This window comes from Capricornis sumatraensis, chromosome 18, assembly GCF_032405125.1.
Source record: "Capricornis sumatraensis isolate serow.1 chromosome 18, serow.2, whole genome shotgun sequence".
NCBI classification, from domain to species: Eukaryota; Metazoa; Chordata; class Mammalia; order Artiodactyla; family Bovidae; genus Capricornis; species Capricornis sumatraensis.
This window is the reverse complement of record NC_091086.1, coordinates 10,875,978-11,019,131: the sequence shown is the minus strand read 5'-3', so window position 1 is coordinate 11,019,131 and position 143,154 is coordinate 10,875,978. Positions and strand designations below refer to the sequence as shown.

At 49.4% G+C, this 143,154-nt stretch overlaps 1 protein-coding gene across 1 annotated transcript; it reads left to right on the top strand.

The window, feature by feature from the left end:
* Positions 1–25,677: 25,677 nt before the first annotated feature.
* SH3PXD2B (SH3 and PX domains 2B) lies at positions 25,678–142,071 on the top strand. Its single transcript, XM_068990633.1, has 13 exons — positions 25,678–25,752; positions 60,414–60,494; positions 77,102–77,177; positions 84,024–84,100; positions 96,084–96,175; positions 103,834–103,859; positions 111,691–111,825; positions 117,548–117,652; positions 122,413–122,530; positions 125,576–125,802; positions 127,391–127,440; positions 128,318–128,443; positions 140,483–142,071. The coding sequence occupies exons 1-13, from the start codon at positions 25,678–25,680 to the stop codon at positions 142,037–142,039; spliced, it is 2,745 nt and encodes a 914-aa protein (XP_068846734.1). The 3' UTR covers positions 142,040–142,071.
* The last annotated feature ends 1,083 nt before the right edge of the window (positions 142,072–143,154 follow it).

Here is a 143,154-nt window from a genome sequence, read left to right as displayed (position 1 = left end):
TCCTCCTGCCCTCAGTCTTTCCCAGCATCAGGGTCTTTTCCAATGAGTCGGTTCTCCGCATCAGGTGGCCAAAGTATTGGAGTTTCAGCTTCAGCATCAGTCCTTTCAGTGAACATTCAGGACTGATTTCCTTTAGGATGGACTGGTTGGATCTCCTTGCAGTCCAAGGGAATCTCAAGTCTTCTCCAATACCACAGTTCAAAAGCATCGATTCTTCAGTGCTCAGCTTTTTTTGTGATCCCACTGTCACATCCATACATGACTACTGGAAGAACCATAGCTTTGACTAGATGGACCTTTGCTGGTAATGTCTCTGCTTTTTAATATGCTGTCTAGGTTGGTCATAGCTTTTCTTCCAAAGAGTAAGCATCTTAATTTCATGGCTGCAGTCACTATCTGCAGTGATTCTGGAGCCCCCCAAAATAAAGTCTCTCACCGTTTCCACTGTTTCCCCATCTATTTGCCATGAAGTGATGGGACCGGATGCCATGATCTTCGTTTTCTGAATGTTGAGCTTTAAGCCAGCTTTTTCACTCTCCTCTTGCGCTTTCTTCAAGAGGCTGTTTAGTTCTTCTTCACTTTCTGCGGTAAGGGTGGTGTCATCTGCATATCTGAGGTTATTGATGTTTCTCCCAGCAATCTTGATTCCAGCACTTTTTTAAGAAATAGAAGTCTGCCACAGCATGCCAAGGCTAAAGGCATCCTTGCTACTCCTGGGTTCCCAGCGCTCATGGCTCAGCTTGACTCTGTCCTGATAGGGATACGTCATGTACAGTCTGTGACACACAGCAAGTCCTCGGCACGGTCACAGGACAGGCCCACAGCAGGTGATATGAAAACTCCCTAGAGCAAGGCCCACGCCTTCATTCAGTGTTCTTTCAACAAACATTGACTGTGGACCTACTGCATGCAAGGGCCTGGAATGGGATTGGGCAGAGATAGGCAGAAAAGGCAGATGTGGCCCGTTAGGGTAGTGGGTAACGCGTGGATCTGCAGACAGCTGCCTGGGTTCAGATCCTGCCCCTGCCACTTACAAACCGTGTGAGCTTGCTGATTCTGTTTTTATTTAAAATTCTAGTATTTTGTTCATCGTAGATTTCTTTGCATTAATTTTGGTCCCTTTAAATATTGTATTTACATAGTACTTATCTTGATTACTGAGGGTTTTCCTCCCCACTTTTAAACTTTGCAACTTCGGCGAATGCCTCACTCAGCTCACCCTAGTTCTGGCTGCACCTTGTACAAAGGTTTAATTCATTTGTACCTTAGTTTCCTCATCTGGACAATGGGAATAACAATAGCACTTCCCTCTCAGTGTTGCTGTGAGTATTAAATAAGCTGATATAGGCACAGAGGACTTCCCTGGGGCTCAGATGCCAAAGAATCCACCTGCAATGCAGGAGACCTGGGTTCCATCCGTGAGTCAGGAAGATCTCCCGGAGAAGGGAATGGCTACCCACTCCAGTATTCTTGCTTGGAGAATCCCATGGACAGAGAGAGGAGCCTGGTGGGCTACAGTCCATGGGGTCGCAAAGAGCAGGACATCATCGTGATGGTGCACAGAACTAACGCCAGAGATCCACAAGGGTCAGGTAAGCGTTACCTGTCATGTGAGCACAGTGCCAGGCACACGAAGAGCATGCGGGGAATGTCGGCTGGTAAACAAGTACTACAAATGCTCCGTATTTAATTCAACACCTCTTATAATCTTCACAGCAAACAGGGGTTTGCCCAGGTCTCTGGCATATGTCATATGTTCAGCGCTTCTCTCGCCCTGCAGTGATTTATTTCTAATGTAATCTCCCAGTTCCTTTCTGAAGGATAAAAAGGTCTTCCCTCTAACTATCTCAGCATTCTTGCAGAGCCCCATTCATCTTTGTCTGTGATCGTATCTTACCTTTTCCTGCGGCAAGCTCTCTGAGGCTCCAGGACCCCTGCCTGGATACTGCATCTCAAATGAGATGATTTACAAATACTTCTCAAGTGTCGGTCATCACTCCTTCAGGACCTCGCTTCCACTTCAAGTTCAGAGTAACTCGTGAAGGACATTAACAGATGCGTTCTCCCGTTGTATGTCTTCTGTCAGAGCAAAACCCGAGGCGTGCCCGGCAGCCCAGCCTTCCTCATTACTTATGATCTTGCAGCTCTCAGCCATCCATCTTTCAGCTCTTCCTTTACGCCAGCTCCTTCCTGTTCTAGTTGGTTTTTAAATACAGCTCAATTATTAATCTTCTCTAATTGACTTTTTCCTTTTGCCCTTTGACTCCATACATATTAATTCTTTTCCCCTGCTTTCCATATACTCTCTACTGGCTTTCAATTCAGAATCTTGATGTTCTAGCCCCAATTCTACTCTGGCTTCCCAGCCTGCTCAAATTCAAAGGAATCAATATTGATCTCCATTTCCATTTTGCACTTCCTGACTGTCCCCAGTGTCACTTAATGCCTCCATTTGGAAAGCCTCTGTCTTCCGGAACTCATTTCCCTTTTGCTGATTAAGTTCACAATAAGGGCCCCGGTGCCACAGGCAAAGCCATCATGCTCCTGGCTCCACTCCCAGGCTGCCCTTCTACCCTGGCCTTCGTCCCAGCGTCCTCCCGCACTGCTCTGTGTCTACAGAAATCTCCCCCTAACTCTGCTGAGAAAAGAAAATGGCCCGGGGGCGGTCAGGCCCAGAGCGCCTGAGACCCCCCTGATCCCTGGGACAGGAGGCAAAATCGCCGCGAGTTCTTCATCACAATGAGAGCACATTTATTGATTTCCCTTGGGTCCAAGATCTATGCAGGAGAATGGTTTTTGTTTTTATTTTTTTCCATGTCTAAGTATGTGGGTTTTTGTTCTTAAACTTGTGTTATTCACATCTCAGTCGCTATGGTTTGTGAGTAAAAGGTACGGACCATCCACTTTCTGCCTTTTGTGTTTAAAGTAACTGTTCTTAGTGGCTTCAGATAGGATCTACTTTTGTGCTTGGTACATGGGGACCAGAAAGAAGGTATTTTATTTCTCTGCAAAGGACAAGACCCGTGAGCCGCACTATCATTCTCGCGGCAACAGTAGTGAGGGCCGCCACGCGTGCAGAGCCCGCTGTGTGCCAGGCTCTCGTGTGACCCTCTCAGGGTCCTGCAGAGACGTCTCTTGCCGTTGTTGTTGTTTTGTTTGTTTTGGCGGATGGGGGGTTGGTGGGGGTGGGGGTTTTTTTTTTCAATATAATTTATTTTTGCTTTCTAATTTTTTTATTGAAGTACAGTTGATTCATAACATTCTGTCAATTTTTAGGCATACAGCAAAGTGATCGGTTATATATACAGATATATGTATTTACCTTTACTCTTTTTAAAAATTCTTTTCCATTATAGTTTATTGCAAGATATTGAATATAGTTCCTTGCTGCTTATCTGTTTTATATGTAGTCATGTGTATCTGCTAATCCTAGACTCCCCTTCCCCTTTGGTAACCGTAGTTTTTCTTTCCATGTCTGTTTCTGTTTCATAAATAAGTTCATTTGTGCTAATTTTTAGATTCTATATGTGACATCATATAATATTTGCCTAAGAAATGTCTCCTGTGATCCTCATTTTACTGATAAGGTAACTAAGGCTTGGAGATGTATGATACCTTGTATAAGGTTCAGTTCAATCACTCAATTGTGTCTGACTTTTTGCGACCCCATGGACTGCAGCACGCCAGGCCTTCCTGTCCATCACCAACCCCCAGAGCTTACTCAAGCTCATGTCCATCGAGTTGCTGATGCCATCCAACCATCTCATCCTCTGTCATCCCCTTCATCTGCTGCCTTCAATCCTTCCCAGCATCAGGGTCTTTTCCAATGAGTCAGTTCTTTGCATCAGGTGGCCAAAGTATTGGAGCTTCAGCTTCAGTCCTTCCAATGAATATTCAGGACTGATTTCCTTTAGAATGTATAAGGTTGCCATCAGAGATGTGGAGCTGGAATTCAAATTTAAGTCTGATTCTTAAGTTTGGGCTGAATTATAATTAGACTCTTCAGTATCAGGAATTCACGGAGCTCCTCTGGGGGCAGTGAGCGCCTCAGATGTGTGTAAAATACTAATCCACCATCAGATTTGCACTCTTCTGGAGCGAGGGTTCATTGGGCTCATTCAAGTCTCCAGAAAGTCAAGAACCGTTGCTCTGTATGCATATGTGGGTTTTGCCTATTTGACCTACCAAACAACGAGGTGGGCGTTTAAAACTGCCCATCCCCTCTTGGGTTTGTTTCTGTTTCTTTCTATTTTGTTTTCATCCTCTTCTTCTTTTTTTTTTTTTTTTTTGGCTGCAGTGTCTTCCGGCACATCTAGGCTGATGACTCATATCATTAATGCAAATTGTACCTTTCTCAACATAAAATGACTCTCTACAACTAAATAACGATTTTTGAAACCTTAGAGCACACATTCTCTCCTCTGAGCTTCTGTAAAGCAGGGGCCCCATGCCTGCCACGGGGACCCTGGTTAGACTCTGCAGAGACCCCCTCAAGCCCGTGAGGCTGGAAACACAGGTCCACAAATGAAGTCCTGTTTCCTCACTATGGACATCCCTCCCCTGACCCAAGCAGGTAGCAGGCTCCACGCTTCCTTACCTCCTAGGAGATTTGAGGCAGGACTTTCCCCTCCCAAACTCAAGCCTGCTGAGGAGAACAGGATTTGAAGAAGAGAGGGAAACAGGAAGAAGCATTGCTGCTGGACGACAGCTGGCAGCTGGCCTCTTGCTCCTGGCCAGGCTGTGCCCCTGCACCTAAACATACACAACTTCCCAGAACATCAGTGTCAGATGAGGACCTCTTGGGATGGTGAGGGAACGAACAAAATGCAAACACTCCTTCGTCACACCCAGGCAAGGGTGGAGACAGCCACCCCCGCGTCAGCAACACCCCCTCCTGCCTGACTCGTGACTGTGACTCTGTTTCTCCCGGCTCCTGGGTGAAAAGTACTGCCCGATCTTCTGAGTACCCCCGCTTCCTGACAGCACCCAATCTAGAACAGACCCCGCTTCCTTGGGCCCTCCACACACCCTCCAACACAGGCTCCAATCCCCTAACAAGCCCTCCCTCATCCTCTCTCCCCCAACACGAAGCTCCCCATGGTGCATATCCTCCCCTCTCAAAGCAGCGGGTGGCACACTCACAGGTGTGTCTGCCTACAGGTGTGTGCTGGGGTGCTCGGCTTGTAGGCATCAACCAGGGATTTCCCCCAGGACAGAAAGAGCCCTCCCTGGGCATGGGAAGAGCAGGAGGGCCTGTAGATCTGAGAGCAGAAGGGAGCTATGCCTGCTCCCCAGCTGCACCTTGAGGAGGACTCTGGAATTACCAGCGAGGCTGGACCCCAAGTCTCCCCCGAGATCCTGCGCCCCTAGCAGGGTGTGGACCAGCCAACCAAGGGACATGAAGGGACAATAAGAGCCAGAGCCAAGGGTGACTTGGCGTGAATGGCTGGACATGATGAATGGAAGGAAAGCTACTGGGGCTTTACTTAATGTGAAATCCTGTAGAACCTAGGGAAGGGGTACCCCAGCAGCGGTTGAGCACGTAGGAGGTAGGGTCAAAAATGAAGTTGTTCTAAGGAAATTTAGAAATAATGTCATTCTCGGACACCTACATCTGTGACGTGAGTTTTATACCTACTGCATAGATTAAGAAAAAATGGGGAGGGGGCGGTGGTTAAAGGGACACTGGGGTGCCTTCAGTAACTTAAGAACAGAGATGCTGTGGAGCTTCTGAGAGAGTCTGGCCCCTGCCTAAAAGGAAGCCCAGACTGTGTGTTCCTGCTTCTCCCCACAGGTCTGACTGATCCTTTTCTCTCCGCTGTTTCACGGGATCCACCGTTCAGTCCCTGTGGCGGGAGATGCCTCCTCACAGCGTCCAGCCAGACTCCTCTCTCCCAGTCTGGGATCCTGGGAAAACAGAACCAGAGGCCAGGGCGAACACTGTGCTGGAGACAGGGTTTTGGGAACCCCGGGGACAAGCAGGAACTGACCTGACTGCATCCCTGACGGTCTTCAGAACCGCTGCAGCCTCCCTCCCCCCGCTCCTGGTCACAGTTGGGCAACCTCTGTAGCTCTTCCTCTCAGAGTGAGCTTTGTAGGGACTTGCAAGTTTCCCTCCACTATGGAGACCTTTTCCTGCCCAGTCCCTGGTTAGGTCTCTGTGACTCTCCTTCAGATCCCCTACATTGAGGGTTCACCCCTCGGACTCTTTCTGGCAGGCGTTCCCAGGCCCAGACCCCTCAGAGGCCCCTTGCTCTGGGAAGGGAGCCTTTATATAGCTCTAGCCCAGTGCAAAAAGGCTGGTTTAAAACTCAACATTCAGAAAACAAAAATCATGGCATCCGGTCCCATCACTTCATGGCAAATAGATGGGAAAACAATGGAAACAGTGACAGACTTTATTTCCTTGGGCTCCAAAATCATTGCAGATGGTGACTGCAGCCATGGAATTAAAAGACATTTGCTCCTTGGAAGAAAAGCTCTGACCAAGCTAGACAGCATATTAAAAAGCAGAGACATTACTTCGTTTCCAGTGGTCATGTGTGGATGTGAGAGTTGGACCATAAAGAAAGCTGAGTGCCAAAGAATCTATGCGTTTGAACTGTGGTGCTGGAGAAGACTCTTGAGAGTCCCTTGAACTGCAAGGAGATCAAACCAGTCAATCCTAAAGGAAGTCAATCCTGAATATTCCTTGGAAGGACTGATGCTAAAGCTCGAATCAATACTTTGGCCACCTGATGCGAAAAGTTGACTCATTGGAAAAGACCCTGATGCTGGGAAAGATAGAAGGCAGGAGGAGAAGGGGACGACAGAGGATGAGAAGATTGGATGGCATCACCGACGAGATGGACACGAGTTTGAGCAAGCTCTGGGGGTTGGTGATGGACAGGGAAGCCCAGCATGCTGCAGCCATGGGGCCGCAAAGAGTCAGACGCGACTGAGGGAGTGAACCGAACTGAGCTGAACTGAGCCCAGTGCTGGTTCCGCCTGGTTCTGGAAGTGGAGGCCCAGCCTCCTGAGTCCTCTCATTTGGCTCAGTTTTTCACAACACACTTCACCTTCTAATGCGCTTCACAATTGCCTTAGTTCTTATGTTTATCGCTTTCTGTCTGCCTTCCTTACTAGAACATGAGCACCACAGGAAAAAGAATGTTTACCTATTAAGCTCACTGATATATTCCAAACACCTCTTACTGTGCCTAGCACATATCAGGGGTTCAATGAAACCTGTTTAGATAAATGACAAATACTTGTATGCAAGTGATATGTAAATAGGAATGAATACATAATGGGGCTCCCTGAGTTACCTGCCCTTTGGGAATCATGCTCTCCATTGCAGCCATTACAGGCTTCCACCTAGTGGCTAAATGAGGAAATGCACCCAGTCTGACTGGGAAGCGGCTCTATGGCAGAGCTCTTTTAACACACTGGGTGTTTCTCCAGGCGCTGTTAACAACATGAGAGTCACCAGGGCTGGCCCCCTCAGAGGTCTCTGGAGTATGCGCCGACTGATCTGAAATGCAAGCCCAAACCCTTTTTGTGATCAGCATGATCTTTTACACACTCATGCATCCATCCATCCATTCATCATTCATTCATTCATTCAACAAACATTTGCTGAACAGTTACGAAGAGGTCTCACACACTAGCAAAGTAATGCTCAAAATTCTCCAAGCCAGGCTTCAACAGTACATGAACTGAGAACTTCCGGATGTTCAAGCTGGATTTAGAAAAGCCAGAGGAACCCAGAGATCGGATTGCCAGCCTTCAATGGATCATAGAAAAAGCAAGAGAGTTCCAGAAAAACATCTACTTTTGCTTTATTGACTATGCCAAAGCTTTTGACTGTGTGGATCACAACAAACTATGGAAAATTCTTCAAGAGATGTGAATACCAGATCACCTTACTTGCCTCCTGAGAAATCTGTATGCAGGTCAAGAAGCAACAGTTAAAACCAGACATGGAACAATGGACTGGTTCCAAATTGGGAAAGGAGTACATCAAGGCTGTATATTGTCACCCTACTTATTTAACTTATATTCAGAGTACATCATACAAAATGCCAGGCTGGATGAAACACAAACTGGAATCAAGATTGCAGGGAGAAATATCGATAACCTCAGATATGCAGATGACGCCACCCTTATGACAGAAAATGAAGAGGAACCGAAGAGCCTCCTGATGAAAGGGAAACAGGAGAGTGAAAAAGCTGGCTTAAAACTCAACTTTCTAAAAACAAAGATCGTGGCATCCGGTCTCATCACTTCATGGCGAATAGATGGGAAACAATGAAAACAGTGACAGACTTTATTTTCTTGGACTCCAAAATCACTGAAGATGGGGACTGCAGCCACGAAATTAAAAGATGCTTGCTCCTTGGAAGAAAAGCTATGACAAACCTAGACAGTATATTTAAAAGCAGAGACATTACTTTGATGACAAAGGTCTGTCTAGTCAAAGCTATGATTTTTTGCATTATGGATGTGAGAGATGGACCATAAAGAAGGCTGAGCACCAAAGATTTGATGCTTTTGAACTGTGGTGTTGGAGAAGACTTTTGAGAATCCCTTGGACTGCAAGGAGATCCAACCAATCCATCCTAAAGGAAATAAGTCTTGAATATTTATTGGAAGGACTGATGATGAAGCTGAAGCTCGAATAGTTTAGCCACCTGATGCGAAGAGCTGACTCACTGGAAAAGACCCTGATGCTGGGAAAGAGAGAAGGCAGGAGGAGAAGGGGATGACCGAGGTTGGATGGCATCACCGACTTGATGGACATGAGTTTGAGCAAGCTCCGAGAGTTGGTGATGAACAGGAAAGTCTGGTGTGGTACAGTCCATGGGGTCTCAAGGAGTTGGACATGACAGTGACTGAACTAAGCTGAACTGTGAACAATCAGATACTGGGGGGAAAAGAGGTCTTGCCTTTCCTATGAAAAGAAAGTCATTCGTTGCTGCTGCTGCTGCTAAGTCGCTTCAGTCGTGTCCGACTCTGTGTGACCCCATAGATGGCAGCCCACCAGGCTCCCCTGTCCCTGGGATTCTCCAGGCAAGAACACTGGAGTGGGTTGCCATTTCCTTCTCTAGTGTGTGAAAAGTGAAAAGTGAAAGTGAAGTCGCTCAGTCGTGTCGGACTCCTAGCGACCCCATGGACTGCAGCCCACCAGGCTCCTCCATCCATGGGATTTTCCAGGCAAGAGCACTGGAGTGGGGTGCCATCGTCTTCTCCGAGCCATTCATTAGTCAGCAACAATTTACCAAGAGCCTGTTGGCTCCATACTGGTGTTTATGAATCATAACTAATGAGACAGAATAGACAGCCCTCATGGAGCCAATCTTCCAGTTGAAGATAAATAAATAACATTGTGAGATCATAGAAAATACATATATTGGTCTCTGCCCACAGTTCTTGGCACAGAGCTCCTAAACCTTTATAATTTCTTTTTTTTAATTTTCAATATTTTTTTAATTTATTTTTTTTTTAATTGGAGGTTAACTAGGAGCATCTTTTGTTCTAATGAGGCACGTCTGAATGGGCTGCTGGGGGGGCCTCCTGGTTGGGGGCTGGTCACCAGAAAGACCAAGTCTGATTAGAAGCTTAGAATTTTCAGCCCACCCCAATCTTCCAGAGAGGGGAGAGGGGCTGGAAATGAAGGGGCTAGAAATGGAATTAATAACTTATCACGCCTAAGTGAGGAAGCCTCCGTAAAGTTCCAGTTGTAAGGGATCCTCTGAGCTTCCAAGTTAGTGGGTAATGCAGTCCAACTCCACGGGTACAGAAGCTCTTGTGTACAAGACCCTCCCAGACTTTGCCCTATGTGTCTCTTCAACCGGCTGTTCATCTATATTCTTTTTTTTTCCTCTGGTTTTATTGAGACAGAATTGACATACACCACTAAGTCCATGGGGCCTCAAAGAGTCAGACCTGACTTAGCAATTGAATAACAACAACTGTCTAAGTTTAAGGTGTACAGTATGATGGTTTGACTTACATATATCATGAAACGACTACAACAATAAGTTTAGTGAACCTCCATCATTTCATACAGATACGGAGTTAAAGAAATAGAAAGGATGTTTTTCCTTGTGATGAGAATTCAAGATTTACTCTCTTAATTGTCACACACAACACACAGAATTGGTCATTACATTTCTCATGCTGTACATTATTTCCCTGGTACTTCAGTTCAGTTCAGTTCAGTCGCTCAGTCGTATCCGACTCTTTGCGACCCCATGAATCGCAACACGCCAGGCCTCCCTGTCCATCACCATCTCCTGGAGTTCACTCAGACTCATGTCCGTTGAGTTGGTGATGCCATCCAGCCATCTCATCCTCTGTCGTCCCCTTCTCCTCCTGCCCCCAGTCCCTCCCAGCATCAGAGTCTTTTCCAATGAGTCAGCTCTTCGTGTGACCAAAGAAGGAAATGGCCAAAGTACTGGAGGTTCAGCTTTAGCATCATTCCTTCCAATGAACACCCAGGACTGATCTCCTTTCGGATGGACTGGTTGGATCTCCTTGCAGTCCAAGGGACCCTCAAGAGTCTTCTCCAACACCACAGTTCAAAAGCATCAAGTCTTCATTCTTACAAATGGAAGTTTTTACCTTTGACCACCTTCACCCAGTGCCTTCTTTCCCCGCCTGTGGTTTTCCACTCTGAAAACCACAAATCTGATCTATTTTCCTATGAGTTTATGAAGCACAAAATCTACAATACTGTGTTAGCTCCTGTTACAGAACATAGTGACCCAGTATTTGGATACATTTGAAAATGGTCATCATGATAAGTCTAGTCATAACCTGTCACCATACGAAGCTGTCATATAATTATTGCCTATATTATGCCCGCAGTTCACCCCCATGACTTATGGATTTTTCAGCTAGAAGTGTATGCCTCTTAGTCTCGGTCGCTTATTTCTCTCTTCTTCCCTTCTCTGGATTCTTCATCAGATCCTTCAGTAAACGGGTAGACATAAATAAGCATGTCTCTGAGTCCTGTGAGCTACTCTAGCAAATTAATTGAACCTGAGAGGCTCGGGGGTGGCCTGGGGAGCTACTGCTTAGGTGTCTGAAGCAGATAGGAGCAACCTCGTGGGACTAAGTGCCCAGTCTGTGGGACCCGGCACTGTCCCCAGGTAGACTTTGTCAGAATTGAGTTAAATTGTAGGACACCCAGCTGGTGTCACAGAGAAGTGCCTGACATGGGGGAAACATCCACATGTGTGGTGCCCAGAGTGAAGTGTTCTTTGTTAGCAGTGAAGGAGACGCACAGGAGAGGAGCAGCTGCCGCAGGGAAGAGCCGCCGTTTTTCTTCATTCCGATGACAGTGGTGATGAGCGCCGTGAAGGAAACACACACGGGAGAGAGACGAGGGGCTACTTAAAGGAGGACCCCCAAAGAGACGGCGTCCAGAAGCCTGCGAGACAGGGATGGGCCAGAGGAACGGAAAGCACTCCCGGAGGACGGAACAGCAGGTGCGAAGCGGCGAGTGCTCTTGGAACGGAGAGAAGGCCCGAGTGGGCGGAGCGCGTGTGTCAGGGGAGGGGTGTCAGATGATGGGAGGAGGCCAGCAGAGGCCAGATCCAGCGGGCCACTGAGGGCTGACTTTATACAGATTATCCAGCTTCCCTTTTCTTTCCTAAAGACCCATCTAGCTGGGTATGGAGAATGGCTTTACAGGATGTCTTAGTCCTTTTGGGCTGCTAATAGCAGAATGTTATAGACTGGCTGCCTCATAGGAAAAACAAAACAAAACAGAAATGTACTTCTCCGAGTTCTGGAGGCTGAGAATTGCAAGATCAAGGTGCTAGTTTAAAGTCTGGTGAGGGCCTGCCTCCTGTTCATAAATGGTTGTCTTTTCACTGGGTCCTCACACAGCAGAAGGGACAAAGGAGCTCTATACAGTCTATGGAATTCTCTAGGCCACAATACTGGAGTGGGTAGCCTTTCCCTTCTCCAGGGGATCTTCCCAACCCAGGGATTGAACCCAGGTCTTCCACGTTGCAGGCAGATTCTTTACCATCTGAGCCACAAGGGAACCCCATTTATTTATTAAATGTTACATTTAATAGCAAAGGGATTTGTTTTTGTTGCTCGTATGCATCTGGATGCCTTGTCTTCTCTTGCCTTATAAAGCAACGTGATGACATAATGTTTCACTGTGCATTTTTGCAGGCTTGAAATACTTTGCTTCTTTGGGCTTCCTTATTTTCACTCTCTGAAGTTGTTGCTACTGTATAGTTACTGTAAATAATGTGTTCATGAATAAATTCAAACTGATAAATTTTGTTTACATTTACATTTGTTAAAATGTTAATTCATAAGCTTATTTCTACATATATCTTATGACATTTTTGGAGAAGGCAATGGCACCCCACTCCAGTACTCTTGCCTGGAAAATCCCATGGACGGAGGAGCCTGGTAGGCTGCAGTCCATGGGGTCACTAGGAGTTGAACACGACTGAGTCACTTCACTTTCATTTTTCACTTTCACGCATTGGAGAAGGAAATGGCAACCCACTCCAGTGTTCTTGCCTGGAGAATCCCAGGGACGGGGGAGCCTGGTGGGCTGCCATCTATGGGGTCGCGAAGAGTTGGACACGACTGAAGTGACTTAGCAGCAGCAGCAGTAGCATGACATTTTTATTTTACACTGTTAGGGACCAAACGACGGGCTCTAGGACCTGAGTCATGTTTTCCAGAAAGAGACAGGATATGCGCTCATCCTGCCTGGCCAATCATGTAACGCCAGCTACTCCTGTAACTGAGACAAAGAACTGCCTGTATATAAGCCGCCATACCGCTTTGTTCGGGGCTCTTGTCAGATTCCCTTGTGTGGGATGAGACTTGGGCCCTAGCGCACTAGGAATAAACAAACTCCCTTCTTGCGTTTGCAATACTGTGGTGGACTTGCTCTCTCAGTCGGTTCGGAGATACGGGCTCGGAGCATAACATCTGGGGGCTCGTCCGGGATCTCTGTCCCGCCGGGGAGGACAACTCTCCTGGTAGAAGGGAGTAACCTCGTTAGGAGATAAGAGCTCTGAGCACCGGTGCTAACGTTGCAGAAGCCCAGATTAAGTCCGGGGCCCGGTATCGTACTGGGGAGGCATCTGGCTGTAAAGTGCAGAGACAAGTCAGCGTAAGGCCGGGGCCTGGTTTCGTGCTGGGGAGGCAGCTGGCTCTGGTTACTGGATTAAGTCCAGCCTAAGGCCAGGGCCTGGTTTTGTGCTGGGGAGGCAGCTGGCTCTCTGGTTACTGGATTAAGTCCAGCGTAAGGCCGGGGCCTGGTTTTGTGCTGGGGAGGCAGCTGGCTCTGGTTACTGGATTAAGTCAGCGTAAGGCCGGGGCCCAGTTTCGTGCTGGGGAGGCAGCTGGCTCTGGTTACTGGATTAAGTCAGCGTAAGGCCGGGGCCCAGTTTCGTGCTGGGGAGGCAGCTGGCTCTGTGAACATCCTGCAGGTAAGACTGAGTGCATTGTCGGTGGCCACCTTGTGTTTGTTATCTGTTTGTCTATTTGTGGTGTCTGCACTGCTCTTTGTGTGCTCTGTTGGCTCCCAGTGTACTTTTCTGTGATCATGGGACAAACAACTTCTACTCCTTTATCTCATGATTAACCACTTCTCTGATTTCAAGTCTAGAGCACAGAATCTATCATTGCTGGTGAAGAAAAGCAAGTTAGTAACTTTTTGTTCTGCCGAGTGGTCTGCTTTTGATGTCAGCTGGCCACAAAAAGGCACCTTCAGCCTGCCTACTATTCGAGTGGTCAGAGAGAAGGTGCTTGCCCCCTACCCTTCGGGACACCCAGCCAGACCAAACTCCATACATTTTGGTCTGACAGGACCTGGTGGAAAACCTCCTGGCCTGGCTAAAACCTTTTGTTTTTCAGCCCCTCACTTCCCTTCCCTCTTCCCCGCCCTTGCTTCCACAGGTTCCACAGGTTTCATCGGGAGAAGCCAGAAAAAAAAAAAAAACAAGCCTTCAGCTCCTCCCAGAAAAAGGGGCCCCGCCTAGGAAACTCAGGGAAAGGCAGAAAAAAAGAAAAAAAAAAATGGCCGGAGTAGCGGAAGAAGACCCGGAGGTTCCCTCCTCCACCATTCATGCGTTTCCGGTCCAGGCGGGGCCAGCCAGAGAGGGTGGAGAACGGACATATCAGTATTGGCCCTTCTCCACTAGTGCTTTGTACAATTAAAAAACCCAGACTCCCTCCTTCTCTGAAAAACCACAGGGTCTTATTGATCTTTTAGAGTCTATCCTGTTTACTCACAATCCCACTTGGGATGATCGTCAGCAACTGTTACAGGTGCTTTTTACTACAGAGGAGCACGAACGGATCCTGTCAGAAGCCCGGAAAAATGTGCCAGGGGTGGATGGGAGGCCCACAATACAGCCTAACCTCATTGAGGAGGGGTTCCCCTTGGTGCGACCCAACTGGGACTTCAAACGCGCTAAAGGTAAGGAGCGTCTCCGAGTGTACCGTCAGACTCTCATGGCTGGCCTTAGAGCGGCCACCAGAAAGCCAACTAATTTGGCCAAAATAAATTCAGTGAGACAAGAGCCAAATGAGAGCCCAGCAGCCTTCCTGGAAAGGACAATGAAAGCTTTTAGACAGTATACCCCTATGGACCCATAGGCAGATGAGTCACGAGTGACAGTTACGTTAGCATTTGTAAATCAAGCAGCCCCCGATATTAAGAAAAAGTTACAAAAGATAGGTTAAATGAACAATCCTTGCAAGATCTAGTGAGGGCAGCCGAGAGAGTTTTTAATCATAGAGAGACCCCAGAAGAGAGAGAGGACCGCATTAAAAGAGAAAAAAAAAAATTTAGAGCTGAAGAAAACCGTAAAAATCAAAAGGAGCTGGCCCAGATATTTTTTGCTGGAGTTGAACCAGAAAGGGAAAAAATTGGAATCAAAAACTGAAGAAAAAAACGTAACGCGTAAGCTTGAGAAAAACCAATGTGCGTTTTGTAAAGAGTTTGGACATTGGAAAGGTAAATGCCCCAAGAAAAATCTAAAAGAGGGGCCCAAGAACCCCAAGAACGAGACTCCCTCTCCAGACAGTCATATCCTCTACGCGGGTGAGGATAGCGACTAGGGGGGGTCAGGGCTTGAAGCCCCTCCCTGAGTCCTGGGTAACTATAAATGTGGAGGGGAAACTGGTTGGCTTCATGGTGGACACGGGAGCCCAATACTCAGTCTTAAACCAAAAAGATGGACCCATGTCTAAGAAAAGTAGCTGGGTGCAGGGAGCAACCGGGACTAAACGATATGGATGGGCTACAAAACGGCATGTGAACTTGGGGACCCACCAAGTGACCCATTCCTTTCTGGTGATACCTGAGTGTCCAGCGCCCTTGATGGGAAGGGATTTACTGTCTAAAGTGAATGCCCAAATTCATTTCAACCACGGACAAGTGTCTGTTTTAGATGGGACCGGGCATCCTCTTCAGGTCCTGTGTCTGGCATTAATAGATGAATACAGACTCTACTTGCCAGAGGCCCCAGCGACAATAAGCCCCGAAGTACAACCATGGGTTCAAAGATACCCTCAGGCCTGGGCTGAAACAGCAGGAATGGGACTGGCCAAACAGAGGCCCCCTATCATTGTGGAACTGAAAGCCAGTGCTTCCCCGGTGAGGGTACGGCAGTATCCCATGAGTCAAGAGGCTCGACAAGGAATTACTCCTCATATACAACGCCTCATAGACGCTGGGGTCCTGAAAAGGTGCCGGTCCCCATGGAACACTCCCCTGTTGCCTGTGAAGAAGCCTGGGGGAACTGATTTTAGACCGGTTCAAGATCTACGAGAAGTCAACAAACGGGTGAATGATATTCATCCTATGGTTCCTAACCCTTATACATTGCTAAGCAACTTGCCTCCAAACTACATTTGGTACACTGTTTTAGATTTAAAAGATGCCTTTTTCAGTTTGCCTCTTGCCCCCGCAAGCCAAGAGATCTTTGCCTTCGAATGGCAGGAACACAGTGGTTAGACCCCTGTGCAGCTGACATGGACTCGCTTACCACAGGGTTTCAAAAACTCGCCCACGTTATTTAATGAGGCCCTGGACGAAGACCTCCGTGAGTATCGGGTTGAACACCCTACCATTGTTTTATTACAATATGTTGATGACCTTATGCTGGCGGCGGCTACAGAGAAAGAGTGCCAAGAGGCAACAGGTGACCTTCTCCAAACCTTGGGGACTTTAGGTTACCGGGCTAGTGCCAAAAAGGCCCAGATTGCCAAGCAAGAGGTTACATACCTCGGTTATAAGATAAAACAGGGCCAGAGGTGGCTAACACAGGCTATGAAAGAAACCATCCTCCAGATCCCTGAGCCGGCTAACCCTAGACAAGTGAGAGAATTTCTGGGAACGGTGGGATATTGCTGGTTATGGATCTTGGGGTTTGCAGAAAAGGCCAGGCCCCTATATGAGGAGACCAAAAAAAACAAGGACTGGAAATGGACTGAGCCAATGAAAGAGGCCTTCTAAGAGCTCAGGCGAGCCTTGCTAGAAGCTCCTGCCCTTGCCCTCCCTGATCCATCTAAGCCTTTCCAATTATTTGTAGATGAAAAGCGGGGGGTAAAAAAAGGGGTACTAACACAGAGATGGGGACCATGGAAGCGACCTGTAGCTTACCTTTCCAAGAGACTGGACCCAGTGGCAGCCGGATGGCCACCTTGCCTCCGTATCATCGCGGCCACCGCGCTCTTAGTCCACGATGCTGATAAACTGACTTATGGACAGAGACTCTTGGTCTACACTCCTCATGCCATAGAGAGAGTTTTAAAGCAACCCCCAGGTAAATGGATTTCTAATGCCCGCTTGACGCACTACCAGGCCTTGCTACTTGACACCCCACGGATTCATTTCCAAACGCCCTGCACTCTAAATCCGGCCACTCTTTTGCCCAATCCGGAAGAAAATAGCCCCCTCCATGATTGTGATGAGATACTGGCCGGGGTAACAGCAATGCGAAAGGACTTAACCGATACTCCACTGGATAACAGTGAGCTAAAATGGTTCACAGATGGCAGCAGTTATGTGAAAGATGGACAGAGACGGGCCGGAGCCACAGTAGTAGATGACTCTGGACAGACGATATGGGCAGAGGCCCTTCCCCCGGATACCTCAGCACAAAAGGCAGAGTTAATTGCCCTGATTCAAGCATTAGAGAGAGCCAAAGGAAAAAGAATAACTATTTTCACTGATAGTCGCTATGCTTTTGGCTCGGTACACATCCAGGGCCCGATATATCGGGAACGGGGGTTTTTGACAGCTGAAGGAAAAAAAATTAAAAACTTGCCTGAAATCTGTAGACTTTTAGAGGCTGTACAGATGCCTCGGGCTGTGTCAATAGTACACGTACCTGGACATCAGAAGGGTGACAGCCCCACGGCACAAGGGAATCGTGCCGCAGACCTGGCAGCTCGAAAAGTAGCTGATGAAGATTTCATCACCCCTGTGTTGGCGATCGGACTTCCACCTCCAGGTATGGGAACTCTGCCCCCAACCCCTGAGTATTCATCCACAGACTTTTCTAAGATCCAAAAACACACCAACCTTCAAAAAGATAAAGATGGATGGTACCGAGACTCAGACGGCTACTTGATACTCCCTGCTCAGTTGGGACGGCAACTATGTGAGCATTTGCGCTTGTCTACTCATCTGGGAGAAAAGAAGACTCTGATGCTCTTTCAAACTGCGTGCCTGCGATTTCCCCAGCACCAGACAACTGTAAAGAACATAGTGCATGCTTGTAAGGCGTGTCAACAGATGAGGCCAGGAAAAGGACAACATGCAGGACTGAGGTATCGGGGAGAAGGACCAGAGCAACACTGGGAAATAGATTTCACCAAGGTAAGGCCAGGCAAGTATGGTTACCGGTACTTGTTAGTGTTGGTGGATACCTTCTCAGGGTGGGTGGAAGCTTTTCCTACAAAGGGAAAAACTGCGATGATAGTGGCAAAAAAGATTTTAGAAGAAATAGGTTTGGCCTGCCAGTGACCATCAGCTCTGGTAATGGACCTGCTTTTGTGAGTCAAATAGTTCAGAGCCTTGCCCTAGCCCTGGGGACTAAATGGAAGTTACATTGTGAATACAGTCCACAGAGCTCAGGGCAAGTGGAAAAAATGAATCGGACTCAGACTCTAAAAGAAACTTTAACTAAATTGGCTACAGAGACTGGCGGGGACTGGGTGACCCTCCTTCCCTTCGCCCTCTTCCGTGCGCGTAATACTCCTTATCAACTTAATCTGACCCCATTTGAAATTCTGTATGGGAGACCTCCCCCTGTATGTCCAATATTTAAAGGGAAGAAACTACCGCCTCCCACGTTGGGGCAATTCCAAGAGGCCTTGATGGCCTTAAGCAAGGTGCACTCTTGTGTCTGGAAACTGCTCCGGGAAATACATGTGGGTCAAAATAAGGGAACTATTCCCTCACATGACATTGGCCCCGGAGACTGGGTATGGGTCAAAAGGCACCAAACCAAGGCACTAGAACCCAAATGGAAGGGTCCTTATGTTGTTCTTCTTACCACCCCAACTGCCTTAAAGGTCGACGGTATCGGGCCTTGGGTGCATTGCAACCACGTACGCCCAGCTGCTTCAGCAGAGCAGGAAGACACTAAGAAAGAATGGGAAGCATCTCTGCACCCGTCCAACCCCTTGAGGCTAAAGCTTCGAAGGCGCCAACAGGACCAGGACAACTCGGCTGGGCCGTCTTGTGGATGACCCAGTTACTCTGCTCCGGAGTTGCCAGCGTGAACCCGCATCAACCCGTCAAAATCACCTGGAAGCTGCAAAATGGACTAACACAAGAGGTGCTAAACTCCACTACCGCAATACATCCACCAAACACATGGTGGCCAGACTTGTACTTTGACCTTAAGCCGATGGTAAATGTGCCTTGGGCTAGGGGTTATCTCCGAGAACAAGGGTTCTGGGCATGCCCAGGCGCACCCAGACATGACTGAAAGACCTGTCCGGGGTGGGGGGGTGGGCAAAAGACTCTTATTGTAAAACTTGGGATTGTGTTACTTCTAATGATGGACCTCGGTGCTGAGAAGTAGGAAATCGAGATTTACTTAATTTTTCATTCGCCAAGCCTCTCCCTAGGGTCCTCGGAGATCCAACTTTTAGCTGTGAAAGTTGCAATTATGCACAAGTCAGAATAAGGTTCAATCCAGAAAAAAGCAAAAAAGAGGGAACCTCTTACCGCCATAACCATAGCAACTATGTTCGGTCTTAGAATAGCCGGGGCTAGAACCGGAATAACAGCTCTGTCCCTGCAAAGCCAAGGATTTAACTCCCTGAGAGCGGCCATAGATGAAGACATTACCCGTATAGAGCAATCTATTAGTCATTTAGAATTGTCTCTAACTTCTCTATCTAAAGTAGTTCTGCAAAACAGGAGGGGATTAGATCTGCTCTTTCTGCAACAAGGGGGACTCTGTGCTGCCCTAGGAGAAGAGGCTGTATCTATGCGGATCACACAGGAATAGTTAGAGAATCTACGGCCAAAGTGAGAGAAGGACTAGCCCAACATAAACGAGACCGTGAGGCTCAACAGGGATGGTTTGAATCTTGGTTTCAACAATCCCCTTGGCTGACTACCTTAATCTCCACCTTGCTGGGACCCCTGCTAGTACTTTTACTAATGCTTACCTTCGGCCCATGCATTATCAATAGACTTGTAGCCTTTGTAAAGGAACGCATAAATACCGTACAGCTGTTTTGCTTCGACAACAATATCCAACTGTGTCTCAGGACCGAGAGGAAGATTCCTCTATATGATCTAAGGACGGGGGGAATGTTAGGGACCAAACGACGGGCTCTAGGACCTGAGTCATGTTTACCAGAAAGAGACAGGATATGCGCTCATCCTGCCTGGCCAATCATGTAACGCCAGCTACTCCTGTAACTGAGACAAAGAACTGCCTGTATATAAGCCGCCATACTCCATTGTTCGGGGCTCTTGTCGGATTCCCTTGTGTGGGATGAGACTTGGGCCCTAGCGCGCTAGGAATAAACAAACTCCCTTCTTGCATTTGCAATACTGTGGTGGACTTGCTCTCTCAGTTGGTTCGGAGATACGGGCCCGGAGCATAACATACACAATTTCTTTTTTTAATTGAAGTATGGTTAATTTATAATGTTTTGTTAGTTTCAAGTGAACAGCAAAGTGATTCAGTTACAGATAAATTCATAGTGATTTTCAGAGTCTTTTCCATTATAGGTTATTACATGATATTGAGCACAGTTCCCTGTACTGTCTGGCAGGTCCTTGCTGTTTGCCTGTTGTAGTGGTGTTTATATGTTAATTACGGGTGTCTTTTAAAGGGGCACTAACCCCATTCACAAAGGCTCCACTGTCCCCCTCCCCCATCTCCCAAATACCAACAAATGAGGGGCTTGATTTCAATGTAAATTTCGGAAGGACGCAAACATTCGGTCTATAGCAGAGGGACGCCTACTTTACGGCAGGGAGTGGATACCAACACTTAGAAGACACCAGCCCTGTCCTCAAGGGAGCTCTGACTCCAGTGGGAAGAACAAGGTCAGGCGGCCCAGCAATTCTGAGTTCAAAGCCCAGCTTCACCAGTTTTCCATGCTATAACTCTGGGCAACTTCTCTAAGCTTGGTTTTCTCACAGGAAAATGGGGGGAAATAGTACTCACCCTGTGGATTTGTTGGGCAAATGAGAGAAGCGGATATGGAATGTTTGGTGCTATACACAGCACTTGGTAGATGCTTGATAAAAGTTACATTATCACACACATCCCTTTACCAAGTAGAGAAAAGACAGCTACATGCACAATTAGTAAACGCAAAACAGGGAGAGAGGAAAGCAGTACTAAAGGGACCAGGTCGTGGAGGCCTTGAATGCCAACCATAAAGCACGATAACCTCTGTGAGCAGCGGAAGCCTGTGAGGGTTTCCGAGCAGGTGGGAGCAAGGACAGAGCTTCTTTTTCAGAGGAAGATAATTTTTTTCCTCTTCCAGAAAAGAGGAAGAAGGTGGGAGGAAGGAAGTCATGATCCCCTCTTGCCACTGAGTTACAACTTCACTCACCCTCCTCCCCAGCCCCGGAAGCTACATCCTGCAGCGGGCACCTGCCGTGTTGCTTTAAGGCCTGCTTCCTTGCAACCCATGGCCTATTCCACAGGGCCACATGTGCCTGGCCACTTGGTATTCGCGCATCTTGCCGTGCCAGCCAATCAAACAGCAGTTGGGGGGAGAGGGAGCAGGCGTCTGTTTCCAGGTCTCCCGCTTTGTCCTGGAAAGAAGCCTAGTTCCTTCTCAGAGGCAGCTGAGGGGAAAGGCAGAAAAGGAGCAGGCCTCAGCTTCCTGGGCCTGGCTGTCCATCCTGGGAACTTGGGATCTGGTAGAAGTACAGCCTGCCAGCCTGATAGACACCAAAAATCACAAAAAGACCAGAGCCTAATTCAGGCTAATGGACTCAATGCTCCTGGAAAGTGCAGCCCTCCTCCCACATAAAGCTGCCATATGGAATTTTGAGGTCCACTGGCTCTAGCATTGATTTTCCACCGTCTGCAGCTCTCAAGCTTGTAAAGTGCACTCCTGAAAGAGGAATTTGGAACGATAAAGTCCTTCTAAAACGAAAATAGCAGAGTTACCATCTCTACACGGTCCACCCCACACGACAATCAGTGAGAATGCCAGTGTTCCCAGAAGCAGCGGAGCTCAGGATGAAGATGTCTTTTGGGGGTGGGGAGGGACAAAACTAGGCCCTGCCTGGAGGTTTGATCAATGCTGCCGATGGAGACTGAGTTTCGAGCTAGGGAGATGGAGTTGCGTTCTTTCATCCTACAAACATTTCCTCGGGGCCTCTCTACGCTAGTCTGTGCCGGATGCTGGGGGCATTTGAGACCCATTCCAGCTCCTTGGAAGCTCAGAGTCTGGCAAAGTCATCAGATCTATAAGAAGGCAGTTACAGCCCAGAGTAATGGCTGCAAGAGGACACAGAGTTAGCCAGGGGAGGAAGTGATGATATATCTGGGAGGCAGAGGTTCCTGAAGGAAGTGACATCAAGCCGGGCTTTGAAGGCTGAATAAGCGGTCACCAGCAGACAAGGTGGGGAAATAAATAGTTTATGCCATGGCATGTTAGTAGGAAAACACAGAATATGTTTTCTTCTCGAGATGACAAGCCATTTCTCTGCTTGGGACGAGGAAAGCGGAGATGGCTAGTGGGAGATGGGAACTTCCCAGGTGGCGCTAGTGGTAAAGGCCTGCTAAGGAGATGCAAGAAACACAATTTTGATCCCTGGGTCAGGAAGATCTCCTGGAGGAGAAATGGCAACCCACTCCCGCATTCTTGCCTGGAGAGTCCCACAGTCAGAGGAGCCTGGTGGGGAGAGTCCATAGGATCGCAAAGAGTCAGACATGGCTGAGTGACTGAACACACACAGTGGGAGATGAGGCAGGACATGCAATTAGGGGCCAAAAAGAGCACTGGGAAGAGTGAACGTAGGTCAAGGCAGAGTCAGGATTAAAATCAGGTTGGGGAGACTTCCCTTGCGGTCCAGTGGTTAGGAATCCGCCTTGCAAAGCAGGGGACATGAGTTTGATCCCTGGTTGGGGCAAGTAGGCCCACACGCCACCATCAGTGAACCTGCATGCCTCAGCAGAAGGTCCCACAGGAGGCAACGAAGACTCTACATTCCGCCACTAAGACCCAGTGCAGCCCAACAAATAAATACTTTAAAAAGTTAGCTTTGGCATCTGGATGCAGGTGGTATTTAGGAGATATTTAGGGGTATCAGATTGGCTCATAGCAAAATAACAAAAATAAGTGTGCTTTACCCATATTATCTCATTTAGAGCTCAGAACAAACCTGTCTGGTCAGTGGGTATTCTTATCGCATCTCATAGATGCGGAGATGGAGACATGGAGAGGTCAGGTAAGTTGCCCAAAGTCATACGCTTGGTAAGAGGCGGTTGCCAAGGGCTTGGGGAGAGGAAACGGGGAGTTGGTGTTTAAGGGGTACAGAATTTCAGTTTGGGAGCATCAAAAAAGTCCTGCAAGTGTATATATGTCAGTTGAGAGGGTTGTTAAAACAGACAGCTGGATACCACGTGTAAGATAGATAGCTCGTGGGAAGCTGCTGCAGAGCACCAGGGCCTCAGCTCAGTGCTCTGCGATGACCTAGGGTGGGGTGGCAGGGGTGGGGTGGGAGGGAGGCCCAGGAGGGAGGTGATAAATGTGTACTTAGAGCTGATTCACGTTGCTATACAGCAGAAACTAACACAACATTGTAAAGCAAATATCCTCCAATTTTAAAATTAATTTTTTTAAAGTTCTCGGGATGGATAGTGGTGATGGTTGCACAACGTGACTGCACTTAAGGCCACAGAGCAGTATGCTTACAAACGGCTCAAATGGTGAATCTCATCTCATGTGTATTTCAGTACAACAGAAGAAAAAGGAAGGGTGGGCGTGGAAGGATGCAGGCGTTGTGTCTCTGCTACAGGCAGGTAGGGGGAAGGTATCTCCTCCAGCCAGGCCTGTCGCAGCGGACGAGGGGAACACACTCAGGAGGATGGAGCGCCAGCTCCACTGCGGAGGGCGTGACTGAGGACAGGTCTCATTGCCTTTCTGGGAAAACCGAGGAAGCAGGCTGATTCACAGACTTCCTCTAGCGTCTGCCCTCCACGGTTCTGCCTTATTAGGAAGGCTTGGCTCATGCACACGATGAGGCAAAAGGCACAAAAAAGCCAAGCCTTCACCCCACTGGACATTTCCATGTCCTTTGACTTGTAACTGTGATGCAGAAGAAGGCGCCTTACACGAGTTACATCAATGAGGGTCCCACAAAACAAATGTTGCCCACAAACTGGGTTACAGAGGAAAGTTTATTGAAGAGTCTATTTACAAAGTTGTGGGCAGGGTTCGGAGAGTCAAAGAAGGGCGCAGTACAGGCAGGACTGTCACCAGCCTTGGAGGGAAGGCTGGGAGAGCCAGTAAGGGAAGGTGGCTTTGGTAAGGACAACCCATCAGGGAGAAAGTTTGTGAACTGAATTCCCACACCTCTCTCTCCTCCTGCCCTGTCTCTTGCCAAGGCACCCCCCTATTCACCCAGCCCAACACGAAGTCAAAGGACAGGGAACCCATCAGTGAAATCCGTACCAGTCAGCCTCCAGGGTCAGAGCAGGGTGGTAAAACCTGGCAAGAAAGTCAGAGAGGCGAGGAGCCGCACAGAGCTAAAGGGAAACGGTACTGAAATCTCTAGCGGCCTGGCCAGGGCTGCTGAGACGCATCCGCTCTGAATGACCCTCACCCACTTTCCAAGGCTGACCTTGGACCCAGGGTGGTAAGGAGCCGGCTCTCACAGGCCCGGAAGGGAGCTGTGTGGTTTTTTGGACCTGCTTACTACTTACTGTATGAGAACCTTGGCCAGGAGCCTGAACCTCCTATCCCTGCACTATGTGTACGCTCATTCAGACGGTCTGTTCAGTCAACATCTCCTGAAAATGACTCAGTGCGGAGCCAGGGCTGGGAGGCACTGGATAAAGAAACGTGGAGCGGCCCCAGGCACCCTCAGCTTCAACCGTGAGTTGTGCGTAGGGCTGGCCGGTGACAGGGTCTCTCCCCGAGCTCTGTGACTCCAGAGGTTGCTCTCATTTGCCTTCTCGGAGTATGAGTGCTATGGACTGTAGCCCGCCAGGCTCCTCTGTCCATGGGATTCTCCAGGCAAGAATACTGGAGTGGGTTGCCATTTCCTCCTCCAGGGGATCTTCCCGACCCAGGGATGGAACCCGAGTCCACCAATGCACCTGGGAAGCCCACCGCCTCCATAACATGAGTCAACCACCTTCCCCACCCCCCACAGTTGGCCTGAGAATTCAAAGAGAAATTATTTTTTACAAAACAGGAGGCACTGGGCCAGGCATGGAGTAAGTGCCCCAAATCTGGGAATCGGTGTTCTTGTTGACAGGCATCCACTGCGCCTCCCTCATTCACCACCCTCTCGCTCTCACACCACACTTGCGTGTTGGGGGTGGGGGGCTCTTTTCTTGCTCCTCCTTGAATACCCATGGCTTTGGGCTGAGTTGACAATTGCCAATATTTATAGGGCACTGACATGCGCTTAATCCTGAAGACAGCCCCGCTTGGAAGGCAGCAGTACTAGGCCCATTTTATAGATGAATAAATTGAGCCCAGAGAGGTTAAGCCACTTGCCCAAGGTCACAGAGTCGAAGAGCAGCAGAGCCCGGCCCTCAAATCCCGCGCTAGACCGCGGCTATCACAAGGGGTGAGGGAGGGAACGAAGCCACCAGTCAATCACGATCGCAGGGCGGACCCGTGCCCGTCCCCTCCCCCGACTGCGGGGGCGCAGCGCCGGGACAAAGGCCCCGCGGCGGCCGGACGTCGGCCAGCCGGGTCCGCGCGGGGGGCGGGAGCGGGGGCCCGGGCCCTTTAAGCGGGGCGGGCCGGCAGCGCGGGGGGCGGGCCGGGGGCGGGCCGGGGGCGGGCCGGGGGCGGGCGGCGGCGGCGGCGGCCGGGCCGGAGGGCGAGCGGAGCGAAGGGCGGCGGCGGCGGCGGCAGCTCGCGCTCGGCCCGGGCTCCCGATCGCGCCCGGCCCCTGGTTCCCGGCCCGCGGCGGCGCGTCCCGCACCCCCCCGCCCGCCCCCGGCCCCCGGAGGAGCGGCCATGCCGCCGCGGCGCAGCATCGTGGAGGTGAAGGTGCTGGACGTGCAGAAGCGGCGGGTGCCCAACAAGCATTATGTGAGTGCCGCGCGGCCCCACGCCCCCTCGAGCTCTGGACCCGTCGGGGGCGGCCGGGGGCCCCCCGGCTCTGAAAACTTCTGCCTCCTGCTCTTTCTCCCCCTCCTTCCCTGCGCTCCCCCGCCGCCCTGCTGCTGCGCGGCCCGGGTCTCTCCCGGCTCCGCCCTCTCCCCCTCCCCCTCCTCCCTTTTGCCCTGTTCAGCTCCTCCACCCTGCGCTCGGGCATCGCCCCTCATCGCCTCCTTGCGTGCCATCTCCCCCTTTCCCTCTTGTTCCCCCTGGTCCCTCCCTTTCCATCCGTGGAGAAGTCTGGCCCCAGCCGGTGTAGGGAACGAGAGGCTGAGAGAGAGGCGCCTGTTCTCAGGCCGCCCGCCCTGTCCCTCCTTGTCCGGAGGCGCTCTGACCCGCAGTGCCCAGCTACAGGTAGCCCCGCCGGGGATCGCCAGGTTGGCCCCGTCCTTCTGGAAGAGGCAGCCTGAAATCTCTGAGAATGGATCCTTTCAGTGCCTGCACCGTGAAAAGGGTTTTTTTTTTTCTTTGGCCCCTTCTCTCCAATAACTTCTGTTTAAAAATGTATGAAAGTTTTTTCCTGGTATCTCCCTGGCAAAATGAGAACTTGTTTAGAGCTGGCTAGGACTTGAGAAAATGGCCCGGTGGCCTCGTTTTGCAGATGGGAAGGCTGAGACTCTGGGAGGCATTGGGTTCTGGAACACGGCTGAGGTGCGTTTGGTTTTTCTCTGCTTCTGGAAGATGTGCCTGGGGTAGACGGTGATCCCCCCACCCCCAAGATGGGAATGGGTTCCCTCACCAGCCTAGGAGCTCAATCTGTGGGTTCAGAGGGCCCTCAGAGGGCCTCAGAGGTTCTAGATAGGGGGCTAGTGGGGCTGGGGGGTGTTGGGCCCTGGGGAGGCCTCTCTGCAGCAGGGAAGGGGGCTCTGGTGTCTCTGGTGGTGAGAAGGGGGCAGTGGCAGCGCCTAGTTGTGGAGAAGTTAACCAGGAAGGGAAAAAAGAGCAAGAGGGAGGGAAAAAATCCTAACAAAGAAGTGTAGGACAATAAAGAGCAAGGGGCGTTGGCTGGCTAAATTCAGCTCCTTGACATCTCTGCAAGTCCTCTTTGGTTCTCTTTTCTTAAGAGGCTCCTTCTTTTAAGATAGAGCTACATGCCCTCCACAGATAGTCTGCACAATTCTGAAAGGAGATAGCCCGGAATCCACTCTGCACTCCCTACAGAAAGGGTGTGCTGTGTGAGCCTGTATTGTTATTGGCTGGGCAGCCGGTTATTCAAGCCTTAGCCAGACGGTGGGAAGCTATTTCCTGGACCTGTGGCATCTTTAAATAGAGTGAAGTTTCCCTTGATTCCAAAGCTAGGTTAAATTGTCTTTTTCTTTTTAATTCCTTATTTATTTATTTTTAACTGTTTCAAATGCTGCCAAGTCTTGGTTTCTTGTTTGAGCTTGTTGACTGTGTAACTGAGTCGCCTCTTTGGTATACAGACAGTTTTTACCAGCTTGGCAACAGGAGGAAGTCTGAAAGTCCCCATGCTGCCTCCCCCCAGATCTGTGAGCCCGGAGCACCAGAATACATGCAGCCACCGAGAACTGGGCGTCACCGTCCACTCTCCCGTCCTCTGCTGGCACATCAGGTGTGGGTGCTTAATTAAGCCCCCGTGACGGATGAGAAAACTAGGGCTTGGAAAGGTGAGGTCCTGTGCCTGAGGTCACAGTCAGGGCGAGAGCAGGAATGTAAACCCACGTCTGTTCAGCACCTGAAAGTGTTTTCCACCAGGCCACACCATTTTGCAGATTTCATGCCCATAGTTTCCCTAAGCATACTCCCCTCAAAGACGAGGAAATCTGCCATCATTTGTGATCACTCTGAGGCTTTTCATTCTCTGCTTAGATCCCTCCCTACCAGTTTTTTGGAGGTTCTGCAGCTCTGAAGGACATCTTTCTAAGCCTTCAACCACTTTTTAGGGGCCCCTTCAGATAAATCTCTACAAATTAACACGGATTTCGGTTTAAATCTTGGCATCACAACTTGCTAGCTGTGTGACCTTGGTTTCCTTGTCTGTAAAATGAGGGTAATGGTGCCCACTTCTTAGGGAGAGAGACCTTGTGACTGGCAGGGTTGACATTCCATAACCGCTAGCCGCCTGCATCCCTGCCCCGTGGTATCCATGTCACTCTGATTGGGAACGTGCCGACGTCATGTGAGGAGGATTTCACCAAGAATTTGTTTTTCTGCATGTGGGTTTAGTCACTCTTGTGATTCAAAGGGCCCCCTCCCTTCCAGCCAGGCTTTTGGGTTCATCAGATGAAGAGGGATAACGAGTTGATCTGAAGCTTGAGTCATCCACGGGAACAGAGAAAATGAACTGCCCTGATGGCAAGAAACCCACCAGCAACTGCCAGTGACCCCCACTCGCGTTCTCCAGTCATCCCTGCCTCCGCCACTCTGGGCAACGGGACGGAGGCAGCTGTTGGCCTGAGCCTGAATTTTCTCCCCACCTAGTGTCCTCTTATCTGCAGTTGGCCCAGCCGCTCTGGAGAGAGAGCATGAACAAGGGAGTTGGACCGTCGCAGGCTCTGCCACTTCCTGCTGTGCGACCTTGAGCTGCTTTACCTCTGTTCACCTCTCTGAGCCCCACCTTCTATATCTGCAGATGGCAGAGCAGAACTTCTAAACCTTCACCCTGTCAATATTCGGGGCCAGATCATTCTCTGTTGTTGGAGGCTGGTCCCGTGTATTGTAGGATGTTCAGCAGCATCTCTAGTTTCTACCCCCTAGATGCCTGTAGCGTCCCCCTCCCTAATTATACCAAAAATGTCCAAAATGTCCCCACATGTGTCCCCTAACCTCTAACCCCCTGCTCCAACGACTCCATGAGAATATACAAGTCGGTTACGGAGGGTTCCCCACCACCTGCTCTCCATTTGCAGCTACTTTGATCTCCTCTGCTCATATCTTGGTTGCCTGAGAAAGAAAAAGTCATAGGGGCTGGAGATCTCCAGCTGCACCTGGAGCTTAGGGCTGCCCATCGGGACTGGACTACTTGTTCGACCTGAAATGGCATCTTCTCCATAATCAAGGTGGCATGTTTATCAGGCCTGGTCCCAGCCTCCTTCACCTTGTGGGCAGAGACATCATCAGTGGGCCCAAGGGCAGAGCCATAGGCCACATTTGGAGAATTCAGGGACAGAAGCTTCCAGGGCCCCTGAGATCCCAATGGATGGGTAGGGATTATTGTTGACAATAATATCAACAGTATTATCATTTGGAGAGGACTTCCCTGGAGCCACTGCTGTCTCTCTGTTGGCCTTTCTCTGCTGGCATCTATCCAGGCTTTCTGAATGAATGGAAAGGGGACTTTCACGTGTGACACCCTGGGAGACCCTCCCAGCTAGGTTATCTTCCAGCTTGAGGGGAGAAGGATGTGCTCCTTGTAGGTTTTGCAGGTTTTATTTGAATTGCCCCAGTTCCGGCACTGGAGAGGGATGTACAGAAGCCTTAGGGTTAGGAAAAATGTCTCTGTTAGCAGGGGCCAGGAGACACTAGCTTGCTCTGTCTTGAGATCATTAGATGTTAAGAACAACAAGATGCTAGGAGTAGTTATAGAAGCAATAATCTTAATAGCTGAAATTTAATTTGTTGTTGTGGGCCAGGCATTAGATGAGCTCTCTGTGTATACATATTTAGTCATCAGAGTGGTCCTTTTAAATAAGTACTTTTTAGTATACTAATACATAATTTTAAATATACAGATACATGAATAAGTTAAATATCTATCTACCATCCAGCTGTCAGATCTTTACATTTTGCCATATTCAAGTCATTTTTATTTTTTAAGAAATAAAACATTGCAGCTGCAAAGCCCCCCGTGCATTCATCCCAACAAGCTCCCCTGTAAAACAAATCACCGTCTCCTACATTTGGTGCTTGTTGTTCCCGTTCACATTTAAAAAATAACCAACAGACATGGTTTTTTTAATTCACTAGCTTTATTGAGGTATGATTTACATACCATAAATTCACCCATTATAAGTATACGGTTGGCTTATTTTTTTTAAAAAATGTATAGAGCTGTGCAGCCATCATCTCAATCCAGCTTTATCATATTCCCATCACCCCCAGAAAGATCCCTTGTTCCCTGTGGCAATCACTCCCCTTGCCACCTAGGTCCCGTGTACCTTTTAATGTTCTTACCTTTTCAGCACTCCCCAGGATCTTATATGGAAAGTTTTATAAACTGTACAAAAACATACTTTTGAGATCTATGTTGGTATATGGAGCTCCAGTTCATTTCACCTGCTGCTTCATATTCCATTTATGAGTATGTTTGGGTTGATTCATGCTTCTGGAGGAAACTTTTAGAATGCTTTCTCTCAGCTGCTTTGTGCATCAGCTCAGTATGGGTCAGACCCAAGGCTCAGGCCCAGCTCACTGGGTTTTCAGCTGTGCATTCAGTGTCCCTGGGAGCGGTGTCTGTGTGTCTCTTTGCTCTGGGTCCTTGCTAACACTCTGAATTGTCAGACTTGTTGTTTTTGTTCAGTTGCTCAGTCGTGTCTGACTCTTTGTGACCCCATGGACTGCAGCATGCCAGGGTTCTGTGTCCTTCACTATCCCCTGGAGTTTGCTCAGATTCATGTCCATTGAGGCAATGTTGCTGTCTAATCATATCATCCTCTGCTGCCCGCTTCTCCTCCTGCGTTCAATCTTTCCCAGCATCAGGGTCTTTTCCAATGAGTCAGCTTTTCGAATCAGGTGGCCAAAGTACTGGAGCTTCAGCTTCAGCATCAGTCCTTCCAATGAATATTCAGGGTTGATTTCCTTTAGCATTGACTGGTTTGATCTCCTTACCATCCAAGGGACTCTCAGGAGTCTTCTCTAGCCCCATGATTCAAAAGTATCAGTTTGATGCTCAGCCCTTCTGGTCCAACTCTCGCATCCCCTACATGACTACTGGAAAAACCATAGCTTTGACTTTTTAGTGGTTGCAGAATAGTATCTCATAGCAGTGTTTGTTTGCGTTTCCCTGCTCTCTAGTAAAATTAAGCATCTTTTCACACCTCTCTCAGCCATTTGAGTTTCCTCTTCTGTGAGTTAATTGTTTTATCTTTTGTCCCCTTTTTCAGTATATTGAGTGATTGGTTTTCTATTAATTTATAGGATTTATTTATACACTTGGGATCCTGGTCCTTCATTAGTGTTCCTGTTTTCTCCCTGAAACCAGAGGTTCAGAGTGGTACAGGCACATACCTGAGGTCATGCAGCAAAGCGTGGCAGGGTGGGGATTGATGTACGTGTACTCAGCAGCTCTGTGATCCCACCCCTGAGCCAAGTGACCTTGGGTGGATCATTTAAGCCTCCAGGCCCCAGCTTCTGCATCCTGGCCCTTCCTCATCTCACTGTCCGCCTAGTCTGGACTGACGAAGCACAAGCTGCCGCCAGCCCTTAGTCATTCTCACCCCAGGAAAGCTCTAGGTTGATTGTGCCCCTGGAGTGACGGGTTGGCAGACCCTGTGTTCCTGGCTTTGAGACCTCCCTCCTCACTTGCCATGCTCTAAGAGCTGAGGGTCTCTCCTCTGAGCAGCTGACTTTTGCAGGATGGATCATGCCCATATGAGGCATTATCAGCATTCTTGTTTCAGTCTATGGGAGGCCACTGGCTGGCAGGCTCAGTGGTTCGGAACGAACTGTGAATCTGCTGCCCAAATTAGCTACATTCTGTTTTCCAGCCTCCCCGGCCCCTCCCCCCAGACATCCTGGCACCCCATTTTGCAGAAACACGCAGGGCAGGCCAACAAACTTGAGTGAAAAGAACTTGGGCGTCAGAGACAAACATTTCTGCCTTCAAATTCTGCGTGGTCTTGGGTGACTCACTCAACCCCAAGCCTTAGTTTCTGTATGTGTGAAATGAGGACAGTGTCACCCTTCTAGGATGGTTGTGTGCTTGTTTAGATAATGTGTGCACTCGATCCGTTCTCCATCCCTCCTGCCGAGGGATAACTGCCAGCTCCCAGCACATTTCTTATGGCTGCACCGTTGCTTCGTGAAGGAAGGACCTGACTCTGAATTCTCTTCATGAGCGCCTAACCTGGGTGACCTCGCACAGCAGCTCCCCGAGGGTCTGTAAAATAGGAGCAGTAAGAGTGCTTACCTGCAGGGGTGTGGTACTCCTCACACACTGCGGAGCCTGATGCCTCCTGTAGAAAAGGCACTCAGTCATTGGCCGTCATGAAAACTGCCATAACTGACAGTAATTGCCATGACCCACCTCTCTGCCTCTCTCCTGCCTGCTGCCCTGGGGGCCTGCGAGTGTTTTCTCTACTTGGGGTGCTGCCGCAGGCAGGATGCTTGCTGCCCTGGGAGAGGTCCATGAGCAAGGCAGAGCCCACCTGCCTTCCGTGTAGGCACCAGAAAGGCATCTGCTCTGGACTCTCTTCCCTCTTGGAACTGTGAACTCATCTCTTGCCACTTCTTGGGCTCAAGGACTGGAAAGCCACACGCAGAGCCCCGCCTCCGCGGCGTGAGCCAGGGGAGAGTCTCGGAGGCCAGAGCCTGTCTGCAGAGCACAGCCCTCGGAGGAGCTGTGGCACACGGAGTTAGTGCCTTCAGGAGACATTAAGGCCCCTCGGGTAGGTTCGCTTTGTTTGTTTGTTTGTTTATTTCAGTGGCTGTTGGCCTTGCCAGCCATGCTGTGCCATCTTATTCGCTCTGGTCCACGGTTGCAAGGAGCCAGGCCCTTCACCTCACCTGCCAGCTCATCCTCAGCCTGCCAGTCTTATACTCTGGACCCCTGCACTTGTCTGAAGATCCAAGGGAGTGAGGCTATCATATCTTCATATTTATTTAAATGTCACTTTAGTTCAGACTTTGAATCAATGCCATTCCTTGCTTCTGGTAAGCAAAGAAAGTACACCAAGTGGCCTGGGTTCAAATCCCGGCCCTGCCACCTCCCGACAGTGTGACTTCAGACAAATTACTTACCTTTTCTGCACCTCGTCTCTGTTTCCTCGTCTGTAATAATGGTAGTTCAATAATTTCATTGGGCTGATGTGAGGACGCAATGGTCCTGGCACACAGTAAGGGCTTAATAGCTCTGAGCTATATTAGGAGTATACAAACTTAGTATCATTTATGATGGTAAAAGTTAGAAACCACTTAAACACCCATCAATAGAGGATACAATAAATAAAACGTACTATAACCATGAGCTACAAAGAGCTAGAATGCCATCTAGATGGCAAAAAAATGTGTTCCATCTTCTGTCACTGGAATGTAAAATAGTAAAAGCCGGTGGCAAAACCAGTGGCAAAACCACGTGCTCAGACTGACTCCCACCTGGTCACAAATGAAAGCTGAAAACGTGCATCAGTGAAAGCACAGAAGCCTGGATGATGAGATATATGTCACTTTCTTTTTGCTCATCTGTGCATTTCTCTGTTTTCCAAATGTTCTGCGGAGAACCCATATTCCTGTTTTTAGTTAAAAATTTAAAACACAGCAAATGCTCACTTGGAAAGAGAAGCGGTGCCAGGCCGTGGCGGCTCCAGCCAGGTTCCCTCCTCCCTGCCCCCTGTGCTGTCCTGAAGCCACAGAGGCCTCCGGCTCCTCCGAGGGCTGTGCTCTGCAGACAGGCTCTGGCCTCCGAGACTCTCCCCCGACTCGCGCCGCGGAGGCGGGGCTCTGCATGTGGCTTTCCAGTCCTTGAGCCCAAGAAGTGGCAAGAGATGAGTTCACAGTTCCAAGAGGGAAGAGAGTCCAGAGCAGATGCCTTTCTGGTTGAAATGCTCCTTGCTCGGGGCCAGGCCCTCTCCCCACTGGGAGGCCTGGGGTCTCCCACCAGTCGGCCTGTGAGGAGGGGCTGGTGCAGCTCCTCAGGGGCTCTCATATCAGTAATGCTTATATTGGAATAGGTTGGAAAGACTTACAGTCTGGATGGAGTTCAAGAGTCTGCACCATGAGGTCACAGGGACACCAGAAAGGTCATTCAGGCTAGAGGTGTGCCCCCACACCCACTCCCCTGGACGGATCATCCATTGGCTTGTCACCCATCCAGAGGTGCACAGGCGTCATCACACAGCAGAGTCATCACCCGGCCAAAAAGGCCTAGCGTACTGTTCCATGCATGGACACTCGTATCCTGTTGCAAGTCGTGCATGGTTTTTTCCTTGAAGAAAGAGCTCTGGGGAGCCAAAAGGTCTTACTTGGTGGTGTGATTCCATTTTCTCCTTCCCCTGGGAGGCCAGGGCCAGCTGCAAGTCACTGCAGCTACGAGAAAGGCAGCCGCCAACTGGGCGTCCTGTCAGCCTGGCGAGCACAAGGCGTGAGGCGTGCGCCCTGGCCCAGGGTGAGGAGGCCTCTTCAGGAGGCCGTGAGGCCGGGAGGGTGCGTGCAGCGTCTGCGCTGAGACTGGGCTCGGGGCTGGTTCTGTTCTTCACTCACTCTGGGACCTCAGCCTTCTCCTCTGGGAAATGGGCGGCTCTGGCGAGGAAGTTACGTGAGCTTTTGTGCAGAGTGCCCGAGGGCGCTGCTGGGATGGCTGTACCTCGGTGCCTCCTGGCCCGGCGTCGTGCCCAGAAACTGGGGCCCTGGGGTCCCTCTCAAGAGCCCTTGTCAGTGGCGTCGCCCAGGCCAGGGTGGAGCTGGTACCCCTGCCCTCTGCCGGTTTGTGGGGACTGGCTGATGCAGTAGACGGGAGGCCTGGGGTCTCCCACCAGTCGGCCTGTGCGGAGGGGCTGGTGCAGCTCCTCAGGGACTCTACCAGGAGCCCGCAGGCCCGAGCTTTGCTGGAAGCCATCCTCCTTTTGTCCCGTTTTCCAAACTGCAGGTGTTCTCTCCTCATACTTGCTGGCCCAGGTGCAGACCTGCAGACGGGAGATGACCCAAGCCTGGGACCTTTTCATGTAGCAAAGGGACAAGGGACCAGAGGTGCATCCATTCTGTGTGTGTGTGTGTGTTTAGCGGGTGGGGAGGCAGAGCTCTCCTGCCAGCTTTTGCAGGCCTCTCTCCGGCCGTCTCAGAGCTTAGGGCTGCCAAACTTACCAAAGGAAATACAGGATGCCCAGGGAAGTTTAAATTTCAGATAAACATACAAAATTTGGGACATACTTATACTAAAAAATCATTCATTATTTATTTGAAATTCAAGTTTCCCTGGGCATCCTGTGCTTGATCTGGCAAGACTGCTAAAACTACCACTTTCAATAAGACAACTACCAAGAAACGATCATACTTTGTGATCCCGACAGTTCTTAAGAATTCACTGAACACAGGTAAATCCCTTCAGGGGCCAGGCACTTCTGAGCAAAGAGATGATACCCAGATGTGCAAAGCAGGGATTCAGACCTCAGGGAGGCTGGTGTCCTGAGAGATAGATGGGTGGCAGTTTAGGACTAGTCTGGCACTGAGGAATGAGCAGGGGCCTGTGCCCTTGGATTCTGGGAAGCTGGACTTGGAGAAGACAGCACAGTACCCAAGGCTGCTCACACCCGCAGGAGAGATGCTGCCGAGTGGCGAAGGGTAAAGGGGCTTCAGGCAGAGAGAACAGAGGACAGGGAAGCGGCAGCCCTGGCATCTGGCATGTTTGAAAAAAGCAGGAGAGGTTTGAGGGATGGAGATGGAACTTGATGGGTGGCTGGGGGCCCCAAGGGTCTGGGGGCTTCTGACTGGGCCAAAACCCACAAAAGAATAAAAGCAAAGGGAACTCCCTGACAGTCCAGTGGTTAAAATGAAGTTGCTCAATCTGTCCAACTCTTTGCGACTCCATGGACTATAGTCTACCAGACTTCTCAGTCCATGGGATTTTCCAGGCAAGAGTACTGGAGTGGGTTGCCATTCCCTTCTCCAGGGGATCTTCCCGACCCAGGGATTGAACCCACGTCTCCTGCATTGTAGGCAGACGCTTTACCCTCTCAGCCACCAGGAAAGCCCCAGTGGTTAAGGCCCCACTCTATTGCTGCTGGTGGGCCTGAGTTCAGTCCCTGGTTGGGGAACTAAATTCCCACTAGCCACATGGCACAACCTAAATAAATAAACGTAGACTCTACCTTCAAGAAGGCCTTGCCCGCCTCCTCTCACCACGCCACCCCCCTCCCGCCCCCCACCCACACACACCCAGCCAGTGCTCAGAATCAGAGATGTCCCAGATGAAAGTTGCTGGAAAGGTCAGGAGGAGCTGGGACTCAAGAACACTCCCCCAGCTTGATGGGTTGGGGGCACACCTTTCACGGGAGAATGGAAGGGGCAGACACAGAACAAACCTGGGAGGCTAGAGGGAGAGAACACCTGTCCACAGGAGGACTGTGTGCAGACAGGAGAGATGAAGTCAGAGAGGGAGGGAGGGATGGGAAAGAGCAGAGGGTCTGTGAAAGCCAGCAGGGCGTCCCTGGCGGCTCAGCAGTAAAGAATCCACCTGTGGCACAGGAGACGTGGGTTCCATCCTTGGGTTAGGAAGATCCCCTGGAGACGGGGATGCAACCCACTCCACTATTCTTGCCTGGAGAATCCCATGGACAGAGGAACCTGGTGGGCTACAGTCCATGGGGTCACAAGCCGGGCGTGACTTAGCAACTAAACCGCCACCACCAACATCATGAAAGCCAGCAGGAATTCTGAAATTTGGGAGGGATTAAATAACTCCGGATTTGTTTGGTTCTCAAGACTTAATAATCATTTATTGTTATTATTATTGAACAGCTTTCATTTACTCCAGTGCTTATTATGTGCTCAAAAGCTTTTCATGCCTTATGTCGCAGAATCTGAGCAGCAGTTCTGTGGGATAAGGAGTATTACTCAGGACTCTTGGGTAGCAAGTGACAGAAATGAGCCTAGCTAACTTAAGCCAGAGGGAATGTACTAGATAAATGGCTCTGGCAGAACTGGCTTAGCCCCCAGTCACAGAAAGGACCTGGCCAGCTGGGGCCATCCAGGGAGTTGAAACTGCCAACGGGCCTCAGAACATCACGAGAAGCAGGCACCTGCTCCATCCCTCAGTCCCTGTGGCCACTCATGAGTCCAGTTCCAGGGAGAGAGAAACTGGATTGGCCCAGCCGGGTCTCCTGACTCTCCTTTGGTTAGGCAGGGGCAAGGAGCTGTGATAGACCGGCCCACTGGAATTGCCAGTAGTCATTGTAGGGGACTTAGGGTACTGTGTTGCTGGAAGAAGTGGAGCGTGGCGCCCGAATAGGTGGAAACAGTAGATGTCTGCTACGCAGGCACTGTTACTAGCCCATTTCACAAACGTGGAAACTGAGGCTTAGATGAAGTACTTCGCCCAGGATCACACTCGTCTCTGCTGTCATTGAATGTAAAGAATGGTACACTCAACTCGCCACCACCTCCACCCTTCAGACTTGCCTTTAAAGTACATAAGGATAGGATTTTCTGTTCTGCTTGATTAGGCAGAATTGCAGGACCCCCTTGCCTGCTCCACTGACAAAGAAAGCCAAAAACCCACACAGTGGCGTCACCGTTTCCTCCTTCCCAGCCAAGGTGTGAATCAGCAGCCGGTGGCGTTGGGCCATCCTTGGCTGCCAGTCCATTGCACAGATGTGGTTTATTGTCTGCCCTGGGCCAGGCCTGGCCCCAAGCCAAAGAGAGGCTGAGATGACCAGGCAGCCTTTGTCCTCACAGAGGTCACCATCTGTTTAGACCGTGTCACTGTGGCGTAAGGGCTGTGGTGGGGCCTGCTATAGGGCCGTGGGGACAGGACAAGGGGCCAAGGCCTGGCTTGCCCATGCGCTGCTAGGAGAGAGGCGGCATTCTGAGCTGGGGTCCACAGGAGATGGGTGTTCCTGGACAAGGAGAGCCAGCTAGCAGAGTTCTTAATACGGGTAGAATTTGGAGGGTCCTTGAACTTCAAGGGGGAGGAGTACATCTTTATCATCAATAACCTCCAATAGCAATTTAGCATTGGTTTCCTTTAGGAAGACAGCGACCCTTGGATATTTACTAAGGCTTGTGACTTTGTCACAGGTGGAAATTCACAGGCATTCCCACATCACTTTACAATTGTTGCATGGACCCTGGTAGATCGTTTACACTTACCCTGCTTCAGAATCATGATGCTCTTTGACCTACTGCTGGATTTTGTTACTTATTGCTTTAATAAAGTGTGTGTCTATTCATTATCTTTTGAAACATTTTTATTCAGTATTAGTTTCATTTGGAATGTTACATGCTTTATTCATTTTTAAGTTATTTTGAGAAGGGGACCATAGATACCATCAGATTGCCAAAAAGCTCCATGGCACAAATATACAAAAAGGCGAAAGACTTCTGGGTAGAAGTTTCAGAGTTTGGGCTTGGAAGTCAGCCGTCAGTTTGACCTGGCCCTGCTCGTGACTGGCTGAGTGTATGATCTTCGTAAGTGACTTGACTTCTTTGTGCCTTGGGGTTTTCATCTGTAAAATGAGGGTAAGAACAGTACCTACTGTGGGTTATTTCCTGTAAAGGGTTTGGAGCAGTGCCTAGGACATAAAGCACTGGATAGTTGCCTGTTAGTATTATATTTATCATCATCATTATCATCCCTTAACGAATGATGCGCATTTTTAATAAGCAACCTTGGACCATGTGACATGGGTGGTCTGGAATGACCACACCTTGAGAAACAGTCTCTAAATGGACACACCCCCTCCTAAGATTTAAAAGCAACATTCCCTGAAGATTTACGTATTTGGGTGTTTAGCAGTGTGGTGATTGAAAATATTGAAAATAACATCAGTGCTTATCAGAGGCATGATTAAATAAATGGACTACTGAAGATCCTTCAAAAATTTTTCTCAAAGAGTTTTAAATGAAATAGGGACTCACTCACCATGTAACACAAGTGAAAAAGGTCATATATACAATGTGATCTTAATTTCATAAACTAACGTATAGAAAAAGGACCTGGGGAGAAATATGCCCGAAGCTTCGTCTCTGGTGTTAGAAATGTGCATGCTTGTTAAGACCTCAGACTCTGCCATCAGACTTCATTCCCAGCTGGATGGAACAGGTTACTTCACACACTGGATCTTACTTTCCACCACCACTGAGTGGAAACAGGAATGCAGTGCAGCCTCGTAGGGAACACGCTGGAGGCCGTTGGTGGTTGTGCACAATTCCACTGTTTTGCATTGGGTTATATTTTTTATGTATTATCCCAGGTTTCTCTAGAGGGGAGAGGACTGGGTTAGGACCAGAGTCAGGAAAGTGTCCTGAAGGGAGGGAGAAGAAGGGACCCCACTTCCCCTGCTCCCTTTTTTCTGTCTCATAGACTTGTATATGAAGACCCAGAAACTGGTGGAAAAGTCCACATAGGGGTTCACAGCAAGGCTAGAAAGAATAGTCGGCTGGGTGAGGAGACCAGCAGGGCACAGGTACAGGGGTGGCCAAGGAACCCACAGAACCTGCCCTTTGGGAACCACCTGCAGTTGCATGCAGGAAAAGGGCTCCTTGGATGTGCAAAGTTTGGTACCCACTTAGGCAGCCTCGCCTCCTTTATCTGGTGTGAGAATCCCTAATCCTTTTCTGATACCCCAATAGACGGCTGTCCCCAGGGTTTGAGAGCCCAGTCCCTCTACATTCTCATCTGTTTCTTTTCTCCCTCGTGCCCTCAAGCCCAGAGGGATAGGAGGATGAAGCTGCACTTACATGGAGGGGACAGATGTTTAGGGAGTATCCTAGACCGTCTTAGTTGGCCTGTATCTACCTGTCACCCAACCAGGGCATCAGCTTAGATGTTTCCTAGTGGACCAGGCCCGTCTCAGTGCTCATACCTTGGGTCTAGTTGTCTGTTAACTTGTCTCCTCTCCACTAGGCCCTGAGTCCCTCACAGTCCAGGACCTGACCCAGAACAAATCAGTTCTTGTTCTTTCAATGAACCCTCTTAGTCCCAAGGTCCCATGATTCTAGGGTGATGGCCATTGATGGCATCCTTCAACTGAGACAGAGTTAGATGCCTTGTGTTGACCTGCTCCTGCCACCAGGCCAAGCATTGTGTCCTGGTAGATAAGGCACAGGCTTTGGAGGCAGCCAGGCCTGGGTGTAAATCCTGGCTTTGTTACTTTCTACCTGTGCGGTTTAGGGTTTGTTACTTAACCTCTCAGAACCTCAGTATCTTCTTCATCTTACTGCAAGGACATCCAACCAGTACGTTCTAAAGGAGATTAGCCCTGGGATTTCTTTGGAAGGAATGATGCTAAAGCTGAAACTCCAGTACTTGGGCCACCTCATGCGAAGAGTTGACTCATTGGAAAAGACGCTGATGCTGGGAGGGATTGGGGGGCAGGAGGAAAAAGGGATGACAGAGGATGAGATGGCTGGATGGCATCACTGACTCGGTGGACGTGAGTCTGAGTGTACTCCAGGAGTTGGTGATGGACAGGGAGGCCTGGCGTGCTGCGATTCTTGGGGTCGCAAAGAGTCGGACACGACTGAGCGACTGTACTGAACTGAACTGAGTAAGTGACACATAGCAAACCTTCAAGAGAAAAGCAACTAATTCTCAGTCTAGTCCAGTGGACACAGATGGAATACTTTAACCCCTTGGGATGCTACAAGGTCGAGCCGTATGAAGTTTGTAAGAGCAGTTCTGTACGTTTTCCTTGCTGTTGGAGGCTCTGGCGGTGTGTCTGCTTTCATCATTGGTTTAGATTTCCTGTCTCATCCTGTTTACTTAGTCGCAGTCAATCCAGACCCCCCCACCCCGCCCCCAAGGCTGTAGTTTCCCATCCACCTCCCCTCCCCGTCCCCCACCTGCTCTGCTCATGGCCGTGCTGTGGTCCCCAGCGTGTGTGCCCTTAGTCGGGTCTGTGCTTTGTCTTCATGTCTCATTAGGTGGTGTTTTTCCCCCATTGCAGTAAGTTGAATTGGTGCATCACTGTGCAGTTACAGGAGAAGGCAATGGCACCCCACTCCGGTACTCTTGCCTGGAAAATCCCGTGGACGGAGGAGCCTGGTGGGCTGCAGTCCACGGGGTCGCACAGTCGGACACAACTAAAGCGACTTAGCAGCAGCAGCAGCAGCAGTAATGAAATTGTCAGTTTTTGACTTAACAAATGGCAATTTCACTTAGTTCAACCTAATAATCTAGTTTGGTTTGGGCCTACGGAACCCACTCTGCTTGCATGGCAGGGGATTAAGGGCCACCACTCTACCAGGCATCTCATTGACATTATCACATTTACACATTAAACAGCCCTGCTGCTGCTGCTGAGTCGCTTCAGTCGTGTCCGACTCTGCGCAACCACATAGACAGCAGCCCACCAGGCTCTCCTGTGCCTGGGATTCTCCAGGCAAGAACACTGGAGTGGGTTGCCATTTCCTTCTTCAATGCATGAAAGTGAAAGGGAATTCGCTCAGTTGTGTCCGACTCTTAGCGACCCCAAGAACTGCAGCCCACCGGGCTCCTCCGTCCATGGGATTTTCCAGGCAAGAGTACTGGAGTGGGCTGCCATTGCCTTCTCCGACAGCCCTGAGAGACTGTAAATACTCTTCCAGTCATCCCTTGGTATCCATGGGGGGCTGGTTCCAAGGCCTCTTGTGGATACCAAAATCCGTGGATTCTGGAGTCCCTTATATACAGTGGCATAGTGTTTGCACATAACCTTGTTCAGTTCCGTTCAGTTCAGTTGCTCAGTTGTGTCTGACTCTTTGCAACCCCATGAACTGCAGCACACCAGGCCTCCCTGTCCATCACCAACTCCCGGAGTTCACCCAAACTCATGTCCATTGAGTCAATGACGCCATCCAACCATCTCATCTTCTGTCGTCCCCTTCTCTTCCTGCCTTCAATCTTTCCCAATATCAGGGTCTTTTCAGATGAGTCAGCTCTTCACATCAGGTGGCTGAAATACTGGAGTTTCAGCCTCAGCATCAGTCCTTCCAGTGAACAGCTGGAACTGATCTCCTTTAGGATGGACTGGCTGGCTCTCCTTGCAGTCCCCTTGTGTATCCTGGCAAATACTTGAATCATCTCTAGGTTACTTATAATACCTAATACAATGTAAATGCTATGTAGATAGTTGTAAATACAGTGTAAATGCTATGTAAATAGTTGCCGGCAAACAGCAAATTCAAATTTTGGGGGGGAACTTTCTAGATTTTCTTCCTCTTTCTTTTTTAATCTGTGCTTGGTTGAATCCACAAATGCAAAGGGCTGACTGTATTAGCATCCCCATTTACCAGATGGGGAAACTGGGGCTCCTAAGTAGCTTGCTCAAGGAAGTATATAGCCAGGGTTGGAACCCAGGTCTGTCTGACTGAGTCTGTGGCTGTTTGCTTTGCTGCTGTCTTGAGATGGGGCTGCCTGTCTCCCTGTGGAGTGGCAGGAGGGCTCACAGCACTCTCTTGGACCCTCTGAGCCAGGGGCTGGCAGCTATAGACTGAAACTCCCTGAGACGCTGCTGTGGGATGCCACGTTTCTTTTTCTGGTTTGGACAGTTGGCTTCTGCAGTTTCTGCTGCAGCCTCTGTAGCTTTGTAGGGGGCATTATGGAGTCAGACAAACCTGGGTTTGCATTCTGGCCCCCTCCTCAAGCAGCGGTGTGGCTTTGGACCCGCCATCAGTTTACTGTGCTGTGAAATGGGATGGATGGTAAGCTTCACTCCGCAGGGCTCCTGAGAGCAGAGTGCTGAGGATTTCACAAGTGCTCATTAGTGCTGATCCTCAGCTGGAGAACCCCTGTGAACCCCAGATTCACAGCCTCTCCAAGCTCCACCAAGAGAATTAGCCCTCCTCCTCGTGCTCCATCAGCGGCTGTGAAGTGCTCCCTAGAGGGCCTGTGGCCTGTGAGAGGATTGTACCACTCTCTTCTCTGCTGAGTACCTACTGTGTGTCAGACACTGTGCTGAGCCATTTAGGTGTGAACCGAGACCCCAGGCAGCGCAGTGGTGAAGAATCTGCCTGCCGGTCCGGGAGATGCGAGAGACTTGGGTTCGATCCCTCGGTCAGGAAGATCTTCTGCAGTAGGAAATGGCAACCCATCCAGTATTCTTGCCTGGGGAATCCCACAGACAGAGGAACCTCGTGGGTTCCAGTCCATGGGGACACAGAGTCAGACACGACAGAGCACGCACTCACTAAGACCCAGGGGACCGCATGTCCCGCAGTCCTGGTTTATTTTCTGGCTACGCCACATGGCACGCGGGAGCTTAGTTCCCCGGTCAGGGACTGGACCCGCGCCCAGCCCCCTGCAGGAGAAGCGCAGAATCGGAACCACTGGGCCACCAGGGAAGACCCCCGCAGCCCTGGTCTAGGTCTTAGGTCTGTCACGTGCTGGCCGTGTGGCCTTGTGCTGGCTGTGTGGCCTTGTGTCGGCCGTGTGGCCTTGTGTTGGCCGTGTGGCCTTGTGTTGGCCGTGTGGCCTTGTGTCGGCCAGCGTCGCCACACCCCGCGCCCAGTCCGCCAAATAAGCGTGGCCGTTTTGATTCTTTTACGCTGCTCGGCTTTATTCCTGCTGCCTGTGCGCTTGCACACAGTGGGTGCTCCAGCTGGCGCCCTAGTTCTCCCCATAGGGAGAGATTTAAAATCTCTCAGCTGCGTTTCCTGCATTGCCCCGGCTCCTCTGAGGCCTGGCAACCTGGGCAATCTCCACGAGCCCTCAATGCTTGCCCTGGAGGCTTTCCTAGAAAGCTAGCCTTCAGGTTAGTTTCAGCAGAGCGTGGGCTCTGGCTGCCAACACCTCTGCTCGCCATTGGAAAGTTCCCCGTGCTTCTCCAGCCAGATGTGTGCAAGGCCGTGAGCTGGCAGCCAGAGGCCCGGCTGATGCTGCAGACCCGGTCCAGCAAGAGTTTCCACCAGCTCCGAGTCTCCGCCTAGAGGATCAGAGGGGCCGGACCCCCTGGCCCTGCGAGTGGGTCATGCCCATCCTCTGGGTGAGACCCCAGCAGTGAGGGCAGGATGGGCCTCAGGGAGGGCAGTTGATTGGATTTCACAGCAAAAGACATTCCTGATTTTCCCGTTTAACATAGCTTATCTCGACAGATTTGAGTCAGCCCTGGAGGGGGCCGGGGGACAGGCTCAGCCTGAGCCTCTAGGGCCCCATCTCTGTGAGAGAGTTATTAGTGATTGCACGCAAAGCTTCCTGCAAGTCAGGCTGTGTGCCAAGATTCTGCCCTGCATTAGCCTGTTGAATCCTTAGCCAACCCTGTAAAGTAGGTATGACTGTTCTGTCCACTTTACAAACAAGAAAATGGAGACTCAGAGCCATGAAGTGACTTGTGAAGTCCCACAGCAGTGTTAAGCTATAGAGCTCAGAGTCACACCTGGGTACCAGAAAGCCAGTGCCTTTTTTTTTTTTTAATGGCATTAAAGAGTAGTTGTTAATTTTATTTTTTATTTATATGCATGCGTGCAGGAGGATTCCCTTTTTTGGTGTCACATTCTGTTAGCTTCTGTGCCTGTGCAGGTTCTCATAACCACCATCCCAGACGGGAAGAATGAGCCCATCACCTCCTAAGAGTCCCCTCGGCTGCCCGGACTCTTGGATGATGTGAAATGCCGCCTCCACCCGCAGCTGGAGTTGCTCCTGTGCCATTCTCTTATTCTCCATCGCCTGTCCAGAGAGGTCTTGGGGTGAAGCGTGGACCTCTCTCCCAGGGCTGGGCCCTGCGCCTGCATTCTTCTCTGTAACAAAGCTGATTCTGTTGCTAGCATGCTTGGCAGTTGAACTGTTCACTCAGCCATTCCAAGAGCATTGGTACCCCAGACTGAGAGCCTTGAATGAGGCCACATTGATTTATGACCTTGAGGCCTTATCTTGGCTTTCTCTCATTCTGCCTGCCCACCTATCCATCCGCCTGTTGGTCTCCCACTGGGCAGTTCCTAAGAGCAGGCACAGCACAGACTAGGGTGAGCCTGACAGGCCTGGCTTGAGGGCCCCCAGGGGAGTGGGCTGAAGTCGTGTGAACAGATTTCCCGGAAGAACATGTGCTGAGCAAGGACAGCCCTAGTGGGAACCCAGAGAATGAGGATCTCCAGGAAGGCTTCCAGGAGGAGGTGACCTCTACACCAACTCCTGGGAAGTGAAGAGTTGCTGTACTGGTGAAGGGAGAGAAGATGCTCCCTCCAGAGGCAATGGGAGGCGCAGGGGTCACAGGCAGGGCAGCACCTGGTCCGGTGGGAGTGGGAGGAGGCCCCCCCTAAAGACCTGACGTGCCTTTGTTGTCTTCACTATCTGAAAGCTCCAGAAGGGTCAGGACTTATGTCTTCCTGGTTCGTGGCCGTATCTCCAGCCTTTGGAAGGGAGACTGGTACACAGTAGGTGCTCTGTATTTGCTGAATGAATGAATGAGCTGAAGTGTTTGTAGCAGAAGAGAGATTCCGTTCTACTTGCACTTTGGAGATAAACTGGACCTGTCTCCCGCCTCCCAGCTTGGCAGCCCTCTGCCCATGGGCACAGTCTGAGACCAGCCTCATCGCCCACCTGAGCATTTACTGTGTGTCCTAGGGGCAAGGAGTACAGTCAGTCCTAAACCAGAGCGTTCTATCTGCCGCTGACACCACAAGCACTTGTATTTGGGCCCCTTTCCAAGCATTCACTTAATTGAAAAGATTGAGAAGAAAAAACCTTGGCTGCCAGCCGCGCTCAGTATGTCACTTGCTGTGGCGCCTGAGCTTGGCAATCCTGACGCTGACTCGGGACAGGAAAACGCTGCCCGGGGCCAGGAGAGCCAGGCCTGGCCCTGGGGATCTGGGAGGAGGAGAAGGGACTTAGGAGGCTGCAGGAGCTGGGCTTGAGACTGAGGCGCCCACTCCCCAGCTGCATGGCCTCGAGCATGGCCTACCCCTGGGTTTCCACCTCCCCCACCTGAGGGCGGCCCCACCTTCTGGCAGGCCTTTCATGATGATTGACCTGATGTTGGTAAAATCCCATGGGCAAAGGAGCCTGGAGGGCTACAGTCCATGAGGTCACAAAAGTTAGCGCCTAAAGAACAACCAAGTGCCTAGCACAGGGTCAGCATGTAGCCAGCAGGTTTCCTGGCATGGATGCTGCTTTTATTTTAGGCCCCCACTCAGCTTGGGAAGATCCCCTGGAGAAGGAAATGGCAACCCACTCCAGTATTCTTGCCCGAAGAATTCCATGGACAGAGGAGCCTGGCGGGCTACAGTCCATGGGGTCGCAAAGAGTCAGACACGACTGAGCTGCTAACACAGGCACACACCACTCAGCTTGGTCCTGCCTCTCTCTGATGTCCTAGGTCTCAAAGGCATCATGGCACTCGGTGGCATTTCTCCAGGATTAAACTTAATGTCTGGAGAAAGAAATGGCAACCCACTCCTGTATTCTTGCCTGGAGAATCCCATGGACTGGGGAGCCTGGTGGGTTACAGTCCATGGGGTCGCAAAGGGTCAGACACGACTGAGCGACAAACATAAACTTAATGTACCTTCTTTAAAAAGAGAAATAACACGTTTCTGAGCACTTCCGGTGGTGATGCTGCTCTGGGGTGTTGGGAAATCAAACACACAGCAGGGTGTTGCAATTCCAAAAAGAGGTTGGGAATGCTGACCCACATAGGCCAGATGCTGGGCAGACATCTGGGGAGAGCTGACAGATCAGGAACCAAAGGGAGCGCCTGGTCTCCATGGGGAACAGCAGAGTCATGTTTCCCATTAGTTAAGCTGGTGGAGCCTAGCCAACTGCCCCTGCCCTCTCCCCACTCTCCCCTTCCCCTCCACCCTTCTCTCCTCCTCTCCCTCCCTGCCTCCTGCTTCCCCCCACCCCAGCCCCCACACCTCCCCGCCCTTTAGCGACTTCGTCCTCCGCCTTAAGCCCTGGCAGCAGATAGCCAGTGAGGTGGGCCTGGAGCCCAGCCAGTCTTTAATCACCAAGCTCTTCCCAGGAACCACCAACCCAGAAACCCCACCAGTGTGGGAGCTTCATCAGGGTGGCCTAGAAGGTCGCAGCTACCTTTCAAAGTCGGTTTCTTAAACGAGGGTTTGTAGACTCTTGGGCGCCCTCAGACATATTCCCAGGAACCCATCTAGATCTTGAAACTAACACTGCTGCTTGATTTCAGTGCTGCACATGTTCTGTGTTTAATAAAGGTTGCTCTGGCTGCAGTGCACGACAGCTTTAGTTATCCTGGGCTAAGGACTGTGTCGTCTGTGAACAGAAGTCATAGCCCCTCAGTATGGAGAATTCCCTGGACAGAGGAGCCTGGTGGGCTACAGTCCATGGGGTTGCGAAGAGTTGGATGTGACTGAGCGACTGACACTTTCACTTTTTTCATGCTGCATGAGAGATGGAATTTTTCCCTCCCTCAGTCCAAACAGAGCTCCCCACACCTGAGAAACAGCATTCCAGATTGGAGCTCAGCATCCTCAGCACCTCCTGAGAGGGCCCTAGATCTGGTTCCAACTCTCCTCCCCACTTGCTGTGTGGCCTTGGCAAGTCCCTTCCCCTCTATGACCTCATAACCCCAACTATAAAATGAGGGATGATCTAGAGCAGGATTTTTGTATATTTTGAAGTCTTGGAACCCTGTGCTGTCGGCTTGAAGCAGGCGAAGGAGGACTGTGAGCGATGGAGGAGCCTGAGCCCTGTCTAAAGGCTCCGCTGAGGGTTGCCTTGTGGCAGTGTGGACTGGTTACACCCTCTTCCACATATAGAAGAGCTAAAAGCGGCAGCGCCTCGTGGAAACCAGGGTGGAGAGTCTGGGAACCCACCCGCCTCACCAGCAGCCTCGGGCTTCTTGCAGGCCAATTTGACCACTGGCTGATCACCTAAGAACTCTCCAAATGTGAAGTCCTCTGGGGTGTCATTGTGCAGGAGGCCCCGAGGAACTGCAAGGAAATTTGCATACTACCATGGAAGTTTAAAGAGCCCATAGCTGGGAGTAGAACCCCTAGCAAGTTACAACACTTCTCTGAATCCCCATCTGTAGAATGGCGGAGCGGCTCTAATCAGGGCTGTGGGGTACACATCCTCCCGGGGCCCGGGGCCCAGGGCAGACATTGCCAATGGACCGCAGAGCTGTGTCTTGCTGGTGCTCCTTTCTCTCGGCCCTTGCAGGAAAACAGCCCCAACCCTGCTGTCCTACTGGTGCCCTTGCTTTAGATGTTTCCTTTGGTCTCCCAGGTCATTCCAGGCTCCCCATCCATACTCCAGAGCCAGGAGAGGGCTTTCAGCTTGAGAAATGTGGGCTCATTGGCCTGTAAACAACAGCTCCAGGCAGATGAGAGTGGCAAAGAATTCCACTTAAAACAGCCCTGCTCTCATTGGGGACTGTCCTGCCGCCACCATCCTGCCATACACCCCCTGTACCATATATCCTTAATCCTTAACTCAGTGTTGTTCTTCAAACTGACTTTTTTTTTTTTTACTTACATTATTTTTAAAGGGAATTTTAGCTGTCCACTGTAAGTGGAAAACCAGCAGCCCTCGCTAGAAATAGAAGGAAACTAAATAGAAAGGAAAAAGAAAATCAGCGTGTTAAAGTTCTTCCTGGCAAGTGTTGCCTGCCCTGAGGTCTTCTGTCCCTTCTTCAGGAAATGAGACCAACAAGCGCTGGAAGGGGTGTTAAGAAACCACAACTGCCAACTTTCTGAGCCAGTCAGGGCTGGAAGGGAACGGCAGAGACTGACTTTCTCACTGTGGGATTCCCTGCAGTTTGAGTGCCGAGCCCAGAATCACCTGAAACCGGCTGGTGTGCCCCAGCTCCTGCATGCCTTGAGACGTCATCTAAGTCATCTAAGCAAAGACAATCACTTAAAAAGAGCTTGGCCCATACCGTCCCCAGACCCTCCCCCAAATGTAAACCTCTGGCCACCGCACCCCTCCCATAAAAATGAAATCCCTTTGTCCTGTGACTTGTGCAGAAGCCACGCCCCTTCTAATTAACGTCAGTGGGGAATTTCAGCCCTAGAAACCTCACCACAGAGATCTGCAAAAACAATGTGTGATTGAGGGCCATTCCCCTGTGCCTCGGGGATTTTATTCTCAGGGCAAAAACACCTTCTCATGTTTTGTGAGTTCACATGATGAAAGCATATGAGATCACAGCACTCCCGAGGCGGGGCAACAGCTGTTTCATATCATCCTGCCCTGGGGAGGCTGTATCAGTGGAGTTCTAGGGCCTTTCCCTGGGCCGTGGCTGTGGGCAGAGCTCTGGGCCAGTGGGTCTGCAGGGAGAGGGCATGGCAGTTAAACCGAGCTGCCTGGGGCTTGCCCGTTTCTGGGCCGCTACTTAGCCGTGCCCAGGCCTGGTTCCAGGCATTTTTTATAGGCCTCTAAACTTTGTTCTAGTTTAAATCTTAGTTGATGGGTGACCTCTTGGCTGTTGTCACAAGAAATGGAATGTAAATTTCTGTGTGTTTAATGGGGTCCTCCAGGCATTGGGAGCCCCCAACCCCATGGGGCTAGGTTGGACCTGCCAAAGGAGGTGACTGGAGGCCATAGGAAGCGTTTATGGAACATTCTCTCTCAAACCCCAGCCATGAGCAGAGATTCTGACCAAGGTAGATTCCATTTCAGGAACTTTGAAAAAAAGTACCTCACTCAGTCTTTGCCCGTGAGATAAGAAGGACGAGCATCTTATCCCCTTATCCTCAGAGAACACAGAGGCTGAAAGGGGCAAAGGACCTCCCCAAACTTGGAGTGCGGTCAGGGCCGAGGCCCCCCTCTGCCCACTCGCAGCTCCTCCCCGCCCCGCGCTTCCGCCTCTGTCCTCAGCTGCATCTGCACGCGGGGTGCTCCGTGATCTGGACTGGCGCACCAGAGCATGGGCCAGGGTAGTGCGGGAAGGTGCGGCTCGTTCCACCTCGGAGTCAGACACATTGCTTCCTGTTCTCTAGGAAAGTGACTTTTTTTTTTCTGACTGTAAAAGAAAACAGACTGCAGAAAATATGAAGACTATAAGAAAGCACCAAGAGGAGAATCTTTTAATATTCGTTTATTTTTGGCCGTGCTGCGCCTTTATTGCCACACGCAGGCTTTCTCCAGCTGCACCAAGCGGGGGCTGCTTCCCCGCCATGGTGCGTGGGCTTCTGGCTGTGGGTGCTTCTCTTGTGGGCGAACGTGGACTCTGGGCGCGTGGGCTCCGTATCTGTGGCTCGTGGACTTAGTTGGACCCCGACATATGGAATCTTCCCAGACAAGGGGTCAAAGCTGTGTCCCCTGTATTGGCAGGTGGACCCTGGACCACCAGGGAAGTCTCAAGAAGAGAAGTTTTAAAGTCTAATATTCCTGCCAACCCAGAGCAAACCACATGTGTACATTTATATGTCTATTCATTTATATATATCAGTGGTTTATGTACATATGCACATTTATATATAATATAGTCCACCCGTGTTATTTGCGGATTTCATGTTTGGGGATTTGCCTGTTTGCTGAACTTTATTTCTAATCCAACCAATACTTGCAGTGCTTTCCCAGTCACTTGCAGACGTGGGCATGTGCATGGCAGCAGAAATTGTGTGCGGCCTGATGGGCGTGTTCCTCCCAGCTGGGGTTGAACACAGCGACCTCTGCTTTCTTGTTCCAGCTCTTAATAGTCTGAATAAGCGTCTTTGTCCTGGTCTGTTCAGTGCCACATTCTCTTTACATTCTTATGCTCTTCATCAGCCATTTCACTGTTTAAAATGACCTCAAATGTAGTGCTGAAGGGCAGTCTAGGGTTCCTAAGCTCAGGATGGCTGTGTTGTGCCTTTTGGAGAAAATATAGGTGTTAGGTAAGCTTTGTTCAAGCATTAGTTACAGCGCCACTGGCGATGAGCTCAAGGTTAGTGAATGAACAATATACACGAAGTAAGTTGTCATTAAAGAGAAACAAACAACCAGGCTGTGTGTTATTGATTAGCAGGTGAACATGCTGTGATCAGAGGCTTGCAAGACCCCAACTCTCATTTCCCCTGGGAGTGGCTGTTCTGTACTCACTAAGTATTCACAGTGACTGTAGGATGTCACTCTGTGTGTGTGTGTGTGTGCACACACTTGCTCAGTCGTGTCCAACTCTCTGCAACCCCATGGACTATATAGCCCACCAGACTCCTCTGTCCAAGGAATTTTCCAGGCAAGAATACTGGAGTGAGTTGCTATTTCTTTCTCCAGAAAGTAACTACACAAATTAAATATACACAGGCACATGCATACATATATATATTGTATACATAATTTTTTTGAGATTGAAATCTGTTCTTATAGCTAAGATGATGCCTGAACTTGCCCTGAAACCACAGAATTCTTTTAGCTGCAAACGCACCTTCTTCATGCCAAGTGGGGAGTTAACTGGAAGGCCAATCCCCTGTCCTGTGTCCCAGTAGCCCTGGGCGGGGGGCTGGCCCCAGAGGCAGGATCTGGAGAGTGCGTGGGAGCTGAGCAAGGCTCCTCTGTCTCCCTCCTTTACCCTGCTCTGCAGACCAGATGTCTGTCGCAAACTGGAGGTGGCTCGGGCTGCAGCAGAGACCTCTCAGAGCCAGCGTCCTCAGGTCTGATTTCAGCTTCCTGAGAGACACCATCCCTGCCTGTGAGATGGGAGAGCGGGCACTTCTCATGTAGGGGGTCCATGAATGGATTCTTGGTGTCTCCCAGAAGCAGTCTAAGTTGAAGAAAAGTGGTCTCTGGAGGCCCCAGGACAGGGTGGGTTCCTGTGGCCCAGGCTTCAGGACACCTAATGGCATCTATGACCAGGTGGGGTTTCCATCCTCTTCATGATGACTCCTGGCGGGTCAGACTGCCCTGGGCCTCCCTGGGATGGTCCTCAGCCCGGAGAGAGGAAGGGTCAGGGCCGCTGAAGCCCCAGCACCAAGCAGGCTCACGTGTTTCTGGTGGCCCAGCAGACACGCGGCTCCCCTCCGCCAAGACAGAGGCCAGGGGTTGGGGTGGGAGGGGCAGCACCCTGGCTCATCCAGCAGGTGGGAGACCCGTGCCCAGGCCCTGGAGGGGCAGTCCCTCTGCAAGCCCGTGGGCCCAGAGAAGATAGTGGAAGGGGCAGGGCCTGGGGAGATGGGGACTGGAGAGGGGACTCTGGGGGGCTCACCTGTCAAGACGGAGAGCAGGGGCAAGGTCCCCTCAGCTTCATGTCCCTGTGTTTAGCCCTTAGTGAGGATGACGACGACGGTGGCTTCTGTTCATGGAACATTTACCGTGTGCCAGGGCCCATGCTAGGCATTCTCTGTGCGTTTTCCCATTAATTATCACACCAGCTCTGAGGTTGATGTTATTATGATCCCCCTGTTTTTACAGAGGAGGAAGCTGAGTTGCAGAGAGGTCAGGCCCCTATCCCAAGACCACGCAGCTAGCTGAGATGGAGGCAGAGGGTGAGTCCAGGCCCTCTGAAGTCCTGAACTCAGAAGCCTCCAGCAGGCTCTAAGGAGGAGCTCTAAGATAGAAAGTGAGGCACCTCGCCAGTCCAGCTGTGGCCCAGCTGCTGGGTGAGGGCATGGTTCCCCGGGGTGGCAAGGCTGTTGGGGTTAGAAGTAACGGGAGGGCAGAGTCCTTGCACTACACAGAGTAGCTTGTGACCTCAGGCAAGTCACTGCATTTCTGAACCTCCAGCCCTCAACAGAGCAGCGTGGAAAGTGTTCGCCTGACCTGCAAGCTCACGAGGATTTGGGGGAGACCAAGCCCACCTCGACCCCGAGCACCCTGTTATGACTCATCGCCCCCACCTCATCCTGCCCGTCGCCACCTGTTTATCTCCCTGCAGACTCAGAGGAAGTGGAAGCTCAGGATGTCTGGCCCTGGTGACCCTGAATCCCTGTGGGAAACCCAGACCTGGGGAGTCTAGCCTTAGCAAGTCATGCGGACTCTGCTGCTGAGATTGTGTAAGCGATTTTGATGGTGGCTGATTCCAGTTTAAAGCCTCCTGTGGGGAGCGAGAGGAAGCCCTCGGTGGCCCTCAGACACCACTGTAGTGTCTGCTTCCTCATTCCCAGAGCAAGGGCGTCCCAGCTGCTCCTGGTGAAGGGTTGTGCTGAAGCGGGACAGGCCAGAGAGGGCTGGACCTCCTGGCTTCTCTGTCTCTTCCTCATTTTTTTTCCCACAAAGTAAAGATTTTCCATTGACCTCAGTGCAGGGCATTCAGTGTGTGTACAAGACAGTCATGGTTCCTGCTCTCAGCAATTGCTGTAAAATGTGCTTGACTTTGTGATGAGGAAGTGGGTTCCAAGCAGACATGTGCCACGGAGACCCAACCTAACGCTGATGGGGTGGGAGCAGTCAGGGAGGGCTTTCTGGAGGAGGTAGCATTTGCACTCTGCCCTGTGAGTGGGCTTGTAAACCATCCCATCTTCTGGATCTGTCTGATTGTTTCCTTTTGGTGTCATTTAGCTTGTTTCTCTACCTCCTCTATTTCCTATTTGAAACTTGGGTCAAGAGGCTTGAGGTTCAGGTTAAATATTTGGGTATTAATACTTGCCAGAAGGTTCTGTATACTTCTATTGTATCACCTCAGGGACCGTTCAGTGTCTAATTATCCCTCTTATTGGTGACGTTAGGTTTGATCACTATTACAGTTGTGGTCACCAGATCTCTCCACTGAAAAGGGATATTTTCCCCCTTTGCTGGGGAGAGTAATTCCTGGGGTAATATCTTCAGCCTGTGTGACCCTCCCTTTCTCCAATAACCATTCACCCAGTGGTCCAGCACCCATCTTTGCTGAGTAGCTGTGCCACCTTGCTTTCCCGCCAGCAATGTCTGAGAGTTCCGGTGCCCCACGTTCTCGTCAGCATCTCCTATCTCAGCCATTTGAGTGGGTGTATGGAGATACCTCATCATGGTTCTAATTTGCCTTTCTGTAATGCCTAATGATGCTGGACATCTTCTCATGCACTTAACTTGCCATCCATATATCCTCTTCAGTAAAGTGTCTGTTTAGGTCTTTTTTTATCATGTAATCAGATTGGTTGTTTCCTTGCAGTTGAGCTGGTTTTGTGTTTTTGAAAATATATTCTGGGTATAAAAGTTCTTCAGGTATGCAACACATGTTTTGAGGACTACGCTATAAAATTATAGTGTCGTTTCCAGGGAGTATGACATGTACTGTGTAAATCTCTGAAGGATATCTGCTTATTTATTTATTTAAATTGTGATAAAATATGTATGCCATAAACATTACCATTTCAGGCATTTGTAAGGGTCCAGCTTAGGGGTGTTGAGTGCACTCACAATCACCACCTTCCATCTCCACAACTCTCTTCATCTCCGGAACTGGACCTCCGTAACCCATTAAACACTAACTCTCCATTCGCCTTTCCCCAGTCCCTGGCAACCACCATTCTCCTTTGTGTCTCTAGGAATTTAACTACTCTAAGTACCTACTATGAGTGGAATCACACAGCATGTGTCTTTTTGTTGACCAGCTTATTTCACTTAGCACCTCCTGTCCTCAAGTTTCATCCATATTGTAGCATATGGCAGAATTTCCTTTTTTAAGGCTGAGTAATATTCCATTGTATGAATATACCACAATTTACTTATCCATTCATCCATCAGTGGACACTTGGGTTGTTTCCACCTTTTGGCTGCTCTGAGTAATGCTGCTATGAAAAAGGCTACTTTTAATTTCTTAATGCCAGGCCACTGAGTATTAACTGTGTTTGGGATATAATCTAAAAGCCAAGATTAGATGTATTAGGATTGCTTTGGTTGAAAGTAACAGAAACTCACTCAAACTGACTTGAATAAGTAAGGAAAAGTTTGGGCCTGTGTCTAGGTAATGTCCAGGATGCTGGATCCAGGGATTCAAACAACATCATAGGACTTGGCGCGTCTCTCTTGCTCTGAGCTCTGCTTGCTTCTGCACTTTCTCCGTCTTAAGTCTCGGTGTGATGGTCTCCCAGTTAGTCACTGCATTGAGGAAAGCAGTCTCTTTCCTGATTGTACCATCAGAAGTCCAGAATTGAGTCTCATCAGCCTGGCTTGGGTGACGGGCTCATCCCTGAGCCATTGTTGAAACCAGGGACCGATAGTACTCTGGTAGCCAGGCTTGGAACATGACACTCTCTGTCACAAAGACAAGGGAAGGGAGAGGAGTGACTCTTCAAGGGGAATTGGGGGCTGTCACCAAAAGGAGAGACGGGGGCACCAGGTCAGCCGGAACACCAGACACAGCTCGTGGGCGCCGGGCACTGGACAAGGCCCTATGTACCTCAGTTATTATAGTGAGTCCTCGGGGGAAGTTGCTATCCCCCTTCCATTTTATTTGTTTTTTAATTAATTTTTATATATACTTGATTTACACTGTTGTGTTAATTTCAGGTACACAGCGAAGTGGATCAGTTGTGCTCACCGTATATCCACTCTTTTTTAGACTCTGTTCCCATATTACAGAGGATTGAGTTCCCTGTGCTATGCAGTAGGCTCTCATTAGTTATCTGGTTTATATAGTAGTGTGTATATGTCAGTCCTAACCTCCCAGTTTATCCCTCCTCTGCTTGCCCCTTGGGAACCATAAGTTGGTTTCCTGTGCCCATGTTAGAGAGGAGGATGCTGTGGCCAGAGAGACCGATACCTTGTGAGTTTCAGCCATCAGCGGGGCTGGCATTAGAACCCAGCACACGGGCCTCTTCACCAGCCCCCACGCCCTGGGCAAGGCCAAAGCCCTGCAGAGGGACAATTCTTATTAAAAAGTTAGATTTGTGCCTAAAAATTGAAGCTATCAAATTGTGTTCAGAGGTTGATTCCAGTAAACCAATTAGATCTGCTGCAGAGTTCTTGAACCATAGGGACAGAACTTTAAAAACTGTAAGCAAGAGGTCAAGAATGAATTGTGTAAGCAGAATTGTATTTCTCCATTTGTGGGTGTGTGCTCTGTGTTGGCTTTTACATCTTCAGTTATCTCTTTTTTCTTGTTTTTTAATCCACATTGGCATTGTCCTTCACAGATAGTCATCTAAACTTTGCTTGTACTTCCCCCAGGATGGGGGCTTTTGGTAAGGTGTATTCTGGGCCTCAGTTTACCCATCTGGAAGGTGGGACCGTTGGGTTGACTGGGTTCCGTGGTCCCTTTCAGATGTGGGGAAGCCCGTTTACTAGTTTCCCTGCCCCTTTTCAAGACCATTTTCGACACAACAGCCAGAGGTATGCACATGGGTATATTTATCTATCTATCTATATATCTGTATTTATTTTTAAACATGCATTAAATTATATCTCATGCTTTTCCCCCAACCCCTGCGTCTCTCAAACCTTCAACAGAATAAAGTTCCTCGCCCTGGCTTATAAGCCTGCGGTGATGCCGCCGCTGCCCCTCCTGGAAACAGCCCCTTCCCCGCCAGCTCTGTTCTGCCATAATGGTCTTCTGGTTCCTCAGACAGGCCAAGCATTTTCCAGCCTGCACATCGTTGTTTGCGCTTCTCTTCCTGTGTGGAATACACATTCCTCAGCTCTTCTCCAGACCAGTTCCTCATCTTTCAGGTGTCAGTTCAGAGTCTGCTTCCCGGAGGGACTTTCCATTGCAGGAACGCCCACCCCCACCACTCGTGCCTCACAGCAGGCTTTGGGGTCCTTCCTAGCACTGACTGTAACTTAAATTACACACATAGTTCTTCATCAGCTGGTTTATTGCCCATCTTCCCACTCTCCAAGAGTAGGGTCCGGACTGTCCGACTGTCTACTTGATTCTAGTGAACTAGAATTGGTGTTTTCTTTTTCATAACACTAATGACTATTGGGGTGGCTTTGATAACAACTCTTTTTGTTGTAAAATCACTTTTCCAGGGTGACTCTGTCTCCCAAAGAATGCCGTGACCTGTTCTTTGGCTCCATAAACAACCCAGGACTAGAGGGAGAGAAAAGGGAGAGAAAAGGGCCAAGATACATGAATCCGTGGTGAAATCATGAAATCACTTCTTTCTAAAACAGAGGCTGGGTAGGCATTGGGGAATCAGAGTGCAGGATGCTAAGATTTCTCGAACCTTTCCTCTCTGCCAGGCAAGGAGCTCAGAGCTTTATCTCTGATAATCATCATAAGTCTATGTGAGACGGGCTTGATGACCCCATTTTACAGATAAGGAAACCGAGGCCCTGGGGGTTGGGAAACTGTTCCAACCAGTTAGGAACAGTTCCTTCCTACCTGCCTTGCTTCACTGAAATGAAATAGATGTTGGATTTGGAGAGGCCGTCCCCGGTGAACCTCTGAGTTGGGCATTCAAGGGCACCTCCCACCTTGTCCTGATTTGTCTTTCAATTTTTCATCTCTTCTCACCAGGAGAAACTTCTCCCATAAGTCCCTGGTGTTTACAGTGGGCTCTGGCTCCCTCTGCCCAAAGCTGCTCCTCCTTTTCCTGTTTTGAATGAAGGTATCCTAGCAAGAACTCATTTGGGAAGAGACTTCATTTAAAACCACCTTGGAAACCACTGCCAGGTGTGGCCCCCGTGCTCCCTGAGCTGGTCTTTGCCCCACCATTGTAGCCCACCACCCACGGTCTCTTCCTTCCTCTCCTGCACTCTGGATCGGCGTGCCCTTCAAGGCACACCACAGTGACTTCAAGCTTCAGCGAGCCCTCCTGCCCCGCTTCCTGTGCCAGTCAGGGCTAAATTGCATGTGTCAAAAACCCAGCTCAAACTGGCTTCAAAAATAATCCCGGAGTGTGGGCGTGGCCCAGGATTTCCTGGCTCAGGAAACTGGAGAGACCAGGAGTAGACTGAGCTACATGCGGAGCTGGATCTAAGGGCCAGACTATGTCATCCGAAACCTGATACTAGCATCATTCTCAGGCACATTCCTCCTAAGTGATGATGACATGGTCCCCCAGCAACCCCAGGTCGTGAACTAACAGCACAGCAACCTCAGGGAAGAGAGAGCTTGTTTTCCTCGGGGCTGGAGCAGAAGTCCCAGGGCTTGTTCTTCGTGCCTGTGCTTGGCCTGGCATGGGTCATGTGACCACTCCTTAACCAGTCGCCGTGGACAGTGGTACCCAGCGTGGTGTCTAAAGGACTGTGTTGAGGTGGGAGAGGAGGTTCCCAGGAGAGAAGTCCAGGCACTCTGGTTGAAACAAAGGGTTATCAACACAGTAAAATAATGATACAGCAGCGGAAGGAGAGGGTGGGATGAATCGAGAGAGTGGCATTGACATGTATACCCTACCATGTGTAAACATAGCTAGTGGGAAGCTGCTGCATAACACGGGGAGGTCAGCTCAGCACTCTGCACTGACATAGACTTGGGGGTGGGAGGGAGGCTCGAGGGCGGGAATGTAGGTATACTTACAGCTGATTCAGGTTGTATGGCAGAAAGCAACGCAACATTGTGAAGCAGTTATGCTCTGATTAAAAAAAATAAATGCAAGAAATAATGATGTCTGCCGTAGTTGTTCAGTCACTCAGTTGTGTCTGAATGTTTGTAAGCTCATGGACTGCAGCACACCAGGCTTCTCTGTCCTTCACTATCCCATGGCATTTGCTCAAAATCCTGTCCATTGAATCGGTGATGCCATCCAACCATCTCATCCTCTGTCGCCTCCTTCTCCTCTTGCCTTCAATCTTTCCCAACATCAGGGTCTTTTCCAGTGAGTCAGCACTGCACATCAGGTGGCCAAAGCATTGGAGCTTCAGCTTCAGCATCACAGTTCAAAACCGCCAGTTCTTCAGCACTCAGACTCTATGGTCCAACTCTCACACTGGTACAAGACTACTGGAGAAACCGCAGCTTCGACTAGATGGACCGTTGTCAGCAAAGCGATGTCTCTGCTTTTTAATATGCTGTCTAGGATTGTTATCCCATGGATGGAGGAGCCTGGTGGGCTGCAGTCCATGGGGTCGCTAAGAGTCGGGCACAACTGAGCGACTTCACTTTCACTTTTCACTTTCATGCATTGGAGAAGGCAGTGGCAACCCACTCCAGTACTCTTGCCTGGAGAATCCCATGGATGGAGGAGCCTGGTAGGCTGCAGTCCATGGGGTCGCTAAGAGTCGGGCACGACTGAGTGACTTCACTTTCACTTTTTACTTCATGCATTGGAGAAGGAAATGGCAACCCACTCCAGTATTCTTGCCTGGAGAATCCCAGGGACAGAGGAGCCTAGTCGGCTGCCGTCTATGGGGTCGCACAGAGTTGGACACAACTGCAGCGACTTAGCAGCAGCAGCAGGATTGTCATAGCTTTTCTTCCAAGGAGCGAGTGTCTTTTAGTTTCATGGCTGCAGTCAGCTCTGCAGTGATTTCCACTGTCCACATGTTATTTATCCTCATTTATAAAATCACTGCAGATGGTGATTGCAGCCATGAAACTAAAAGATGCTTACTCCTTGGAAGAAAAGTTATGACCAACCTAGACAGTATATTCAAAAGCAGAGACATTACTTTGCCGACTAAGGTCATTCTAGTCAAGGCTATGGTTTTTCCTGTGGTCATGTATAGATGTGAGAGTTGGACTGTGAAGAAGGCTGAGCGCCAAAGAATTGATGCTTCTGAACTGTGGTGTTGGAGAAGACTCTTGAGAGTTCCTTGGACTGCAAGGAGATCCAACCAGTCCATTCTGTAGGAGATCAGCCCTGGGATTTCTTTGGAAGGAATGATGCTGAAGCTGAAACTCCAGTACTTTGGCCACCTCATGCGAAGAGTTGACTCATTGGAAAGGACTCTGATGCTGGGAGGGATTGGGGGCAGGAGGAGAAGGGGACGACCAAGGATGAGATGGCTGGATGGCATCACTGACTCGATGGACGTGAGTCTGAGTGAACTCCGGGAGATGGCGATGGACAGGGAGGCCTGGCGTGCTGCGATTCATGGGGTCGCAAAGAGTTGGACACGACTGAGTGACTGAACTGAACTGAACTGAACTGATGCATGTGCTGTCTCCCAGCTCACTCTCTACTCATGGAGTCAGAAGCCTTGCCTGTGTAATCCTGTGCCTCTATTAACACCCAGCCCCTTGGGTTTATTTCTGTTTCTAGATGGCTTTCACACATGTGTGTTTTACATGTCAAAATCACCCGGTAACACAGATCATTTGTGCAAAGCAGAAATGGATGTGCTTATCCCTTATCCCTTGAGTACCCAGGTGGGGTCCAGGGCCACCAGCGTCCCCAGCCAGAGGCCTCTGACCTGTCGTCACTTGTTTTGTCTGAATTTGTTGTCGATGTAGTATTTTCTGGGCGTGCCTCAGTTAGTGACAGAGATTAGAAGCATGGCCCTGTGGTTTGTAGAGTGGTTTCCCATCTTCTGCTTTGTCGGAGCCTCACGCTATCCTGGTAGGCAGCAAAAGCAGATGTTATCAGCACACTTTACAGATGGAGAAACTGCACACAGAGGGAATCGGTGACTCAGCCCAGGCCCTAGCTGGAGGAAATGACACGATGGCTAAGCTTATGGGAAACTCAAGAGAGCTGAGAGCCACAGGTCGCTGTGACTTCGGACAAATGCAAGCTTTAAGAGTGATGCTGACAACATAGCCAGCCCGATGGCTCTCTGAATTGAGTGGAGAGTAAAAAGTCCTGAAAATAACAGCATCTCCTGAGATAAGCAGGGTGCTTATGCTTTCCTAGACTCGATTTCCTGTGATGCGTTGCACAGCTCTCACAGGCGAGGGTATCATACCCATTTTACTGAGGAGGAAGCTGGGTCTCAGAGAGGGCGAGTAGCCTATCCCAAGTCATAGAGCTGGTCAGGGGCAGAGCTGAGAGTCAAACCCAGGCCTTCCTGCCTCTGACCCTTGCGCTTTGCTCTAGAGCCCTGGCGGTGGGGAGGCTGCCTCTGTGTTAACGGCCGTCTCCACTCCTCCCTGCAGGTCTACATCATCCGGGTCACGTGGTCCAGTGGCTCCACAGAGGCCATTTACCGGCGCTACAGCAAGTTCTTCGATCTCCAGGTAAGGACGTGGGGTCTCCAGGGAGCTGCAGGTAGGAAAGCGTGTATGTGGACCTACTTTCCACTTTGACTTCAGAGCCTGGATCCTCACCCACAGCGGATGCACAGTATTTATTTCCTAGACTTAAAAACGATGTCCGTCTGCTCACCTCAGCAGCTCATGTGCTATAAAGATGTAGAGAAGATGAGTTTGGCCCCTGTGTAGGGATAACGCAAATTTGTGGAGCATTCCATATTAAAAAAAAAAAAAAAGGTGTCCGTCACTTTGGGGATATAAGTGATGGGCTGTATTGCTTTTGCTTTGATATTCAGTATCTTTTAAATAAAAGAAAGTCTCCTGTTGACTGCTCTAGAATGGAGGCTAATCTGGAAATTGGTTGTGTTTGGCTTTGGCGTTCAGACCTTAAACTTGTGTAATCGTGTTTGCTGGTGAGTTATGTGTGATCAGATTTTATGGGGCCATTCTGCTCTCAAGACAGACCCAAATCTTCCCTCACCTTGGCCTCCTCTCCCCATCAGGCTCCATGTTTAGCCCCTGAAACGCCTGCTGTGTATTGAGGGCATTGCACTTGCCCTTTCCTAAGGCCGGCCCTCGCCCAAAATGCCTCCTGCACCCTCCAGGGCCTGTTGGCTCGCCACCCTCAGGACTCTCATCCCCTGGAAAGCCTGGTCTGACTTCCCTTCCCAGCCAGCGAGAGCTGCGTCCCCTTAACCCGCCCCCCCACCCCCCGCCCCCAGCTCTGTATCCCTTTGTCCTGACTCTGGTGAAGTTGTCTTCCTGTCCCACCCTAATCCATGACCCTTGTGGGCAGGGAGCACATCTTTATCCTCCCCCTCCTTCGTGTTTTACTCAAGGACCCTGTATGTAGCCAGTCAGCGTTTGTGAGTGAATGAATGAACGGAGGAACAAGGGGATGGACTGATGTCCACACCGAGCACCACCGGTCTCGTAGGGAGCCTCTGTGGACAGCTGCGTGTAAGCCCCTCCCCACTAGGGCAAAAGAGCTCTAATCCATGGATCAGTAGCATTATCCTGACATCACCAACAGCCAGCAAATCAGAGCAAGTGTATCTCGGTGAGAAGTCACAGTGCCTGATAGCATGTAGCAAATTTCTTTAGGAAACACAGGTCTTCGGAGGAGATGGTAACTTGCTTGGCTTCCTGAACCCACAAGTGTTCCATGCCGCGTGGTGAGGGGCTCACCTACCTGACAGGCCAGTGTGAGGGCTCGTGGAGATGACTGTCTTCTTTTCCTTTGTACCAATTAGGCTGCTTTTGTTGCAAATGACAGAAACCCAACTCAAAGTGGCCTAAGTAAACAGGAGGATTTAGGGGACTGTTGTAATAGAATGCCCTGGGAGAGGGAAACTGGCAGGCTTCAGGCACAGCTTGATCCAGGGTTTTCCACTGTGTCCTCTTGTCCAGCTTCTCTCTCTCGTTCTGGATTCCCAGTTCCCTTGCATTGGCTTTATCTCAGGTCTCATGTGGTTGCAAAATGCTCTGGGCTCACGCTCAGCAGGAAAGAGTGAAAGGTCACTTCACAGAAGTGCCAGCAAACAGTGTTTTCTAGGCTCATCTCTAAGCCAGTCAACAGGGCTGAGGAATGTGATGGCCAGTGGATTTGTCCAGTCCCTGCTCTGCCTCTCAGTCACGGGGCTGGGGCTGAGACATGGCGAGAACAGCTGTGATCCGAGGTAGAGGGGACACTGTGGGGCCGTCAGAAGAGCCCTTGTCCTCTGCACACCAGCCTGCCTCTCTGCCGCCCCCCTTCTTTCTGAAGGTTAGGTGATATTAACCACAGGCATCCTTGGTTGAACAGACCTAATCTGTTTCTGAAAATGTCAAATGGAAGATTTTCAGAGGCTGTGTCCCAATATTTTGAAGGGGGAGGAGCAATGTTAATGTGCTCTTGACCACTTTCCCCAGCATCACCAAACAGTCGACATTACAAACTGCCGTGAGTCACTGCACACCGGCCAGCACTTAACCCCTGTTACCTAACTGCTTACAATGTAATGAACTCAGCGATGCAATAAAACCAAACAGGATCATATACAAACAATATTTTTCTTCTGCTGCTGCTGCTGCTGCTAAGTCACTTCAGTTGTGTCTGACTCTGTGTGACCCCATAGACAGCAGCCCACCAGGCTCCGCCGTCCCTGAGATTCTCCAGGCAAGAACACTGGAGTGGGTCGCCATTTCCTTCTCCAATGCATGAAAGTGAAAATTGAAAGTGAAGTCGCTCAGTCATGTCTGACTCTTTGCGACCCCATGGACTGCAGCCTACCAGGCTCCTCCGTCCATGGGGTTTTCCAGGCAAGAGTACTGGAGTGGGGTGCCATTGCCTTCTCCGATCTTTTCTTCTGGTTCGCAGCAAATGTACCAAATGTCAGTACCCGAAGAGGCTCTGTGTTAACGATGCTAAGATACTATCTAAAATGGACTTGGCAGGGGACTTCCCTGGCAGTCCAGTGATTAAGACTCCAGGCTTCCACTGCAGGGGCCGTGAGTTCAATCCCTGATTGGGGAACTAAGATACTAAGATCCTACAAACCGTGTGACACAGCCAACAAATAAATAAAGGAAGGAGAAGATGCAGGCATGGTGAGGGGAGTCGGGTAGGGCTGACCCTGGGGCAAAGGCAGGGAGGGTGACAGCTATAATGCCCAACACCTCCAGACACCGTGAGCTGAACTTCAGTCCTGTGTGAAACTGATGGAGATCCACACCCTCTTTCCCAGACACAAGGGTGATTTATGCAGACCCATTATGGCAGATCTCTAAAGCATAGGGGCTGGGTAAATGTTTCGCAAGTTGTTAGACTGATTTTTTTTTTAATGCACTGAGGGTCTGCACTGGGGGGAGTTGGGAGTGCTACCTGTATTTTGCTTTCAGAACCCTCTTCCCTGCCTGATGCATCCAAGAAGGAACAGAGAGGCAGAGATGGGTGACGTGGGTGATTGCTCACCTAGAGAATAATGGCGTGCACAGAACAGACACCCTCCCAGCTAGCTGAGGCAGACAGAAGTGGGGTGGATTGATGCGAGGAGGCAGGTGTGCCCCCATGGAACCCAGAGCGAGGGGTGTAGTTGGCTTCACAGGGTCCCGGAGCCAGCAACAGAATGACCCTCCAGAACCCCCCAGGCCAGAAACTCTCCGAACAAGCTCCCTTTCCTGCCAACCCCTCTGGACCAGACATGCCCCTTCAGTCCTGAGGTGAAGTGCCCTTCCCCGTGTCCAGGCTCTGGAGTTTGGGTACCGATTCCAATGTCTGAGAGAGAGCCCCTGAGTGTCAGTGTCCGGGGTCAGAGTCCACCCCCGAGCCTGCCATGTGTGGCCCGAAGGGTGGAGCGTGGGCCGGGCAGTGTGTGGGGAATTTGACTGGGTCATCGATTTGCCTGTTGCAGCTGCGCTCAAGGCTTCTGACCTTGACTCCCAGGGTTTGACAGACCTGGGCTCACATCTCAGCTTTGCCGTCTCAGTCTCAGCTTGGTGTCCCGCTCTGTTTCTGAGCCTCGGTTTCACCGTCCTCATGTTAAGAATGAAAGCACTTTCCCCCATCTGCCGTGACAGTTCACTGAGCGGTGCCTGGCTCAGGAAGCAGTAGCAGTCACCTGCTGTCACTCTGCCCAGATGGGACCTGCCAAAGTGACATCATTAGGGAACATTTGAGGCGGGGTTGGATCCCAGGGCGCCCTGGCCCAGAGCCTGTATTCCCTCCACTCTCCTGCTCTAACTCAACTTTCTTACTTCTCCCAGAACTTACAAGTGAGGTTTCCTCCCCGCCTCACCATAATAGGTATTAATTGGAGGTTTACTGTGACAAAAAGCTGCCTGAGACTCCACTCCCAAAACAAGGTCGTCTAGAAGCAGGGCTTAAGGGAGCTTTAAAGAGTTCCAGATGGGCAGCTGGAGTGGGAGAGTCCTGAAATTCCAGAGGGGCCTGCCCTGCCTCCAACCTCATACCTGATTGGGGGAAACTGGAAGAAGTCAAGGCAGGACCCCACCCACCAAAGTGGGCTGATCCCAAGGACCAGGCAGGAGGGGAGGCCCGCCCGCATGGGACCTCAGCACCCCGAAGTCAGTGATTTCATGACCCACCCTGCCCCCACTGCTGGCTGGGAGTAGCCTTGGCTTTCTCCCACAGCTTGGCTCAGAGTGTAGGGGACGGTCGATCTTTTGTGGAGGAGCAGCTCGGCCAGTGTGGCGTAATGGAAACAGCAGAGGACTCGGTCAGGAGACTTGGGACCCAGCCGCCTATACTGTGTGGCCATGGGCACACCCCTTAACCCCTCTGTGCCCGATGGTGACTTCTTCATCAGTAGCATGGGGGTGGCAATAGTAGAAACAGCTGGCATTGCTGGGATGTTGCCCCCTCAGCCTCGAGACGAAATGACTTGTTTAATCCTCATGTCAAGCTTATCAAATCATACAGATGAAGAAACCCAGGCTCAGAAAGGTTCAGGCATCTGCCCAAGGTCACACAGCCAGTAAGCATTAGAGCTTGGATTTGAAGCTGGGCAGCAACACCAGAGTCCAGTCTCATCCACTCTGCTGCCCTGTGTGCCCCTTGTGAATCACTACTTCACAAGGCTTCTCTGGAGTTAAAAGTGATGACGTGTGTCCGGAAGAGGCAAATCCATAGAGATAGAAAGCAGATTAGTGGTTGCCAGGAGCCAGGGAGAGAGGAGGAGAGCCTGCTAATGGGTACTGGGTGTCTTTTGGGGGTGATGAAATTGTTCTGGAATTAGATAATGGTGATTGTTGCACAACCTTGTAAATATACTAAAAACCACTGAATTGTACACTTTAAAAGGGTGAATTTTATGGTATGTGATGTATATCTCAATTCCTTTTCGTAGAAAAGTGATGATGTGTGCGAGAGCAGTTTCTGGGTTGTCAAGCCCTCAGCAAATGTCAGCTGTTGGGATTATTGATGGGCGTGGGTTGCTGCTAGGAACTGGCTTGAAGATTAGAGCAGGAGATGATGCCAGTTTAATAGAGTGGTTAAGATCCTGGGCTTTGACCCAAACGCTGCCACTTCCTGGCCGTGAGACCTTGTTTTAGTCAGAAGTGTTTTAGTTATGGAGGACAGAAGCCTAGTCTGTATGGATTATTCAAAAAGAACGTTGATAAGCTAAATGGAGCTGAGAAGACTGAGGGCGCTTGGCTTCGGGTCTGCCTGGATCTAGGGGCCACAGTGGCAGTGAGGACCTGCCATCCTCTGGTTCTCGGCCTGCTCTGGGTGTTGACTGTACGGTGGTGGCCATAGCCCCCAGCTTAGCGAACAACTCAGCTCAGTGACTTCAGGGAAAGACAGAACGCCCCAGCAGTTTCATCACAAGTCTTGGCGGTTCTTCCGGGGTGTCTGGCCAGGAACAGCCCAGGAAGTGGAGGAATCCCACCACATCCACGCATGCTGGCTGAAAGAGGAGTAGAAGATGCCCCAGAAGAAGCCAGAGACTTGCCGCCAGGGAAGAGGGGGTAACCTGTGCGTGACGCAGCAGCAAATGCCCCCTCTGGTGGGGGCAGGACACCCGGGCAGAGGAAAAGGCCTGCACGGAGGCTCCGGGGTGGAAGGAAGGAGCATGACTCAGGCTCCTCTGTGGGAAAAGAAACTCACAGTTCCCAGCAAGAAGGGCCCCCTGTCACTGTCTGGGGACGCCTGCTGCTGCTGCTTGACATCTGGCCATGTGACTCGTGTGAGGGCGTCAGCGGGAGAGCCCTGGGCTTGGAGCGGAAAGGCCTTGCTGTCCCAGTGCTCTGTCTGACCCGCTGTGCGGCCTTGGGCAGGCCCTTCAGCCTCTCTGAACCTCCCTTTCTGCCCTCATCTGAGCCACTCTGGAGAATCTCGCAGAGTGTAACAGAGAGCTGGCCTCCAAGCAGGGCATTGGGTGGGGACAGGAGAGCCCGAGGGCAGAGCTTTGAGGAGGTGTGGTTGGTTGAGCAATGTAATTTTTTTTGAGCAATGTAATTTTTGAGCTGTGGTGTTGGAGAAGACTCTTGAGAATCCCTTGGACTGCAAGTAGATCCAACCGGTCCGTCCTAAAGGAGATCAGTCCTGGGTGTTCATTGGAAGGGCTGATGTTGAAGCTGAAACTTCAATACTTTGGCCACCTGGTGCGAAGAGCTGACTCACTGGAAAAGACTGATGCTGGGAGGGATTGGGGGCAGGAGAAGGAGGGGACAACAGAGGATGAGATGGATGGATGGCATCACCAACTCAATGGACATGGGTTTGGGTGGACTCTGGGAGTTGGTGATGGACGGGGAGGCCTGGCGTGCTGCGGTTCATGAGGTTGCAAGGAGTTGGACATGACTGAGCGGCTGAACGGAACGAACTGAGCAATGTAATGACACAGTGTTGGTGGCTGTTCACTGAGACATTCCAGCTGCCTGACTTAGACGTCATTTCATATAGTCCTCAGGCCTCCCCAGTGGCTCAGTGGTAAAGAATCTGCCTGCAATGCGGGAGATGCAGGTTGGACCCTGAGTCGGAAAGATCCCCTAGAGAAGGGCATGGCAACACACTCCAGTATTCTTGCCTGGAGAATCCCATGGACAGAGGAGCCTGGTGGGCTGCAGTCCATGGGACATGACTGAAGCAACTGAGTGCACACACGTGCACATTAAGTCCTCACTTACACGCATGAAGTCAGATGGGGGAAGGGAAGCTCAGAGAGGCAAGAATCACGTGCCTAGAAGGTAGTGTGGGTGGGATTCAGCCCTGGGGGTGGCTGAGTCTGAGCCCTGTGCTCCTAACCGCTGCACCCACACCTCCTGGAGGCCCAGGATTGCCTTTGAGTCTGTCTCCTCATGGAGTTCTGCCCTTTGAAGAGAGCTGCTCTTTGAAGGCCCACTTGGCACCTCCTTGTGAGATTCAGGTAGCATCTGTCCTGCGGAGGGCTGCTCTGAGCAGGACACGGCCCCTCACGGACAGACCCTGAGTGTGTGATGGAACTCTTCTACCCTGTGCCTTGCGACCTTTGCCCTCTGAGTTTTCCCGGGAGTTCATTGCATCCTCAAGGCCGAGGGTCGTGGTCATCCCTGGAACCAAGGGTTTCCTCATGGAGGTTTGCTGAGCCAGACTCCAGATACTGCCTGTCCCTGCGTCCTCTGTCCCAGCCAGGGAACTCAGGCAGGGCTTGCTTCCTGGAGGAGGTGGCAGCTGAGCAGAGTCTTGACTATGAGTAAGGAGTTGCCCCACCGACAGGGTGGGGGAGGTCATTCCACACAGAGGACACCACGTGTGCAAAGATGGAGAAGCGTGAGAGAGCAGGACTGTTAGCTTGGCATCTCGCAGAATTCCCATGGCGCACGAGCCAGCTGGTCAGCCTGCCAGGCAGGGGGCTGGCGAGAGAAGCACCGACCGCTTGTGCCCTGTAAGCAGGAGCCCTCCGCACTCCGGGGACGGCTTCTGGGCACGGGTGCTTTCAGTGGGGTCTGTTTCCCAAACGTAGCGTGTCACAGAGCTGAAGGCAAGCTGCCGCATCTTGGTCTGAGCCTTTTGCTTCTCCCCAGAGAAGGGAACTGAGACCCGTAGACGGGAGAGGCTGTCCCGTGTCGCATGGCAAGCATCGTTTGTTTCCACTTTCTGTTGAGATAGGACAGCCCCTGACACACTTCATGAGCTCTGGGAACTGCCGGAAGCCCCCAGGCTCCACCACGGAAGCCACGGGGAGAGAGTGTTTCTTCCCGTCTTTTCTGGGAGCAGGTGTAGGAGGGGCACAGCTGAACCTCTCTCTCCGCAGGCAGGCCTTGCCCAGCTGGGAAGACTTCCCGGCGAGCTCATAGCCAACACTTGGCCTGGGATTCCACCAAGCATCTTTACCCAGATATTGTCTTTGCTGGCTCCTCAGACACACTTTCTTTCCCCAGACATTATCTTCTGAAATTGGGGTGTTATACACACCAGCTTATTTGTTCCCTTGTGTCTGAAAACCACTGCCATATTGATGGTGTAGAGCTGAGGACATGTAAGAGTTACCTTTCTTCTCACAGCACCTGTGGGAGAATTGACTCCAGGACCGCTCCCTCTCACCCCACAATGGACACAAAAATCCAAAGATGCCCAGGTCCCTGGTGTTAAATAGTGTGCCTGCGTACTCAGTCACTAAGTTGTGTCTGACTGCGGTCCCCATGGATCGTAGCCCACCAGACTCCTCTGTCTATGAGATTTTCCAAACAAGAATACTCACTCTAGTGAGATGTCATTTCCTGCTCCAGGGGATCTTCCTGAGCCAGAGATCAAACCTGCGTCTCCTGCATTAGCTGGTGGGTTCTTTACCACTAGTGCCACCTGGGAAGCCCATTAAATAGTGTATTTGCATGTAAGCTACACACTTTCTCCTATGTAGCTTTAAACCATCTCTAGGTTACTTATACCTAACACAGTGTAAATGCTATGTAAATAAAAGGTAAATGCTTTTGCTTTTACCTAAAGATAAATGCAACTATGTAAATAATTGCCAGCTGGAGTAGAATCAAGTTTTGCTTTTCTGGAACTTTCTGAAAGATTTTTTCCCTCAAATATTTTTGATCTGCCATTGGTTGAGTCTGCAAGTAGGGGACCTGAGGGTATGGAGAGCCAACTGCAATTCTTTATTTGGAAAACAGAAAGAGGGAAGATTGTATAGGCTGATTGCATCTAAGGCCCAAAGCAAGGCCTGTTGCCGCCACCTGGAAAATAATTTCTCCATTTCTCGACAGTGGCTGACCAAACCAGTTAACCAGCTCTTCATTCATTTGTTCACCCATTATTCATCCATTCTTTGCACATATATATCCCAAGGGCCTACCATGTACCAGACAGGAGGTGACGGGTAAGGGGGTGGGCCAGAGGGCCGCCCAGTAAGGGGGTCAGGCTGAGAACATGCTGCCCTGACTGAGAAGGGGCTGTGAGAAGGAGAGAAGTGGGGCCGTGGACAGACAGGATGGACACTGGGCTCCAGTGGAGACGAGGACATGCCAACATTGAGCAAAGCAAGCTCGTCGAGGGGACAGAATCCCCAGAGGCAATCAACAACGCACCATCAATGGTAACTGCAGTGAGACAGTTGTTTGCAAGGAGAGGCGATCAAAGCCTGGGAGCTGATTTGCTTTTGGTCTTAGCGTGTCCTGGCCCGAGAACCACATGGCTTCCCACCAGCCTGCAGCTGCCTGTGACAGTCACCTGGGCCCTTGCACACTGCCTGCCCTGGCTCTCCTGGGACTCGGGGCCTTTGTCCCAGTGCGGGAGTGCAACCCTCCAAGTCCAGTCTGCCGCTAACACAAACCACGTGTGGACCTCCACGCCAGCCTCCACAATGTTTTCCTTGGACAGCCCGTCTCCTCTCCCTCCACCACAAGCTGCGTCCTGAAAACTGCTGATGGAGTGTTCTCCCGTTCCCTTGTGATGTGGCTGCTTGACGTGGCTCCCTCTCCCTTCCCACCCCCGAGACTGACTCACTTTCCTCCGGGGTTTCCAGTCCTCCTCACTCTCGGCACCGCTTCCTTTCATTCTCTGAGGGGCAGGGCATGGACGTCCAGTCTCCAAGGACACCATCTGCAGTCAGGCTTGCCTGGCATGCCTCTGGTCCTGCTGCTACAGGCAGCCTGGGGTCCCCACAGAGGGTCTGGGATGCTGCCCGTGTCTGCTTCAAAGCCTGTGGGGCCAAGGGTGACAGCTCCCTGGCTAGAAGCAGCTTGTGGCCTGTGAACCCCAACACACTGAGACCTAGAGCCAAATAGCTCCCAGGCTTTGCTCGCCTCTCCTGGTGAATAGCCATCATACAGATTGCAGTTACCACTGATGGGATAATAAAGAAAATGAAATAAAACTAGATATGACTAAAAGAGGAGAATGAGTATTATAGTCCAGCCCTGTGCTATCCAATATGGTAGCCACTAGTCATGTGAGGCTACTTAAATTTAAGTTAATTAAAATTGAATAAAATTAAAAGTTCAGTTCCTCCATCTAGTGAAGGTTCCACCTCCAATACAGGAGCTCCCTTTCAAGCACTTAATAGCAATCCAGGGCCGATGACTACTGAAAGGGACACCGCGAACATTTCTATCATTGTAGAAAATTCTACTAGAAAGCCCAGCTCTGGCCACTGTGGGGACCTAGATAGTGGGAGGAGTTTGGCCAACCTTAAAACACAGCCTCATGGTGGACTATTATTCAGACCTAAGAAGGAAGGAAATTGCAGTGCACACTACAATATAGATGAAACTTGAAGATATTATTCTAAGTGAAATAAGCCAGACACAAAGGACAGATATTTACATGCGGTCCCTAGAACAGTCAGATGTATAGAGATAAAAAGTAGAGTGGTGGTTGTCAAGGGCTGGAGGAGAGGAATGGGGAGGTCGTGTTTAAGGGACATAGAGCTTCAGTGTGGAATGATGAAGAGGCTCTGAAGATGGAGGGTGGTGATGGTTGCACAGCAATGTACTCAACGCCACTTAATTGTATACTTAAAATGGTTGAAACGATCAATTTCATGTTATGTATGCTTAACCCCAAAATACAGTCTTATAAAATACTGATAATTATTCCCAGATGATTCTCGGAATAGCATTCGTTGTGGGCAGAATGCAAGGAAGGGGCCTTCCTTGTTGGGCACCTGGTGTGCCCCCATGTCCAGCTCACACGCAGCATTCATTTACAAAAACTCCCCTGCCCAGCAGGCTGCATCCGTCGGTCTGCAAATGGTGACTCCGACTCACTGGGCTAGGTCTCTGGCTAGGGACACACAGCTGGCATGAAGAAACATCGGGATTAAACCCCAGGGCTGTCTGGTCCTCAGGGATAATGTCTGTGGTTAGACTTTGCAACATTAAACCCGAGACTACTGCTTCAAATTAATAATACCTGCCTCAAATTAATACCACTTGGGGAGACACTTCAGCTCTTTGAGCTCCACTTATGTGGGTAAAAGCAAGTCAGGACAGAGGATGAATAACTTCCTGACCGAGCAGTGAAGACCACAGGGCAACGCGGCAGTGGGCTGGGCCGCTGAGCCTGCGTGCGCACTCAGACAAAAGCGCAGCAGAAGCCTCGACGAGTGCACACAGGCAGGGTTTGGTTGATGGATTACCAGGACATACCTTCTAAGAGAATGTTCCCCTGTATTCCAACATTGTCTTCACCAGTAAAACTGAGAAGAAGAAAAGAAGATGCGTACATGCTAAGTCACTTCAGTCGTGTCTGACTCTGTGCGACGCTATGGTCTATAGTCCACCAGGCCCCTCTGTACACAGGATTCTCCAGGGCAGGATACTGGAGTGAGCTGCCATGCCCTCTTCCAGGAAAAAAAGGATAGCATAAAGACAAAACTTATACAGTGCCAAAAAGACTCTGCAGCTGAGCTTGATTAATTACTCTGCTTTTAAAAAGAAAGCATACTCCACCTGTTCATGGAATATGAAACTTAGCCTGGTCTCAGGCTGATTTTTCATGTTCATGTGATACTCTGAAGCTGCCTAAAAGAGGGGTCTTAGGGGAAAAGAAGAGGATTTAGGTTAAGATATCTGAACTGGCTGCACCACCACTTAGCTGTGTGACCTCAAGCAGTTCACTGTGTCCTGCTCTGTAGCTTCTCCATCTGTGACTTGGGGGTTGTGCACTGATTTCATAGAATTATTCTGAAGGACAGATGAATCCAGGTGTCTGAGAAGGCTTGTTAGCTGTAAACTCTCAAACCAACGTTCATAGTCATTCAGTTCAGTTCAGTTCAGTCGCTCAGTTGTGTCCAACTCTTTGCAATCTTTGCAACCCCGTGAACCGCAGCACGCCAGGCCTCCCTGTCCATCACCAACTCCCGGAGTTCACTCAGACTCATGTCTATCAAGTTGGTGATGCCATCCAGCCATCTCATCCTGTCGTCCCCTTCTCCTCCTGCCCCCAATCCCTCCCAGCATCAGAGTCTTTTCCAATGAGTCAACTCTTCGCATGAGGTGGCCAAAGTATTGGAGTTTCAGCTTCAGCAACAGTCCTTCCAGTGAACACCCAGGACTGATCTCCTCTAGGATGGACTGGTTGGATCTCCTTGCAGTCCAAGGGACTCTCAAGAGTCTTCTCCAACACCACAGTTCAAACGCATTAATTCCTCAGCGCTCAGCTTTCTTCACAGTCCAACTCTCACATCCATACATGACTACTGGAAAAACCATAGCTTGACTAGACAGACCTTTGTTGGCCAAGGAATGTTTTTGCTTTTGAATATGCTATCTAGGTTGGTCATAACTTTTCTTCCAAGGAGTAAGCGTCTTTTAATTTCATGGCTGCAGTCACCATCTGCAGTGATTTTGGAGCCCCAGAAACTAAAGTCTGCCACTGTTTCCACTGTTTTCCCATCTATTTCCCATGAAGTGATGGGACCAGATGCCATGATCTTCGTTTTCTGACTGTTGAGCTTTAAGCCAACTTTTTCACATTCCTCTTTCACTTTCATCAAGAGGCTTTTTAGTTCCTCTTCACTTTCTGCCATAAAGGTGGTGTCATCTGCATATCTGAGGTTATTGATGTTTCTCCCGGCAATCTTGATTCCAGCTTGTGCTTCTTCCAGCCCAGCATTCCTCATGATATACTCTGCAGAGAAGTTAAATAAGCAGGGTGACAATATACAGCCTTGACGTACTCCTTTTCCTATTTGGAACCAATCTGTTGTTCCATGTCCAGTTCTAATTGTTGCTTCCTGACCTGCATACAGATTTCTCAAGAGAGAGGTCAGGTGGTCTGGGATTCCCATCTCTTTCAGAATTTTCCACAGTTTATTGTGATCCACACAGTCAAAGGCTTTGGCATAGTCAATCAAGCAGAAATAGATGTTTTTCTGGAACTCTCTTGTTTTTTCGATGATCCAGCAGATGTTCGAAATTTGATCTCTGGTTCCTCTGCCTTTTCTAAAACCATTACTAATTATTATTTGTTATTAGTAATGCAGTGGCTCAGTGATAAAGAATCCTCCTACAATGTAGGAGTCGCAGGAAATTCAGGTTTCATCCCAGGGTCAGAAAGATCCTCTAGAGAAGGGCATGGCAACCCACTCCAGTTTTCCTGCCTGGAGAATCCCAGGGACAGAGGAGCCTGGCGGGCTGCAGTCCACAGGGTCAGAAAGAGTCGGACACGACTGAAGTGACCTAGTGCACACACTCGTGCATTAGTAAAGTGAATATTATTAATCAGGGATGCTTTGCAAATATCTTCGCAAATAAGCTGCCCCTATTTCCAGACTTCATTTACGTGCATTCATTGGCTTAGCCAGTTTTTATTGCATGCCTACTATGTGTCAGCATTGAAAAGCTCTTGGATTAAAAAGGGAAGCCTGCCTTTCCAGCAAGTCTTTCCAGATGCTGGTAAGCCACAGTTCCCCATCACTGCACAGCATAGCACAGAGTAGGGGCCAGTTGGCAATCACAAATAAAACCACAGCCTCATGGGCAGCCCTTCAAGGTTGCCAGCCAAGTTGAGGGTGACCACCCCCTACCCAGGGGTGTCACACTAAACAGTACTAAGGAGGCAAGGCGCCCCTAAATGACCCTATTTCCTGAATATGGTCAGCAATCCTTTTTAATTAACCGCTGTAGCATCTCAGAGGCAGGTGATACAATGGCAGGAAAGCCATGTGTGTGTCCCTGTCTGTGTCCCTGCCCCTTGCTGGCTGCAGGCCCATGGCCAATTTCTTCACTTTGGACTTCAGTTCCCTAGATGATGACGTCCATCTCTTGAAGGAGTATTCTGCAAATTTTGTGAGAGGATGTGTCCGAAGAATCTAACTGGGCTTGGCATGTATAGATGTTTCTCTGCTCTCCCACTTCAGGCCTCTCCTCCCTCCCCCTGCACCATAGCTGTGCTTATTTTTCCCAGGCTATTCAAAGCTGATTTTGTGCTATCAGAGGCACACATCTTTTTTCAAATCACAGTATAGTTGATTCACCAACTTCCCTAGTAGCTCTGTCAGTAAAGAATCTGCCTGCAGCGCAGGAGATGCGGGTTCGATCCCTGGGTTGGGAAGATCCCCTGGAGGAGGAAATGGCAACCCACTCCAGTTTTCCTGCCTGGAGAATCCCATGGGCAGAGGAGCCTGGTGGGCAACAGCCCATGGGGTCGCAGGGTCGGACACGGCTGAGCGCCTAAACCACCACCACATAGATGATTCACAGGGCTATGTTAGTTTTCGGTGTACAACATAGTGCTTCAGCATTTTTGTAGATTATACTTCACTGTGGTTTTTCAAGATAATGGCTGTAATTCTCTGTGCTGTGTGTACTGTGTATATTCTTGTTGCTTGCCTGTGTTGCATGTAGTAGTGGGTGTCTGTTAATCTGCGCCCCTAGTTAGCCCCTCCCTCCTTGCCTTTCTCGCTTGGTAACTACAAGTTTGCCCTCTGTGTCTCTGAGTCTGATTCTGTTTTGCGTATACATTTATTTGTATTATTTTTTAGATTCCACATACAGGTGATATTGTTAGTATATAATGTGTGTCCTCCTCTGACTTATTTCACTAAGCGTAATATTCTCTAGGTGCATCCATGTTGCTGCAGATGGCAGAACTTCGTTCTTTACGGCTGAATACTATTCCACTGTATATGTGTGTGTTATATGTCTGTATGAATGCACACACACCCCACGCCGTCCTAATCTAGTCATCTCTTGACGGGCCCTTGGGTTGTTCCTTGTCTTCGTTATTGTAAATACTGCTGCTGTGAATGTTGGGGCGGGTGTATCTTTTCAAATTAACGTTTCCGTTCTTTTCAGATATATGCCCAGGAGTGGAATTGCTAGGTCATATGGTAGTTCTGTTTTTAGTTTCTTGCGGAACCTCCAGACCGTTTTCCATCGTGGCCACACCAATTTACATTCCCACCAGCAGCGCACAAGAGTTCCCTTTTTTCCTCACCCAGAGGGATGCACCTTAAGGTCCAGGGTGGCTTTCTCCTTGAGGTAAAATGATGGGCAGGTCTCTCACCTCCGGCCACCTCTGTGGGAGGCTCAGGACTCCGTTTTCTTCTCCTTGAATCCTGGGCCTGCATACTAATGAGACTGGCTTAAGATACTCTGCTGTGAGAGCAGAGACAGGTGGACACGCGGGTGGGCGGAGAGGGCGGGGCGGTGCCCACGTGTACACACTGCCACGCGTGAGGGTGGGCGGAGGGGGCGGGGCGGTGCCCACGTGTACACACTGCCGCGCGTGAGGGTGGGCGGAGGGGGCGGGGCGGTGCCCACGTGTACACACTGCCGCGCGTGAGGGTGGGCGGAGGGGGCGGGGCGGTGCCCACGTGTACACACTGCCGCGCGTGAGGGTGGGCGGAGGGGGTGGGGGGTGCCCACGTGTACACACTGCCGCGCGTGAAGGCGGCGAGGAGCGGCTGCGCGGCACGGGGAGCGCGACTCGCTGCTCCGTGAGCCTAGAGGGGTGGGAAGGGCTATAGGCATACTTAGAGCTGACTCACTTCATTGTACAACAGAAACTGGCACATCATAAAGCAGTTACATCCGATTTTTTTAAAAAGGTGCGATGCTGTGACAGACAGCCTCACTGTACACGGGGTTTACTTCTCGCTTGGGAAATAAAGATTGTCCATAGAGGTTGCTGGGGGCTCTGGGCCCTCGCTCTCGGTCCCTTGGTGGTCACGTGGCAGGCGGAACCGGAGAGTGATGAGTAAAGTACCCCTCCTAGCTCTTCCACCCCGAAGCGAGCCGTGTCCCTTCTGCTCACCTTGAGTTTGCCACATCTTATTTCAAGGGGGTGGGGAGGTAGGAATCTACCACGTGCTGAAAGGAAGAACCAGAAATCTGGTGACAGCGTTAATGACCACCACATCCCAGCTTTAATCTGTAAAGCAACGCTGGCAGTGGGTACCTATGGTCAACTAAGGATGAGGCGCCAGATACGTCACTTCCCCACTTCACAAGTAACGGATCCTGATGATTTTGTATATCTGACCAGATACTTCCCATTGATTTCTTAAAATATCGGAGATGCATTTGCTGTTATCAGAAGACATGAAAGGTTTTTGTTTGGGGTGTTCCATCCCTCTTCTTCCTCTGTGCCCACAGCAGCCTGTACTACCGCTCAAGGTGCTTCCTACACCACCCGTCAATGATCAATTTACTTTTCAGTCTCTCCCTAGACTCTGAGTCGCTTCATTGCTGCACCCCACATGCCTGACTCAGAGCTAGAAACGAAGCTGAGCCAGGCAGGGCAATTCTTCCTGCGGCAGGAGTGTGTCATGACCTCACAGGTGGAGACCTAACCAGATTAACTGAGTCTCCACGGTTTGAGCACCACCCAGCAGTTCTTAGGAAACAGGATGACCTGCCATCCGTGGAATTTTGGGGGCTCTAGTGGGTGTTCTCGCTTCAGGTCCTGTGACTGGAGACCGCAGGAAAACTGAGATTGGTCTCTCCCAGCCCTGAGCCTGCACCAGGCTGCTAGCTGCGGATCTAGAGAATTGTTTGTATGGAGATCCTAGGTCTGGTTGACTTTGTCTTCCACTAGTTTGGGTTTCTGTAACACTGAACAAAGTGAGCTTTTCTCTATCAAATCATGTAGTTAACATAAACTGTCAGAGATGCTTTTATCATATAAAGGCTTTCATTTTGTTATTCTTCCCATTTAGATGCAGATGTTGGACAAATTTCCCATGGAAGGAGGACAGAAGGACCCCAAACAGCGGATCATTCCCTTTCTCCCGGGTGAGTGAGGCGTGTGCTCTCAGATGGGGCCTCTAGGCTCTCATACAGCTCTTGGATCGCTCCCCTCTTTGTCCCTGTCCACTGTCCCAGTGACCAGACCTTGGTCTTTTGTAGAACTCATTGCTTAAGAATTTTGGTTTTGGAGTTAGATGCTACGCCATTTACTAGCTCTGTGACCTTAGGCAAGACATTTGCCTCTGGGATCCTCAGTTTCTCCCATCTCTGGGAGTAGGGACTTAACTGGCTGTCCAGCGATTAAGACTCTATGCTTCCACTGCAGGAGGCACGGGTTCAATCCCTGGTTGGGGAACTAAGATTCCACATGCCACGTGGCAAAGCCTCCTAAAATAAATTGATAATAAAATTAAAGGAATATTTCCAGCTCATGTAGTCTGTGTAGTGAATGGCACCTATTTTAACAGCTTCTGTTAAAATATCTGTTTTCTGTTGTGCATAACAAATCACTACCCGTTTAGCAGCTTAAAATGACACCCACTTATTGTCTCACAGCTCTGCTGGTCCGAAGTCCAGGCAGGCTTAGCCTGCTTCTCTGTTTAGCGTTTTAAAAGACCAAAGTCAGGGTCTTGACTGGGCTGGCCAGTTACCTGGAGGATTTAGGGAAGAATCCCTCCCGGCCTTATTTAGGTTGTTGGCAGAACTCGGTTCCTTGCAGCTGTCGAACCTAGATGCCTGTTTCCTTCCTGGCTATCTGCTGGGAACTCAGCTTCCAGATGCTGCCTGTATTCCTCATCCACCTTCAGGCTGGCAACAGGGCATGGAATCTCTCCTGAGCTCGGAATCTCTCTGACTTCCCCCGCCTGCCACCAGTGGGGAAAGTTGTCTGCGTTTAAAGCCTCATGGGATTACCTTGTACCCACTTGGCTAATCCAGGATAATCTCCTTCTCTTGAAGTGAACTGAGGCATACCATGTAACATGATCCTAGGAGGGAGATCCCACTCTGTTGACAGGTGCTGAGATTGAGAAGAAATATCTTTGGGAGCCATTTAGGAAATTCTGCCTGCCTGCCCGCCTACCACAGCCACCAAGCACCTTTTAAGGGCCAGGCTTAATGCAGCCATCACTGGTTCCTGCTCTCAGTACATCCCCCCCCCCCACCCCCGCAAATTTTTTTTACCAAAGAAATAGCATCAGGGCTTCAACTCATAAAAATGAGCTACCCAAGCCAGTGTTACAGCTTCCAGTAATAATAGCTACCATTTAGATGTCTGCTGTGGGCCAGTCACTGGGCTAAGTGCTTTTGTTAGCTCGTTTAGTCCTTAGAACAACTCAGCAGGGCAGACATTACTATGCCCATTTCACAGATGAGGAAATGAAGACTGAGAGAAATTATGATCTCTTGCACAAATGGCAGAGCTGGGATTCAGACACAGGTATGGCAGGCTCTAAACTTTATGCCTGAAAGTCACACACTGCAGGTTCAAATCCCAGTGTCCCTAATCATCCACTCTCTTCTCTTGGGTAAGTTACTTAAGCACACACAGTTTCATTTCTACACTTGCACATCGGAGATCATAATGGTACGTAAATGATAAAGTTGTGAGGATTAGGTAAGTGCCAGGTGTGTAGCTAGCAACAAGTAAGCACTTACTACTACCTTTGTGTACAGATGATCAGCAAATTGACAGTCACCCTAAATCACAGATATTTGGAGCTAGACTGGCCCTTAGTCTTCCCCAGTAGCTCAGATGGTAAAGCGTCTCCCTACAATGCGGGAGACCCAGATTCAATCCCTGGGTCAGGAAGATCTCCTGGAGAAGGAAATGGCAACCCACTCCAGTACTCTTGCCTGGAAAATCCCATGGATGGAGGAGCCTGGTAGGCTACAATCCATGGGGTCGCAAAGAATCAGACATGACTGAGTGACTTCACTTTCCTGGCCCTTCAGTCTTTTTCATTTTGAGGGGACAGGCGGGCCAAGCACCAAGATGAGGAGACTCTGAGTCACCCAGGAGCTCATTCTCCCCTCTCCCATTCCAAGATCCTGCTATCAGCATATCATTGTGTTCTTTCAAATATTGTCATTGTTGAGTGAATTTAGAGACAGGGTAGATGTATTTGCCAGGCCCCCATTTACTGGGAACATTGTTTACCTAAAAAAATTAATGTTTTTAGTTCTTCCACGGGGAAAGAACACTGGAATTTTTTCCTCTATTGGAGATAACCCAGTGTGCCAGCTGCAGGAGTCAAATCTCAGCACCCAAACACGTGCTTTGGAGTCCAGTGGACCAAGTCCCGTGACCTCCAGCAGACAACATCTCCCACCACTGAGCCCCAGTTTCCTCATCTGTAAAATGGAACAGTGACCCCTGCTTCATAAGCTTCACTCCCTGGCACATAGAAGGTTCTCAGTAAAGGCAGAAACAGGGGCGGGGACATTCGTTTGGAATTTCTGGGTATTTTGTATCATGGAATCCTGCTTAAGTGATCCATCTGGATATTCAAGTTGAAATGGGCTCTGAATGTATATTTTTCTTCAAGACAGGAAAGGAAAGCCGTGAGTTAGAACTCTGCTGGATGAAAGGCAAAACCAGCTCTGGAAAAACTTCCCAGAACAGGGAAGAACTTGAGCCGACCCTCTCCCCAGCCCCTGAAAGCTTTCGTGGTTACGTAATCCTTATCCACCCACGAGTGCATGGAGATGCCGTTCTCAGGGACTCCGCTCCATTGTCCCTGCTCAGGAGACCCACTTGCAGCTTGAAGAGGTCCCGCTGGGCCCCAGGACCCCTGGAGCATCCTTTACCAGCCCACCTCTTAGCTTTTCCTCGAGGCCAAGGCCAAGGGCAGGGACGGGTGGTCCCCCACTCCGAGGGGTCAGTTTTCTGCCAAGACTGCCACGTCAGCAGAACAAAAGCAAGTTTCTTGTTAGCACAAAGGCGGGGGAGGGGAGGGGAGAACAGGCCTGTGCAATTTTCCATCCCAGCAAGAGCTGAGGAAAGCCAACTTGGCAGAGGATGTGGCTTGAAAAATAAGAATTACAGTTTGGCCTTTCTCCACTATGGAAAACAAAAGCTTGCTCGTTCCCACCAAAGGCTCGTCTCTCCTCTGAGAACCCTTTCCATTCCAGCAAGCCTGGCCTGCCTGGGAGGGCTGGGTGCAGGCTCGCTTGCCTTCCTTCCCCACAACTCGCACAGAAACACGTGGACGCAGGCGCAGGCCGGGGGTGCGGCCCCACCAGCCTTTCGCCCAGAGGCACCAGCCAAGGGGGTGCTTGCCACGCAGTTCTGCCCCCGAGCCTGAGCGGCAGTCCGGCTCTGCTGGGGATAAATGATAAGGGAGCCTGTCAGTGACAGGTCTTAAGAAACCAAGTTGGGAGTTGCAGAAAAGACATGCCCTTCCTAGTGGACTGTCAGGCAGTATCCTGTAACCTTTTCTTTTTTTCCCAAGTAATTGCCCTTTTTTAAGCACCTAGCAAGGGCCAAGCCCAGAGCCCGTGCGTCTTGGAGATTACTAAGACATAGGGGCGGTTCTCCCTTTTTGCAGATGAAGAGACTGAGGCTCCAGCAGGTAAATGCATTTTCCAAGGCAGCACAGGAAGGAAGAGGACCCTCTGGGATTGGCCTGGGGGGCGTTGCTTGTCACCCCAGAGCCTCTGTGTGTCTCCCCAGCACGTGCTAATCCTGCCCTGGGGCTTCCTGCCCCCTGTGTTGGGCAGGGCCCCTGACAGGAGCCCAGAGACTGGTCCCACTAAGGCCTGAGTTCTCTGTCCTCTCCCAGCCCCTGCAGGCAGGCCTCAGGCAGATTCTCTTGGGGGTGGTGGCTCCGGGGTGGCCTGTGCTGTGCCCGCAGGCCAGGGCTTGCACCACGCCCGCTGTAAGTCACAGCCTTCTCAGTCAGCCTGTACACCCCACTCTGCCCGCTTCCTCTCATTTTATAGAAGGGGAAATTATACCAAACCAAGAGCAACATGTTTTTGATAGGGACTCCTCCTCCCATTTTGAGAAATGGATTAGAGGCAGGAAGCGTTTGCCCTGTGGGATTTCTCTTTACAGGCACGCTTTTTAAATAAAAAAAAAAAAGCTTAGGCCTCTCCTAGAAATCCTGATCTTCAGGTGGTCCCACCCGTGAGGGCAGTAATTTGATTATCACTGTGACTAGGGCTGGGATGGAAACAGGAAGGCCAGCGGCCTTCTCTGGATTGGAGGCCAAGGGTGCAAGCCTCCTGCAGGGCAGGGGCCCTGTTCCCCTATTGGGAAACATCGACTGTCAAGTGTCAAGAAGGCAGGCCCCCAGCACCCTGCACACGGGGCTCACGCAGAGCCTGCATCTCGGGAGTAAATGAGGGAATGCCGTCAGCTCTAGGGAGGCCAGGTTGAAAACCCCTTCTCATTTCCCTGCATAATTTCCCTTCTTCGTTTTAAATGACGTGAGCATTTTGATTCCAGAAATAATCAGTGTTTAGGGTAGGGACTTTGGGAAAAGTATAAAGAAGAACACAAGAAGGCTTTGTCTTCCACCCTCAGAGACAAGCACTTTGAACTGTGGTGCGTTTTCCTCTAGATTTTTTTCTCCCTTCTAACAGGTGTTGTATATCAGAAATTTGACTGATTCGTCAGAATTAAGCCCATCACCACTATAAAGAAAGGAAATCTTCGTTATTAAGGAATTTCATCTCCTTGTGGGTTTTTTAATTGATGGAAATGAACAAAGAAAGGATGACTATTAGGTCAATCATATCTACCTAATTTCCCGATTGTGCCCTTTTGCCCAAGATCAAGTTGTCCGATTATTTTACATGTGGCCTTAAGCATATGGCTTCTTTGGGTGCAAATCTCCTGACCACCTTAGATAGCAAATCTTCAACAGTCAAGAGGCTGTTTTCCGTTATCCCTTCTGATCCTGCCCTATGACGAAATTCTTCATGGACCTTTCCTGCCGTCTTGTCCCTGCTCACCCAAGCGTGACCCAGGCAGACGGCAGTCCCTCCAGTGCCATTTCTCCTCGCCCTGCCAGCTTCATGACCCAAATTTGTCTCCATGACCCGCCTCCTCGGATGAGAAGTAGGTGAAGTTCCCAGTAGGTCTTTGCACTCTGCTGTCTGGAGGACTGTGGCCTGCCCGTGCTGTCCTCTTTGAGCCCTGGAGACCCCCTGGTCACCCTGCATAGGCATGGTGTGGGAGCTTGTCCCCTTCTCCCCCTCTTTGGCCCTCCTTGCTGTCTGATTTCTGATTTCGCCTGCCCCCTGCCTGTGTGGCGTGGGCACACTGTCTGGATCTTCAGTGTATGAGCCTTACCACCATCTCCCCATGAGAAGCGGCAAATCAGAGGGAACCCACTGATTTGCGTGAAACAAACCTCACCTGTAACATTTCAGCCTCTTGGATATTTCCCAAGACCCTTGGTGGCACCATTTATATACTTACCTTTGCCCGTGACCCACATCCTCTGCCTCTGTGTCACATTGGAGGCTCTGGTATCACACCCCAGCACTCAGGTGTCACCAAGCAAGTAGTGAGGGGACCTTCTGTTGGTGTTTGGTGGGGCGGGCGGGCGGGGGGGGGCATGGAGCCTCTCCTACCACACTGACTGGGGAAGGGATGGGAGGGATTTGTCATCCTGGCAGATGGGGGGGAGGCATGGAACCTCTGCTACCACACTGACTGGGGAAGGGATGGGAGGGATTTGTCGTCCTGGCAGGTAGAGTCCACCTTCGTACACTGGTCAGGCGTGAGTGAGCGCCATGTGGCAGGGGCGCAGAATTGACTAACCCCAGGCAATCCCTATTTGGGCAGAGCCCCATGACTAGAAGGAAGGGAGAAGAGCAGGCAGATCATCAGTGTGATGTGTGCAATTAGAGAGAGACAGGAACTCTTTTTTCTTTCTTCTTGAAGTGTGGTTGATTTAAAATGTGTTAATTTCTACTATACAGAGAGTGACTCAGTTCTACATATATATGTTTTTTCATATTCTCTTCCGTTACAGTTTATCATCGGATATTGACTATAGTTCCCTGTGCTGTGCAGTAGGACCTTGTTGTTTATCCATCCTTTATGTATTAGTCTGCTCTGCTAATCCCAAACTCCCGATCCACCCCCACCCCTTGGCAACCGCAAGTCTGTTCTGAGAGACACAGGAACTCATAACCCATTTGAAGTGGGTAAGAGTTTCCCAGCAGGGATAGTGGCGAGGTTGGACGGGGAAGGTATTCCAGGAAGAGGGAAGGGCGCAGGACTATGAGAGAGCAGAGCACACCGGGGAAACGTCAGGTGAGAGCAGGAAATATACAAAGGAAGAGGAGGGAAGGAGGCTGAGCTGTTGGCTGAGGGCACATCTGAGTGTTCACTGAACCGCTCACACGGTCTGAGAATGTTATATTTAGACAGCGGACCTCTGATCATCAGGTCTTCCTTGCTTCCAGTCTCCCTTATCTCACCAAAACTTAACCACTAAGTCCCACTCCGTCACACCCTTGTACTAGAGCTGTGGACAGGGTTTTGGGGGACCAGGCATGGGGTCATCCAAACCCTGTGGATGAGCAGCAGCGGGTTTTGATGGCAGCCAAGAATTTAGGGACCACTTCCCAGCTAGTGCAGTGGTAAAGAATCTACCTGCCCAGTGCAGGAGACCCAAGAGACAAGGGTTCAATCCCTAGGTCGGGAAGATCCCCTGGAGTAGGAAATGGCAACCCATTCCAGTATTCCTAGCTAGAAAATCCATGGACAGGGGAGCCTGACGGGCTACTGTCCATGAGGCCCCAAAGAGCCTGGCATGACCGAGCGCACGCGCACGCACGCACACCAGAGGCGGGCACGTCCTCATCCTCCCCAGCTGCTGAGAGCTTGTCACCGCTGCCTCTCAACACTGTACGCACGCTTGTCCTCCGCAGGCAAAATTCTCTTCCGACGAAGCCACATTCGGGACGTGGCGGTCAAGCGCCTGATACCAATAGACGAATACTGTAAGGTAAGTCTGAGAAATTCCAGTACTTCCTGTCTCTTGTCTTCCCCTTGGATAGTTTTTTTTTCCCCCTTCTCTTTTTCTGACTAAAGGATGCCCATTGTGCAAGATCTGTACAGGTGAAAGAAACGTAAAGAAATTAGAATGATCCTTCAATTCAAAGGCAACAATCGTGAAGGTTTTTACATATTTCCTTTCTTTTTGTGTGCCTTTCATTATGACTTTGAGACCATCCCATATGTGTTATTTTTGTCACTCTTTCTCTTTTCTTTTGCATTATAAGAATTTCCTGTGCTATTAAAAAATCTCCTTGAACCTGCTTTTAGTGGCTTCATAGTATTCCATTGTGCGTGAATGTTCTAGAAGTTATTCAGCCAGCTCCTGTTGTTGGACAGTGCAGCTGGCTTCCAGTCCCTTGAATGTTCTCAACCACATGGAGCCTGTCTGCCTTTTGCTTTTATTTCGTTTGATTTGAGGTTGTGGTTGCGAAAGAAGCCTATTTTTCTTTTATTTAGCTTCCCTAATTTTTAGTATTTGTTTCTCTGACTCAAAATCACTAGCAGTTTGATTGGAGAAGGGTGGGAACAGCAAAAACTGCCTTAATAATGGAGCGGTGACCTATTTCTCCCCCGAAGCTCAGGAGCAAAGCAAGTATGTTTGTGCTCTCCACCTCTGTTTTGTGTTTTCTGGGAGACTGTGGCTGGTGTAAGCAGGCAAGAAAAATAAATACAGGGAATACAGATTAGAAAGAAAGAAGGAGGGATTTCCCTAGTGGTCCAGTGGTAGGAAGTCCATACTTCCAGTGCTTAGGTTCAATCCCTGATCAGGAAACTAGGATCCCACATACTGTGCGGCATGGCCAAATGAAAGGAAGAAAGAAGTAAAACTGCCTTGATTCACAGATGACATGTTTCTACTATAGAAAATCATAAGTGAAGTGAAGTCGCTCAGTTGTGTCCAACTCTTTGTGACCCCATGGACTGTAGCCTACCAGGCTCCTCCATCCATGGGATTTCCAGGCAAGAATATTGGGAGTGGGTTCCCATTTCCTTCTCTAGGAGATCTTCCCAACCCAGGGATTGAACCCAGGTCTCCCACATTGTAGGCAGATGCGTTACTGTCTGAGCCACCAGGGAAGTTCTCATAGAAAATCATAAGGGATCCACAAAAAAATCCTGCAGAAACTAATCAATGAACTTAGTAAGATTATAGGCTACAAGACAACTATTTTAAAAATCAATTATATTTCTATACACTAGAAGTGAAAATCCCAAAAATGAAATTAGGAAAATAATTCCACCTACAATAACATCAAAAAGAATGAAGTAATTAGGAATAAATTTAATACAAAGAAATACCAAGTTTATACACTGTAACACTGGTTTTTTTGCACTGTTTATACACTGCAAAACATTGTTGAGAGAAATTAAAGAAACTAGTGGAGAGACATTGCATACTCATGGATTGGAAGACTCGATAGTGTTAAAATGGCAGATCTCCCCCAGTTGATCTACATACAGAGTCAGTATAAACTCTGCCAAAGTCATAGTAGGCTTTTTTGTAGAAATGAACAAGCTGATTCTAAAGTATATGGGGAAGTACAAAGGGCTCAGAATAGCCAAAACAATTTTGGAAAAAAAGAAAAAGAACGAAATTGTGCTACCCATTTTCCAAACTTCTTATGAAGCCGCAGGAATCAAGACGGTGGTACAGGCAATAAGGAAAGGCGCATGGACCAGGGGAAGAGAACTGAGTCAGTAAGTAAACGCTTCAGGTTTATACTCAGTTGATTTTCAGCACAAATACCAAGAAATTCAATGGACAAGGGTAGTGTAGTCTTTTAACAAATGATGGGATCATGGGATATTCATATGCAAAAAAAATTTTTTTTAATTAAATTGGACCCTGAGCTCACACCCATGATTAAAAAATCAAGTCAAAAGCTCCAGCTTAAGTCAAAGACCTAGATATAAAGGCTAAAACTATACAACTTCTGGAAGAAAGCACATAAGAGAATCTTCATGACTTTGGTTTAGGCAAGGAGTTCATAGATACAGCACCAAAAGACAAGAAGTGATATGCTGGACCTCATTAAACTTATACATTTCTGTGCTTCGAAAGATGCCATGAAGGAAAGGAGAAGACATGCCGCAGATAGGAGAAAATATTTGTAAGTCATATCTGAGAAGGGACTTGTGTTACGACTATATGAAGAGCTCTTACAACCTCAAAATAAAAAGACAGCCAGGTCAAGGCTTCCTTGGTGGTCCAGAGGTTGGGGCTCCAAGCTTCCACTGCAGGGGACACAGGTTCAGTCCCTGATCAGGGAACTAAGATTCCTCATGCCGTGCAGTGTGGTCAAAAATATTAAATACATATATAAATAAGTAAATAGTTTTTTTTTTTTTAAGACAGCCAGTTTAACAATAGACAAAATATTGAATAGAAATTTCATCCATGGAGACATACGATGCTTATTAAGCACATGAAAAGTTGTTCAACATCATGAGTCATTAGGGCAACATGAAATAAAAGCATCATAAGATGTCAACACAGCGCCCCAAATGCCTGTAATCAACAAGGCACACAAGACCAAAAGCTGGTGAGGATGTGGAGCAATGAGCTCCTCATTCTGTTAGGTAAGTGGCTGAATCACATGGCAAGTGGTATCTTAGTTCCCCAGCCAGGGATCAAACCCACACTGCCTGCATTGGAAGCACGCAGTTTCAACCACCACGCAGCCAGGAACATATGAGGGAATCTACTTTGGAAAACAGTTTCGGCAGGTCTTCCAAAGTAAAATTTACCACCTAGCTACTCTCAGGGGTCTACTCACGAGAAGCAAACACTCCTATCCACACAGAGACTTGGATGCAGTTGTTCATCATAGCATTAATTCATAATAGCCCCAAAGTGGAAGCAATCTCTATGTCTGTCATCTGCTGAACAGATAAAGAAAATGTTCAGTAGGCATTCAGTAGAATATTATTCGACAGTGCAGTGCTGATCAGTGCTGCAAAATGAATGACTCTCAGAAACCTTCTATGCAGAAGAAGCCAAATGCAAAAGGCCACATATTATATGATTCCATTTACATGAAATGTGCAGAAAAGGCAAATTTAGAGAAAGCAGGTCAGTGGTTTCCTGGGCCATGGGGCAGTGAAAATGGAGATTGACTGCAGATGAGGTTGGTGGAATTTTTGAGGTGATGGAAAAGTTCTAAAACTAGAATGCGGTGATGATTGCCCAACTCTATAATTTGAATTTGAATCATTGAATTGTACACTTACAATGGGTGAGTTTTATGGTGCATAAATTTTACTTCAGTAAGTCTATTGAAAAATTTGAAGGGGGACAGTGTGGGGACAGATGCCCCTCTCTTGGCAGGAGATGTCACGAAAGAGCAGAAACTCACTTCTGATTGGGCATCTGCTCTTTATCAGACATAACCTTGTTTTGTCCCTCCAGTAACTTTGAGGAGGAGGTTTTCTTTTTCCCTTTGTGCTAATGAGAAAATGGAGACCCAGTAAAGTCACTTGCAGTAACAGTGTTGGAGGCTTTGAGAGTTAAACCCGAGCCTTCTAAGACTCAGCACTCACATACCACTTATCGCCTCTCTAAGAAAGTACTTGGCCACCTGATGCGAAGAGCTGACTCACTGGAAAAGATCCTGATGCTGGGAAAGATTGAGGGCAGGAGGAGAAGGGGACAACAGAGGATGAGACAGTTGAATGGCATCACTGACTCAATGGTCATGAGTTTGAGCAAGCTCAGGGAGATGGTGAAGGACAGGGCGGCCTGGCGTGCTGCAGTCCATGGGGTCACAAAGAGTTGGACACAATTGAGCAACTGAACAACAACAACAAGAAAGTACAAATTCAAGAGGCTGAAATAGTCAAGCACATGTTTCATAAAAATAGACTGTTCCCTCTCCTAAGGATGCCTTTAAAAGGGATGGGGATGAGGGGCAGGGCCAGTCTCTCAGGCACAAAGAAACCACTTCTGCCTCCCAGATCTCAGAGGAAAATTCAGATCTTCCTCTCTTTGTCCTTTTCCAAATCTCTAGAGCCTAAAATTCCTTTGTCCAGGCCCTGCTGGCAGAAATTTCGTACTCTGGAGTCATCTTAGCCAACTGGCAAGTTCTACCTGGTACCCAGAAAGTATTCCCTCTCAGCCCGTACGTATTCTCCTGCTTCTTTCCCAGCCCACCCAATTTCTCTCCAGAGTCACACCTTCCTCTCACACCTGGGGTTCCCTGAACCCCTGGACACTTGATTTAGAAGAGGAAGTATAAAATCCTGGAGGAGTAACAGACAGGGGCAGCTGCCTGCACCTGCTCTGCTTGGAGCAGTCCAGAGATCACGAATTGACCTGGATTAACCATAGGGGAGAAACTGCTTATGTTACATGAGCCACGTAGAAGTTACCGCCCCACCTATTAATGCAGCATAAGAAAGGGAGCAGATATCTGGGGGGTTTGGTTGGCCAGATTCCCTGAACTTGGCTTCAAGGACACTGCCCTCCTGGAAGGAGATGAAACCTTATGGCTTTTATCACAAGGGCTGTGATGTCTTTTAGAGACTGCATAGACCTTTCTGTAACATTTGGGCTCTGTTATTGACATCGTTGTGAGCTGACGTAAGCCAATTTGATCTGTCTCTGTTTTAACATTATTTTGGTAGAAATTGGGCAGTTTCCAATAGATGAAGATGGAAGAGGGCTGTAGATGTCCCTAAAACTAACTACCAGCTAGAAAGTAACTTGCTGCTCTATTAGACCTGTTATAAAGTTTCTGTGATTAACACAATATGCTGTCAGCACAAGGATAGACTAACCATCGCAACAGAATAGAGAACCCCAAAACAGATCCATGTATATTTGGACACTTTGATACTAACAAAAGCAGCTTTGTAGATCATTGAGGAAAGGCAGGATTCCTCAGTAAATGGATGTCCATATTGGAAACAAACAAAAAGGATAACTCCTGCCTCACACTACACATATAATCGTTTCCAAGTACATTAAAGACTTAAATGTAAGAGGCAATTATGAAAGATTTTAGAAAATAAAAATAGGAAAATTCCTCATAATCTCAAGGTATTGAGGGACTTCTAAAGACACAAAAAGTTCCAAGTGTAAAAAGATTGATTTATCGGACTACATGAAGTTCAAGAACTTCTGTTCATCAGAAGACACAGTGGAAACAAGACTCAGCCAGATCCTGCCCCACACACAAGCATTTGTTATCGAGCAGTTCCCTAAACAGCTTCTCGAGTTGTTCTGTAAACTCGGTGAAATACCAGCTGTCTTGTCTGACACCACTTTGCATGAAAGTTTTCTGAAAACAGATGCAATGATATCGTAGTGGCAGGATCAGCTAATCCTAACCATGGCGCGACAGTAAAATCTTCAGGAAGAGGCCGAACACGGAGGATTCAGAATCCAAGAGCCAGGACACCATGTCGAAGGGTGTTTAATGCTGGGCTCAGCACGTTCTGTTCATGCAAGGGCCATCCCTCATTTTACCAGTGAAGAAAATTATTGCTGACAACTGTTAGGCTAGTGGGTAGAGGCTGTGGTTGGTCAGAGGGGGATATACCTGAAGCCCCAAAGTTGCCTTTTCTGAAGTGAGAACTTGTGATTAGAGTCTGTTACTTGCTGAAGTGTTCATTCCTGATGAAGGTCCTTCAGATATGAACTCACCATTATTAGAGAATAGGTTACCCTAACACACACATGTATTCCTATGAGTTTGTGAGTGTGTATGCTCATGCCATAGTACTTGATTTTTTTATCTTATTCAAGGGTAATTGACTCACAGTGTTGTGTTAATATCTGCTGTGCAGCAAAATGGCTCAGTTATGCACATGTGTGTTATTTTCATAGTTTTCCATTATGGTTTATGGGCTTCCCTGGTGGCTCAGACGGTAAAGCGTCTGCCTACGAGGCAGGAGACCCAGGTTCTATCCCTGGGTGGGGCAGATCCCCTGGAGAAGGAAATGGCAACCCACTCCAGCACTCTTGCCTGGAAAATCCCATGGACAGAGGAGCCTGATAGGCTACAGTCCACGGGGTTGCGAAGAGTCGGACGCGACGAGTGGGACACGACTGAGCAACTTCACTTCACTTCACTTCCATTATGGTTTATTGCAGGATGTTGACTATAGTTCCCCATGCTACCCAGTAGGAGCTTGTTATTTAACCATCCTGTATATAATAGTCTGTATCTGCTGATCCCTAACTCCCGATCTGTCCCTCCCCCACTCCCTCTGCTGTGCTGTAGGCAGTGTGGAGACTTCCCTGGCGGCTCAGATGGTAAAGAATCTGCCTCTAATGCAGGAGACCCAGGTTCCAGTGCTGGGTTGGGAAGATCCTCTGGAGAAGGGAATGGCTACCCACTCCCGTATTCTTGCCTGGAGAATTCTATGGACAGAGGAGGCTGGCAGGCTACAGTCCAGGGGGTCACAAAGAGTTGACCACACTGAGCGACTAACAACAACAACGTAGGCAGTGTAGCAACAGTGTTTATCAGTCTCTAGTCCCTTGAGACCTCACCTGAAGGTTCTTACCATACTCAACCACCTGTATTACCATTAATATTTTTCTTTATTCACTTTTTTAACTTTTTAAAGAATATATATATTTTAGAGGAAATTTTATATCACAATCATAATATAAAACTGATTTCACTTTCCCCAAAAGTAAAAATTAAATCAGTGATACAACAGCAACAAGAAATATTTTTAAATCTAGCCAGCTGCTGTTACCTACTGTTGGAGGAAGGTCTGCAAAGCCTGGGGCATGTTCGTGGGAAGCAAGTTGGGAAGTACTTTCTTCTAGGAATTTTATAGTTTCAGTCTTATGTTTAAGTCTTTAGTCCATTTTGAGTTGGTTTTTGTGCATGGTATAAGATAAGGGCGCAATTTCATTTTTTTTGCATATGGGTATCAGTTTCCCCAGTGCCATTTGTTTAAGAGATTGTCCTGTCCCTGTATGTATTTTTGGCGCCTTTGTTGAGGATCACTTAACCACATGCATGGCTTTATTTAAGGACTCGTGGCAATGATCTCGTGGAAATGACACCAAAAGTCAGGCAACAGAAACAAAACTAAAGAAGTGGGAATACATCAAACTAAAATACTTCTGCACTACAAAGTATGCAACCTATAGAGTAAAAAGGCAGGCTGCTGCTGCTGCTGCTAAGTCGTTTCAGCTGTGTCCAACTCTGTGCGACCCCTGAGACGGCAGCCCACCAGGCTCCCCCATCCCTGGGATTCTCCAGGCAAGAACACTGGAGTGAGTTGCCATTTCCTTCTCCAATGCGTGAAGGTGAAAAGTGAAAGTGAAGTCGTTCAGTCATGTCGGCTACCAGATGGAAAATCACATATTTGCAAATCACATATCTGATAAGGGGTTAATCCCCCAAATATGTAAAGAACTCATACATCTCAATAAACAAAAAGAGCTAATAGCCCAATTTTTAAATAGGCTAATGGCTTGAATTTCTCCAGAGAAGTTACACAAGTGACCGATAGGTAGATGAAAAGTTGCTCAGTGACACTAATCATCAGGGAAATGCAGATCAAAACCACAATATAATATAACCTCACATCTGTCAGAATGGCTGGTATCAAAAACAACGGCAACAAGACAGCATGCTGATGAGGATACAGGGAAGTTGGAAGCCTCGCAAACTGTGCTGGAGTGCAAAGTGCAGCCGCTATGGAAAACAGTATGGAGGGTCCTCAAAAAATTAAAAATAGAGCTATCGTGTAGTCAGGCAATCCTATTTCTGGGTATTTGTCAAAGGAATTGGAATCGGGGATCTGAAAGCGGTATCAGCACACCCATGTTCATTGCAGCACTGTTGACCATTGCCAAGATGTAGAAGCAACCTAAACGTGGCCTGTACTTACAATAGGATACTATTCAGCATGCAAAGAAGAAATCCAGCAATTCACAGCAACAGGGGTAAACCTGAAGCCCGTTATCCTAAGCGGAATAAGCCAGTCACAGAAAGATCAAATACTGTATGGTTCCACTTACTTGAGACATCTGAAACAGTCAGATTTGTAGAATCAAAGAGTGAAATGGTTGGGACTTCCCTGGCCCTCCAGTGGCTAAGACTCCAGCACTTCCAATGCTGGGAGCACGGTTTCTATAAACCCTGGTTGGGGAGCTAAGATCCTGAATGCTGCAGGGCGAGACCTAGAAAGAGAAGACGAGAAACACTAGTTTCCAGGGGCTGGTGGGGAGGGAAAAGTGAGGAGTTAGGAATCAATAGAGAAGGCAATGGCACCCCACTCCAGTACGCTTGCCTGGAACATCCCATGGACAGAGGAGCCTGGTGGGCTGCAGTCCATAGGGTCGCTAAGAGTCGGGCACGACTGAGCGACTTCCCTTTCACTTTTCACTTTCATGCATTGGAGAAGGAAATGGCAACCCACTCCAACGTTCTTGCCTGGAGAATCCCAGGGACGGCGGAGCCTGGTGGGCTGCCCTCTGTGGGGTCGCACAGAGTCGGACATGACTGAAGCGACTTAGCAGCAGCAGCATAAGGTTTCAGTCAAGCAAGATGAATCAGCTCTAGAAATCTGCTGTACGGCAGCCAACAGTACTGTGCTGTGCACTTAAAAGTTTGTTGAAGACAAACCCTCTCTCTCTAGCTGAGGCATTGTTACTGAACTGAATCACCTTGCTGACTCTAAAGTCACCCCTGGAAGCAAGCAGCACACTGTTGTTCTTGGTACAGTCCAGGGGGCCACAGGGTTAACCCCATGTTCATCAAGCAGCTCGTGTATGATAAACACTTGCTCACTTGTTCTGTAACACAAGTAACCCTCCAGGTAGGGAGTTACTTATTTCCATGTTGCAGACGGGCAGACTGAAGCTCAGAGGTGCTAGAATGTGGCCAGCGCAGACCCAGGACCTGTCTGACGTTACACAGACAAGCAGGACTTGCTCGCCTCACCTCTCCTGTGCCCTATGTCCAGTAGCCACATCTATCCATTCCACGGGGAACAGAACCAGAGTTTTCCTGGAACTGTGGTTCTCTGTCATTACTGACCAAACACGAGATGATTCTGGGGTATTTCAGAAGCAGAACTGTTGCTGTGCCCCGGGTCATGTTTGGAGCCGCCCTTTATGAGTGACTTGGGTTTATTTTATGCTTCGCGGGTTTGGCTGGGCTTTTCCCTCCTTAGGAATTGCTCAGAAACAGACAAGAATGTGGTCTTGTCTTCTGTGGGCCTCATTGTCCCTTCTTCACGGGTCCTTTGGGGTCTCTGCCCATTTTAGCAGACAGGCCCCCCTCCAGGCAGAGACTGTGGCCACCTCCAGGCCTCATCCTCATTTATGCTGCAGATACTTTGGACCAGATATCAAGGCCCTCTCGGCACTGCCAAAGCATCTAGGGAAGGTACAGGAGGAAACCCTCTGTAGATTTGAGGTAGAGGAGCTGGAGTCAGCTCCTTTGGCCCCCACGTGGCCTAGTTAACCTCCCCAGAACCTCCATTTCCCCATCTCTAGAGTGGGCCAGCCCTCTCAGGATGATATGGCATGATGCAGACAGATGTATTTAAGGAGTCGTCAAGTGCTGAGCCCACAGAAAGGGAATGTTGTGTTTGCAGTCTGGGGGGAGCCACAAGATTTCTGCCCACGAGGCAGCCAGGACACACCACAGTCCAGCATAATAGGATCAGCTCCTTCATTATGTGGTTCCAGTTGCAAGAACTGCAGGATTTCAGAGGAAAGAGCGACCCACAGGGAGCCCCAGGACAGCATGAAAATAAATACTGTTCCAAACCAGAAAGAGAAGGGGGTCAGAAATGCGAGGTGGGGGGGTGGGATCCATTTGCTCCCTCTTGAGCTCTCTGCCTCCGGCCTGGATAAGGCTGGCCCCGGACAGTTGCTGCAGGGCAGAAGATACTTACGCAAGGCTAATAAAAAATATCAGTGAGTCACAGATACCAGGCCCTTCAAGTCAGCATCCTTTATCCTTGTATCCTTATCCATTGTAGAAAGTTGACAGTGACCAGGGAAGGCACACTGCTAAAACATGTCCACCCACTTCTCCACTTTGGGCTGGGTCAGGTCATACATCAGGAGAAGGGAGGTGACTTAAAGTCAGAGCCTGATTCAAAGGTCCTGTTGGATCAGCAACCCACTTGAATCTCAAGGGGTAAATAAACAAAATGTGTCATATACATACAATGGAATACCATCTAGCCTTGAAAAGGAAGGAGATTCTGACGCACACTGCAGAGAATGTGGATGAACCTTGAGCTCGTGATGCTAAGTGAACCAGCCAGTCGTAAGAAGACGCGTACTGTGGGATTGCCCTCATATGAATGAGGTACCTGCTGTAGTCAGATCCATACAGGCAGAAGGTGAAACGGCGGTGCCCGGTCAGGAGGGAGTGGAGAGCTGTTATTTGATGGGCGCAGGGGTGCAGACTCCCAGGATGAGAAGAGGCCTGTGGATGGCTGGTGGTGATGGTCCCACCACAGCGTGACTGTTCTCAGTGCCACTCAAAATGATGCACATGTGAAAATGATCAAGATGGTAATGACGTTATGTATATTTTACCACAACTAAAACTTCTTTAAAACCAGAAAGATAAATCCTGTAGGGGCAAAATACCCCCTGAAAATGCTGTATAAGGCGCCACATTGGAGACCCCCTAGCCATCTCTCCATAGTCCATCATCGTCCAGTGGCAGGGTTAGAAAATCACTGTGGGTAGGGATGGCTTTTAGAGCCTTGTTTCACGGAAATTACAAGACAAATCTTTTTCACTCCAGACTCCACACTCAGCATGGTAAGAAGGCATATGAGAAACACCAGGGAATGAGGCCTCTGCGGGGAGAGCAGGGCCCTGCCTCACTCCATAGCACACCCGTGCTGTTTAAATTCTGGTATCTGCACTGGCCCTCTCCCTGCTGGGAGTTTATAATAAAGTGTGTACATGAGACAGCTCTACTGCACTCAGATTTGCGTCCTCAGAACCTGTGCCAGAGCGGGCTTAAGTGCATATTTGCTAAATTAAGTTGTTGATTCATTTTGGAGCCATGGAGTTTGTTTCAGATCCTTTCATGATGGGATGTACCCTGTAATTCTGTCCTGTTTGACCCAGAAATTAGTCAGTGCTGGGCATAAAGTAAATGTTGGTAGATGAATCAGCATAAGAAATGCCTGGGTCCACTTTGTGTCCCCCCCCCCCACCTCCTTATCTAGCTGGTTGGGACAGTTGAGGCTCCTTAAAATGATGAGCCACAGGGGCAGATGAACGTGGACATGAGCAGTGGGACGTCCTGGGTATTTCAACCTCTCTCACCTCTACCTAAATCATGAAATAGTCGCTTCACTTGAACCCTTCAGATCCGTGAGTTAGGACATGCGGGCAGGTCACGTTGGAGACAACCTAATTGTCACCAGTCAGTAGGCAGCTAGTTGAGTAAAGCCCGAGATTTCTATCCAGCAGACACTGAGTGTCCCGTAGAGATGGCGACGTAGAGGAATAATGACAGGGCCCGAAATTCGCAATTTTTAAAAGCATTTTCATTGAAGTATAGTTGATTCACAATGTTGTGCCAGTGTCTGGTGTACAGCAAAGTGGTTTAGCGTATGCATATATATATATATTCTTTTTCATATCCTGTTCCATTATGGTTTATTGCAAGATGTTGAATATAGTTCCCTGTGCTATATGGTAGGGACTTGTGCACAGTTTATTGTTTTGTCTAAATATGTACATATTCTTTGTCAAAGTATGCCTGTAATATCTGTGTGTGTATTCTGTGTGGGTGTGTTCCCTCCGCCAGCCATGGAGCATCACGAGGAAACTTGCTAGAACTGCACATTCGGAGGCCCCACTCCAGACCTACTGAATCTGAAACTCGGGGGGGTGGGTGATCGCGATGGAGTCTTGACTTTCTGCATCCTGACCGCTCTTCCCTTCCGCTGAGCTCGCCTGCGTGTCTCTTCCCCAGGCCCTGATCCAGCTGCCGCCGTATATCTCCCAGTGTGATGAGGTGCTACAGTTCTTTGAAACAAGGCCGGAGGACCTGAATCCCCCCAAAGAGTAAGTTGGTTTGTGGATCTCCCTCGAGCGCGTTCTCAAAGCCCTCCTTCCTGCCGGACCAGCCAGCCCAGGAGCAATTACAGGAACGCTAAGTAAAAACGGAACTAGATTCTCTCATTGGAGCCCCTGCCAGGCCTTACCTCTTGTGGCCTCCTCAGTGACCACAGGCGGCGTAGGTGAGTTTTATAGGTGAAGGAAGCCGGCCGCATGCCCCTCTGAATTCCCTAACGCCCTGCGCTCCCCATGGCACGTGAACGGGAGATGGTGAGCCCCGGAGGTGGGACCGTGTGCCCTGTCCTCGAAGGCGGATGTGCGCACGACCACCAGGGGTGTGAGTGAGGGAGACCCCGTGGAGTCCCCGTCGCTAGTGAGTGGCAGGACCAGGGTGTGATTGCATTCTCCTGCAGCAGACAGCCTGCGCGCCCAGGGGCCGGGAGGCGCCCCCCGCACACCGTGCAGTGCGCATCACGCAGAACCCAGCACCCGCTGCCCTACGGCCTTCTTAGGCCAGCAGTGGGTGGCACCCACAGGAAATGCTGATTTACGCATGGTGCTTATTTTAAAAGGCCCTTTTCGGGGAAGGGGCCTCCTGCCTGTTTGCAGAAAGAAGGGATCTGTCTAATGGAAAAGTCACAGGAGGGAGAGTGGAGGACACAGACCACAGGTGCTGGGCTGTCCTGGGTCCTAGGAGCAAGAGCTGGCAGGCCTGGGGATCCACTGGGACCGTGGCAGGAAGAGCTGAGAAGTGCCAGCCAGGCACAGTTCTGGGAGGAGTGCGAATGTTCCTCTTAGCTCTGAGCGTAACTCACTGCCCAGAGCAGCAGCAATGACCCAGGCTTTCGTGGGTTCAGTATTAGGTGGGGCTCAAAAGACCCATGTTGCCTTCTGGAAGTGAATCTGGTGGAGACACAAAGCTTAGTTTTTCAATAGCCCTGTAAGGTGAAAGCAGCAAAGAGTTCTAGCAAGTAGAATCAAGCCATTTATACACATAGAGCGACATGCAGAATCAAGTTTGGAGGTCATCCAAAGTGAGCTGCTCACTCAGGACTAATGGTTTAACTATCCACAGGTGATAAACTTAACTTTCTGTAATAAATATCATTTCCTGTGACAAGCCCAGCATAAGTGAATATAGCTTCTCAGAGATAGCCTACAGAAGTGTGGGGACTGATATTTCATAAGGGACCCCAGTAAATCTTTTGAACCAGAACATCACAAGGGAATGCCTTGCCAACCCGTGGATTTTTTTGAAAAGATGCAGAATAAGTATAAATCTGCTCTTGGGCCTGCAGCCCATCCTGGCTGATATATCCGTTCCTGGTGTCTTCATCATTTGTGCCTGGTCAGCATTCCCCAGCTTTTATGGACAGAACAAGACATGGTGAGATATTCTCACGGGATCTTTGTCTGCAGTGCTCCCAGGCAGTCGAGTTAAACTGTCAGCTCAGGCTTGTGGCCCCTGGCTTCTAGTCTCATTTCTAGGGGAGGTGAATCCAAGGATGTGGAGCATGGCATGTTCGGTTCCTACTTCACTGTCTCACAGAACTGCCAGGTAGGAATTGTCATTCCATTTTACAGATGAGGAAGCTGAGGTTCCCGGTAATAAAAGAGACTTGCCCAAGGTCACACAGTTTGGGAGAGGTGAGGTCTACCTGAGTCTAAATGTAAGCTCTGTGTATACCTTCCACAAAACGGACAGCCAGACTTAAGAGAAAGAGTCTGGTTTGCAATCAGGTACCTCCAGGTTCAAATCTCGCCTCTACCACACATGGGCTGTGTAGCCTTGGGCCTTGATTTCCATCCCTGTGAAATGGGAATAGCAACCCACTTTATGGTTATAGTGGCGATGGAGTGGCTACCGCAAGTAGAAATTCCAGGAACCTTCCAAGAGCCCAGAAAGTGGTGGCCCATGGTATTTTCTCCTCTCTGGGTGCCCAGCTGTAGCTGTTTATATCCCAGAGTTGTCCAGGATGCCCCTCGGTAGGCCCTCACCAGGAGGATTGCTGGGCCACTGTTAAGCCGAGTGGTTCTGGGCAGGCTGCTCCTCACGCCTGCACCCATCTCCTGTCTCATGGGGTGGATCTGATAGCACCTCCCTTGCAGCTTTACTCAAGAGTCCAATGACAAGTTGCAGAGAGAAGCGCTTGGCCAGCACTCCGCAAACCAGACTCAGTACCCACGGGAGGAAAGGCAAAACACCAGCCCCTGAGGGGCAGATCTGACCTGGGTGTGGCTTCCCTGGGCCACTGGATTCTGTGACATCCACATTTTCTTCTGCGTCATCTCAGCATCCCAGATCTTAACTTTGAGGAGGATCACAGAGCATTTAGAGAACCCAATAAAAGCTTTCTTCTTTCTCTCAAAAAGAAAAAACAAAACGCCCCAGTTTCTGGAGGTCCTCAGTTCTATCAGATCCCATTCAGGGGCCTGAAGTTAAGAACCACCACCCAGGCGCCCCTTGTGAGTGTTAACACTTGCATGTCCTCGGCCTCCTGCCTGGCAAGGGTGGTGCATGTGTCCTCAGCCTCTGAGCAGGCCTCACCCCAGCTTATCTGCAGAGATGGGCGAGGGCCAGGCCTGGGGCCGCCTGCTGTGCTGGAGAAGACTCTGGCCACTTCTGTGCAGGAAGGAAGGACGCTGCGGCACGCGGGGTGGGAGCCAGCCCTCTAGAGGGCCCGGGGTGTCAGGGAGGCTGGTGCCATAGCATGACCTTCCCCACTAACTGGCTGGCTCGGGCTGGCAGAAGGAACACAGGACTGGGAGGTCTAAACCCAGTACTGTTCCCAGTTAGGAGTACCAGCATTGTTCATCCATTCAGGAAATAGGTATCGAGGGCCTGCCCACTGCCGGGCCCAAGGGCTGGGCACGGGGGACATGGAGATGGCATGGCAGATGCAGTCTGTGCCCACAGGGTGCTTCTGGTCTGCTGGCCAGGCGGCCAGCTGTTCCCCCTGGGCAGAGGACCCCCTCCCCTCCCCTCCCCTCCCCTCCCGCCCCACTGACTTCATCTGTGAAACGAGACCGCGTCACCTGCCCCACCCACACTATGGGGCTACTGGGAGACTGAACAGAAATAACAATGGGGAGGTTAGGACATGATCAGCACTGGTTTTCTGGAGTTTGGGGGCTGAAATCATGATGGTGCTCCCTGAGTATTATGTTAGAAAATTCCAAACATAGATTTTCTCCAGTTTCCTGGAGTTAGAGTTTTGTTCTTATACTTTTCAGGTGAATCCGTTTCCTCACTTCTTAGGTGGGAATAATTGTACTTTCATTATTGACAAAGAAATTGGTTCCAGGGCCCCCCACAGAAACCAAAATCCACGGATGCTCAAGTCCCTTATATAAAATGGTGCAGTGTTTGCATGAAACCTACACACATCCTGTCATACACATTAAATCATCTCCAGATTACTTATAATACCTGATGCAATATAAATGCTCTGTAAATAGTTGCCAGGCACACAGCAAATATAAGTTTTGCTTTGGGGAACTTTCTGGGAAATTTTTTCCAAACATTTTCAATCCAGGGTTGGTTGAATCCGTGGATGTGGGACCCACGGTCACTGTGAGGTTTGGCTGTATGTGTGAAGGGCTTAGCATAGTGCCTGGGACATAGTAGGTACACCACTTTCACATCTCCCTGGCTGCCAGGGCCAAGATGCTTGGGTTCTGTGGTCTTTTATGAGATGCTAAGAAAGAAGCTAGTTGGTCTGTTTGGTTGTAGTACGTCCCTGGAAGGAGTGGGTACTGTGCGAAGATGCTTGTTCTCCTATGGGAGGACCAGAGTCTTTCCTTGCAGGCCTTCCAGATGGCTCTCCCATCCCCCACATCTCTGGGCAAAACCCGGCAGAGACAGGGTCAACCCATTCAAGTGTGTTAATTTCCTAAATGTTTCCCACAAGTGCCACCCACACTGAAAGCCTGGAAAACAATCCCAGTTCTTGCCTTGGGAGCCTTACAGGCTGGTGGGCATTTTTTGAGCTAGAAAAGAGGCAAGCTGGTTGGCATTAAAAGTTCAAGAGTAACATTAAGCTCTTGACTCGTGGTTGGAAGGGGAAAATCTTTTTGCTCGGTTTTTCTGTTGATTTTACTGTTGTATATAGTAAGGAATATTTTGTTGTTTATATAGTAAGGAATTAGCTTTGCTGTATTTGTTGTAAATATTTGTCCCTTTTATCGTGCATTTTGTTTCTGGATTTTATGATGTGCATAAATTTTATATTTTTGTGAAGTCAAATCTGGTGCCCAGTTCTTTTGGTTGTGACTTCTTTCACTTTCTTTCAGTCTAAGAAGGGCAGTTACCATTCAGACACAAGATAGTTCCCTTAATTTTTTTCTAGTTGATTTATGGTTTGGGGTTTCTTTTAATATTTACTCATTAAATTGATTAGAATTCATTTCAACTGATGGTATGTGCTGAGAATCTAAAGGTTTTTTCTACAGTTATAACCTTTTGAGTGCTAGAAGAAATCTTACTGCTCCATTTATTTAAAAATAAAAAAGACCACAACCTATAGTGTTTAATGATCATTTCCCTTTCTTCCCTCAGGAATAATACAAGAGAAAAATAGCACCTGCCCTCAGGAGATATCTATACTTGTGGGAAAGGCTATGTGAGCATGTGAATACATGTGTGCATGTACGCACACAAACACACCCGCAAATGAGAACATCCACTAAAAATATAAAACAGCCTAGACTGTACCCCCCCAAAAGCACAAAGGAACAGCACCCTGCGGAGTGTATCTGTCTGGTTCCCAGAGGTTTCCTGGAAGGAAAGGGAAGTTTCCTATCTATCCATTCCCTGCTTTGTGACCTTGAATAAGTGACTTGACGTCTCTGAGTTTCTCTTTCCTCATCAGTAAAGTGGGTGTAGCTAACCTTGCTCACATCTTGGTGAAGCAATATCCGTCTCATAAAGGGTGATAATGGTGTCAGGCATATGACAGATACTTTCCTAGTGGTGCCTTCCTGTCCTTAAGCCAGACTTTGAAGAGGAAGGAAGGGAGGAAAGAAGGAAGGAAGGAAGTTAGTTGCTGAGAGCCCAAGGGGTGGCTCTGGGGCCACAGCAGACAGCGTCACCTAGCTGTTGCTGTTTAGGGAGTAATGAATTGCGGGGGCAGCCGCTCAGTGGCGTTAGTCCCTTGACCAAGTCTCTGATGCTCAGCCCTGAGTAAGGGCTTGCAGTGGAGATTGGGAGATTTGCCCAGCATTTCTAAGCAAAGACATCATGGGTTCCAAACGGTGCTTTTAGAGGGATGGTTTTGCTGCCATACCTGGGGAAACTTGGGGTCACCCTAAGCAAGTCACACAGGGAAAACAGCATGCTTGTCTGAGCCCACACCAGCCACTGCTTGACCCCGAGAGCCCCCTGCCACCCCTCACTCCCCACTCCAGCTGGGCCAGTAGCAGCAGGGACACAGCAGGGCGGGAGCCGGGATTTCAGGTGTCCTGGACCACGGCCCAGGTCACAACCTGGACGGCCATGTGGGCACAGGGCACTCTGCTTAGAAGCAGACTTAAGAGGCCTTTGCTGGTGTGTCCTGAACAGGACTGTCCGGGGTTTGGTCGGAGAGTGAGCTCCAGCCAGGCCTGCCGGGTTCCAGTCCTGGGAGAAGCGCGTCACCTCTGTGGGCCTCCGTGTCTCCACCTGCGGAGTGGAGTGATGGGAGGGTCCTGGGGGTCAGTCCAGGTACAGCACTCCAACCAGGACCCTGTCCGCAGTGGACGGCAGGGACTGTGAGCGGGGAGTTTCCCCTGTCACCTCAGTGACACTGGGCCTCGCTGGACAATGCCTGGCCAGAGGACATCACTCCTGACCGGCCCAGCCCTGCTGCTGCTTCCAGACATGCAGAAGGGAAGCCCCAGGCTCCAGAGCTTAGCTCCCTGCTCCTCAATTTTTAGATTACACCAAAACATTATTAAAAACCCAGACTTTAAAATCAGACACTTGAACAGACATTTCTTCAGAAAAGATACAGAAATGGCCAGTGAACATATGAAAAAATGCTTAGTGTCCTTAGCCATCAGAAAATGCAAGTCCCAACCACAGGGAGATACCACTTCATACCCACTAGTGTGGCTGGACTCAGAAAGACAAGACAGTAACAAATGGTATTGAGGACGTGGAGCAATTGAAACCTCCTTATGTTGCTGCTGACAATGTAAATGGTGTAACCACTGTGGGAGACAGCCTGACAATTCCTCAAAAATTAAACCTAGAGTTACTGTTTCATCAGCAATTCCATCTCTATGTATATAACCAAGAGAAATAAAAATATGTACATGAAAATTTGTGTACACAGTTCATAAAGCATTATTCATAATAGCCAAAAAGTGGAAACCACCCAAATGTCCATGAACAGATAGAGTGTGATTTATCCACACAATGGTATCCCATTGAATAATATCTTATTCAGCCATAAAATGGAATGAAACACTGATGTGAGCTACCACATGGATGACCCTTGAAAACATCATGTTACGTGAAAGAAACCAGTCACAGGCCACCTATTGTATGATTACATTCATAGTGCAAGTCCAGAATAGACAAAGCCGTAGAAACAGCGAGCATGTTAATAGTTGTCAAGGGCTGGAAGGAGTGGCAATGGAGAGAAGCTGCTAAGGGGTACAGGGTTTCTTTCCTGGAATTTGATGGTGGCAGTGGTTGCGCAACTTCGTGAATATACTAAAAAAAAACAGTGAATTCTGTACTTTAAAAGAATGAAATTTATGACAAGTGAATTGCATCTCAGTCCTTAAAAATTCAGATAGACTTAGATTCAGATCCTGGCTATGCTGCTTGCAAGCTGTGTGACCTTGTGCAAGCTAGTTAGCTTCTCTGTCTCACTGTCCTCAACCGTAAAATGGGCGTTTAGAGAGTACTTATTTCTGAGGGTTATTATGAGTATTAAGTGAGTGAACTCAAAATACCTAGCAGGATCCTGGCACAAGTTAACAGTGTTTATCAGGAATTTAGTAGTAAGTATTAGCTAATATTGCTGTTGCCACAATATCTGTCTCAACCCAACCATCTCATCTTACTTTCGGTAACACTGGACAGCTCTTTACTAATGGGATAATTTACTTAAAAGTATGTTGTAAACCCTCATTTGAAACATTGTGTTCATAATGCAATTGTGTGTATAAACTCTGACGTGGTTAACAAGTGTAAAAAGTAATTACTCATTCTGTATGGGTTCCAGCCCATAATAGTATCCTCCCTCCATGAGGGAGGTGTGCAATGTATTCCACTCACCACCGAGAGTTTCCTGCTCCAATTGTTCAGCTCAGGGCACTGCTCAGGGTAGGAGAGGCCTCTCCCTCACCTGATGAGGTGGCCTCAGGGCCTGTGTAGCGTGGGGGCCTACTTCCTGTTTTCAGATTGCATACCCACCCCTGCCCATCAACTCCCTGGAGCCCCCTCCTCTACAAACAGAGTGGAGATGCTGTCCCCAGGGCACCAGAGCAAAAGGAGAAAATTAAAAGGAATTCCTTCTTTTAAGGAGGTCTGGGTCCCTGGGGCTGTCTTGGATCTTACATTCGGAGATGTCGTGGGAGGAAAAAAATCTCCTTTTCTTAATGGAACAACTCGTAGCAATCCACAAAAGATACTGACTCATTGCTCTTCCCCACCCCCATTCTTTCCTATACAGGGAACATGTTGGGAAAAAGAAATCTGGTAAGAATATTTTCCATTTCTCCTATTGATTTGATGTTTAGTATACCCCTACTGAGCGATGTCCCAGGCCCTGGGCACCACATGGGGGATACAGCGATGGGATGGATGGATGGATGGATGGATGGATGGATGGATGGATGGATGGATGGATGGATGGATAATGAGAAGCAGTTGGGGCTGAGGGAACAGCGTGCAAGCTCAGAAATGCGAGTGTGCAGTAGATTTGGGCCTGATCCATTCGCCAGCCTCCGTGCCAGGCCTGTCTGTGTGCTTCCTTCGATCAGCCGCTGATCTGGACAGTGATGACTGCTCTCGCAGGCAGCTCCCGTACTCACTTCCACATAGTCAGTTCTCTGCCTTCCTAACGCACTTTCATTCCCTGGACAGCATGACTCTTTCATCAAGAGCAACTGTGGAAAAAATGAAGGTGAGATTTTGAGTGTGTGCAGAGGAAAGATTGAGTTCTCACAGACCTGGGGTTGGTAAGCTTAGATTCACAGTCGCCCAGCTTTGTCCTTCTGCAGCCCAAGAACATCCTGCATGTCTGCAAAGGCCCGAGCCTGTGCCACATCTGGAGGCAACATGGCCTTCAGAGCTTCCCAGAGTTCTAAATTCTTTTCTTTATCTGGAACTCCAAGAGGTTTGAGGGGGTTGATAAGGAAGAGGGGAGAGGAGGCCAAGCAGAGATCCCCGAAGTGAAAAAGGATGCCTTCTTTATCATGGGCCTCAGTTTCCTCATCTGTAAAATGGGGATAAGGATAGTATTCTACCTTGTAGGATTATTATGGGATTTATTAATATAATAATATGTGAAGCACTTAGAACAGTGTGTGGCATGCTCTAAGGATATATGTGCTCTTTTTATGCTACAATTATTCATTCAGCACACAAAGGTGTTCTCATCCAGCATCAGTAATAATGCCAAATTCAACATCTTTTATCCCTTTACTTCCCTCTGGGTACCAGGCCTGTGGTCAGCTTCACAGGCCCCAAGGCTATTCTTGCAGGGAAGAGTAGAAAAGAACTGCACCTCTTTGCCTTAAGATATAGGGTCATGCATGAACTCCAGCCTTTTCCCAATCAGTCTGTTTATAGCTCTCCTTTCTAGCTTAATAGGTACTGGCCGGAGCCGTGACATCCTGCTAAAGCTACAAATAGCCCTTGAACCCTGAGGATAATGATAGGTTTCTTAGAAAAGAGCAGAGAGGAGAAGAGAAGCAGACAGTCTTAGGCTGGTCATAGAGTTTCTGGCTTTGCGTGTGCAGAGACTTTCTTGGAGTGGACGGGTGGGAGGGAGGGGAAAACAGACAGCTCTGGTTGGTGAAAACAAAGGTATTCAGTCAGAACAGGCTTAATGAGGGGACCAGTCTGGAGAAGAAGGAAGGAGCTCTGTAATTTATGGTGACCACTGTTACATCATTCACCTGCAATGATGGGGGACGGATTTATCTATAGTTCAACTGGGTGGAAAATAGCATCTTTCTTCATTCAGACTAAGAACCTTTGGTGGGATTAGCCTTATTTTTTTATCTGACCTTTGAACACTTCCTTTAAGTTAGAACAAGCCTCCCTGATTAAATTCAAAAAGGATTTAATGTTGACAGCCCAAGCCTTGGAGTTTCTATGCCAGAATTGTGAGCTGAAGAAGGCTTATCTCTCCAGAATATGCCTGTTGTGGCTGGCTAGCTGGCTGGTTCCTGCAGACTTTGGCTAATGTGGTCTCAAATTCTGCTCATCCTGCAGGGAAAAAAAATCCTCCTACCAAAATTTAACAGAGCATGTGATTATTTAAGGACCATCTCTTTCTGATTTTTCTACCCTTTACTTATCGAAGTAGCCTCTTGTCTGGGGGCTCTTTCAGCAAGACAGACAGTATAGTGAATTCTAGAAGTAGTCTTTACCATTACTCATCAGTTAAAAATTCCAAAGCTACCATCACGAAGAGGAAAAAAAAAAGCCAAACAGAAAGCTTTTGTGGTAGGTGAAAGCTATTACCTTTTGAGGATATTTTATAGTATAATACTTCCTTAATGATAAAATTGCCCTTCCACTGTCAAAGCTCCTCCTTTCTCCTGACCGTTCCCTTCTCTCTTGTTCCCTGCTGGACCACAAGAGTGACGTTCCTTATCCTAGAACTTAGTTCTGTCTGTATCAGCTTCTAAGTACTGTGATTACTATGCATTATAAAGCCTGGTTGCAAGGTCATAGCCCTCTAGTAGGTGTGTCCACCTAACACTTAAATGGCCTGTGGCCTAGTTTGAGACTCCTTGTAGATCAAACGAATGATGTTTTTGATAAGTTGAGTCCTCTGGGTAAAATGAAGTAACCTGCCCTGGAAGAACTGATGCTGAAAAAGCAGCTCCAATTCTGAGCCACTTAGTGGTGGGAAACTACAGTCTAAAGCTACTGTTAGAGAAGAATAGGAAGGAGATGTAAGTAAGGCTCAGACCTGGCCCCTGAGCAAGTCTTGGAAGGAGTGCTGAGCCCTGAGCCAGCACCGGGCCTGCTCAGGCCAGCACCGAGTCCCCCGCCCTGCCCCCTGCCCTCCTCATTTCCTGACTTCATGGCCTGTTCACCATGAGTCCCATCACTCCCCGGTCCCGTCACTGCTCATGGTTATCCCAGACTGGCTGGCAGCTTGGTGAGGGGAGTTGGCGCAGAAGTGAGTAGATCAGTCCATTGACCAGAGTCCTGACAATTGTATGTGGTACCACTGGGCACCATCAGTTGTTAAAAGCAGGTGGCAACTGCTAAACGTTCTGGACAGAGTAACCTGACTTACCGGACCCTGGCTTGACCAGAGCCTCTGTCCCTACCTACAGACAAGAAGGAGTAGTCTTTGGCTGCTTGTGAGGTGGACAGGTGCCTGCCGATGGACTCAGCACGGTGTGTTCTCAGAAAGAGGCCCGAGCTGTGTAGAGCGGGAAGGCTTTCTAGATGTCTCCGTTCATCCTTTGTTCATTCACACCACAGTGTTCATTGAGCCTCCGTGCTGCGTGAGTAAGACCAACATGGTCATTCGTTCATTGTCTATTAAGCACCTACTGTGTGCCTGATAGTGTTCTAGGCCCCCCAGGAATGCAAAGGCCAGCATCACGTGGGCAATAACCTCACAGTCTGGTAGAAAAGACAGATGTGTAAGCAAAATAAAACAGTGTAAATGCTGTGTGAGAAGGCATTTGAGTGTCTCCCTGAGGTCAGAAGTCATTTAAAGCTGTTTTAAAATATTCATTCTTCTGTTAAAATATTTATTAAGCCTTTGCGGATGCCATTCATGTTCTGGGGTCAAGGGTTGGTAGACGTTTTTTCTCTAAATGGCCAGACAGTAAATGTTTTAGGTGTTGCAAGCTGCATACAGACTCTTAATTTTTTTGTTTCCTCTCCTTCTTATTCTCCCTCTTATTCTTTACAAGGTTTTAAAACTGTAAAAGTACATTCTTTGCTCCCTTTGCACAAAAATGGGCCGTGAGCCTGTGAGCCTTTAGGGAGTGTGAGTACAGCAGTTAACAAGAAACTGAGTCGCCGCCCTGACGGGAGCTTATGTTCTAGAGCAGAAAAACAGACAAGGAGACAAGGAAATATATAGAACCCATGACGGTTTTAAAAAAGCATGATGGCGCGAAATAAAACGGAGTGAAGTAAGTGCAGGGTGGTCAGGGGACATCGCTGATGAGATGCCACTTGAGCAGGAGCCTGAAGGAAGGGAGGGAGGAAGCCCTGCAGATATCTAGAGGAAACTTGTCCCTGGCAAGGGAACAGTAAGTGCACAGTGCGCTGGGGTGGACATTGCTTTGTGTTATCAAACAGTAGCAAGGAGGCCTGAACATAGTAACTAAAAATAATCATGCCTTTAAAATTTTAATTGTGTTTCTCAGTTCACATTCCATAGATAGTCCAGGAGTAATATTGTATTTGACAATAGGAGTGACCCAGACTCCTGTCTTGCTGCTCTGCCACATGTGGCCAGCATTTTCTGAGGTCATCTCATGGCCCAAGGTGGCTGCTGCAGCACCAGCCATCACTTGCACATTTTAGCCAGCAGTAACAAGTAAAGGGTGAAATAGAGTAAGCCCCTCCTGTAATGATCCTTACCAAGCAGTTACATAAAACACTACTACTTACATCCTACTGGGCTAACAGTTAGTCATGTGACCACTCCCAGTGTGAAGGAGTCTCATTCCAAGTAGCCCTGTGCCAAGCTAAAACTCAGGCAAGTCTGTTTACTGCAGAAGAAAGAATGGGGGAGAAGTAGCCATCTGTGCCACCTTGGAGAGAGTGGAGAAGTAACTATCAGCACAGACCAGGGAGGGCTTGTAGGCCAGTGGGACTTTTCCTGAGTGAAGTGAAGGTCATTGCCGGGCCTTGAATTTCGAACTGTGATCCACTTTTTTTTAAGTGTGATTCTTTTAGCTGCTGTGTCCAGAATAGACTGTAGGGGTCAAGGCTGGCAACAGGAGGCCAGTTAGGAGGCTAAGAATAGGTGGTTCTTATTTGAATGTGGAGGAGAAGTGGAGACATCCCAGGCAGAGAAAACAGCTATGCAAAGGCGCCTGCATGCTTTCCAGTTTTACAAGTGAGCCAGCAATGAGGTGGCCAGAGTGTCAGCAGAGAGACCAGTGCAGCTCATGGAGGACCTGAGGGCGCAAGGGAGCCACAGCAGGTGCTGAGCAGAGGGTGGCGGTGCTGAGGGAGCCCTCTGCCTGCAGTGTGGAGGACACGGAGGGGCGGGATGGAGAGCAATCACAGGGTGCCCCGCCTCTGCACCCCGGCCCCAAGAAGCCTTTCTCAGGCCCCGGTGCAGAGGATGTGGCTTCATGAGGATGTGGGTGAAGCGAGGTGATAGAGTGCTGGCAAGAAGGTCCTCCCACATCAGGCCTGTGGCTCTGGGAGGGTGAGTCCTGACGGCCGCCTCTAGGGGCAGCAGAGAACCACCCCCCCACACACACATATACACACTCGCGCACAGACACCTCCTGCCCCGTCTAGCCTGCCCAGAAGACCGGGGCTGTCTCTGAGCACTAACCCCGAGCAGCAGTCTCCGCGTGCAGCCTTGTGTCCCTCTAGTTCTCTGTCTCCAGGGGAGACCCAGGGAAGCGTAGTTACATGAGCCCAGCCCCAAAGGGGTTAAAACAGACGAGTAGCCGCATTCCTGGGGCTGCAAACCCCGGGGCAGGCTGGATTCTGGGGTAGACGCGGTAGACCCATGGTTTCTATCTGTTGCATTCACCAGGGAATGTGTCTCCTGCTCACGATGACCTGAGCCAAGAGCCTCCAGCAAGCCAGCATCTGCCTTACTCCTTCACAGGAGAGTACCTCCGAGGGGCACAGTGCCGGGGGCTAAGGAGCCGGTCAGGAGGTCACTGTGCGGAAGGGAAGCAGGGGGTGCCAGGCACCAGCCTGCTCTGCGGCCACTGAAAGGTGTTAGCGCTCAAGTGGCCGGGCTGGTTTGGGCCGTCTGTCTTGCTTGAGGCTGGGAGGAAGTCAGCTCTGCAGACTGACCTAGGTGAGAGGCAACAGAGGAGGAAAGGGCTGGCAGTAGTGAAGACCACCCTGAAGCTGCAAAGAAAGAAGACTTGGGGGCAGTCGGGGGGAACCCACAGGGGAGGAGAGCAAGACCTCAGACACCCTTCCTTCCTACCGTCTTTTCTTGCCTCGCCTGCTGCCACCCCATGGACCTGCTTCAGATTTGGCCTTGTCACCAGCTAGCTGCGGGATCTGAGGCAAGTCAGCTGATAGCTGAGCCTCTGTCTCCTTGTCCATGAAAGGAGAGTGGCAATACCCACCTTCCAGGGCGGTTGTGTCAAGGTGGTTTATGAACAGTGTAGCCTGTGGTAGGCATTCACATGGGGCCACTTCCCTCCCAATCTTCTGAACCTTCGTTCCACATCTGCCATCTCTGTTTTTCCCCTCTTTTTCTGTTCTCATGCTTTCTCCACCCAGGGTATGTGTAGCAAGGTTACCCTGGGGCTCTGCCATTTTGCTTTGTGACCCTCAGCCTGGGAGGGTGAATGGCCAGAGCGTGGTCACAGAGCCAAAATGCAGTGACCCTTCACCCGGCTACCATGCCCTGCTCTGATTTTCCGCCTCAGAAACGCAGAAAGCGTGGTTCTAACAAAGGGCTCTTGTGTTGCTTCTGGATGCCTGAGGCTGGGGTGCAGTGGCCTGCTGGTAAATGCTTCTCAACCAGCCCTCTGATAAAAAGCCCCACTTTGTAGCATTTGCCAATTTCCATGGTGTAAATACTCCCACTATGGCCAGTTTCAGTAAGGCACCACCCAGCAGAGCTGGGAAGAGATGTACAAACTCAGCTCCGTATGGGTGTATTTGGACACAGAATATAAACGGCTATTTTAGCAGTTTATGGGAACAATATAAGGGGAAATACTTCGAATCAGGACTTTCAGAAAACCAGGCCAGGTGGCGACAAGAGCCAGCCTGCCCTCCCACCACATTCGGCTTGCTGCTCTGAAAGTGCTGCCCCCTCCGTTGGAGTGTCTGATGTCCCTTTACGTTGCCCATATCCTGTGATGGCTTTTCATTGATTTATCGGGTATGTCTTAGTACTTAAGCAGGGCTGCACAGTGCTGCATCCTGTGGGAACAGACTCCTCCAGGTCGCCTCTCCCCCACTGCCCCTGCCCTCGTTCAAAGCCACCATCCTGTCTTGTCTGCAAATCTATAGCCTCCATCTGGTCTGCTGCTTTTTTCTTGCTAGGCTCTAATCCAGTCTCCATGTGGCAGCCAGAATTGTCTTTGGAAAGATGTAAATCTTGTCATTCCCTTCTTAAAGCCCTTCAATGGCTTTCTCCTTTAGGGTTTAAAAAAATCCAGACTCCTTGCCTTGGTCCAGCAGACCCTCCCTGCTCTGGCCCATGCCTGCCAAAGTGATCTCAGACAGGACTGCCCTCTCCTTGCTCCTGGACTTTAGCCACCCCATTCCAGTTCCTAGAAGGCTCCCGGCCTGTCCTGTCCGACAGTCTGCCTGCATTGCTCTGTCCCCATTTCTTTATGCCTTCTTGTCTCAGAGGTCTTTGCATTATGTCACCTCCCAGAGGGGTCCGCTGACCGCTCCATTTAATGCAGCCTCCTTTTCCTGCTCATTCTTTGTCTGGCATCTTGGTTGCTTCCAGCAATGCATCAATCAAAAACTTGTTGTTTTTCAGTCGCTAAGTCATGTCCAACTCTTTGTGGTCCCATGAACTGCAGCACGCCAGGCTTCCCTGTCCTTCGCTATCTCCTGGAGTTTGCTCAAATTCATGTCCTTTGAGTTGGTGATGCTGTGTAACCATCTCATCCTCTGCTACCTCCTTCTCCTTTTGCCTTCAATCTTTCCTAGCATTAGAGTCTTTTCCAATGAGTTGGCTCTCTGCATCAAGCGGACAAGTATCAGCTTCACTATCAGCCCTTTCAATGAATATTCAGGGTCGATTTCCTTTTGGATGGATGGATGGCAACAGATGGATGTTTGGCTGGATGGATGATGAGTGGATGCTTCGTTGAGTGGGTGTGATGGATGAATAATGGCAGATCGATAGACAGATAAATAGATATGAATGAATGAACTTTCCCATTAGGCTGTCATCCTCTTTGGGGCAAGTATCATATCTTAATCAACTGTGATCCCTCAGTGCCTGCACAAGGACAGACACTTGGTAAATTGCAGTGGTTGAGTGAGCAAACGAGTGAAAGGATAAATGGATGAGGTGACCACTGAGACCAGTCCTGCCACAGCTTCTGTCTCTAATTGGAATGTCCTCATGACCCACCTGCCCGCTATTCTCGGCTCCTGTCCCTTTACACACGGCTTGCGTGATGACAATTTGTACCCCCAGGGGGCGACCTGACCTCAGTGGACCCCATGGTCTTGGAGCAGTATGTGGTGGTGGCGGACTACCAGAAGCAGGAGAGCTCGGAGATCAGCCTCAGCGTGGGGCAAGTGGTGGACATCATCGAGAAGAACGAGTCAGGTAGGGGCCAGGACTCCCCGCCGCCCCGCGCTGTCAGCAAGCCCCTGGGATAGGGAACACTGGGGAGGGCAGAAATGGCAACAGCCAGTCCAGGCCGGTCAGTCTCCACAGATCTGGTTGATGACTCTAGAAATCTGACCCTGTTTGATCACAGTGCTTGAGTACCCCACTTGGTCACAGCTCACCAGCATCCTTTGGGTCACATGTTATCGACTGTCCTGAGGTTCCCATCTGATGGACATTCCTTCTGGTTTCAAAGCACCTGGAGACAGAGCCCCCCATTGCAGTGGAAATTTGCTCTGTTGACTTGCCTTTGGCTGCGATGGGAGTCCTCATGAAGGTTCTGTCCGCTGTGGGCTCTGGCGGGATGGACACCCTGTTCAGCCCTCTTGCTGTCACAGGAGCCGCTGTTCATATACCATCAGACCTCAGAGATGTTGCAGGTTCAGTTACAGACCACTGCCATAAAGCAAATCACCTCAATTTTTTTGGTTTCTCAGTGTAAATAAAAGCCCACAATACCGTGGGCTTCCCTGGTAGCTCAACTGGTAATGAATCCACCTGCAATGCAGGAGACCCTGGTTGGATTCCTGGGTTGGGAAGTTCCCCTGGAGAAGGGAAAGGCTGCCCACTCCAGTATTCTTGGGCTTCCTGGTAGCTAAGATGGTAAAGAATTTGCCTGCAATGCGGGAGACCTGGGTTCGATCCCTAGGTTGGAAAGATCCCCTGGAGGAGGGCATGGCAACTCACTCCAGTATTCTTGCCTAGAGAATCCCCATGGACAGTCCATGAGGTCGCAAAGAGTCGGATATGACTGAGCAACTCAGCGCAGCAGCACTGCATACAGTACTGTAATCTGTTAAGTGTGCAGTAGCACTGTGTCAAAAAAACAACCTAAGTGCCTGAATTTAAAAAAATACTCCCTTGCTGACCATCATCTGAGCCTCCAGCGACTCACAATGTTTTTGAAGTACTAACATCAAAGATCACCAATCACAGGGTGGTCCAGTGGCTAAGATTCAAAAGTTTGAAATATTGGGAGAATTACCAAAATGTGTCAGAGACAGAAAGTGAGCAAATGCTGTAAGAAAAATGACGCTGATAGACTTGCTTGATGCAGGGTTGCCACAAACCTCCAATTAAAAAAATAAAATAAAACACATCATCTGTGAAATGCAATTAAGAGAAGCACCATGAAACATTTGTCTGGATACTGGCCGGGACAGAGTGTGATGAGATGCTGAGGCACTTAGCCTGGGTTCCTACTTGAACTCTGCACTTCACAGCCATGCAGGTCGCTTCATCAAAAAGGGTGCTCCAAGGATTAAATGAGGCAATACATAGAGTGCCCAAGCCTGTGTTTGGCAGACAGCAAGTGCTCAAAAATATGAATTTCCTTCCCTTTTGTCTTCTTTAGCCAGAATAGGGCATCGGCACCATTGAAGACAGAGATCAAGGAGCAGGGCATAAATGGACCCTCTCCAGGAAAAAGAGACATAAACCCACTGACTTTGTTGTGGCTAAAATGTGACATTGGCTAGCTGTGTTAGTGGGCCAATCTCTGATATCCCAGTGACTAGCTGCTGCTGCTGCTGCTAAGTCACTTCAGTCGTGTCCAACTCTGTATGACCCCATAGATGGCAGCCCACCAGGCTCCCCTGTCCCTGGGATTCTCCAGGCAAGAACACTGGAGTGGGTTGCCATTTCCTTCTCCAGTGCATGAAAGTGAAGCTGCTCAGTCGTGTCTGACTCTTCGCAACCCCATGGACTGCAGCCTACCAGGCTCCTCCATCCATGGGATTTTCCAGGCAAGAGTACTGGAGTGGGTTGCCATTGCCTTCTCTGCAGTGACTAGCTAAGGTCCAACAAATAGGGGAAAAAACATTTCCAGCAGTCTCTGGAGTGTGTTGCCTTTAGTCAGGAGATGAGCATCTAGCCAACCAAAAGCCCTTGATTACTCAATACAGCAGTTGTTATTCCTGCTTCACAGCTGAAGACACTAAGACTCCAAGTGACTCGGTCACTCACCCAGAATCTCGTGACAGGTTGCCGAGCTGGAACTCCTAACCAGTTCCAGCTGGCCCCGAGGCCATGTGACGTTCTAATTCCTGGAAATGAGTATAGTCGGCTCGTGGGTGTGACTGGGATGCTCCATGGAGACTGAGGGAGGGAGCACCCCCCTTCCCCCACTTTGCTTCGGCCCCTTGAGTGATGTTAGGAAGAACATGTTGCTGGGAGGAGAGGAGGAGCAGGGATGGGGTGGAAGATGAGCCTGGTGTGTCCAGAGGGCAGCAAGGGAAAGAGGGCAGATGCTCAAATCTTCAAGTGGTCCACAAAGTCGACATTTATTTTTAATTATGTTTTACTTACGTAAGTAATATATGGATATGTTCTTCTTGAAACATTAATAATAAGGTTAAAATGTAATTTTTTCCACCAACTTCTTGCCTGGTCCCCTTTCCAGACATAGGTTGCTCTTCTGTCAGTTTGGGGTGAATGCTTCTTGATAATTGTATACACAGGTGTATATAAGTATGTGTATATGTATGTGTACACATGTGCGCACATGTGTATACAGTGTACGCATTTGTACATGTGTGTATGCGTGCATATCTGCATATGCATACGTACATGTATAAAGGTACACACGTACATACAGGTCATATCTCATGCATATTTTATAGATTTAACCCCAGTTGTGTATCATTCTATACATTTTGACCTGCAGCTTGCTTTTCCTTTTTTGTTTTTTGTTAGTTGTTAAATTTTTTTTTATTTTTGGTGATGCTGAGTTCCCCAACCAGGGATCGAGCTCACCTCCCCTGTTGTGGAAGCACAGAGTCTTAACTACTGGTGCGTGCTTAGTCGCTCAGTCATGTCCGACTCTTGCAACGCCATAGACTGTAGCCCGCCAGCTCCTCTGTCCATGGGATCCTCCAGGCAAGAATACTGGAGTGGGTAGCCATTTCCTGTACCAGGGAATCTTCCTGACCCAGGAATCGAACCTGGGTCTCCTGCATTGCAGGCATATTGTTTACCGACTGAGCTACGAGGGAGGCCCTCTTAACTACTGGACCGCCGGGGAAGTCCCAGCACGCTCTTTCTTAAGTCAGCTTTTAGCTCTTATTCCCATAACATCTGCACCTTATTTGGAGAGGTGGCATACTACTATAAGTCTTCTCTTTCTCCAGCATGAACAGTGTATCTGTGTATACACTGTGAGTGTCTCTTTAAGTTAGACACCTAGAAGACTGGCATGGCAGTGGGCTTCCCAGGTGGCGCTAGTAACAAGCCTGCCTGCCAGTGCAGGAGACATAGAAATGTGGGTCAGGAAGATCCCCTGGAGGCGGAAATGGCAATTCACTCCAGTATTTTTACCTGGAGAATCCCATGGACAGAAGAGCCTGGTAAGCTATGGTCCAGGAGGTCTCCAAGAGTTGGACATGACTGAAACGACTTAGCATGCACATACCCGGAACACTGCAGAACCATAAGACAGGCACATTTAAAATCTTAAGACACAGCCAAATAACCTGCTTCCAAACTGTGGCCAAACCCGTTTACTCCCTCCAGCAATGTACGAGGCATTAATGCCGAGAGTTAAGAGCTGAGGCTTCGAAGCCAGACAGGCTGGGTGTGAATCTCAGCTCTACCACTTTCTTTGTGACGTTGGCCCCTCTCTGAACTCTGCTTCCCCATCTGTAAAATGGGGTCACAATAGAACGCAGCTCACAGGCTGCCGTGGGGACTTGGCGGGTCACTGGCAGACAGGAAGCACCGCGAGAGATGGTCTGGTGCCTCGTCACTGTCATTGCTGGCGTGACAGTTTATCTGCCACACATATACTGACAGAGATGAGTCCTTAGGAAGACATATATGGCATATTTCCTGATTTTCCCACAGGTTTATCAACCCCATTCATTCATATACACACATACATACACACCCACACTGCTCAGCCCCCTGAACATGTATTAAGAGGTGCACCCAGTCAAGCAAAGCTGAAGGCAGCTTCTACTTCAAGGAACTTGAAAGCCAAGGCCTCCCTGTGAGACCAGGAAGCTAGTTCAGAGGCTGCCCCTTCTTTCTCTTCTCCTTTGGGGTCTCCAGGGCCTGGAGGTCTGTGATCTTGCCGAGCAGATCCTGTTTTTCCCATTTATGCTGTGCATGAGCCTGTTGGGCCCTGAGTTGGTGCCCTATGACTGTTGTGATAAGTTACCACAAACAGACAACGCAGATTTATCATCATATGGTTTGAAGGGTTAGAAGTCCAGAATGGGTCCCACTGGACGAAAAGGCACTGTCAGGGCTATGTTCCCTTCTGCAGGTTCTGGATAAGATCTGCCTCTTTGCCTTTTCCATTTTCTAGAGACCACCCACATCCCTCGGCTTGTGGTCCTTTCCTCCATCTTAGGCCCAGCAGTTGCCCCCTTCTATGCCTTTCTTCCTTACCCACATCTCCCCCCAACTGTTCTCACTTGAGATTACACTGGGCCCATCCAGGTAAGGAGAAGGCAATGGCAACCCACTCCAGTACTCTTTAGCCTGGGAAATCCCATGGATGGAGGAGCCTGGTGGGCTGCAGTCCATGGGGTCGCTAAGAGTCGGACACGACTGAGCAACTTCACTTTCACCTTTCACTTTCATGCACTGGAGAAAGAAATGGCTACCCACTCCAGTGTTCTTGCCTGGAGAATCCCAGAGACCACAGAGCCTGGTGTGCTACCGTCTATGGGGTCGCACAGAGTCGGACGTGACTGAAGTGACTTAGCAGCAGCAGCAGCAACAGCAGCATCCAGATAAGCCAGGATAACTTCCTATTTGAGTTCAGCGGGTTAGCAACCTTAATCCTGTCTGCAACCTTAATTGTAACTGTTTGCCACCTGAGTCATTACTCTGCCTACCGCAGGCCCCATGAGAGCCCCTTTTCTAAAAAGGGAGGGCCTGAGTCTGAGAGAACAGCCTCTCAAACTGTTACATCTGCAGCCAGGTTTACCTTGACATGAATAGAGGCAAAATCAGTGTCTCAGATGAGTTACTAGGGCAGTGGGTTCAGTGTCAGAGAGCCCTGGGTACAAGTTGCAGCCCAGCCATAAGCTCTGTGAACTTGTACAAGTCTTGCCTCTTGTAGCCTCAGTTTCATCTGTGCATTAGGGATAATAAAATACAAGTAAAATGGTAAGTGTTTTGCTCACCTTAGTGAAGGTAGCTACTTTCTTTACTCTCGTCCTTTAGAAAAACCTTTCTCCACATCCCCACCCCTGACTCCCTTCCCCAGCCCTGTCCCAGGCTCAAGAGCAGGTTTCCTGTTAGCCTGTCTGTAGCAGTTAACAGTCGGTAAACACGGATGTGCTTAGTCGTGTCAGTCGTGCCCGACCCTTTACGACCCTACGGACTGTATGTAGCTCACCAGGCTCGACTGTCCATAGGATTCTCCAGGCAAGAATACTGGAGTGGGTTGCTATGCCCGCCCCAAGAGAATCTTCCCACCCCAGGGATCAAGCCCACATCTCTTATGTCTCCTGAGTTGTTAGGCCGGTTCTTTACCACTAGCACCACCTGGGAAGCCCTGCATGGGTATTTGTGTTCTCTAATAAAGTGGTGACTTTTTAGCCTCACCCTGAGCGTTGACTCCTCTCACAGCTGAATCTGTTGTGATATTCTGACGCACAGGCCTCATACCTGACCCAACTACATTCAGTCTGCACTCTCACTTTCCCAGGTTGGTGGTTCGTGAGCACTGCTGAAGAGCAAGGCTGGGTCCCTGCAACCTGCCTGGAAGGGCAGGATGGCGTGCAAGATGAGTTCTCCCTGCAGCCTGAAGAAGGTAGGAGGGGCCGGGCCCCGGGCCTGCTGTGCCGCCGGCCGTCGCCCGCGGGGGCCTCCTCACCCAGTGCTGTCTCAGCAGCTTCCAGGCTCAGGCTCTGTAGCCTGTGGGCGGGAAGCCAGGCCCTGGGGCTGGGACAGGGCAAGCCTGCCTGCTCTTGGTGGCCGTGGTGAGCCAGCCCAGGTGAGCCTGGCCAGAGCTGGGGCCCTGATGCCTCTGTGGGCCCTCGGCAGGCCCGGCTGGATCGCTGTCCACACCCCACTCATCCTCCCTTGAGTTATTCTGATGGCCAAGGTGCTGGCGCTGCTTCTGGCTCCTTTACAAAACATCTAAAGCCCTCTGTAAAGATCTCTGCTTTGTCTGTTTTCTGTGTTGGCTTAATGGCCCTGCCTGGGTGTCAGAACTGACCCTCTCCACTCACTTCTGTTTCCCAGAGAATTTTCCCTACAGGTGTCTGAAAGAGTGGTTCTTGCTGCATCAGAAATCCTAACCCAGCCACCTCCCCTCCCCTCACCCCCAAAGAATTCCTAAATCGAGACTGAACTCACTTTAGACACTAAACAAAAAGATTCTGGAGTCAGGCCTGAATTTGACTCTCACCACTGAATTTGAATTTGTACCACTAACTGGCTGAGTGATCTTGGACCAGCAACTTAACCTTTCTATGCCTCAGCTGCCTCCTCTAAAAATGGAAATGATGGTATCGACATCATGGAATTTTTTTTTTTTAAGTTAAATGAGATCCCACATGCAAAGCAGTTGGCAAGAACCTAAAATAATAAATAACTAGGAATGGTTTTTAATCACAGAGCTGTGGCTTTACCTAGGGTTGAATATTTGCTGCTTCTAGTTGACTCTCTTTAGAAAGCACAGAGCCGCTTATGTATGTATTTAACAGAAAAGAGAGTGAGGAAAAGGGGTTTCTATGCTCAAAGGTTAGCACAAAAAGCACACGCGTGGTTTGGCATCTAGTTATATTACAGCCAGCACCCGCAGAGTAAAATGCATTTTGTTTTGCTCTGTGTTTACAGGACCACCAGGCTCTAGGGGCGGGGCTAACGAAGAAAAAGTACAAAAACCAGCTCAGCTTAAAGACAGTGGTGTGCTGCCTGGAAACCATAGCTCTGTTAGACAGTTAATGATGCTCACCGTGGGGCATGTCTCTGTAAAGGACTGATTATTATCCCCATTTTACAGATGGGAAAACAGTCTCAGAAAGGTAGAAACACTGGCTCGGGATCACACAGCTAGAAGGTGGGAGAGGGCCCACAGTTCCTAAGGGTCTGCACATTTTTTCCCTCTGCCGTGAGGAATTTCTTAGGGCCTCTTCATAATCATGCTGGGAATAGCATTGTGTCTTCTGGGTGGCTCTTCACTCAAGTTCAGGGCTAATACTGAGGAATTTGGTCCTTCTGAGACACCTAGAGCTCAGCAGAGACACAGAATTAATTGCTCCTAAGTGGCAGCACGTGCTTGGTGCTGCCTTTGCCTCAAGACCCTGGAAGTGCTTTCTTCTCACCTCTTCCTTCTGCCCTTCGCCTCCACATGCTGCCCGACCAGTCTCATGGAGGTACTGGTCTCTGCCCCAGCCCGCGGGTCGCCGCCGGACGCTGGGGGACTTGTATGCCGTCAGCTGGCGTCAAGGTGCCTACCTTGGAGTTTCCCTCCCCATTCGGTGTTCAGAACCGGACCCTGTATCTGCATGCACCCCCCTGCTCCAGGACCGCCTGTGCCCGTTGCATGTGAGAAACGGTGGTCTGGTCTGTACCATGTGTGTGTTGGCATGTATGTTTGGGAGGAGGGAGCCTGGGGTGTTTCTCGACCTGGGGCCCTAAAATTTCCCAGGTTAGGAAATGATACCTAGAGGTGTAGGTGCTAAAATTAATGAACAAAATAAAAACCCTTTTCCTAACTAAGGCTGTGTTATGTTGCAGAGACAAAACTATCAAAGCCAACTGTACTTTATATCGAGTCAAAAGCAAAATATTTTATTTATTTATTTTTCTTGAAAAGAAACTTTATTTTTTTAATCAAGCAAAAATATAAAAACAAGAAAAGTTAAATGTAAAAACAAATCAAATTTATTGCAAAAAAGGATAAAGATCATTTTATTCTAAAATAAAGTAAAAATAAATGATGCCCGGGGGCCTCTATAATGTTGATCCAGTAACCTGTTCCCTTTATCTGGCACATTTGAGTGACCAGGGTAAAGAAACCCATGTCACACCAGCTTAAGCAAAAGGGAAGTGCATTGACTCAGGTCGCTGAAAACTCTAGGTAGAGGCAGCTTCAAGCATGGCTGGATTCGGGAGCTTGAAAACATCTGTCGACTGAAGAAAGACGCACAACCAGAAGTTGTGAGTTAAGTTTTATTCAGGGACCTTACTGAGGACTGTAGCCTGGGAGACAGCCTCTCAGATAGACCTGAGGCACTGCCCCCAAAGAGGTAAGGGAGGAGCCAGGATATATAGGGGGTTTTGTCTGGAAAAAACAAAACACGTAGTCTAACTTCAAAAGATTACTGCTAATCACAAAAAAGCAAACATCGTAAGTTAATGATTTTCGTTCTTTTCTATGAGTGGAGAGATGCAAGAGTCTGGACTCGTTGAAATTACTCCTTTGATATGTATCTTACCTATCTTGGGCCAGTACCCAGAGCACAGAATGCTTCCTGTTTTTATCCATCTGAATTCCCCTCAGGGTGCACTCTTGGGGGTGGCTGCAGTGGCTGATGGCTTGATGGTGGGCATCAGTCTTTGTCTGCTGGCTTGGCAGGTAACATTTCCTTTCCACCTGCCCTTGGCACCTGAGACTCATGCTTGCCACCCTCAGCTCCATTCTCTACCCTGCTGGAACCATTATCTCATGGTGATGGTGGTTCCAGGCACTCTTTGGGGACACCCACCAAAGAACATGCTTCTCCTTCAACACAATCCCAGGATTTGATTCCAGCTGACCCAACTGGGTCATATGCCATCCCTAAACTAATCACAGTGGCCAGTCACTTTGGCCCCTCCCTTTAGGTGCTGGCAAGGGCAGCCTTACCCAAACATGTGGCTGGAGGCTGGCAGTGCCACCAGGGGAAGGGCAGATGGATGGTAAGCAGGTGGTGTCACCACCATGCAGTCTATAAAGCCTTCAGCTTTGTTAGGGATCACTGGACATTCAATGGAGTCCAGAAAGGGCCTCTGGGTGCTAGAGAATCCCAGGAGTTTGGAGCCCGTAGTAGTGACCCTATTTATTCTGGGGCCCAGGCAGCGCCCTTCTCACCTAGCCAGACAGAACTTCTCTGCCCGCACGGGGTTGGATTCCCTGCTGCAAGCCCTCACAGCACCCCTACCCCAGCCTGCATCCGTGAGTGAGGAGAACCGCTGACTCTGCTGTACACAGGATGTGTGGCGTTTGAGTCAGCTCAGCCCCCGCCGCGCAGGTCAGGGGGCTAGATCAATAAATAAATAAACGCCCTGTGTGTTTTCCGCCTCCCTCTGCACCAGCTGGGCAGGCCACAGGCAGCCCGGGGTGTTTTCCCCAACGCACTCACCATCAGCATCGGCTCACAGCTGGCTCGGTGACTCCCTGGGGTCTGGAATGTAACTGAAACAGGAAGGCCCTCTTCCCCTGCTCACTGGGTCCCCTGGGACTCTCGTCTGTTACCTGCTTCAGCAGTCACTGCCAACAGTGCCGGGGGTGGGAGCTGTGCCCTTGCCCTGGGGAGGGCCCTGTCTGAGTGACAGTGAACAGCCTTCCGGCGGGGCCCTGCAGGGCAGTGAGGGTGACCCTGCTGGAGGCAGTTCTCTTGGCTTTGGGGGTAAGGGAGCTGGGACCCACCGAGAGGGGGATGGAAGGCACCCCAGTGACATGAATAAAAGCAGAAGCAGGCAATCTTTTCATGATACCGATCTCAAACCATTATGTTGTACACACAAAACTAACACAATGTTAGGTGTCAATTATATCTCAATTAAAAATAATTTTTTAATAAAACTTAAGCTTCAGGCATGGTTGGATCCAGGGACTTGAAAATAAATGAAAAGCGGAAATCAGCTACCAGCTAGGTAATGAAAAATGGCTATCTCCTCCGTGGTACTGATTCAACCCCAAACCATATGCTGCCAAATCCAGCTTGTTCCTGACCCCTCCACCAACAAGGACTGCAGCGGAGCCACCACAAGGGTTTAACGTCGGTCCTCTACCCCAGCATGAGCAAGGTGACTCCCACCAGGCCTTCAGGACTTATTCATTTTCTAAACCTTGGCTATTTTACTAAATAGTTCCCAAATATTCCCAGTGCTAGAGATAGAGGAATGAACGAGACAGACTCAAATCCTGCCTTTCTGGAACTCTTTAGTCTATCTAGGGAAAGAGAGATGAAGCATAATAGATAAATCAATTATCGATATGTTGGAAGGTTGTTCCTGGTAAGTATGGTGAGGGTGCCCTGGGCCTGGGTGTTACATATGGCACGTTCAAGGAAAGTGACCTTGAGGCACAGATTTGAGGAAGGTGAGTGCAATGTGTGATGCTGAGAGATTTCTGAGGACCTGCCCTTTGTGCTGTGTCTTGTTGCTGCTTGACCAGGGTCATCCAGGGGCTAAGTGAGGGTCACTGGGGTGTGGTGGGGGAGTGGGGGAAGGATGGTGCACAGAAGCCTCTGGAAGAAAGCCTTCCCTGCAAGGGCGTCTCAGAATCACAGCCTTGGCCATCAACATTCCAAGCCTACAGCATCCTTGACTTACCCCAGCATCCCTTTGTCCCCACAGAAGAGAAGTACACAGTCATCTACCCCTACACAGCCCGTGACCAGGATGAAATGAACCTGGAGAGAGGAGCTGTGGTGGAGGTCATCCAGAAAAACCTGGAAGGCTGGTGGAAGATCAGGTACCCTCTGCAGCTGGGTGGGTTTCAGGCCACGTGGACTCCAGCTGCACAGATGTCTGTAAACGATTGCAGAGGAAATGAGGCTTCAGCCTGAGCCATAGAAGGACGCTTCTCCTCTGTGCTGTTTGGCTTCCTTCCATACCCATATCCTTCTCTAAAAAGCTATAGTAAGCAAAACTGTTTCTGAACACACTGAACCGCAGATAGCAATAACCCCATTGAGCAAGACTGGTCTTCACCTCCAGATGTGTCTCGTAATGAGTAACTGGAGGCTGAAGCTGCCGTGAGGGAGTGATTTCCTACTCCAGCCCCACTCTAAGAGCAACAGGATGGGTAACACCACATGGATTGTAGCCCGTCCTAAAGCTCACCATTTGCTGTCATCTCTACGAGTCTGGTGGAGACCGGCATTTCCAACACTTTGTTACAGTTCTTTCATCTATGTGATGGAATCAAAAGCTCATCGGTAGGTGAGGTGGCCAGTTCGTCCTGCTGTGCTTGGGACTTTCCTAGTTTTAGTAATAAGAGTCCTGGGAACTCCCTCCTTGGTTACTCTGGCGGGCAGGCTGCAACCTCGGGAGATTTAGGCAAGAGAGGAAGTCTGGGGGCCCTGCCCCGTGGAGTCTGTGCCATGGTGTGAGGCAGGACACTGGGGCCATTCTCCTGGGGCTGAGTGTGTGATGCTTCATTCATTGAGCAAACCTACACCAGAATCTATTCTGGGCCAAGCTGTATTCTGAAGACTGGGGACTCAACAGTGAGAAAAACACAATAGTTTACACCCCCAGGCGTGGAAGACAGACTCGGACACACATACAGGGCAGGGCAGTGAGTGAGTGCGGGAGGAATGCGTGGGGGACTTTGGAGCCCAGAAGACAGCTCCTCAGCCTGGGAGTCAAGAAGGCTTCCTGAGAGTCAGGACCTCAGGACTGAGGTGTGAAGGCACACTTAGGACAGTGACGGGCTTCCCTGGTGGTTCAGACAGTGAAGAATCTGACTGCAATGTAGGAGACCCAGATTCAGTCCCTGCATGGAGAAGAAGGGAATGACTGCCCACTGCAGTATTCTTGCTGGGAGAATCCCGTGGACAGAGGAGCCTGGTGGGCTACAGTCCATGGGGTTGCAAAGAGTTGGACACAACTGAGCCACTAACACTTCCTTCAATATACACTTACGATGACAGTGACAGCTCGCATGTCTTGAGTGTGTTTTATCTTGTGATATAACAAATTATCCCCAAACTGAGTGGCTCTGGAATGCAGGTGGCTTGATGGGCTCAGGGTCCCTCACAAGGCGGCAGCAGGATGTTGCTGTGGTCATCAGAAGCTTTGACCGAAGCTGAAAAGTGGCAGAGCCAGGATTTGAGCCTGTGCCTTTCCGACCCCAGAGCCCACTTAGCAGTGCCTCTCTGTTTATGGCTTTGGGCCTCCAGATGATGAACTGTCTCACGGTGATGCCTGCATCGTGTGGGGCCCAGCACTTTCCAGCTGGCATGAGATTTAGTCCTTCTCAAAGGATGTTTTAAGATTGATAGACACCAAAATCTGCAGATTTCTGCCTCCTTATAAGTTTGCTTCTAGTTGAAAAGGACCCTTCTTATTGGAACACAGTGCTGTTTAGTGCTTACAGTGATTCTTGATGAGAGGTGGCCCTGCTGTGTCATCTCCAGTCCATTAGGCAATTCCCCAAAGGTCTGGGCACCTATTTTGTGGTTCAGACTAGTGGTCTGCTGGCAAATGTTTAACAGCCAGTTCCAGAAGGAAACGATGCTCTTGAGTGGTGGTGTTTGCCAGTTTCCGTGGTGTAAATCGTCCCTCCGTGGTAGATTTCAAGCTTCCATTGTGACGGTGCTGAACGTGGAGTTGGGAAGGGACGTGAACAGTTGGCTGTCACAAGCCGCCTCCTGCACACCTGTGGTCCCAATCAGCCCCTCCGGTCATGCTATTCAACCACACTCCATCGTGCAGAGAATTAAATGATTGTTACACTTGTTCAGTTCCCTTTGGAATTCAGTGAGCTGGGCTCTTAGGGTGTCAGTCATTCTGGAGTTCAGTGACCCTTGGTTACCCTAGAACCAGCCCCCGACCTGCTCCATTCCCACCTGAACACGTTTTAATCTGCTTGTGACTGGAGCCCCACCCTGCCTATACCAGGCTTTGTACCAGCAGCTGTGGCTGCCGGGAAGAGGCTGCAGAGCAGAGCTGAACAGCACAGACAGGTGCCAGCTGTCTAGGGCTGAACCCATTCCTGCCACCACCCCCCCTCTATTGGATGGATGAGATGCGTCAATAGCTATAAAGTGCTTGAAACAGGACTGACACGGAGTAGGTGTGCGTCAGTGGCAGTTACCATCACTGCTGTCACTGCAGTGATGACTGTATGGGATGTATAAGGACTGTAGCAGAGCTCTGTGGCCGCTCACTCTTGCCAATTCTGTTGACAGTTTGTCCACTTGTCCCCTTTTTTCTTCATTCAAGTCACGGGCAGTGAGGCCCCATGCAGAGATGACTCGCCCGTGATCTCCACCCCCGGGACCTCACATTCTAAGCAGGGAAACAAGACCATCACAGCCAAGTGGCACTGTGTATTTTGGATGGGATGCTGTTGTGTGTGCAAGACCAGCAGGGCATTGTGGAAGGAGGCTCAGGAAAGCCTTGAGAGGGCACCTTAGGCAGAGCTGGGATGGTAGAGAATGGGCTTTCCAGGCAGAGGGTCTCCCAGAGCAGGAGCTTGGGGCAAGGGGGTGAGAGAGACTGGAGCATTTGGAAGACTGCAGGCTACATGGGGTGGGTGGGGTGTGGAGGTTGCCGTGAGAACCAAGGCCGGGGAGGCAAGGAGAGGCCAGACTGGGGAGGCCTTGAATGCCCAGCTGGGGGCTTAGGCTTCATCAGGAGGCAGCAAGCAGTATGCCAGTCTCTGGCCCTGGGCAGTGATGGTCCATCGTTCCTACCATCTGGGGCCGGAAGGGAGATTCATTGTAGGAGCTCGGCTTCTTCCTATGGGCCTGGCAGAGCAGGCTAGATGACATCTTTCCCCTCCTCCCAGGTATCAGGGCAAAGAGGGCTGGGCCCCAGCCTCCTACCTGAGGAAGAGCAGTGGGGAACCCTTACCCCCGAAGCTGGGCCCTGGCTCACCCGCCCACGTGGGCGTCCTGGAGCTCGACGGTGTCTCCCGGCAGCAGAACTCGGCGGGCCGGGAGAAGGAGCTGCTCAACAACCAGAGGGATGGCCGGTTTGAGGGCCGCCCTGCGCCCGACAGTGACATCAAGCAGAGTAAGTGGCGCCCACCTGGCTCCCAGAGGCACGGCAGGCTCTGTGTCCAGAGCTGCTCACGGGCTGTCCCTCACCCCCACAGCAGCCCCGCCACCCTCCATCCTGTAGATAAGAAAATGGGCTCGTAGCCCCAGATCACTTTTTTCCAGATCGTTCCACCAGCAAGTTGCAGAACCTGAGTGGAGAGATGTGGCTGTCCTACTCAAGCTGTGGTTTTTCCACTGTCTCATGATAATCACCAGACCTCCTGTTTCTCAAGCCCCTACCGTGTGCCAGGAACATTATAATCAGTCTCGCTGATCCTTCATAACAAACTTTGTAGGACTCACTGCTTTTGTTTTACAGATTAGGAAGCAGAGAGATGAAGTGGTTTGTCCAAGACCACCCAGATAGTGAACAGTGGGGCTTGAACCCACAGCCTTCTGACTCAAGGGCCAGTGTTCTCTCTGCAGGGCCTCATTTCTGAGCCTGGGGAAGAAAAAAATGGACCCTGTGTTGGGTTTACTCTGAAGATAGTTCTTTACTTATCTTGCTTTTCAGAACTTTGTTGTATATATTTGACAACTGAATGTTACCAGCACATCTGAGAGTAGGCTGTCTGGCCATATCCCATTGGCCAGACTCAGTCAGAGGATGAGATGGTTGGATGGCATCACTCGATGGACATGAGTTTGAGCAAGCTGCAGGAGTTGGTGATGGACGGGGAAGCCTCGTGTGCTGCAGTCCATGGGGTCACAAAGAGTCAGACATTACTGAGCAACTGAACTAAATGAACTGAGTCCCGTGGCATTACCTAGCTGGGAGGGAGTCTGGGAAATGTCATCTTTATGTAGGCAGTCAAGTGTCTGGCTAAAATTCTGTTGCTATTTATTCTAATAGGAGACAGAGGAAATGGGTATTTTAAGAGTTTAGCAGTCTTCCCAACGCCCCAACTGCCAAACCACCCCTCTGTGTAGACTCAAACCTAATCACCTCTGGCAGCATGTGGGGTGCCTTCCTCAATAGTCTGCCTTTAGCCAGGAGCATTGGCCCACTGCAGAGTCGTCCTCTTCCTGACCCGGAGCAGGAGCAGCCCAGCTCCAGAGTTAAAAACCCCTGAAGTCATCAGTCCAAGTTTGTTTGGCTCTGTTTATGCATTATTTGTGTTTGCTCCAGAGCAAACAAAGACAGGGGCAGTAACATTAATGCATCCCTGCCACATGCCAAGAGCCGAGCCTGTACTGTTGACTTTCATCTCCACCGGTACCTCCAGGAGGCAGGCATTATCCCCACTCCTCAGAAGAGGGCCACGTGGCTCAAAGTCACCTAACTTGTTGCCTCCCACCTCACATTACACTTGTTGCCTTTCCTGGAAGGCTTTCCGTCGCTCCAGGACTCGGAAGCATCCTATCGCTAAAAGAGAGTCCTGGACCCAATCTGTGTGGCCCCGCCCCCACCAGGCTCCTCCCACAGGAAGCGTCACAGCCGCTCCCTGATGCCTGTGCAAAACCTGATACCCCATCTCCTGCAGGAGAGGTTAGATCTGTCATGGTGTCCACCTCAGGCATTATGTTCATCGTGTGTGAAACAAGATCTCGTCTCTTTATAGGATCACCCAAGATGAGGCAGAGACCCCCTCCTCGCCGGGATATGACCATAGTAAGTGGACCCTTGCAACTGGGGAGCCAGCCCCCGACCTAAGACTGGCCGCCAACACTCACCTCGCCCCTTCCAAGGATGAGTTCTTTTACACGGCAGCCTTGTGAAGCTAATCCCATTGACAGGTGGAAGAACTCCAGGGAGATCACACAGTTGGCCTATGGCTTTGTGACAGTTAGACCTGGGTGTGTGCTCTCTGCCTCCTGAGCCCACTCTGCTTTGTCTTAAATGAGTCTTCTCCAATAAGGTGACTTGAGACGGAAACAGAATGAGGCACACATTTCTCTCATGGTGCCATTCTGGCATTTTACCCTCATATTCCATTTTTAGTTCTTAGGGACCTTTCTAAGCAATGCTGTGAAAAATGGGCCTCTCGTTTTCGGTGTCTGCCATCTACTGAGCACCTACTGGGTGCTAAGCAGTATGCTCGCTCATGTTTCACTACGTGAAATCATCGAATGCTCATGGTGACCCCACCAGGTAGATCCTGTTATTATCCCCATTTTACAGGAGATGAAACTGAGGCTCTCAGGAGGGGAAGGGCTTTACCCAAAGTCACACCAATGTATCTGACTTGGAAACCTGTGTTCATTTCACAACCCTCATTATCTCTTAAGTTCAGAGAATATTGTCCTGCACCCGATTTTCATGACTGTAGGCAAACGTCCCGAGTTTTTTCTTATCACCCTAAAGCTGAAGGGCCAGCGACCCATCTAGAAGATGATGATTAGTGATCCCCTTTGTTTTGTCCCTTAGAATCCAGATGGCCCCACCAGCATCCCTTTAAGGGTAGTTGTGTGCCCCAGTCCCTTAGCCCCTCATTCAGCACTGGGGAATGGAGTTATATGGGATTTAACACTGTGTTTAATTGTACCAGCCTCGAGGTCTCAACCTGCCCAAGCCTCCCATCCCACCTCAAGTGGAGGAAGAGTATTACACCATTGCTGAGTTCCAGACGACCATCCCTGATGGCATCAGCTTCCAGGCGGGCCTGAAGGTTGAAGTGAGTGGACCTGGTGTCCTTTTGCCTACTTGTGATTCTTTTTCTTTCTCAATTTTTTTTTGGAGTATAGTTGACTTGCAATGTTGTGTTAATTTCTGTGGTAACAAAAAGTGATTTGGGTATATTTTTGATAACATCTTACAGAAAAACCCAAACAAACTTTTAGACTAACCCAATACTTATATATATTTTCTTTTTCATGTTCTTTACCATATGGTTAATCACAGGATATTGAATATAGTTCCCTGTGCTATCCAGTAGAGCCCTGTTGTTTATCCATACTGTATGTAGTACTTTGTATCTGCTGACCCCAAACTCCCAATTCATCCTTCCTTCTACTCTCTCTTCCCCTTAGCAACCACAAGTCAGTTCTCTATGTCCGTGAGTCTATTTCTATTTCATAGATAAGTTTATTTATGTCATATTTTAGATTCCACACATAAGTGATATCATACCATATTTGTTTTTCTCTCACTGACTTACTTTACTTAGTGCAATAATTCTGTGCTGTCCATGCTGCTGCAGTTGGCATTCATTTTTTATGAAGGAGTAGTACGCCATTGTATCTCTCTGTGTGCACACTGTATCTTTATCATCTGTCAGTGAGTGGCACTCCGTTGTATCTCTGTGTGTGCACACTGTATCTTTATCATCCGTCGGTGAGTGGCACTCCGTTGTACCTCTGTGTGTGCACACACTATCTTTATCATCTGTCAGTGAGTGGCACTCCGTTGTATCTCTGTGTGTGCGCATACTGTATCTTTATCATCTGTCAGTGGACGTGGAGGTTGTCTCTACGCCTTGGCTGTGAATGGTGCTGCAGTGAACACTGAGCTGCTTATCTGTTTGAGTCAGAGCTCTACCTGGATCTGTACCCAGAAGTGGGATTGCTAAATCGTTTGGCAAGTCTCTTTCTGGTTTTGTGAGGAACTTCTTATGGTTCTCTCATGGCTGCACCGATCTATATTCCCACCAACAGTGTGTGACGGTTCCCTTTTCTCCACAGCCTCTCCAGCATTTGTTATTGTAGATTTGTTTTTTTAATGATAGCTCTTCTCACCCATGTGAAGTGATATTTCATTGCAGTTTTGATTTGCATTTCTCTAATAATTAGTGATAGTGAGCACCTTTTCATGTGCCTGTTGGCCATCTCTGTGTCTTCTTTGGAGAAATGTCTGTTTAGGTCTTCTGCCTGTTTTTCGGTTAGCCTGTTTGCTGTTTGTTGTTGAGTTGAATGAGCTGTTTATTTATTTTAGAAATTGAGCCTTGTCAGTTGCATCATATGTAAATATTTTTTCCCGGCCCGTGGGCTGTCTTTTCCTTTAGTTCATGGTTTTCTTCGCTGTACACAAGCTTGTACTACTTGAGATTCTTGGTCTAGGCACCATCCCCTACTTCTGCATTTTTTAAATTTTGGTAACAGCTTTATTGAGATATAATTTAGTATGGTTAGAGAGCTGTGCAGCCATCACCATAATCAACGTGAGAGCAGTTCATCACCCACATAAGGAGCCCTGTGCACGTTAGCAGTGCCTCTCCATTTCTCCTCATTCCCTCTCAGTGCCCCTGCCCCAGCCTTAGGCAACCGCTTCTCTGTTTTCTGTGTCCAGAGATTTATCAATTTTAGGCTTTTCATATGCGTGGAATCATATACTATGTGGCCTTTGTGACTGGCTTGTATTCTGTTTCTATCACCTCCTTCCCTGCTTGCCTCTTCTCTCTTTTATTTTTTCTCCTCTCCCATTTCTCTTCTCTTTCTCATGGGGTTAGAGCTTGAAGAGAAGTCCATAAGTAATGGAGAAGCAGTTAGGTGCCAGCCGCAGCACTCAGCACCTCACAGGCTGTCTCCCTTAATCATGTTATCATTTATTCTTATGAGGCAGGAATGGTTCAATCCCTGTTTTTCAGATGAGGAAGTTGTGGCTCAGATAAAAGGTGCTATTCAAAGTCACACAGCCAAAAGGTGACAGAGTCAGGATTTGAACCCTTGTCTGTCTCCAGATTAGAACCAGGTGTATTGACAGCCTGCTGTTTATCTGCCCAGTATTTGAGGATCTCAGGAGGATGGAGACTGTATCTGTTTTTTACTTCTGTAACCCCAAAGCTAGCACAGTGCCTGGCACATGGTGGATTTGCAATGAGTGTTCTTAAATCAATGAAAATCCATCTCCCCGCTAGCCTCCTGCTAATACCCAGAAAACCAGGGAATGTTTTTCTCTTCATTCTCGCCTCTAACCCTGTCTGGTCCACAGTAGGTACTCAGAGAGCCATTCCTTTATGAATGCGCATTTGAATGAATGACGGGTACAGAGAGTGGACAGATGATTATGAGCCAGGGCATGAGTGTGGTATGTGTCCTAAGCGTCTGTGTCCTGGCTGTGCTGGGGCCTCCCTGTGGCATGGGGGCCTCTCTGGTTGCCATGTGTGGGCTTAGTTGCTCCACAGCATATGAGATCTTAGTTCCCCAACCAGAGACAGAACCCATGTCCCCTGCTTTGGAAAGCTGATCTTTTTTTTTTCTCTTTTAACTTCTTATTTTATATTGGGGTGTAGCTGATGCTGAAGCTGGAGCTCCAGCACTTTGGCCACCTGATGCAAAGTGCCGACTCATTGGAAAAGACCCTGATGCTGGGAAAGATTGAGGACAGGAGGAGAAGGGGGAGACAGAGGATGAGATGGTTGGATGGCATCATTGACTCCATGGACATGAGTCTGAGCAAACTCCAGGAGATGGTGAAGGACAGAGAAGCCTGGTACACTGCAGTCCATGGGGTCACAAAGAATAGAGTCAGACAGGACCGAGCAACTGAACACCACTAGGTGATTAACAAACAATGCTGTAATGGTCTCAGGTGAACAGTCCAGGGGCTCAGCAGTATATATGCATATATCCATTCTCCCCCAAACTTCCCTCCCATCCAGGCTGTGGAAGGTGGATTCTTAACCACTAGACCACCAGGGAAGTCCCCTAAGGGTCTTCAGTCCCTTTTCTAGACCTCCAAAGCACCCACCATTTTTCCACAGCTCCGACGCCTCCTGCTTCCCTCTGTCTTCCTCTTGCGTCCCGGGACAGTGGCCCAGGGAGCCCAGGAGGAGGTGCTTCCCGTAGGCACACTGTGTGCCTCACCACCACTGGTTCTGCCCAAGCTGCTCCAGAGACATCTTACGCCCAGTGCTCTCCAGTCCATGCAGGCACCAGGGGGACTGTCTGAAGTGGTGTTTAAAGAACCTGAGCTGAAGCCTCTCAAACTTATTTTTATAAAATTCAAGTCCCAATTCTCACAGAAAAACTGAAGAGACAGGAGAAATACCTCCAAGACTCTTGAAAGAGTTTTTATCTGCTCCTGTTATTTTTCTCCCAGTCTGTTCTTCTAACTTCAAGTCCACAGAGCAATCTCTCAAGATATCCTGCTTGGGTTTCAAGATAAATTCTATGCCCAGTTCTCCCATTTTGCTGTTGCAAAACATGTAGATTATTCTGATGTGAAACATACGCCTGTTTCTCAACATCTTTCCACATCAAGGGCTGCTCCTCCTCCCACTGCTGATCAGCCTTATTTTCACTGCTTTCCTCTGAACCCCTGCCCCACCTCTCTTGCTCTCTCTGCCTTTTGTTGTCTGAGTCATGTCTGAGTCTCTGTGACCCCATGGACTGCAGCACACTAGGCTTCCCTGCCCCTCTCTGCCTTTAACCTAGCTCTTAGCCTGCTGCCTGCTTTCTAATGGAAAGCACTCAAGGCCATTCTTTGAATGGAACCTGGCATATCAAAATCCAGCTTATTCTTCACATCCCTGCCTCGTCTGGGAAACCTCCCTGGGTTCACAACGACGTCCCTTCTCTACCCTTTGGGTAGTTTCTGTGGGTTTGTGTGGGTTTCCCAAGTGGCTCAGTGGTAAAGCATCCGCCTGCCAACACAGGAAGCATGGGTTTGATCCCTGGGTCGGGAAGATCCCCTGGAGGAGGAAAGGGCAACCCACTCCAGTGTTCTTGCCTGGAAGACTCCATGGACAGAGGAGCCTGGCAGGCTGCAGTCCATAGGGTTGCAAGCACTCACGCGTGCACGATGGGTCCATACATTTCAGTCCTTAACTAAGCGCAGGCCCCTATTTGTGTCCAGAATGCTTTCTTGTTTTAATTCTATTTTTGGCTGTGCTAGGTCTTTGTTGTTGTACACAGGCTTTCTCTAGTTGCAGCAAGCAGGGGAATCTTCCCAGACCAGGGATCAAACCTGTGTCTCCTTCATTGGCAGGAAGATCCTTACCCTCTGGACCACCAGGGAAGTCCCAAAAAGCATTCCTGACATTATGATGAATGAATGTTACTCTCCCCCATTCTTCAGTGATTGACTTTTGAATTCCGGTCATCTTCCCCTGGCACGCTGAACAGGTTATTCACTCTCTTCTTGCCTCGACCATTGCTAGTGAGGTGCTGCTATCAACTGTTCCTTGTTCTCGTTTTCATTAGCTGTCCTTCCTCTGATCTTCTCAGGAGCTCCTCACTGTCTTTAAAATGCTGCCATTTCTCTACAGCATGTTTAGGGACCTTTCTTTATTTTTATCCTGCTCAGCATATGGTGGGTCTTTTCCATTGTAGGACTAGGAGATATACCTATAAAATTTCCCACTTGTACATAATTAAATATTGACTATCTTCATTCTTTTTTATTCTTCCCCTCTGGAATGGTTATGAAACAGTATAAGAACTCCCTGTCTCTTAATTTTTCTTTCATATTTTTCATTTTCTTCACTTTGTTCTGCATTCCTGGTATATTCTGCTTCGTTTTTTAGTCCATTAATTGTTTTTTTTTTTTTAACAATTCAGTCTCTTTCTTATTTTATTTCAGCAATTAGCATTTTTATTTTCGAGAGCTCTTACTGATTCTTTTTCATAGTTACCTGTTCATGTTTCACAATAGCCTGTTCTTTCGTGATTTCTATACTGCTCTTTGTCTGTCTAAGAATATTAAATGTGTTCTTGTTCATGATCTCTTTCCTCAATGTTAAATCCTTTGCAGTGGTGTTGGTATTTATTTCAGTTCTTTTCATGGTGTTAGTACTTGGGCTCTACAAAAAGAGGCGACAGACAGTCAAAAGCCCAGCTGGGGAGTATCTCCAAGGGGCTAGTTGACTTCCAGTGGCTTTAGCACCAGATTAGAGACTATGAGCAGTGTCATGCCTCTGACCCAAGCTTACCTTTCCACTGTTTCCACTTGTGAGCAATCACTTCGTTCTCTCCACGTGCTTTACAGAAAAGGAGTAAAGGGCACAGAGGGGTCAACCGGCATGGTTGCTTCTGCCCTGGTATCGCAGGTAATCAGTCCCCAGTGACTTGCCCCCGGACCTCACTAATCCTAGATTCTACCTCCTGGAAGCCTGGCAGGCCTTTTGTGGCAGAACCCCCTTATAGCATTCCTGGGCCACTGCCCCCACTTACAGCTTCCATCCATCAGTGATTCCTCACAATTCCTGGTCCACTAACTTCTTGTCTGCCTCCTTCTGAGCCTGGCTTTGTGTTCGTTTATTCATTTCCTGGCTTTATTGCACTAAAAGTAAACTGCTGCTCATGCCATCTCCCATCGTGAAACCAGAAGTCCGCTTTGCAGATTATAAAAGTGTTTTGTTTTTTTCCCCAAGAGTGCTAAAAACCATGATAAAAACTTTTCCTTTAAGACGAGGAGTTCCCAGCATTTTGTGCAAACACACACCGCTGTTTGAGCATGCCAGCTAACAGGACATTTGCTGATAAGTACCAGTACTCGTTGGCTTAGAATGTTACAAAATCTACCAGGGAATCCCAGACATTGTGCTGATGCTGAGGGCTGACTGTGTGCCATAGGGAGTAAGTGGATCCCTGGGGTTTTCTGGGGAGCTGGGGAGTCTCCCTTCAAGGCCCCACCCCCACTTCAAGCAGACCCATTCCCCTTTCTTGTTTCTGGCTTTTATCCTGTCTGCTTTTGCTCAAGCTGAGCCAATAAATAGCTCACATACCCAGCATTCTTTTCCAGAAGCACAGATGTAACCCATCCTTGAAACTTCTCTGCTTTAATTGTTCTATGATGTTGGCATAGGTTCTGCCAGTGGTGACTTGAAGGACTCAGGTGAGAAATAGTTGTCCCTAAAGTTTTTGGTTTAACCAGGTACTCTTCACTTAACGTGATAAACACTGTTATCCTTTGTTTTCTTCTCTTTCAGTTTTGCTTCCTGGTTCAATTCAACACCATCTTAGTGTTCAGAATTCATTAATGGAAGCGCAGCATTCTAGCAGTATAGTTATAGGAATACCTTAGTTCTTTGTGTGGTTTATGTATCTTCAAGACATGTTTTACTAGTGATGATATGATGATACAGGCACTTATCTGTGCCAGGTCCCTCATATCCTTGATAACTAATCTTCACAGAAGTCCCAAGAGGTTGATGATATGTTCAGCCCATTTTATACATGTATTTGCGACGAAGAGAGGTTAGGTAAATGTCCAAGGTTACATATCTAGGAAGTGCTGGAGCTGGGATTTGAGCTTAGATCTCTCCTGTTTTAAAGTCCATGCTATTCTCTTTCATCTCCATGCTATTCTCTTTCATCTCCATTCTTGTGATTTTGCATTTGCTTTTAAAGCCAACTTTGGAGATACTGCAGGTTCAGTTCCAGACTGCCACTATAAAGCCAAATTACAATAAAGCGAGTCACGTGAATGTGTTGGTTTCCCAGTGCATATTAAAAATATGTTTGAATTCCCTGGTACTCCAGTGGTTAGGGCTGTACGCTTCCACTTCAGGGACTGTGGGTTCAGTCCCTAGTCAGGGAACTAAGATTCCACATGACAAACAGAGCCAAAAAAAAAATGTTATGTTGACACTACACTGTAGTCCATTAAGCATTATGTCTTAAAAAAAATGTGCAGACTTTAATTTTAAAAATAATTGCTTACAATAATGTTACCAGTCATCTGAAACTTCAGTGAGTCATAATCTGTTTGTAACAATGACGTCAAAGATCACTGATCACAGATCACCATTACTCATATGATAACAATGAAAAAGTTTGAAATATGATATTATTCAGTCACTAAGTCCTGTCAGACTCTTTGCAGCCCCATGGTCTTCAGCCCCCCAGGCTCCCCTGTCCTTCACTATCTCCCTGAGTTTGCTCAGATTCATGTCCACTGAGTCAGTGATGCTATCTAACCACCTCATCTTCTGCTGTCCCCTTCTCCTTTTGCCTTCAATCTTTCCCAGCATCAGGGTCTTTTCCATGAATTAGCTATTGGCATCAGGAGACCATAACATTGAAGCTTCACTTTCAGCGTCAGTCTTTCCAATGAATATTCAGGGTGATTTCCTTTTGGATTGACTGGTTTGACCTTCTTGCGGTCCAAGCGATTCTCAAGATCCTCTCCAGCACCACAATTTGAAAGCACCAATTCTTTAGCACTCAGTCTTCTTTATAGTCCAACTCTCACATCTGTACGTTTCAGTATTTCAGTTCAGTCGCTCAGTCATGTCCGACTCTTTGCGACCCCATGAATCACAGCACGCCAGGCCTCCCTGTCCATCACCAACTCCTGGAGTTCACTCAGACTCACATCCATCAAGTCAGTGACGCCATCCAGCCATCTCAACCTCGGTCGTCCCCTTCTCCTCCTGCCCCCAATCCCTCCCAGCATCAGAGTCTTTTCCAATGAGTCAACTCTTCGCATGAGGTGGCCAAAGTACTGGAGTTTCAGCTTCAGCATCATTCCTTCCAAAGAAATCCCAGGGCTGATCTCCTTCAGAATGGACTGGTTGGATCTCCTTGCAGTACAAGGGACTCTCAAGAGTCTTCTCCAACACCACAGTTCAAAAGCGTCAATTCTTCGGCGCTCAGCTTTCTTCACAGTCCAACTCTCACATCCATACATGACCACAGGAAAAACCATAGCCTTGACTAGACGGACCTTTGTTGACAAAATAGTGTCTCTGCTTTTCAGTCTGCTATCTAGGTTGGTCATAACTTTCCTTCCAAGGAGTAAGAGTCTTTTAATTTCATGACTGCAGTCACCATCTGCAGTGATTTTGGAGCCCAAAAAAATAAAGTCTGGCGCTGTTTCCACTGTTTCCTCATCTATTTGCCATGAAGTGATGGGACCGGATGCCATGATCTTCATTTTCTGAATGTTGAGCTTTAAGCCAACCTTTTCACTCTCCTCTTTCACTTTCATCAAGAGTCTCTTTAGTTCCTCTTCACTTTCTGCCATAAGGGTGGTGTCATCTGCATATCTGAGGTTATTGATATTTCTCCCGGCAATCTTGATTCCAGCTTGTGCTGACTACTGGACAAACCATGGCTTTGACTATATGGACCTTTGTTAGCAAAGTGATGTCTCTGCTTTTTAATATGCTAGGTTTGTTATAGCTTTCCTTCCAGAGAACATATGTCTTTTAATTTCATGGCTGCAGTCACTGTCCACAGTGATTTTGGAGCCCAAGAGAAGAAAATCTGTCACTGTGTCCATTTGTTCCCTGCTTGCCATGAAATGATGGGACTGGACGCCATCATCTTAGTTTTTTGAATGTTGAATTTTAATCAGCTTTTTCACTCTCCTCTTTCACCCTCATCAAGAGACTCTTTAGTTCCTCTTCACTTTCTGCCATTAGAGTGGTATTATCTACATACCTGAGCTTGTTGATATCTCTCCCAGCAATCTTGATTCCAGCTTGTGCTTCATCTAGCTCAGCATTTTGCATGATGTCCTCTGCATATGAATTAAATAAGCAGGGTGACAGTATACAACCTTGTCATACTCCTTTCCCAATTTTGAACCAGTTAGTTGTCCCATATTCAGTTTTACTGTTGCTTCTTGATCTGTATACAGATTTCTCAGGAAACAGATAAGGTGGTCTCGTGTTCCCATCTCTTTAAGAATTTTCCAGTTTGTTGTGATCCACACAGTCAAAGGCTTCCCTGAGGGCTCACTGGGTAAATAATCCACCTGTAATGCAGGAGACACAGGAGTCGCGGGTTCGAACCCTGGGTCAGGAAGATCCCCTGGAGGAGGAAATGGCAACCCAGTCCAGTATCCTTGCCTGAAAACTCCCATGGACAGAGAAGCCTGGTGGACTACAGTGGCAGACAGGACTGAGCAGCTAAGCACAAGCACACACAACAAGTGCACAGTCAGAGACGTTAGCCTGTCATTGAAAAAGAAATAGATGTTTTTCTGGAATTCCCTAGCTTTCCGTATGATCCAAGGAATGTTGGCAAATTGATTGTTGGTTCCTCTGCCTTTTGTAAACCCAGCTTGTACATCTGGAAGTTCTCAGCTCACATACAGATGAAGCCTAGCTTGAAGGATTTTGAACATAACCTTGCTAGCATCTGAGATAAGCGCAATTGCACAGTAGTTTGAACATTCTTTGGCATTGCCCTTTTTTGGGATTGGAATGAAAACTTACCTTTTCCAGTCCTGTAGTGAGAATGACCAAAATGTGACAGGAAGATATGAAGGGAGCAACTGCTGTTGAAAAAATGGCGCCAATAGACTTGCTCAATGCAGGGTTGCCACAGACCTTCAATTTGTTAAAAAAAAAAAAAAAAAATGCAGTATCTGTAGAGCCCAATTGAGTGAAGCACAAGAAAACAAGGTCTTTCTGTATTCACAGTAGCTCTTAGCTTCTCTCTAGTAAATGAAAACTGCCATACATGATGATTTAGAGCACAAATACACAGGGACTTCCCTGGTGATCCGGGGGGCCTGGGCTCCACCCCTGGTCAGGGAACTAGACCCCACAGGCCGCAACTAAGAGTTCACATGCTGCATCCTGCATGCCACAGCTAAGCCTCGGTGCAGTCAAATAAATAAATAAAAGTAAATTTTCAAAAATGATAAAATTACCTTTTAACAACAACAGAACTAAAAAGAACAAAAATGTTTAGAGCTTCTGCCACAGTACATGGTAGAGTGTACGCTTAGCAAACCCTCCCTGATGTATTAGTTTGATTACTGTTCTGTTTTTGTTCGCTTATGCACATACTTAGAGATTAAATTTACGGATGTGCCAGCAATGACTTGTGCGCCAAGAATCACCTGTAATCATCACCAGAGCTAGCATGTGTTGGAAGGACGCTGGCCACACGCACGTAAAGGACTTCCATTTCTCATTACCCTTTCCTGGAGAGACTCCAATGGGACGTGTTAAATATCTGCCTGCCACGTGCCTGCTGCGCTCCCAGAGCTCTCCCGTGAAGTTTAATTACTAGTAGGTAGCATTTTCCCTCGTTTACCAAGCGCTGCTGCACACATTCCCTTGTGTGGTCGTCATGGAAACCCTGCGCGTGGGTGTGATCGTTCTTCCCCTCCTCTCTGTTTCGTGGCAGGGCGTCTCAGGCCCGGGGCTGACCGGGGCTGTTCAGGCGGCCGGAACCGAGCCGGCCTCTGCTCCGGCGCTGGGTCTGTGTCTGTGCTTCCTCCCTGGTCTGGGCGGCAGAGTGCAACAGCAGAACTGCACCCGCAGCCCTCAGCCTCGGCGGTTTCTCACCTCGGGCACGATTTCCCTCCCCCCCGCCCCCAGCAGGGTCCACTCTCCAGGGCAGGGCCCGGCTGTGGTAAGGACTCGGGCTCTGGAGCCTGTTCCCCAGCCTTTGACTCCCATCTCCACCCCTGACATTCTGTGTGAGCCCCTGCGAGTCCTTCAGCTCTCGTGGGGCTCAGCTCTACAAGTGTACAGTGGCGTGAAAATCCCTGTCTTCTCTGGCGGTTGTAATGATTAGTCAGCTCTCCCGTGCACAGAGCCTGCTGACGCATTGCTGTGTATTTGTTTGCTCCGACTACCCTCACCAAGACCACAGACGGGTTGGTTTAAACAGCAGAGGTGTTATGTTCTCATGTTCTTAAGGCTGGATGTTCAAGGTCAAGGTGTCAGGTTTAGCCTCTCCTTGGTTCACAGCCGGTCACCTCGCTGGGTTCACACGTAGTCTCCCCTCATGCTGATGTGCTGTGTCCTAATCTCCTCTTATAAGGATAACAATTCACGACCCCCCCCCAACGACCCCGTTTTAACCTGATTACCTCTTTAAAAGCTCTGTTTTCAAATAGAGTCACCGTCTAAGGTAGGGAGGTTAGGGCTTAGCGTGTGAATGGGGGGGGGGGGGCGCGCCTCAATGCAGCCCATAATATAGAGCATGTACACCTTTCACCCGTGTGAATTCAGCCACATGGTGCTAAACAAAAAGGAGACAGGAAACGAAAGATCTTAGATAATATGAGTGATTCTACCCACCATTCCAGTCAATGAGCGTGTGTCCCAGAGGGAGAGAAAGATAAGAGGGGAGTCTATTAAACTTCCATCAGCATCGGTTCCCCTGTATCCAAACATGAGCGGGTGTGACTCCCACAGTTAAGGATGCATGTTTTTCATACACCATGCCTGCAAACACCAGCCAGCTTCTTTGTCTGGTGCTCAACCAAAGGATCAAGGCTAGTTTGGGCTGTACTGGGGGTTTGTCTTGAACCACTTCAGAATTTTAGCAGACACTGCTGGTGGCCTGCCCTGCTCCTCGCCCCCTGACTGCTTCCCACCCCCTATGCTCGCCTGAGGGCACCACCCCGAAATGGGGGAGGTTAATGTCCAGGTGCTGGGGGGACTAGGAGTCAGGAGGTCAGTGTCCCCACCCCATGTCTGATTCTACACTGTGTCTCATAGGGTCCTGTTGGATTAAGCCCCACTGGCCTAGAGCCTTAACCTGTTCCTAACTGGCCCTCCCTTTCCTCACTTCCGCTTCCTGCAACCATCTCTCAAATTACCTACCTACACCAGAGTTCATGTCTCAAGGACTGCTTTTGGGAGGAATCCTAAAGTAGACAAGCACCTACCCCTGTGTAAGATGCTTCTTATACACAGCGGTCTCCATAGATGGTCTGCCCCGTAGATACGGTCTGGGAACCTGCCAAATGTGAAATGTCTCTGATTCTAGAGCCTCAGTTGCACGTGGGTTCTCCCGGCCCACCCTGGCCCCCAGCCCTGCCTCCATTCTTACTCAGAGCTTTCCTCTGCCCTCCCTTTCAGGTGATCGAGAAGAACTTAAGCGGCTGGTGGTACATTCAGATCGAAGATAAGGAGGGATGGGCCCCAGCGACCTTCATTGACAAGTATAAGAAGACTAGCAATGCCTCAAGACCCAACTTCCTGGCTCCCTTGCCCAACGAGGTGGCGCAGCTCCGGCTGGGGGACGCGGCAGCAACGGAGACCAGCTCAGGCAGTGAAGCCGGCGGCCCCTCCCGGCCCCTGCCCGACGCCCCGCACGGCATGGGGGACTCCGGGACGCCGTGGGCCAAAGACTGGAAGGGTGGGAAGGAGATGCTGAGGAAGGCATCTTCAGACACATCTTCGTGTGCAGGCTACGAGGAGATCTCAGACCCCGACCTGGAGGAGAAACCCAGCCTCCCTCCCCGGAAAGAATCCATCATCAAGTCGGAAGGGGAACTGCAGGAGCGGCAGAGGATGGAGCAGCTCAGGGGTTCTTCACCCAAGCCACCTGGCGTGATCTTGCCAATGATCCCAGCCAAACACGCCCTGCCGGCCCGGGACAGCAGGAAAGCGGAGCCCAAACCTGAGAAAAGCAAGCTGTTCCAGCCGAAAAACGAGACGGGGCTGGAGTGCGGCCACAGAGTGCTGGCCAAGGAGGTGAAGAAGCCCAGCCTGCGACCTGTCTCCAGATCCAAAGCTGGCCCGCCGGAGGAGAAGCCGGAAGCCGTTTCTCAGAACCTTTTCTTGAAGTCCAAACCTCAGGTTAGGCCAAAACCAGCTCCTTCCCCCAGGACAGAGCCACCTCAGGGAGAAGACCCAGTGGACATCTGTAACCTCCGGAGCAAGCTCAGGCCCGCCAAGTCCCAGGAGAAGGCCTCTGTAGATGGAGAGAGCAGCCTCCAGGCAGGAGGAGGCCAGGATGGGGCCTTCAGTCGTGGCTTCCCTCCAGGGGAGGGGCCTGGCCGTGCCCAGGACAGGACGAGCAAGCAGGAGGGGCCCAGCCCAAAGGAGGCGCCCTGCAGAGCCCCTCCAAGGCCAGCCAAGACTGCCGATCCTGTGCCTAAGGGTGCACCGGTCCCTCTCCAAGAGGCTTCCCTCCAGAGACCTGTGGTCCCGCCTCGGAGACCACCACCCCCCAAGAAAACCTCTTCATCGTCTAGGCCCCTTCCAGAGGTCAGAGGTCCACTTCCAGAGGTCAGAGGGCCGCAGCGGGAGAGCAGCGAAGGCAAGGCAGCTCCTGCCCCAGGCCGGGCCCTGCTTGTCCCCCCGAAAGCCAAACCTTTTCTCTCCAACTCCTCAGGGGGCCAGGATGACATGCGAGGCAAAGGTGGGCTGGGGCCACGGATGATGGGCAAGACGGGAGAAAACAAGGAGAAAGTGGCTGCAGGCCCCTTCCCCAGCACCGACGGCCCAAAGGACTTGTACGTGGCCGTGGCCAACTTTGAAGGAGACCAAGATACCAGCAGCTTCCAGGAGGGAACAGTGTTTGAGGTCCGGGAAAAGAACAGCAGCGGCTGGTGGTTCTGCCAGGTCCAGAGCGGGGCCCCATCCTGGGAAGGGTGGATTCCTTCCAACTATCTCAGAAAGAAGCCCTAGCCGCCTCCTCTCCTGCCTGGAGGTCTTGCGCGTCCCTGCTGGCTTTACCCACATATTTAATATGCCTCTTAATTTATCATCCTCCACGCAACATCAAAGGAAGGAAGAATGGAATACTGTGGTTTCTTCCAGGGGTGGAGAGTGATTCCTCCCATCATAGCATCCCCCTGGAGGCTTCAAGGCCACACCCCTTTCTCTCGACTCAACATCCCTGCCTTAAGGCCAGTGGCATTGCCGCCCAGCAGCTTGCTGCCCACCCAGCAATGGGACCCTGACTCTCTGAGGCTTCAGGGACCAGAACCCATCATCTGGAGAAACTGCAGAAAGGGTTTCTCGTTGCTCGGATCAGACAGAGTCCTAAGAACATCCCCAGCTTCCTACCCAGTTCATTCATGTCCAGCGACTTGATTCACTTGCTTCCCAAATGCCTGGTCCCAGAAAGAACTTTCTCGTGTAGAAGTCGGCTCTGTTGCTGATTCCAGGGAGGTGCCCTCTTCCCCAAGGCCTCAGGTCCCCGGGCCTCTCAGGTTCAAGCAGATGCAGCTGCCCCAGGCATGAGGCCTGGAGGCCCACCCAGCCATCCTCCCTTCTGTGCTGGGACCCTGATCGGTTCTAGAGGAGTGCGGCCAGCTGCAAGCACGCTTCACTTTCCTGCTGCAGACTCTGGTCCAACCCAAAGCATTTAAACAAGAGCCCCCAGTCTGCTTTTGGGGGGCCTTTCACTTCCGCCTCCCTGGTGCAAGAATCTCAAAGTTTGTTTGAGAAAGGGGACCCTTCACAGGGCACGCCCCCTGTGAACTCCTCTTTGCTGAGTAGCTAATTTGTGCCAAACACTGTACTTGGCACTTTCCCTTCATGTGGAGCCCTCACAATAGCCCCCTCTGATCCAGTGTACCTGTTTTATAGATGTGAAACTGGGGTTCGGAAGGGCACACTAGCTGGGAAGAGGAGGGAAGGGGGTGTGAGTCTAGGCTGGCCTGACTTCCATGCCTGTGCCCTGTGAGAGCCAACCAGGCAGAGGAGAGGGAGATGCCGGCGGGCTGCCCTGGGTGTGCGTCAGGGGGCCACGTGGCTGCTCCCCCTCCCACCACCCCTCCAATCCCTTGTGGCATCTG

What these genes read in the sequence shown, in the direction of transcription:
- SH3PXD2B (XM_068990633.1), top strand. Translation starts at nt 25,678, where the DNA reads ATGCCGCCGCGGCGCAGCATCGTGGAGGTGAAGGTGCTGGACGTGCAG. An exon ending in CAATAGACGAATACTGTAAG is followed by an intron (nt 84,101 to 96,083) that starts GTAAGTCTGAGA and finishes TCTCTTCCCCAG; the next exon opens with GCCCTGATCCAGCTGCCGCC. An exon ending in CGACAGTGACATCAAGCAGA is followed by an intron (nt 125,803 to 127,390) that starts GTAAGTGGCGCC and finishes GTCTCTTTATAG; the next exon opens with GATCACCCAAGATGAGGCAG.